The sequence below is a fragment of the Tiliqua scincoides genome, chromosome 5, assembly GCF_035046505.1.
Source record: "Tiliqua scincoides isolate rTilSci1 chromosome 5, rTilSci1.hap2, whole genome shotgun sequence".
NCBI classification, from domain to species: domain Eukaryota; kingdom Metazoa; phylum Chordata; class Lepidosauria; order Squamata; family Scincidae; genus Tiliqua; species Tiliqua scincoides.
The window spans coordinates 36,180,374-36,324,552 of record NC_089825.1 but is presented as its reverse complement, the minus strand read 5'-3'; the positions used below and the strand labels follow the sequence as shown (position 1 = coordinate 36,324,552).

Genomic DNA, 144,179 nt, shown 5'->3' with positions numbered 1-144,179 from the left:
TTGTCTCAAGCCCAGCAGTACATTCTGTGAAAGAATCAGTGGAGAGAGCTGTCTTGTTGAGGTTTTCTAATGAGCATTTTGAAGCTCATGGATCTGCTGTCATTTTTAAGGTTGCCATTTAGACTGAAATAAGCTTTATCAATTGTAATGTGGTCTTGTAAGCTTTTGCTAAATACAATTAACACAGCACAGAGTTACCATCTGCAGGAAGAGTACACGTGAGTAGGAGGGAGAAGTTAATTCCTAGTAGTGTTCTTTAGTTCTCTGTTACTTGGTAATATAGTCACAGCAGCAATTTACTATGGGATTTCAAGTCAAGTTTGTGTGTCAAGACATGGTATTCAGGATGGTAAGCCTGACAAAATTCTACTGGTAAAAGGAATTCTATTGCAGATAATCTTTGGAGGATGGTAGAGCACATGCTTTGCAGAAGAGTCCTGATTCAGTCTCAAGGTAGAATTACAGAAGACTCCTGCCTGAAATCCTGGAGAGTTGCTGCCAGGCACTGCAGACATTACTGACCTAGGTGGGCCAATGGTCTGACTCTGTATGGCATGTGTTCAGTTTCTCTGTGGTTTAGAGGTTAGCACCTCTAGGCAATAGCATTGGAACATTCCACTCATCCTGGAATGAAAAGAGGTGACTATTGGTAGTGGGAGTCACTTTGCTTCATGGCTCAAATCACCATCAATACATGCTAAGTTGTATACAGTGCAAATCGTGCACTTTAACATATGCAATTACTATTACAGGTCTTTTTTCAATGGAGCTCCTCCAGGAATCAATAATTGTGTAGACAATACACATTGTATGCAGGTGGGATTGCTACCACAGATAATAGTCTCAAAATAGGTCTTGTAACCAGCAAGTGAAACCATTAAAACATGCAGAATATACAAAGGTACCATTCCAGTTCAGACACAAATTTCAAAAAGTGGTTTGACTAACATTTCAGACACTTGGAACCTCTTTTGATCTGGCCTACCGGTATTCAACTAAAATTATAACAAAGTCTTGCTTGCAGTGTAACTATAAAATGAATGCCATTGCTACAATTCAACTTGAGAAACGGTATGATAGTTGAATTGTTATCATGTCTGTTGTGCTTTTTACATACAAAATGCATGCTACAAGATTAAAAAATGGGAAAATCAAACAATTGTACTATGGAAAGTTGAGTACTTGATTATTGAACAACTTACTTTGAGCTGATTACCCTTTTTGGAGAGGTTAAGGGCTTCTGGTCTGGTTCAAGAAAGCCTACAGATTTTAGGTACCGGGTCACTGAAAAAAGCTTGCTTGAACCAGTTATTGGGTTCACATTTGGTTCAATTCCCTACCAGAACTTGGCTATCCAAATTGGATAAATGGTTATCTGCCATTTGGTTATCCATAGCAGATACATAATTCAATGGAAGATTGAATTATACTCTCCAGTCTTAAAGTTATATTAAAGTTTCATTGTGGTTGTGGATGCTTTCCTGGTATAGAAGATAGACTTCTAAGTAAGACTTCTGTTGTTTCTCCAAGGATGTTCCACTTCACCTGCAAGCTTCTTTCCTGATTCGCCTTGCCCACTCAAGATGTGCAGAGTTGATGTGCAGGAAATCCTTCTGTTTCCTGTAATAACTCTCTAACAACCGATTTAATAAGTATTCTGACATTTTAAAATAATTGCATCACTTTTCCCAGATTCAAACCACATCACATAAGATTTTCATTTGAAAATGAAACATTTTCATTTGAGATCTCTGTTGCATTTAGTAATCTAGGGATGAAACAGAGCGAGGGAGGGTATTGACAAGGATGGGCAGAACGGGTGGGGAGGGGCAAAACGGGTGGGGAAGGGTGGCGACAGCTGGAAAAGTCTTTGTAGCCCAGGTCTACCTGTGCAGCGTTCACAGAAACAGAAAATCAAATGCATCCTTAAGTCTCTCTAAACTCTTGCCAATATGGCTTTCGGTAGCAGCAGCAGACATGCACCCAGCATCCCATGTGGGAAATGAGTCCAGGTGATACAGGAAAATATAAAATCCCTGGAAATTTCTGGGCCCCCTTCTTTGGCTCCTGGGCTCCCTTTCTGAGCCTGGGCCTGGGTACAAATTATCCCTTTACCCCTTCCCCCCCCGCCCCACAAGCCCTGCTGCCAGCACTTTTGCTACAGCAACTGCTAGAAGAGTTGATGGATTTCATCCTCACTTGCCTTGGCTTGCCTTACTCTGAAAAAGTAGCAAGGAAAGGGAGTAAGCCTGATGCTTATGGAGCCAAGGAAGGACTATGCAAAGAAAAGCTGCTGTAGTATAATGGTGTGGACATTATCAAAAATTGGCTATCTGAAGCCAGCTACATGTAGAACTACCTGCCATTTGACTAACACTGCTGCATTCGGTTCTGGGGGCTTTCCAATGTTGCTTATTCCAGACAAAGCACTGAAACTAAATTCATGGGCAATGTGATTCTAAATTCAGAAAGCACCTTTGTTTTGCATTAATGTATTTTTGTCACTTCACATTTCACCACCAGACAGATAAAACGATCAGAAGGCAGAATTGCTCTATCCATATTCTACATGAAACTCGTGAGTGTTCTGCCAACCAACAGATACAGCTGACATCAGAATCCTAGCATTACATACAAATGCAATTCACAGCTACAACTAGAAGGCACATTGAAAAACACAGATCTGCAGGTTGCAGCCTTGCCTCTGTTTTGTTCTACCTCAATAAAGCCTCATGGTTTTCAAAGCAGGTGAGATCGTTGAATGGACCTACATCTGTACTATGTTATGTACCCGTTCCAGAAAGTGGCCATGTTAGCTGCCATGTTTGAGCACAGTGCTTGTTATTTTTTAATGCTAAATAGCTAGATTGGGGCCCCCTGCTGAATGAGACTGCAGGGCTTTAAGCTTACCCCCATGGATGGCGTCCCAAACTAGAGCTTTCTCCCTTTCTACCCCACCCCCTCCAGCCAGGTGCTATTTGCCAAAAGAAAACAGTTGCCAATAGGTGCTTTCTTTCTCTTGACAAGTAGATGTGGAAAGGGAGGGAAGCAGGAGATGATCAGGATTGGGACTGGGACCGTGGTGGCAAGGTAGAGTTCAAAAACCCCTCTTCCTGCCATTGTACTGATTCAGCTGCTATGTATCAACAACAAAAAGTACATGCAACAAACAGGTTTGTAGCACCTTAAGGAATAATATACAATCATTCTGGCAGGAAGGTTTTTGCCTGTGAATGCATCTGGTGAGGTGGGCTTTAATTTACAAATGTTCAGGCTATAATCAATGTGTTACAGCAAAATCCAAGTCCTATTTACTTTAAAAGTATGCTGTGCTGTTTTCCATGGGGTTTATTCCCTAGCCGGTGAGTGTAGGGTGACAGCTAGATGGTTGTGCTGATTTCCATTGCGTATTGCATGTTGTCATTGCCTTTTTTCATAGTTTTGCTTCTTGTCGGTGATCTGCAGCATCTCCTGGTCCTGTAGCAGTCAGGGCAAACCATTTGTTCTGTTGCAGTAAACCATGAAGGATCATAGAGATAAACACAGTAATTGCTACCTATGCTTTTCGTAGAGGTAGGAGGTGAAAGAGAACCCAGTTCACCTCTTGATCCTTCCAAACTACTGTCTACATTAAAAACAACCACTTAAAAACCAATTTTAACAGTAGGTATTCATTCCCTTTGTTTAAATGACAGATCATAATTACTTTGATCTTAAAATAAATCAATGGCAAATATAAAATAAATCAAAGGGCAAACAACTAATTATATGAGGCTACAAATTGGCTGGCACTGCACATTTAATTGGTTATAGGGGTTAATTTGCAATGTAACATTCAATGTTTAATTAGCATTCACTGGTCTATAAAAAATAAGGAAGACTGTTGCAAATTATTTTCAAATTTAAGACCAGTAACTCCTTCATCTAGTGTTCCTAAAATTTGATTCAACTGTTCAAGAGAGATGTGAAATAAAGAGTCTAATAGTTTTAGAGTTTAAGGGCCAAAGCTGGTGTTGGCCCTAAAGGCAGCGCTGATGCAGCTGTGCCAATGGGGCATGTGCTGTATCCTATGGTAGGGGGGCAATCACAGAGGCCTTGTTGGGGCTGCATTGCTGTTGCACCAGCACTGGGAAGTTGGATAGGATTGGGCCCTAAGTATCCATTTCGGATCAATGTATCCACTGATTGGGCTCTAAGTATCCGTTTTGGATCAATGTTGCTTTTGTAGCTCTAAGCCAAACTACATATTTAGTGCATGTTTTCTGAAGCATGTACTGTACCTTAGGATGGTACTGCTTCAGTCAGATTTTCCATTTCTGCCATAATAATTGGTTGATAGCCTTTCTTATGTGATGTAAAAGAATATATATTACATAAGAAGGGGTGTGGGCTCCACTCCACTTGATACCCACAAATATTTAAAATGATGATTACCTTATTTTGTGGATCATTTTATCTGTAGTGAAGGTACATAGTGGAGTACATACAGATGCCCCCATATACGAGTTAAACTTGGCTGAGATGTTATAATGAGAACAGTTGTCTGAGTTATTCACACTTATCTGACTAATTCTTTACTATTATAAATGTGATCTTGTGTAGCTGCCTTGGCTCTCTGGAGTCTATTCTTACATAGATCCCTCAGCATGAAACCTAGCATAGTAACCAATAAGCAGGTGTTGATCTTTTGAATGCAGAGGAAACGATACTGGGTAATGGAGCTCATGAAAAGGTCCATGTGTCTTGCTAGTGATGAACTGAAACAGGAAGGTCCTTAATGCCTTGTCAGTTTTTGCTTTGTTTCTTTGACTTCTAGGAGACCAGAGATACACTTAGTTTGGGTGTTTTTTTTTCCAGCAATGTGACTATTTTCTTGTAAAAAATAACAGCACTTAATTGTCTTTAAGCAGAAAAAGGATAAAATGTTCTTAGAACTCTCCAAGACAGCTCCCTATATACTACAGAGCCAGCTGTGCATCCAGGGCAATATCCATTTATTGTGATACCAAATGCACCTATTTTTCAGGAGCAAGGACACTGGCTTGCTACTTTTCTTCCTGCCAGATATCTGTGAACTTCTATGTATAGTTAGGATAGAAGCCACTCAGAAGGAACACCACTATCTGTTGTGCTCCCCTGTCTTCCCTACCAAATCTGAAAGACCTTGAAATTCTGATTCTACATCATTATGCTTGACATAAGTGTGAATTATTTATCCCAGTCCAATGAGAACCATGTGCAGTAAAGGTACAATCCGCTGAACTATGCTTTAACCCCATGGCTCCCAACCCGCCTTGACTATGGTACTAATTCTGTTGCATTGGCATTGTCTTTTATCACTTTTTAGTCAGTGGTACATGACATCAAATATTTGGTCTTTTACAGAAAATACCTTTCTATAACAGTTTGCTATAGGGAAGGGAGGGAGTTCCCCAAAAGCTTTTCACCCATCCCCACGCATGGCCCACCGGAATGCTGGTGAAAAGACTCATTTTAAATTTCCAACCTCAAGGCTCTTCCATTCAGGTAATAACATGCAAGTGGGATAGGAGACACTGCCACCCACCCACCTGCTGGGTATGCTTCAATAAATGGGAATGGGGAAGAGAGAAACTCTTCCTTAATCTCACCCAGGACATTTTGGGATGCATTGTCCTAGGCACCAAGAACACTGGAGATCCTCTCTTCTATTGCACTGGCTTTCATTTTCACAAGAGCTGAACATTGTTGCTTTTCACTGATTGCCTTGAGAGAAAGAGAGCATGTATAGGTGACACTTATCAGAACTTCTCATATTCCACCATGCAGTTACTGGTGTTTGTTTAGGAACATTCCAATGAGCTAGTGTGAGGGGTTCAAAGTAGCACAGGGGCAATTTGGGGAGCTGAGGCTGGGAGGAAGTGGCTTACCTAAGGCCACTGAATAATTTTTTGGCAGAGACCTAAACTGACCAATTCACAGCTCCTGTATGAGACTACTGAGAACTTTGACTTTAAAGCTTTTTATAAAGGCCAGTGAGTACCAGGTGCCCTTCCCTGGCCTGTTGCTGTCCCTACCCCTGGGTTAGGTAGCTGTTACAGTTTGTTTGCTGGGTTGGCTAGGTTTCTGAATAGTTCTCTGTTTTGAAAGTGGTACCAGGATGATTCTTCAGCTGACATCTCTGACACATCCTGGTTTAGTATAAATTCTGAGCTCAAGTCATGGGGCGTTGTCATTGGCAAGGCACCAGATCACAGTGACTTTTTTTTTCTTTTCAGGAAATGGCACCAGTGTTATGTCTTTGTCATTCAATTGGTCTGGCTCAGCTCAATCCTGCTTTATCTTTGTTCTGTTCAATGAAGTGTGTGGCTTGCATTCCTTACTGCAATATCTCCCCCTAGAAACAAGTGCATATTGTTGGAACCTTCTGCTTACATCACAACTTGAAGGTGTGTGTGTGTTTTTCCTTTCAGTCTCCCATCCCATCAAGTATTTCCCACTTTATGATACTGGGATAGCAAATGGGTCAGGTTGAAGTTGGGGGTAAATAGGGAATGAGCTCTCAGTCTTAAGTATATTAGGGTTTATTAGACTGTACTAGTAAAATATACACTTTTATGTTTGAATTCTCTTAAGAAATAATTCTAACCAATAATCAACAATGAAATATATTTGTGTTGTAATAAAGCTATAATATTGTATCTATTTAGATCATAATACATGTACAAGTCTTTTCCTTTCCCTCAGGGGAAAGATAATCAAGAAGTAAGAAATTGAATCCACTGTCCACTTGATATATGTTATCAAGTGGAGATTATTTATACACAGATAATGGCCCCACCTCCATGAATTCCTCAGAGAAAGGCTATATCAAAACATAATATTCCTCTGTTTCAAAGGCTACTGGTGGTGCTGGTGGTATTGTTGTATGTCCTTTTTGAGAATGAGGACAGTTATAAACTTCTATTCTAAAGTATAAACTTCTTAACCCATTTCTGCCCAGTCCACAGGTATACACACTTGGTCCCTGTTGTGTATATGCAATGTTGGGCATAAATGACTTAATGTTGTCTCCACAGAGATGACCCTTCCAAAAACTTAATAGGCTAATGCTAAACTTGTTCCAAACCTGTAGAATTTCCTATGTATTTACGGACTCTCTTAACCCTGCGAATCCTCTTCTCAAAACCCCTTCAGTTGTCCTCCTCCCTCTAATAGTTGCTTCACCAACAATCTATGCTATCAGCCCCTTGCAACAGGTAAAATTTAGCAAGCTGATCTATGTACCACTTCACAATGCCACATCACTATCACCAGTATTTTATTAAGTGTATTTATATGCTGCTTTTCAACAACAACAACAAATTCACATAGCAGTTGACATAGCAAAATAAAATATATGGCTCTCTTTCCCCGATCTAGAAGTAACCGTAGCAAATAGCCACTGGAAAAGACCCTGTGCTGGGGCAAAAAGGGACAATTGATTATGTGGGTTATATTAAATTATCATTTCTGCATGGGAATTCACATCCAAGCCACACTCATAAGGGAACACTTGAACTTCATTTACAGCTATAACAGTTTGACTAAACTAAATGGGTTACTTAAAACCTACCTGTGTTCTCCCTTGCTGTCACTGACTGCCAAATTCTGACTCCTCTCACTCCCTATCAATCAGAGCCCTCTTCATTTCTATGATCCAGTCACAGTCCAAACAAAATACTGCCAATCCTAAATAAATTTTAATTCCAAACCAGTCAACAGGAAGGGTGGGTTGTATCTTTATTCCCTGTCCATCACTAAGCTCCCTTTTCTCAGAACGTTTTGTTTTTCATTATTATTATTGGGTTATAACCTAACGTTTTCTTCCACCTGAGGAAGAAGTTCTTCACCTGGAATATGATCTTTGGAAACCTCAGCATACAAAACCCATTATACCTACTAGTAAACCATTATTAAACATTACAATTTAAAATATATCAATAAATGATACAAAATGTCAGCTATTAGTACCTTTTTGTCACACACATTGTGTTTTCCTGGGACAGCTAGACTCTCTACACTGTAAAGGATATGTTGTATTCAAATGTGCACGCTACAGTGGATATGTATACTAAAAAATAGAACAAAGGTAAGACCATTGTTAGCAATAGTGCTTATCTACAACTTTAAGGACTTCTTCATGCATTATGTATTTCCTGCTCAAATAATACGTCCATGTAGGGGAAAGCCTTGTATAGGAAAAAGTATGCTCTAACACTGCACATGTAGATCATAATATGCGGTAAAGGTCTTTTTCAGTTTATGTACATGTGGGAAGATGACTGACTGGCTTTCCAGCCTGTGTACTCTGCACATTCACACTGTGAAGCAGACATGCCTGGCACACATGATGACATACATGCAGGCTTCTTTCTTAATCTTACACAGAGGTTGTCTCATGAGAAAAATAGAATATAGGGGAATCACCCCTTAGACCAGTGATTTTCAACTTTTTTCATCTCATAGCACACTGACAAGGTACTGAAATTGTCAAGGCAACTGTCAGTTTTTTGACAATTGACAAGGCGCACCATGCTGCTGGTGGGGGGCTCACATCCCCAGTGGCCCTACTAATAAATGACCCTCCCCAAAGTCCTGCAGCACACCTGCAGATCATTCACAGCACACTAGTGTGCAGCCGTGCCACAGTGGTTGAAAATGACTGCCTTAAACAACTACATGTACTACCATGTTATTAAGAGAGCTGGTGTAAGTAGTGCCTAACAGTACAAGCTTATGCATGTCTGCTCAGAAGTAAGCCCCATTTAGTTCAATGGAACTTGCTCCTAGGTAAATGAGTATAGGATTTTAGCCCAAGTTACTGAGCTGTGAACTGGGACTTCTCTGGTTTGAATCTTGCCTCTGCCATGAACTCACTAGGTGGTCTTAGACAAGCCACTTCCTTTTAACCTCAGTTTCCCCAGCTGCAATATGGAGGCAATCATACCTACTCACCTTACAGGGTTGTTGTAAGGACAACATAAAGATAAAACTTGTGAGGTATTTTGCACGCTCAGGAAGTGCTATATCAAATGTTAAGTAGTCTTACCATTGCTCTCCACAGAAACAGAAAATAAGTCTATGCACCACCAACAACAAGAATGTCACTGTTAGCATTTGACTCTCTCCAAAAGGACAAAGAAGGGGAAAGTAAGGAACAATCAGATCTTGCATAGGACAGCAAGCAGCTGTAAATATAAAAGAGTAGCATATAGACAAAAGATTGGGCTTAGGCAAATTGTTGACAAGTACTGTACGTTTGTGAGAGAGTATGTATGGAGAGGCAGAAGCAAGACCAGCTTTGGTAAGTCCTCCCATTTAGCAAACTTCATATGTTTACACACATGAGTACAAATCAGTGGTCAGTGAATGGCCCGTGTGGAGCAACCAATGAAAACCTGTTGCAGAGACCCTAGAGTTAATGAACACACACAGCACCTGAAAAATAAGGCAGAGCAGTTAAACAATTGGTTTGAGAGTAACCAGCTCCTATCTGTTCTGCTTTATAGGCCAGCCAGCAGGAAGGGATTTAACAGAACTGAATATTTATCACATTTCCAGGTTCCTTAAGAGAATATCAGGTTTTTGTGCCAAGGATAGGCCTAGGGCAGGAAGTGTGAAGACTCAGTCTTTCTCTTTTCTCAGAACAAAAGTGGATAGTAGAAATGAAGCAGTGCCTCAGGCAGGAAGCCTGCCACAAACAGGGATGAAGGTGTGTATGTTGAAAGTTATTCTCAGGCAAGTGTTAAATAAATGCAAAACTAAGCTCTTTTCAGATGAACTGTAAGCATGGAGAGCACCTATTTTTGCAGTACATCTGTGAGAATGCTTGAAGACCCACCTCTGATCTAAAAGCTCCCTCCCCCAGATTCCCATGGGTACAGTGTTTATGGATTCTTGAAGAGATCCTTGCATTGACTGGGAACACTGGGTACCTGGTCTAATACATTAAGGGGAGCAAGGGGCACATTCAGACATGCTTGTAGGCATGCAGTAAGCTTCGATGCTGTCTCTGCTTTTAGTTCATCTGAAGAAGGCAACCATCAAAAGCCAAATGCTGCTGATTATGGACTATATATACTCCAAACATGCAAAACACAGATTCTGATCTGAAAATGTGTCTTGGGAAGTCCCAAATGTGGGCCATGATGATGTGCTTCTTTAATCACACCCACAAGCCTGTATAATTGTTCTTTCCATGCCATGATGACGAAAACACAGTTCTGCTTCTACCATTAGGCACTGGCTTGAGATTGTCAACCCCCAGGTTCACCTAAGAACCAGAACAGTGTGGAAAAAAGCACATCTGAGTCACTCACAGCTCTGTAAGGCTTTGTGCAGTCCCCTCCAGGATTTAAGGTTGCGTGTGTCGCTGTGCCACAAGTCTGGTTTCTGAAGTTCTGGCAGACCTCTGCCTCGATGACATAGCACAGACTGCTTTCAAGATTCCCTTTAGCATCAACTGTGTTTGGCCAGCAGTGTGTGGGGCCAAGGTTCAAGAAATGTCAGTCCAGAGCACATGGAATTAATTATAGTTCTTTGCTTCCTGGCCTTCAAACATATGGCAGAAACGCTCCTTTTTGTCTAGTTCTGCATCCTGTTTCTCTTCCTCCCAGAACACCACTATGGCAACTACCTTGCTGCAGAAACCCAAGCCAAATTTTGCATAGCACTTTCACACAGTGCCGGCACCTGCTTGCTGGGAACCCTGGGACAAAGGCCCATAGGTAGAGGTGGTGTTTCTGGTGAGTAAGATAGGATTGCAGCCTAAAGCCACAATCCTAACCAGGTCTACTCAGAACTAAGTCCTATTTTGTTCAATGGGGCTTACTCTCAGGCAAGTGTGGTTAGGATTGCAGCCTTACTGAAAATGAGCTTACTTCTGAGTAAAATAAACAGCACCATTTTCAAATACCTCTACCCGCAGGATACTTCCTGCCCACACTTTGATGGCATAGTGATCACTACTACTGGTATTGAGGGTTCAGGGGTCCTTCTGGTCAAGGAGACTCTCTGATGGGCATAGGCTCTTGACTGGACACTCTCCTGGGCAACTCCCAATGCCATAAATACATGAAACTGCTTCCTACTGTGTCAGATCATCTCATTTAGTATTTTCTACACTGACTGATAGCAAGTCTCCAGAGATTCACAGGAGGATCTTTCCCAGCCTTACCTGGAGATACAAGGAACCTTCACATACAAAGCATATGCTCTACCACTGGGCTACAGCCCCTCCCACTAGTGCCTCATAAGTTCATGTAGTGCTTAAGAAAGTGGGATCTTTTTCACTTGCTTATATATCTACTGTAAAATCTTATTCCCACCCTGTAAGGAGAGGTTGTCTTTAACCCTCTCTGCTCAGAAAGGCATACAAATGCATGTATGGCACAACCTGCCTTCCAGTGTTGCAGGAGATCTCTGGACACGTTTATTTTCCTTCATCTCTTAAACCCAATCAAGTCAGCTGAGGCTGGGGGAAGGATACAGGAAGAGCTGGGTTTGGTGGAGAAGGACATTTGGCACCTGTGAGGGGGATGGGAAGACAGCTGGGAGTGGGGAGGATGGGCAGACAGACTACACACACACACACACACACACCCAACAGCCAAGCCTGCATATTTCTGGAGGTCTCCCCTCTGAGCAGTGGCACTATTTAGGCTGTTCTGAGGTTAAGGGAGTTCACATTCTCATCCACCTCATTCAAGAACACAATTTCTTCAAACTGGTATTCTGCTGGATTCAGCTCCTGGTTGCTTAAAACTTTCTTTTTTAAGCCTAGTTTTGCCAAGTACTAGCTGCAAACACAATGCTAGAGTTCACTGATAGAGAGTTAATTGCAAACCACAACAACAATTGTGTGTCAGATACTTCATGGAGGGAAGCTAATTTTGTTCACCATTTAAACAGTGTTTTCAGATTGAAGCTTGAGTATGCAAATAAAACAACCTGAAGAACCACAGGCTGGAAGCAAAGCTTTAAGGCACCTTGTGGGGGTCTTTTTCTTGTTTACAGAAATTCAGTCTAATTAAAGGTGTGTAAGACTGATTGCTAAATAGTAATGCCTCCTAGACCTGAGTTTCTAACATATTTCCAGGAAATGCAACTACCACAGATACTCGCCTGTAAGTCAACCCCACAGATAAGTTGAGGGCAGGTTTTGAGCCAACAATCATGGAATTTTCTATGACCCTTGGATAAGTCAAGGGTTAAACTTAGGGGGTGTCTGACTATAGTTTTGTCTGATTTTACTGAAGGCCAGATCCTGAAAAATAACCCACCACTAATTGTTACCTAAGAACCATAGTCTCTAATTTATTAAAAACATAGTAAAAGATCATAAGATACATTTTTATTCTTTTTTAAATTCTGGTCTTCACCACATTTTTGTAAACACTGTCAGAGTAAGTGCACTGTAAACTACATACCAGTAAAACAGTGGTTCCCAACCTGGTATTCATGTTCTCCCAGGGACACTCCACAGGACCTTAAGGAGTAATTGAAAAAGAATGAAATAATGGCAGAAAAAGGCAGGTCATGCTCCAGAATGCCTTTCAAGACCGAAATGCCTTGCAAGGACCAGCAAGGCAGGAAGGGAGGTAGCTAGCTGACTGTGAAAGCCCCACCAATAGCTAGTTTTTGGTCATCAATTCATGTATGAACCGGTGATCGAAAACCAGCACAGTAAAAAAAGCTGAAACATAATATGGAACGTGAACAATCACCCAGAATTTCTCAGCACACTTCTAGTGCAAAACAGTGCAAAGGCAAGAGTCTTCTGTTCTTCAAACAGATGAAAAGAGAAAATATGTGATGAATACATGAAGTATGGGCTTTCATATGGAGGAGATGAAGGCTTGTATTAATTACAAACATTTTGCTAATATGAAGGGTACAATTTATAGAAATGGGCTGCCAAGGAATATGCAAGTGAAAAAGGTTGGGAACCACTGCAGGAGATCCATGAATCAAATCCACCTTTAAGGTGGACATGAGGAGAACCATGAATCAAAGACACCTTTAAGGTGTCTGGTGTGCTAAGCCAGAAGCTCTACATACAACATACAACCCATAACACATAATTGAGAGTGTGCAATTCAATTCACAGCAGAGAGATGAGATATTTGGAACCCTTTTTACTCAGAAGTAGACCCACTGCTTTCCATGGGTGTTATTCTTAAGTAATGGTGCACTGAATTGTAACCTGGGAAGGAGGGTCGCATCCTGGTGTTTCAAAAAACAGACCTGCTTTGCAAGTATTTGCAAAGCAGAACCAGGCTGCAGCAGAAGGAAGGAGAAAAAAAGGTTAACTTTGGCTGGAATGTCCCTGGAAAGTAACTATAGCAACTAAGGAGGTGCCTGCCTGAGCTGAGCAATAGCTCAGCTGAGAAACAAACTTTTCAGGGTTGAAAGGCCCTGCCCTCTGATTGACCTGGAGATAAGCCGAAGTGATAATTGGAGTTTGATTACTTGGCAAAAATTTACTCACTATACTATAGTATACTATATGTGAGTATCTAAGGTATTATATTGATCAGAATTATGATCTTTGGAGTAGGGCTTGGCACAAACTCTAAGGGAGCTGCCACATGAGTTCATAGTTGTGGTGACATTTGAAACAGGAGTTTCCTGGGTCCGGTTTACTCTCACAGGGCAAAACCTATGCATGTTTAAAGTCCGACTGGGGCTTGCACAACAATAAACATGCAGAGAATTGCAGCTGTTATCACCATATTACCTATCAATTCTCCTGGAGTTACGAAAGGTTGTACCCTAAAAAAAAGTTATGACTAAGCACCATTGAAATAAATAAGTTAGTCATCACTAACTGAAGCCCTATTAATTTCACCTGGATGGAAGACATGAAAATGACTACAAACTGCTTATACCAAGTCAGATCTTTTGTCCATTTAGCTCTGTAATGTCTACACTCAATGCCAGAAGGTCTCCAGGACTGCTTTCCCAGCCCTACAAATTCTAACTCTCTTAGGACACAGACCACAGTGAAAGATTTGAAACCCAGCTGTCATAGTCACCAAATGACTGCACTGCAATCCAGCAGGAAAGGCATACAATCAAAGGGATCTTTCTTCATTTTAGCTCTGCTACAAAAATGTGATTATAAACACACTACTACTATACTGCTAGCTACATTGATTTTGGCTTGGCTAGAAACGCCTGAGGGAATCTTATGTCCCAAGGACCAACTTTTGCCACCATCCTTAGTTTATCTATTGTATTGGTCCTAAATCAGCTTAATCTGTTTTATGGGCTTGTTAATGTCACTAAGTGTGTTGGATCTTAACATTTAGTACAGATGTCAATTCAGGCTCTATTGAGAGGTGACCAAAGTAAATCTGGAATGGAAGGGTTGTGGTTTTATAGCAAATGTAATGCAGTGTGGCTGCAAGAACCTTACAAAGTCTGTCTCGCCATCAAAGGCTAAACCAACATTCTTGCATCTATCACAAGGCTAAGTGCTTTACTACAGCACCCTGATTCAAAACATATTCTTTGTAAAGTAAAGCCTTTGAGTTTCACAAGACATAGTGAGTGCCAGCAACATTTACTGGAAAGATGGCTGACTTTGACTCTGCAAAATCCAAATTTGAGTACCAAAATTGCCAGTGGTCCATTATGTGGGCTCAGGCAATTCACTCTCTGGCTGCATTTGTTTTTCGGCTTGAAAATAGCAGGAAGTGAAGTCACTAGCAGGCTTCTAGCAGACTTCTAAGTATGATTCAAAAATAAATAAACTACACAGAAGCTGCACAGAAAATGGCACCAAATTCAAAAGTGCATGGGGTCTTTACCATAGGGATGCAGTGGCTAGAGTGGCACCACCCTGCCCCCGATACAGAATCCTTACATGTAGACAGCCATGTTTTCTAGCACAGTGCTTGCAGGAAAGATTGCTAGCATGGCAAACATGCTAGATGGTAAAAATGAACCTAACCCTAGAGTACTAGAAGGAGCGGGGATAAAAGCTCTCTAGTGCTGGAAACTGAAAAAACAAAAGCAGCCTCTATTACCATTCTGGGAAGCTCTTTCTATTCACAGGTGCTTCATCCAAAGGCATTCTATTTATCAAATAGTTGGATGTTGTTCCTTACAAATTAACATATGAAGTTGCTTTGTAGGAGAACATTAGATCATCTAGCTCACCATCTAGTTTAGAATCCTAAAACATCTAAGACATCTAGTTTAGAATCCTAAAACTCACGTTTTAAATTTACAGAGCAAAAGTATGCACATAGACTCTCTTACCAATTACACCATAACTAAATTGTGTTAACCAGGTACTCAGGCTTACTTTTGTGAAATTATTTCTATATCTGTTGGGTATATCTGAAGGGAAACTTCATTAGACCTTTTATTAAAAAGAAAAACTAACTAAAAAAGGAATCAAAGCAACAGAAGGTAGAACCCTTGTGTTCTTTGAGGCTTACTATCAGACATACACCACCACATACACAATTCACATTTCTAGGCAGGGTCCTCTTGTCTTCCATACATGGTTCTGTCACAGGTGGTCAGAGCCATCAAGCCTAATGTACAGAGTGAGAGCTTGGTCTTTCAGGTGCTTTAGAGTCTTTGGCAATCAACATTGCATGCAACAGCCATCTCTGAAGCCCATCTGAGAGGCACAGTTAGGAAAATGAGTATCACCTGAGGAAAAGCCTTATACCAAGTTAGGTCCTTGAGTCATCTAGCTCAGTATTGTCAATGCCAACTGACTGTGACTCTCCAGAGTTTCAGACAAGAATTTTTCTCTGTCTGAGTTGGGGATGCCAGAGATTGGAACTGGACCATCTACATAGTCTTCCACTTAGCTTCAGCCCTTTCCCTGCTAGATCAGAAACAAAGGGCACAATCCTAACCAGGTCTACTCAAAAGTAAGTCCTATTTTGTTCAATGGGGCTTACTCTCAGGAAAGTGTGGTTAGAATTGCAGCCAAAGTTAATCTACTCCAGCATTCATTACAAAAATTCTAGCAAACAGCAGGTATTAGGAGGTGAGCTATTGGAGACAGACAAGCAGGCAGTAGTATACCTTTGTCCACATCTTCCATGAGTTTCTGCCCTCCTTAGGGTCAGCAAAAATCTTTAAACTGCTTCCTCTGTTAACATTCTGAAACCAACTGCAATCATGGTATAACACCATGTCTTCTGCCAGAAACATCCTTTTCTCCCCCCCTTTTATGTTAGTTTTCAAGTTTCATCAGGAAGTAGAGTGTTGTGTAACTCAAAAGCTCAAACATTGTGTTTCTCTTTTATTCCTTCAATACAATTTCATCTGCAAGATAGAAATTATAAAAACACACATATACACAATTGTGTAGATCTCTTTCTGGACAGAGTTTTAATTTATGCAAGACTGGGGGGAAAAGTCAGCAAAGTGCTGGCTGGAAGAGAGAAGATAGAGGAAAGAACAACAAAAAGAAGGGGAAACAACAACAGCAACAAAATCTAGCGCTTAGTGTTTACTCAGAAATTAGTATTGGTATTTTAACTGTGCAAAAGTAACCTTTGAGTGTTAGTTATTTACCAATAAGATCTTGCTATGAATAGAGCTTCACATGGCTTATTCTTCAACCTTAGATCAGGTTACTCCATCTCCTAATGATGGGAATGCAATCTGACTTTACATTTCATTTAGAGCACATTCTATATGTGTTTACTCAAAAGTGTACCATTCTGTTCAATGGGAGGGCTTTTGTGCTTTTAACAACTGCATGGGAGGCAGCCATTCAACAGGTGCAGTTTTTCCCCTTTATTCCCATCTTTCAGGTTTTGAATTTCTGCTTCTCATTTAACTCTTCAAGGCACAGATATCTGACCAGGAAAAAAAAGTAGCAAACCTAACACAAATGATTAACTTGATGTATAAGAAATAATCAGTAAAACTTTGCCTAGAAAGTTAAATATGTATGTATTTTTTAACACTGTTCTGAGAACTGATTGATCCCTCCTAGGCACTGTCTGATGTTTCTGCTCCTTTCATCAGTGGAAACTTTTGTTCTGTTCTTCCACCCCACCCACTACCCATCTTCTCCATGTACAGGTATTTGCATGTTTGAAGATTATACTACACTAAGAGGCTACAGCAGAAATTCATCTCAAAGTTCTAGAAAACCTTAGGAAATAGAAGGGCTCAAGATTCAGTCACCTCAACTGAACATTTTTGCTTTTTCCTATATGTCATTTGTTTTTCTCTTTGTAAAGGATGTATATGGTTGCAATGCCCTTTGTGTAAGGGAGGGTGTACTGTAGGGTTAACAGAGCCTTTGGTACTTTCCCTCTTGAAACACTGATTTGGGGTTTAGACAATCCAAAACACTCAATTCACATCAGATCGCCTCATTTGTCATCATTCTTGAAAATCAGCTTTTCAGATTTCCATCTAAGGGAAGAGAGGAATGATTCTACAATGCAATGTATCTGAAGAGGACCATTTTAATTGACAGTATTTAAGCATATAGACTGAGCACAGATTCTAAGCTAGATTCCACCCCTACTAAGAATCCAAGTGAAAATGGTTTTAGAGCAACTAAAGCTGCCCACTTCAAAGAAGAGATTCCCTCTCCCATAGGACTATTGTTTTTCTAATACATATACTGCCCTGAAGTTTTATAAACAGTTAGATGCAACAGGTGAAGTGGATTTTGGCTTCCCCTGAAACAGATTCCTTTCAGAATAGTCCTGTCTGCTTACAGTTTGTAGCTTTACCACAGATCTCATGCAACAAAACTGAATTTCCCTGTGCCCTCTGTGACCCATTATGGTACTTTGTTAACATACATTCTGAGAAGTTCCAAATCACATTTGAAAGATAGGACGACTCTGGTACAACCCCCAGCTAGCAGCAAAAATGACAAAAGAAATTATGATTAATTTAACTGGAAGAGTTGACTTTAATTTAGCCAAATGAGCTACTAAAATGATTTTCCTGTAACTGTGTGTTGCTACTCTCACTTCCACCTATAGGCTTACAGTTATTTAGATACAAAAGGGATGGGTAGGAAGAGTTGCATTGGTAAGATTTTCAAAAGTTATTATGTTATTACATACATTAATTTTAATCATATTATGAAAAAGTCTTCCATGACACACTATTTTATTCCACATTGTCTCAGGTGTATAGATTTGTCATAGTTTTCACTACAGTACAGATCTAAAACCAAAATTGGTTGATGTGGAAACAGAACTCAGTTTTCCTGGAAACATTTAAGAACTTTCATGTGTGAAATGTAATATATCACACTAAAGAACTGCAAGAGGCTTTTAAAGAATGTACTAGGCTCAAGCTCTAGGGAGGAAAAACTTACTGTTTGAAGACTGGTCAATAGAAGCTTCTCCAACTGTTATTTTTGTAGAGATCAGGTTACCTGGTGCATTTGTCAACAACTTTGAATTATAACCAAGTAATATTTTGTAACATTTGGTCACCAAAGTAAATTTATACTACCTATTCAACTCTTAAATTACCATCTTCAAGACTAATATAAATATACTGCAATTTAACTATTTTTCTGCAAATTCTTTTAAACTGAATATAGAGCTTTTTAAATCCAGATTTTTAAAGTGTTACATTCTTAAAAAAAAAGCTAATGAACAGTATTGGAAAAGAAAACAATGCCAGTTTGAGAACAATGGAAGAATAATGTATTTTAAACCAAGTGGAAATAATTGATCAATATTCAATAATATTGAATCCTATTTTCAGGCACTATTTTCAAATTCTAATATGCAGTATTAAGAGAGGAGATTGGGTTTAAAAGTAAAGGCACAATCCTAACCTAATTAGGATTGCAGCCTACGTAAAATAGAAGCTAATTGAATACTTTATAAGGTCCCCAGCACCTAGCAATGAAGATTTAATCAATTTATGTTTAATATATATCTTTTTTTCACAGAATGCTAAATGCATGTGTGACTACAAAGCTAACTATATATCAAATAACTACTTGGATCTGCATGTCTGAACTCTTTCTCCCACAGCCTGTGTTAAACTGTCATCTTAGGGATACTTAAAAATACAACCCATTGAAGTCAATGGGTGGGTGTTGCCTCCAAGTAAATGGAATTAAGGTTACAAAAAAAAGTATGCACAACAAATATTAGCGAATTACGTAACCATGAATCCTAATCAATTTCATCATTCAAACTATTTATCTCACTTTTTTCGTTTGCATGTAATTATCCCAATTATTTCACAATAATCCCAATTATTTCAGAAGAAAGACCAACACTAAACATGCAAGATTACTTATATACAGAATCCAGTATACCAATATTCATTCATTAAATGTAAAGATCTTTACTGAAGACATGTTAATTTTATAATAAACTAAGTAACACTGATCTAATCATAGAACTTTACTTTCAGAATGTCAGAAACGGTTAGTTATTAAAGAATGGTTTATACTAACCAATACTTAGTAAATACTAACTAATGGTTAGTTATTAAAGAACTAACTAATGGTTAGTTATTAAAGAAACAGTAAGGCTGCAATTCTCCATTTACCTGAAAGTAAGTTTCATTGAACTTAATGAGATTAACTTCTGAGACTTTGGATCTTGCTACAGGGCCACAAGCCCAAGACTACTCACTTGAAAGTAAGGAATTATACGGAATTGGCTCCTAAATAAACTTTTTCAAGGTTGGGTTGCCAGACTATGCCCATAACGTAACTGATGATGCTGAATGTTGTCTGGAATCTCAGAATAAATTTTGTTTTAATCATCACAGTGGTGAACAGCTTTACTGCAGTAGGATTTAATGCTTGAACTAGCTTATTGTAGTCTTTTAAAAATATCTTCCTCCTTTGCAAAATAATCACATGAGAAGACAAACTTCTGTTTTACCACCACAGAACACAAATCAGACACCTATATTGCTTGTATCTAATATGAACATTTTACATGTATAAACAGCCATAAAAATATTTCCACATATTGAAACTTATGCAATCTTAATTACAACCCTTATGAGATCACACTAATTTGTGAGTAAGCCTGCTTCAGTGATACCTAGAAATTACATGAGTTTTACAATATGTTTCACAGCTATCTTGTCCAGTGTAATTATTGTTTTTTAAGACAAGTTTTACTTTCATTCTGCAATTTCTGACCAAATACTTGGGTTAAAACTGTTTCCTGTGAAATCATCTAATATCTGTTTGTATATTTGTAACCTGTGTGAACCTAATGTAGACATACAAACAATCATGTTTATTTCAAACACTGATTTTTGTATGGCTTAATAGCAAGACTCAGTAAACAAATGACTAATATGAATATTACTCAGTGTAGTAGTTTTCCAAGTATACCATATAGTTTGCTAACATGAGTCAACTGACCATTTTTATCTATTTCTATGGTTGTTTTTATTTCCAGTTTCTTGGATGCTCTTATGTTAAAGATACAGTGTTATGCAAACAGACAAGTTAGACATTCAAAATAATTGTTATTATATTAAAAACCTGCAGTTGTTTGAGAGAAAGCTTTTGAGTTCAAAATCCAAAAATTGATGTTATTCCATACAGTCTCAAAACAAAATTATAATACAAAATGTACAGGGAAATGTGGAACTGAGTACACACTGAATAAGCAATAAAGATTGCAGTGATTTTGCCAAATGTTCTGTTTATAGGAACTGAGTGGTGGCACAAGGGACTAGAATGGTCACTTTTCTGTCAGGAAGGATTTCTATATCCCTTTGAGAGTTGCATGAAAGGCCAAAATTCAACATGTGATGCTTTCCCTTGGGTGGAGATATTGCCTTAGCATAAAAAGGCACAGAAGCCTTGCCAGGAAAAGGTGCCAGAAGCTCTGAGTGTTTATTATAAACATAGCCAAAAAAAGTCCTCCCAGTTCAGCTGCAGCACCTTCCCCATCCAGTCTTGTACTCATTTCTCTGTACAATTAATCTTATTATTTTGTGGTGTACACATTTGATAGTAAGCAATAGACATTATAGTGATTTTGCCAAATATTCTGTTTATAGGAGCCCAAGTGTGGCACTAGGAACTAGAACTGTCACTTCCCTGTCTATATCCCTTTGAGAGTTGCATGAAAACTTGAGTCTAACATGCAAAGTTTCCATAACCATCACCACTCTTAAAACCCTCTTATTTCTTTTTTTTAAAAGGATCACAAAGTAGCTTTGCCTTCCTTTCTCCAGATATTCAGACACAGAAATCTGGAGGGTTGAACTTCTGTCAGGCTGTGCAAACTTTCTGAGCTTCTCTTTCTCCTGTTAGCATTTTGGGGTGGACTGTACGCATTTAAAATGAGAAACAAGGTGGTTTCAGACCTATTAAATAATTTTTTTTTTGTTTTTAAAAAAAGAGCCTCACAGGAAAAAAAATTTAAATGGTGGGCGTTTGGATGGGAAGTCCCACCTCAGGCTGAGTGCTAGTGGTGTGAGGCACCATTTCTCCAGAAATTCTCTTGAATAGGAAAAGGGTGACCTATTCAGAGCACCTTCTCATACTGAGAGGAGAGAGAGAGAGAGAGAGAGAGAGAGAGAGATGAGGTGAAGATGCAGGCTGCTGGGGAAGTGGCTGGGGAAGCCTGGCAGGTCAGCCCCACAGGATGGTGCAAGCTTGCAAGCCAGCAGCCCCCACCAAGCCTTCCCCAGCCCTTGAAGGGTGAAGAGGGAGGAATGGCAGGCAAGCCTCAGGGAGAGGAAGGAGGAGCTGCCTCTCCTCCATCAGCTCATTTCCTCCAGTTCTTTCTTTTTAAAGTAGTAATAAGTAGTCATTTTTTGAAAAAGAGGCCCAGGAGGAGGACAATGGGAGGAAGGAAGCCCAGCCATCCCTCCCCCCAGACAACAGAGAGCCCAGGGATGCAAGGGGGGGGGTCCCAGTTTCGCGCCACAAACACAAGAGCAGCCGGTCCTGTCCCCAAAGCCAGTGAATGGAGAGCAGCGCGGGCAAATCAAGCAACCGCAGCAGCCCGCACAAGCCCGGCCGAGAGCGCTGGTAGGCGCAGCCCTGGACCAATGAGGCGCCGCCCTGTTACACACACAGCCCAAGTCACATCCCCGGAGCTCACGCGCGGCTTACTATGATTACTATGGCTACTCCCTTGCAAGGCTTGCTCTGGTGGCCGCGTCGCCAGCGCGCTCTGCATGGTGAGGCTGCACCCGTGCGCCCCCCGCGCCCTCTCCCCAAGGCTGGGCAGTTGCCACCGTTGCATGGGCAACTAGACCCAAGAAGGTCTTGGTTGTGTGTGGGGGGTGCTTTTGGGGAGGGGAAATATATTTTATTTACGCAGCTGCTAGTGATTGTCTCTGGAGGAAGAGAGCGAGAGGTTTGCATGATCTGTGGCTGCGATCCTCCCCCTAGTTTCCTGGGAGTAAGCCCAATAGGCGATCATGGGACTTACTTCTGAGTAGACATGCAAAAGCTGGGGCTCTCAGTGCGACCCAGCCCAGGAAAAAGGGAGGAACCGTGTGCTGCAAAAGGGTGCTCATGTATGAGTCAGCTGTGGATATGTCCAAGACGGATTAAATCTATGTCCATGGCATGCTGGGGAAGTCATACGTTGCGCCAAAGGCAAGGTGGGGGCGGGGAAGGGAGGGGGGTGTTAAAAAAAAAGCCACCCCACTGCAATGCTGACCAATGATACTTTTTCTAGCGTGGGGCTAATTCCAGGGAAAGGTTTTGGGATCATCTCCCTCTGCACGAGTTCCTGCAATTTCAGGCATCCATTTTCTCCAGCTCTTCTCTCCCCCACCCCTCAAAAGAGCCGCGTTGGAAAGCTTCTGTCGACGCCCTGCCCCCCCCCCCAACACTTAGCGAGTTTCTCCTATGCAGCCCTGTTCCACCGCTAAAAGTAGAATGACTGATCTCCATATTGCATGTATCCAGAAGTCAGGAAAACCCAACTCTGGTGGGGGAAAAATATATAGGTCAGAGTTCGTTAGAAGAGGCCCAGGACTCCAAAATTGTACACAACCACACTAGTTCCATCCTATCTATTTCCCCTGGTTTAAAAAAAACTTAATTCTGACTGCTTTTTACTCTTGATTTTAAGAACCTTTCCAAATCCTTTCCAGTGGTCCGCCCTGGTGACTTCACAAGTATCCAGATAAACGCAACTTTACAGATTCTATTCCCACCTCCAAATTTAAGATAAATTTGCAAATTGCAACAGTGTAAGGAATTTGTATCTATTATTGGCTCAGTCTTAAGAGAGGTGAAACAATTGCCAGTTTCTGTATATTTGTTTCTGCTAGGAAGTATAGTAACCATATACCATTTTGCATTAAAAAAAAAACAATTTTGCATGAAATTATTCAGGCAAATTTTTATTCTTAGGGCTAGTAATGTTTTGTAACTTATTCCAAAAGGAAATTTTGCCAATTAACAAGAGAATGCTTTTTTAAAATTCCTGATGAAACTTTTAACAAACATACAACTCCTATGGGAAGTTATTCAAACCAAATGCTGTAGTCCTACGTCTTTTGAAATATTATAAAGCCAGACCCCTGCATTTTCAGCAGAAGGTTCAAACAGACTACTGTTTGTAACTAACAAAATATTAGATTCGTTTTCAATTAAATTATCCATAAATTTTAAATACAGTACAATAATATCTTTGTAGAATAGATCCTAATTTTCTCTAACATCAGAGGTACTTTTACATGCCCATTAGGGTTTTAATTTGATTGAACTGGCTATAATTTCTAGCTTGTTTCCATTACAAAAATGAATTCATTACTGTTTTCTTAAACAATTTTTATAGCTCATTCACTCCTATTTTTGGAAAGAGGGTTGGCAACCTATTTGAAACATGTTATTTTCAAATGTAATACATTCCATCAAGTTAAAATGGAACTTTGCAGTAAATATATTTAGTATTGCAGTTCAGGCTTATCTATACTACTGTGTAACAATATTGATTTGAAAAATATTTGACAAAAAGATGTTTTGACTTGGTTTTTTAAAAATTAAATAAAAAACTAAAATATGAGTACTAATTAACCAAACATTTGAAAGATATTAAGCTCTGTTCACATCCCATAGTCAGAAAAGCACACAGGTAGATTTTCTACAGTCTTGCACGTGAAAAGTAGAAACTTGATTATTGGTAAAACCACTGGCCTCAGCTTGTACCTACTAATTAAAAAGCTTATTTGCACATATTCGACCAGCACAAAAGCTATTGCAGAAAAACACAAGCTTCCTTCAACAAAAATGTACAAGCATTATAAATGGCTGAAAGTTCAACTTACAACAAAAATTTCTACAATCAAAACCTACACAGCAATCATGCATATTTACACAAAAGTAAATCCCATTGTATTCAGTGGGTCCTATTCCAAAGGAGGTGTGCATAAGATTGCATCATTAGTTTTGTTTGGAATTAGAAAATTATATCTAGTTAATTTATTACTGAAAGTATAAGTTCAGGAAATACTTATTTTGAAAAAGTCATACTGTTTAGACTGTAACAACATGGGATGAGTTTCACATTGTTCCTAAATATCTTTCTGTATTTTATCTTTTGCATGCAAGTACCAATCCTGTTTTCCTTTTGTAAAGCTTATATTTGTATACACTGCAGTATTTGATGCTACTTTCTTGTGACAAAAACACAGCTAGCAAAGACACTGAAATGCATTTATAATAGTTTTTTTCACACTAAAATCATGGTGTGTTTTTTTAAGATTACCTGTTACAGGAGTGGAGGTAAACTGAAAAAAAAAATCCCATTTATACAGAAATATTGTTGCATATGGAGACTGCCCCTATTAACTAATAAAAGTACTTGACGATTTTCCATAGGCATTCTGATATATCCTCCCCCTCCCCATCGATGCAGAATAAATGAACCCATTCACTAAAGTGAATTCTTAAACAAAACCTACTGGATTCCTATATATTAAATACAGAGCTGGCTTTCATTTCCGTATCCTTTCTTCATCTTCAGGCCACATTTTGTTTGTACTGGAACCAGGCTCCACACACACTGACCCCTCCCCCCACAAACCCACCATTGTGCTCTTTACAAATGTTGAAAATTATGAATGGTTCCTTGAACCGAATGGAGGAGGGGTGGAGAATGGGGTGGGGAGGTGGGTGGGTGGATTCTTCTCTCTGCGCTATGGTAATCCTGGGGCTAGGTTGTCTGATCATTCCCCTTTTTTGAGCTGGGAGCCACCATTAACTTGATTTAAAAGAAAAGGGGAAGGAAGCAGCTGTGGCTGGAGGGGGGGGGCAGATGTCCGGAGCAGCACGCTCTCCTCTGCCCCTGAGCACTCCCACTTTTTAATCACTCTCCAACTGGCCTCCACCCCTTTTGTCCTTCGATTCATAACGATGGACGCTGGAGTCGCTGCAACCTACGCTCATCAAACCGCCAGCAGTATTACTATGCAGGAAGGAAGGGGGTGGGTGGCTGGGTGGCTGCCTGGCTGGGAGCTGTTTCAAGGAGACCCCCGCCTCTCCCTCCTCCCGCCCTCTCCGAGACCCCTCGCTCTTTCTCTGGCTCGCAGCCAATCGCCAACCAGCAAGCAGACAGAACCACCAAACACGAAACCGCAGGACAAAAGTGGCGGTGGCGCACATGGATGGAGAGCTTGGAGAGCCAGGGTGGCGGCATGAGAATCGCCCCCCTTACCCCCACCTCCAACTCCCTCAGAGCTGTAATTGCAGTCTACCCACCCACTCACCCAAGACGTTTTGCCCAGCCCTGTTGGGGCGAGGTTGCACAAGCGACCTACATGAGTCACCCCAACGATGGTGAAGAAGGAGGCGAAGGGGTGGTCATGAGGTTGCACTTGGCTGTCCCCCCTCTCTCTCTGCCCCCCCTTTTGCCAAACGCAAAGCGAACCTTTGCTTCTCCCAGCCTTTTCGGTAGGATTTCAGTTGCACAAATCTGGAAAACTCTCCAGCACCCAGAAGCTTCATGCATTTGCAAAAGAATGTGTCTGTTTGTGTACAGAGCAACCAAACCCACAACAGAAAGTAGTAGTAAACGGGGAGGGGGGGAGACCACGCGGTCAGGGCTCCGCGCCCATCAACTCCCCCCCCACCCCCTTCCTTCAAAAACTTGTCCTGGACGACAGAAACAGCTTCGCTTCCCCTCCTCCTTTGTGTGTTTGTGCGCTTCAAGCTGCTGCTATCTAATTGAGGCGTTGGGATTCCTCACGTGAGAAGTTGATTTGTAGTTTGAACACGTGGCTCATTCAAAAAAGCCGGAATATTCAAGTGATTTTCTCTCCTCCCCCCTCCTCCTCCTCCCCCCTCGGGATTTTTCCCCCCCTTTTCGAAGAGGCGGTGCCTACACTCACGTATTGTAACATTTTCATACTCCGCCTGCTGCTGTTGCTGCCGCCGCCAAGGGGGCTTGGGGGCAAGACAAAAAAAGTAGTTTCCCCCCATCTCTCCTCCCGGGTTTATCTTTATTTTTTTCTTTTAACCCGCCAGCCATCCTAGTCCTACAAACGTCGTGATTTCCCCCACTCCTCCGGATAACGCAGCGATTTGGCATCAAGCTCTGGGTTTTTTTTTTCTCTTCAATATATTAAACTCCGGTGAGAAAGAGGGGTGGGTGGGGGAGGGACTGGCACAAACTGCTTTTATGTTATTTTGTTCCCCATCCCCCTCCTCTCCCTCTCCTCTCTTTATTTTACTCCTCGGATCTTTCAAGGAGGGGGTGTTGATCTCTCTTCCCCCCTCCCCTCCCCCGTTTTGGGTTTCGTTGCAAGACGGCGTGTGCGTGGTGTGTTTTTTTTTAAAAGCAAAGCTCTATTTTTAATTAACACACTCGCACTCACGCACGCACGACCATGAATAAGCTCTACATCGGGAACCTGGGCGAGAACGTGAGTCCTCTGGACCTCGAAAGTCTCTTTAAAGAGTCCAAGATCCCTTTCACCGGCCAGTTCCTCGTGAAGACGGGATACGCGTTCGTCGACTGCCCCGACGAAAACTGGGCTATGAAGGCCATCGAGGCACTTTCAGGTGGGTGAATCCCCCCCATCTTAGGCTTATCGTACCTTCCCCCATCTCTCTAGGCGCCATCCTTTCCCTTCTCCCCTGCACGCCCCCAAAGCGAGTGTCTGCTCCTTTCTCCCCATGTTGCCCCGGTGAATCCCCCCATCTTAGGCTTATCTTACCTGCCCCCCGCCCCCCATCTCTAGGCGCCATCCTCTCCAAAGCGAGTGGCTCTCCTCCCCATGGTGCTCTGAGTGCCCATTTTCAGCACGGCCCCGAATCCCCCTCCGGGTGCGCCGCCCGGCTGGCGAGGCTGCACTTATTTTGGAGAGCCTGAGCGGCACAACGCAGGGCCTTCGGGGGGCGACCGCTCCGTTAGCCGCAGCCACCTGGCTGCTCCCACTGTCCCCTTCTCCCACCCCCTCCTCCCCCATGTGCAGCTCACAGACACGCTGTCAGGTAAAGCGCAGGCTGATGGGTTGAAAGCCGCCCCCCCCTGGAAATGGAGAAGCAGGCCGCCACGAGGCCTTGGCACACCTAGGAGAACCCCCCCCAAGCCCCGAACAGTTCCCTGGTGGAGCGCCAGGGAGCTGCCCCCCCCCCGCGTTTGAGAGGGGGCGGAGGGCCCAATCCCAGCCAGTCTTCCAGTGCTGGTGCAGCTGCGCCCGCATCCTGTGGCGGAGGGGCAGTCCCTGGGCCTTCCCGAGGGATGGGGACGTGTGTTCCTTGACCACGGGGCTGCACTGGGGCTGGAAAGTTGGCTCGGATTGGGCCCTGAGGCGCGCAGGATCGCTGGGCACAGACACGGCTCTCCAGGGCCTAAGTACCCCTCGCAGGGCGAAGGGACCCGCAGCTCTCCACGCGCGCACTCGGCGCCTCCCTCCCATGCAGGTCTCCCCTCCCCCCACGGAGAGGGGAGAGAGTCCCCCTTGCTGCAAAGGCAGCTGGCGGGATTAGGAGGAGAGGACAGAAGGCGCCCCGCTTGGGCGCAACGCGGCGCGCGCCCTTGGAGAGCTTTGCGCGCAGAGCGGGCCGCCCCCCGCCTGGTGAAGCCCTTTCTGAAGAAGGCCACACACGACTGCAGGGGGGACGCGGGGCGCTCACAAGCACAACACACTGGCGCACCTCTCCTAGTTTCAGTCCACCCCTCCTGTTGTTTGGCCCTGGGGGGGGGAGAGGGAAGTGGAGGGTTGAAGGCCGCGGTGGGGCTGCACTGAGGCTGGCGTGTAGCTCACCCCCTCCCCCGGTTCTCACGCAGCCAGCGGGCATGCGGCGCTGCTCGCTTTGACATCCTGTTTTTGTGCGAGGAGGCAACTTGGAGCGCCGGCCGGCCGGCCGGCCAGGGAGGGAGGCTGTTTGTTCGTGTCTTGCTTCTGCAGCCTCCATGGGTCGTGGGGCGTCCTGGTCTTTGACCCCGTGGGTGTTCTTCAGAATGAGCTTGTAGCAAAGAGTGCTTTTGCGGGGGGGGGGGGAAGACACTTTTTTCTACTCCAGGCCAGCAGTTCCTGTTTCCTTGTGACCAGTTCTAGAGGCCTGTTTTAGTCTCCTCAGGGGAGCTATCCTTGTGTGTGTGTGTGTTACATGGTAACCTCTTCACACATCACTTTGAAAGGCAAAAAGAAACAAGGAGCAACGCACTTCCTTCCCAAGGCAGCCCCCTACTCAGTAGGCCTTTCCAAAGCATTGATCTTGGGCAGGCCTCATTGGAAAGTAGCTCTGGGGCTTTGTGGTTATCAGGCCCACCATGTTTTCTGTTGCTGCTGTGCAACTTTTGGTGAATGAGCCTCACGCTACACATTTCTGTTTCCTGTGCAGTTTTTACACAAGCCCACATTCAATCTGGGAGGGGCCCTTGGTTGGGGGTGGAGGGAAGAAGCCCGGAACCACAAATTCTGAATTGAGTTGTATTCCTCTTTGCAGGTAAAGTTGAACTGCATGGTAAACTCATAGAAGTTGAGCATTCAGTTCCCAAAAGACAAAGGTAATTCATTTCTTCTTGTTGTTCTCTTTCTCAGAATTAAAAGCTTCATCATTCACACAGGGTGGGAGAAGAAGGTTAATGTGATGCTTAACAACCTAGTAGTTAAACATGAGCTGAACCTGGTTGTTACTTTGTGATGGTCAATAATATTGGTTTCCTAAGGAGTGCTGTCAACATTGCTGTGGGTGTACAGGGAAAGCTCAATCTCCATTGGCAATGGTGCCAAATTCCAAATAGGTTAAAGGTTTTGTAGTAAGGCTAATTTTTGAGTGATAGAGGAATATTAAAATCCATGTATTGGGACTGTAGAATAAACAAACTTTAAGCATGTTGCACTTTTGTGTGTTTTTGAAGTTTTGGTTATGAGGCGTTGCAGAAAATATTTTAAAGAGAGAGCTTTATTTAAATGGATATATACCTTTATCAGCAGATGCTCCCATATATTGCTGTGGGAGCATACCCATTTTTTTTCCTCGTGGAAAGATACTGTACACACTTAGTTTTTTGTGTTCCGTGAAGTAAGTACATCAGGGCTAGTAAGTAGAGAGTACTTTAAATCATGTACCAAAGCAATGGGAGAGTTGCTTGTTAGCAGTTCAGTTAAACTTTTTTCCATAAGTGTTTACGTTATAATGCAGTCTTGGTTGTCCAGAGCGCACAGACAAAGGTAGCATATCCTTGTTTTTAAACTCTTCCTGTTTTATACCCTGTCCCAAATACTGTTCAGATGAAATAGCCTTTCTTAAAAGGGCATGCAGATTTGAGGCCTACAAAATATGTTTAGAAGTATTACTGAGTATCTGATCTGGGGAACTAAAAGTGAGTAATTCCATAAAGCAGTATAGAAATTTCATTTGGAAGTACTGTATATGATTATGAGAAAGAGAGACAGCATAATTTTGACAGAAACTTCATCTGAGTTTTCTCAGGCAATGGCATATGTTACCTACTGGCATTTGGGGGGTATGTTTTAGTAATACTTAACATGTGTTTTCCTGCTTGCTTGGTAAAATATGTCTACACTGAAAACATGGGTTGCTAGCTTTTTTACTGGTAACATTTATCTGTGTATCTGTGTACTTTAAGTTCACTAGCAATAGTAAGCTCTTATGTGTACCATTGAAATCTTAAAACTACCTTCAAATGCTATTAGAAGCTAATAGCACTTAAGTTGTAAACTGAAATTAACTTCAAACATATTGAAGTGTTTTGTCTGCTTCATTGAAAATTTTATTTTAATGCGCCGAACAATCAAATTAGAAATCTCACTCTAGACCAGCAAACAATGTAGCAGTGTATCTATATTATGTTAGCCCTCCTTTTTTGAGCAGTGATGAAAATATAAAATCCTAAAATATTTAAATTTCTTCCTGATGAGTGTTCACTCTTTCCCTTATGCTTATTACAGCTTTGCATTTCTAAACGATTATGTGTAGCAATGATTATATCAAGCATCTAATTAAGGAACAATATGTGAAAGCATGTTAAACTTTGAAGGCATTTAATAATGCAGCTGAAGTTACAGAAATAAAATTTTCTGCTGAAAATTTTCTAAAATATTTCCATGACAAAGATATTCCTGGTGGAGATGAGTTAATAGGTGTCAGGATATAAAACTATGTGTTTTTTGTAAACTTGGCAATCTGTGATGTAGGTGCATGCTTGAGAATAAGTTCTACTGAACTCAGTGAGACTTATTTCCTAGTAAACATAATGCATAGGGCTGTAAATAGTGGCCATTAGTATAGCCATTCAGCCTAACTTTTTAGTACTACTTTCTCTGTGTAATTGATTGATTTTTCTGTGAAATGGAGCTATCCTATATTGTTTACCAATACATACTCTCTAACTGGGTCTAATTTAAGAAAATATTCTTTGTATAAAGCGGCCTGCAAATTGTTTACAGATGTTTTCAGTGTTTGGGTAAATACACCAAGATCATATCTGTACATCAAAAATTATCTAGTAAGTTGTTGTGCTGAAATTTTAGATAGGCAAGGGTGTGTGCCATTGGCACCAGTAGGTCTGGGACTGACTTGTTTGGATAAAGGCTTCAGTTGGATTAAAGAAGTAGTTGGACAAATTAATTTGTCAGAACTATTTCTCAGGAAAAACAGCAGTCAAGTAAGCTACATCTGTTAACATTCACAGGTTTTTTCTTTAAAAGACTCAAAGGAATGTTCTATAGTATTATTCTTTATATGCTGCTGAGGTTAAAGTTCTGATCCATTTAGAGATAGGTCTCATCTACAGAACATGCATTCTAGTCCATGCTCTGTATTTACAGATTTTCACCCAGCATAATGAGACCATGCATTAGGGGTAGAGACAGCATGTTGTTATCCATGTCCCCTTTGTGTAATGGTGCCAAGACTTTTTACAAAGCAAAATTAAATTCAAAAGGCCAATCCCTGTTAAGCTGAGTCTTGTTTGTTAAAGAGAATTTTAAGACCCAGCAGTCTTTGCATTCTGGTAGGTTGGCCTTTTAGATAGAAAGGGGACACACCCACAGTTGCAAAAGCAACCTTTATACCTGCTGTGAAAGGCAGTTTAGGATTACTGTGCTCTAGAATGCTCATTGAGTTCAAGATAGACTTGTGTTGTGTTTGGATGGCATAGAGGGAGTTGGGATGCTCCAGGCACTGAAAAAGAATACTTAGACTGCAGTACTTTAAACACTATCTTGGAATAAGCCCCATTGAACACAGTGGTAGTTACTTCTAAGCCTACTTACATAGGCTTGTGCTACAGAGAGGAACAAACTGTTTATAATATGGCTGTAACCAGAAGCTGGGTTTTTTTTCTTACTATGAAAACCTTAAGGGAACATGAAAGGAATGTAGAATTTTTGCATTCATAACCTTGTGGATCATAGGAAACTGCTACCTATTTCATAGAAACTTAGATCACTTCATTCAAAATCTGGGAATGGCATTGTAACAATGCTGGCTTCTAGTTACGCATTACAAAAGAATGCAGAGTATTCTTAGTTGTGATCATTGGTTCCCACACACTTTTGGAAAAAAATTACACAAAACAAGATGGAACATGCATATTGGGAAAATAGTGTGCAAATCTTTTAGTACTCCCTAGCTTGCTGGAAAAGCAGCTGTTCCATTGATGGGCAATATACATACTGTGGGCTGATTATTCAAATAGCACTGATGACTTTCATTGTGTGATGGATAGTTTGGTAGGGGGATGGGCTGGGACCTGACACTGATCACCTGGGGGCTGCATATTGAGTTGGTCCTTGAGGAGCTGAGAGAGCATTGTTTAATTTTGGGTGAATGAGTACCAGGACATGTACATTTGCAAGAATTTGAGTAATGTTCCTTTTTGGAAGTTAGGTCCTGATCTACCTTCATGTCATTTTTTAGGTTTCAAAATGAAATGGCATGTTTTCAGTGCCACTTGGGACTAATGGTTGGTTTTAGGAACAGTGTAGCATAGGATGCATTATAATTGGCACTATGCATATTAAGTGTACTTACTGCACAATGTAGAATCTTTAAGATTTGGTTTCTTGAAAAGAGTATAGCCATCATTGTGGACAAAAGTTCTGGAAAGGAAGCTACTGAACCTCAGCATCCAGTAGTGGTTTGGGGACATAAGAATGAGCTCAGGCAGATGTGCAAGCTGTGAAGTGTACAGACAGGTTTTTGTTGCATTGTACAGCTTAGTTCTCTGTGTGATGTCAAGATTTTGCTTCTCTTCCTTCATTCCGTGCTTGTTGATATGTTCTACTGTTGCAATCCTTGCAGAATACATTAAATTCTGGATTGGATCATTTAAAGCAGGTGGATTGCAAAAGTAGTTTAATGTTTAAATATATAGTCTTGCAACACAGTATACAAAAGCACCAATATCAAAAGTGCTATTAAAATTGCAGAAAAAGAAATCTACACTATTTTTGAAAGGACAGTTTGCAATTTGAGGTCTTCATCTCAACAGAGAAATCTCTAAAATCTGTGATGTGATAATCGCACTTAAATTTTTTCAATCGGGATTTTATTTTTTTTTAAAAAGCCAGTGTTTCTCAGAATATGGGTCGGTTCCTGCTAGGTGTGCCGTGAGCCAGTTTCCGGTGGGTCGCTTAGTACCTAGCTCAACCACCATTGAAAATACACAACTTGAAATGCAGGGTACAGAGCTGCTGGGCAGAGCAGGCTTTGGGTGGGAGAGAGGCATGGTGCTTTCCCCTGAGTTAAGTGGGAAAATGGAATAGTGGAAAGGGAAGAGGGCTGTGTAGTTGGAAAAGGATCCACATCTGTGTTCTGTTCTGAGCTGCAATGTTTGAATTCAGAGTTATGCAAAATAACAGCAAGAGTGCACTGTGCAATAGGACCTTTGGCTGATTATGTCATAGGTTTGAAACCTAAATTGATATTGTCACTCCAAAAAGTGGGTCCCAGTACTAAGAAGTTCTGAGAACCACTGGTATAAGCCTGCGGTCTCCAAACCGGCTGTGCAGCTGAGAAGCCCTCCTCATCCCAACAAGCTGTTACAATTCCACTGTGCTGCTGCTGCTGCTCCTGGCATCCGATCTCATCATAAGGATGCTCTAGGCCTGGGCTGCTCTAATTGCAGCCGGATTTGGGGTTCAGGCGGATATGTTCACCTAGTGAACGGCCCTGTTCATTTGACCTCCACGCGGCTGCTCTTCTTGGTTGTTCTGGGCACCAGGACGGTCTGGGCAGTAATGTCTGCCTGGACATCCTGTCACACAGCCTTCTGGGATGCTGGGCAACAGACACAACTTCCCAGGTCTACCAAGAAAAGCAGCCACATGGAGGCAAAATGAAAAGCTGTGGTCTGGATGAGGACTGCATTTTCATAGGACCACAGTCATGACTTTGGGTGTCACTGCTCTAGGCAGTCATGTCTATTGCCAATAGCCCCAGCAGACTTTATGACAGGATGCCTGGGCAGACACAACTGCCCAGAGCATTCTTGTGATTAAATCAGGTGCCAGGAGCAGTGGCTAAACTGTAAGTGCTGCTCATGCAGGGGGAGGGCGGTCTCCAAACTCTGGATCTGGCCTGCAGGCTAGTGTTTGGAGTGCCCTGCAGTGGCGTCATTAGGGGGGTACAGTAGGTGCGGGCCGCACCAGGTGACGCGCACAGGGGGTGACATGCCAAAATCGCGGTGGTTAGGCGTAACCCCATCATATTATATATCGTTAGATGCGGAATTTCGAGCGCAATGCAATGCAAAACACCTGAGTGAAACATCTTTCTATCAAAATTATGGCCAAAAAACTGGAGAACAAAAAAGGCATGGATTCCGATGGAAAGTGAAAGTGAGCCGTATTGTGTGTTTACTCATGAGTAAGCAAATGTGCCTTAGTCCGTCGGAAAGGGCAGGCTGAGAAGTATCCAGTGACACCAGAATGGTCCTGATCCAATGAATGCAGCCCCCAAAAACACCTGAGAAAGAAGTCCCTCCCTCCAAGCAGATGAATGTATCAAGCCCTATGGAAAGCGAAACTAAGCCTCACGGTCGCGTTTACCCGCGAGTAAGCAAACATGCTTTGGCTGGTGTAGAAGATCAGGTGAAGGAGAGTGCAAGGCTACCAGAATGGTCCTGATCCTAGACATCTGGAGCTAAACAAGTGCTGCAGAAGGCAGCCCCCCCCCCACTATAAAGGATCAAAACAGAGGCTTCAGCTGATAAGGTGAACTTTTTTGAGACTTGCAAAGCCAATTGGATCCTGACAGTGATCTGGTTTAAACAGAAGTTCTTAAATTGAACTGGGCACTGGGTAGGGCTGAAACCCTTACTGGTTTTGAAAGGGGGTGTTATTGCAGGCAGGCTACAGAGGAAATTCACTTAGTGGACCAGGGCTGGCCCGTTTAATCACCGCAGGCCCTCGCCCACATGTCGATCCCACAGATAAGTCGAGGGCAGGTTTTGAGCCAACAATCATGGGATTTTCTATGACCCTCGGATAAGTCAGGGGTTAAACTTAGGGGGGTGTCTGACTATAGTTTTGTCTGATTTTACTTGAGGCTAGATCCTGAAAAATAACCCACCACTAATTGTTATCTAAGAACCGTAGTCTCTAATTTATTAAAAACATAGTAAAAGATCATAAGATACATTTTTATTCTTTTTAAATTCTGGTCTTCACCACCTTTTTGTAAGCACTATCAGAGTAAGTGCATTGTAAACTACATACCAGTAAAACAGTGGTTCCCAACCTGGTATTCATGTACTCCCAGGGACACTCAACAGGACCTTTAGGGGTACTTGAAAAAGAATGGAATAATGGTAGAAAAAGGCAGGTCATGCTCCAGAATGCCTTGCAAGACAGGAATGCCTTGCAAGGACCAGGAAGGGAGGTAGCTAGTTGGCTATGAAATCCCCACCAATAGCTAGTTTTTGGTCATCAATTCATGTATGAACCAGTGATTGAAAACCAGCACAGTAAAAAAGCTGAAACATAATATGGAAAGTGATCAATCGCCCAGAATCTCTTAGCACACTTCTGGTGCAAAACGGTGTAAAGGCAGAGTCTTCTGTTCTTCAAACAGATAAAAAGAGAAAACACTGTGATAAATACATGAAGTCTGGGCTTTCATATAGAGGAGATGAGGGCTTGTATTATTAATTACAAACATTTTGCTAATATGAAGGGTACAATTTATGGAAATGGGCTGCCAAGGGATATGCAAGTGAAAAAGGTTGGGAACCACTGCAGGAGATCCATGAATCAAATCCACCTTTAAGGTGTCTGGTGTGTTAAGGCAGAAGCTCTACATACAATCCATAATACATAACTGGGAGTGTGCAATTCACAGCAGAGAGATGCAGCTGCATATATTTGCAACCCTTTTTACTCAGAAGTAGACCCACTGCTTTCCATGGGTGTTATTCTTAAGTAAGGGTGCATTGAATTGTAGCCTGCTTGAGATGGAAAGGATTCCCATCCTGGTGTTTAAAAACAGGCCTGCTTTACAAGCATTTGCAAAGCAGAACCAGGCGGCAGCAGAAGGAGAAACTTGGCCCCTGCTTGAGAAACAAGTTGCTTGAGAAACTTGGCCCCTGTCTGCCGCTTGAGAAACACTTTTCAGAGTTGAAAGGCTTTGCCCTCTGATTGACCAGGAGATAAGGCGAAGTGATAATTTGAGCTTGATTACTTGGCAAAAATTTCACATACTATAGGCGAGTATCTACGATATTTGTTTTACTTTAATTATTTATACTTATTTATTTTAATTTGCCTGATGATTTCACTTCTGCCAAGACATCACTTCTGGTGAGTCTTGGACAGATTGTCATTCTAAAAAGTGGGTCCCAGTGCTAAAAGTTTGAGAACTGCTGCAGTAAGGTGTTAGTAAGGAGTGTGTGTGACACCACTAGTGACCAAAATCACAGTTTGGAGGAATAATACCATCATATTATATATCAATCAATGCGTAACTTCATGCAGAATGTGTTCTTTCTTTGTTCTATCAAAAGGTACAGCCAAAAAACCAGTGGGGGCGGAGTGATGGTTCATCACCACCTGGGGTGTTGCCCCGCCCACTGCATGGGGGGGTGACGCGCTGCCATCCTGCACCGGGTGATGCAAACCCTAGTGATGCCACTGGTGCTCTGGTATAAATTATTCATAGGCAGAATATGATTAATTTGGAATTTTTTATGTAGGCAAATGGAACTCCCTGGTATGTGTAGTACTTCTACAAAGTAGTGTAAAAGAGAACCTTCCCAAAATGGAGTGTAAGTTAAAAGTGTAATTGAAAAATGAACCTTGATGAAGGATGAGTGTGCACATGTTGGTAGAATCATGAGAATGGACTAGTGAGCTAGTATGATTAGAAAAACCTCATCCTGATCCATTAAAATGAGGCAGAATTGGCTATAGCTGCACTATCTCTAAGTAGTAGCAATATTGGCTTTCTCTCTAAAAATTATAGTTAATAGCATATTAACATTTTATGTAAACCTGTTTTCTTTAAGCATAAATGCACCATTCCTTCTTTTATAATAGATTAAAACTTTTCTTTGAATTAACTGTCTAAAAACCTTTTACCTTTATTTGAAAAAGCAAACTGACTTTTGTTTAGTCTCCGTTCAAATCTTGTATGATGAATCCTTTGATCCTCTAGTATTTCTCTTGCTAATTGTACAAAGAAAATGGTGTCCAAAGATGAATCCAGCCCTAATGCATGTGTGGGTTGGAACAGAATGAGTTAAGTTTAGGATTGGGGTGCACAAACATCTTGGCAGGAGGGCCACATCATCTCTCTGGCACTGTGTTAGGGGCTGGGAAGAAAAGAATGAATTTACATTTCAAATATGAATACATTTTCATAAATATACTTAAATGAATACATTAGAGTGTAATTATATGAATGAATGAATTTTACTGAGCTTATTTATAATACACATGAGAACTATAATAAAGGCATGTAGAACAACATGAGAACTATGAACTGTTTGCCACACACCTTCTGCACAGTGAACACATACAGACCAAGCCAGAAACACATGGTGATATAAGTTGTTCAGAGGCAAGGGAGAAGGGGCTTAAAATAATGCCTTGGGCAGTGGTTCTCAAACTCTCTGGGAGAGTTTGAGAGCCACTAAGTACTCGGGGGAGGGGGGGAAGGCGGCGGGGGGGAAGGCAGCAGTGTGATCCCCAGGATTGAGCCATTCAGGGGGGCTGCAGGGGCTTGGGTGCACTTAGTCTCCTGCAGCCTCCTGGGGGTGCGAGGAGCCCTGCGCGACCTTCTGCAGGGCTCCCTGCAGCAGTGAAAGTGGAGCGATCACGCTCGACTTCTGCTTTAGCGGAGGTAGGGTGTGATCACTCTGCTTTTACTTTCACAGCTGCGGGGAGCCCTGCAGAAGGTCGTGCAGGGCTCCCCACACCCCCAGGAGGCTGCAGGAGGCTTGGGTAAGTGCACCCAAGCCCCTGCAGCCCCCCTGAATGGCGCAATCCTGGGGATCGCACAGCTATCTCCTCCCTGCCTCCAGACTGCCCCTGCCCCTTAAGGGGGCAGAGGCCAGGGCCCACAGGCTGGGGCATCATGATGCCCCAGTTTGAAAAGCCCTGGTCTGTGGAAAAGCAGAAAACATGTGGAGACTATAAGAGTCCTTACTCTAACTCAGCCCAACTCTAATTGTCAGTCACAGGCCAGCGCAGACTCTAACAGTTTCTGAAGGGCCAGAGGCTCATTGGAGACTGGGGGCTCCCTGATGGCTGGATTGGGGGATCCTGAGGGCTGGAAATGGCGGACCAGGGTTTGCCCACCCCTTGCTTTGGAGAATGCAAAATGTTGTTAGATGCTGTTCAGAATAAATGACATTCACACACAAACTCTTAAAGAACTAAAATGCAAGATTATGGTTTGGTCTTGCAAATGACAATGCAGGAGGTGATTACCTCCTTACTTCTTTGTTCTCTTACTTCTTTGTTTAAACCTTCTTTTAAACAATTCTTACTTCTTTGTTTAAACCTATAAGATGGAGAAGATACCCAACAGCTGACCATCCTGGTATCTGCTCTTGTGACTCTGAATTCAGAGGGTAGGAGAAGGGTTTAGGACATGTTTGCCTTTCTAGGAGAGAGCAATGCATAGTGGTACATTAGGTTTCCATGAGATGGAAATAAACCGTCATACAGTGGATGCAGTGGTGTCCCATGGACTGGGCATGCGTACTTCACGTTGGAGGGGACAGGACAGAGAAGGTAGTCAACTGTGCAGTGTTGTATTTTATCTAGGTCAGGGGTCGGCAACCTGCAGCTCTAGAGCAGCATGTGGCTCTTTCAGCTGTCTGTTTTGGCTCCTCCCGGTGAAAGTGGCAAAGGGGTTAACAGGAGGCACCTGTGTTGGGAGGGCAGGCTGCTTTCCTCCACCGCCTGAGCTCACTGCCCTCCTCTCCCTTCACCCCCACCTGCCCCGCATTGGTTTCCCTTTTCAATTTTGCCTGCTCTGCAGGCTTAAGATCCCTGTTTTTCCCTTCCCCAACTCTCCAGCAGGCTCAGCCAATCAGCATCCAGCAGGCTCCTGGCTTTTTCTGTTGGAATGGCTCAGGGCCCTTCACTGGCTGACCACCAACCAATCCTGAGCTGCCCTCCTCCTCAGCCATTGCAAGCCCTTGCAGCCCGCCTTTCCTTGAGCAGGTCCCCACTCAGTGCAAGGAGAGGCTTTTCCTCCACAGCAGAGGAGACATCCTGTGTGTCTACTCAGTTGTAAGCTCCATTACAGCAGATAAAGCTTACTCCCAGGAAAGGGTGCCTGGGATGGCAGCCTTGGAGCCTGCTCAAGGCCAAGCGCAAGGATGGGTGAGTGGGAGCCCATGCAGGTCTGTTCAAGAGTAAGCCCCGATGTAGTCCCTGGGCTACTCCCAGGAAGGTGTGGAGGGCTGCAGCCTCAGCCCCCTCCTATGCAGGTCTACTCACAAGTAGTCAGTGAGGCTTCTTCCCAGGAAAGTGTGGAGAGGACTGCAACCTGAGAGCTCCAACCAACTTGTCTGCTCAGAAGTCCCATTGTAGCCAATGGGGCTTACTCCCAGGATTGTGTGGAGAGGGTTGCAACCTGAGTGAGGGAGGGCAGGCAGGCAGGGCAGAAGCTGGCCTGTGGCTGCCCGCCCTTCTTCTCTTCCCCACCTCTGGAGTCTGTGTCCTTTTTTCCTTCCAGCAGGGTGCCTCTGGAAGGTGGGGGGAGTTCTTTAGTATCCATGTAAGATAAGCAGATGTCATAACCTCCTTATGTATTGGAATCCTGGAAGATCTGGTGAGGAGGTAGATGTGGTGTCAGCAGTGGCCCCTTGAAGGGTAAGGCCTGGGCATCCAGCAGAGTGTGCTGCACAGCTGCAGCCACTGGAAGGCAATAGGGCCCTCGGGGATATAACAGGCACCTGAGGAAGGGGGTGTGGGTTGTAGTGCAGGTTGGAGGTAGGAGAGGAGACTGACTGGGCTTATTGACTTTGACTTGGATACTCTGACTGATTTGACTGACTTACTTTGGAATCTGATCTTGGACTGTGACTTGGCTTATTGACTTTGGACTCTGCCCTGGATACTCTTGACTGACTTTGTGACTTATGGACTGTTGGAGACACTGGAGTTTGGTGTGTGGCTGCTGTGCCCAAGACCTGCTGAGGACCAAGGGGCTGCTGTAGTGGTGGGAGGCTGCTGGTAGGAGAGAAGATCTCTGCAGGTTGAACAGGCAAGCTACCCTGGAGGTGGGGTCCAGCAGGACTACAGGGCAGAACCAGGGTCATTTGTTGGGGGAAAGAAGGGGAGCTAATTTGCTTAAAGTGGGCATAATTCTCCAGGCAGAGAATGGCCTTGGAATCAGGCAAAACACCATAGAGGACCAGGCGTCTGAAAACACAGGACAAGAATGTATGACAAAACTAACTAAAAGCTACAAGAGGGGGCTGCATTATAAAAATGGGACCTATAAGAACATAAAGGTAAAAAAAAAACTATATATGCAGTATTATCTTCATTTTAGATGTCAAAAGGGTTTTGTGACTCCTGAGGTTTTTTTCCCTCCAGAAAACGGGTCCAAATGGCTCTTTAAGGTTGCCGACCCCTGATCTAGGTTAACACAGCAGAGCATTGTGCACACTCTCAGCAGTGGACCTAGGCCTGGCTACTTGCTGGCAATTTTTACTCCATTGATTGGGTCTAAATTGGCTATGATTACCTAGGAAGAGACCTTGAGGTCATTGTAGATGGCTCACTGAACTCATCAGTGCATTGTACTGTGGTAATGAAAAGCTGCAGAAGAATTTGTTAGCAATTGCTAGGAAAGGAGCTGAAAATAGCAAGTAGGAGTGGAGACCTGTGACACAATGTTGTGGAAGGCGGGAAGAAAGGCAAGGTAAAGAACTGCCAGCTGTCTTGCACTCTTTGGCTCCATGGAGAACTGCCACCTACGTAGCATCTTCGCTGGATTGGAGAAGCTATAGCAGCCACCTCATGGTGTGCTTAGTCTGTACCATTTTGTCCTCAAAATTTTTTAAGCTGTGAGAGGGAATAACCCCTTGAAATTCTTCCTTCGTACCTGTAAATTGGCTCTTCCAATGATGGTACTGAGTTTGGAGCTTGATGAATTTATTGCAGCAGGTCTCTTGAGTGCTTATTAGGTTCTTATATAAAAAAAAATGAACCCCTGTGTTGAAAGACAGTAGATCCAATCACTAGCTAGATGGGAAAGAACAGTGTGTAGCTATCTCTATTATACTCAGTTATGAGCATCCCATGGGTTTCTGGGCAAAATCTGTTGCAGGTGCTGCTGTTCTGGATACATAGTTGGTGTGATACTGATTGCTCAATCACCTTTTGGGCATGTGTTCAAAACTGTTGACTCAGTGTTCTGTGCAGGTATGTTTGGTCTCAACAGCATTTTATAACTTGGCAAAATTATGCTGCATTATGAACTTAACTTCCACGTAGTGTGGTGAATATATTCTCCAATCTTCATATAGTAGTTAAAAGCTTAAGTTTACTGGGACCAGGTCAGTCGACTGCAAAATCTAAACAGATATGTTTATTTCACATGTTTTCAGTGACGTTTCTGTAGATATTGTGGACCCACTTCTGAGAATATTGAGTCCAATATTCACTTTGACAATTTAGATTAGAAAAATTGAATTGAAAGGGATCTAAAGGCCTTTCTTTAGCCCCCTCCTGTGGAGGGGGGGCTTTTAATGGAAGAGTAACTTGTATTGAAACAGCTGAGGATAAATGTCTGCACTAACTAGCTTGTTATGTATGGTTTGAGTATTTCAATATTATGTAAAAGTGATGTTCTGGAGAGGATTGTAGGTTTTTCCTGAACCCATGTTGAACATTAGTGGATATGTAATCCTATACCCCCTAAAAACTGTAGAAGACAGCAAATGTGGGCACAAGGAATATTCCAGTCATTAGTTCACTCAGTCGAAAAATTAACTGGTTGTCCCAGTGGGATTGTTCACTTGAGGGTTCTGCTGTGAAGTACTTGGGAAAGCTAGTGCTAAATCTTCCAGATTAATTTGGAACTGGACAGGTGTTAGCTCCTCAGAACTAAGAAATCTAATCACTGCAATACTGGAAGCTCCATGTGTCTGTACTCCTGGTATGATACCTGTGTGTTTGCAGTTAGCTGAAGCACTTCATCAAGAATTCCTCTTTCTCCCCAGAAAGAGAGTCTGGGGAGGCTGTGTTAGTGAACACTTTTAATTATGATTCCTTGTCTGTAGAATTTGTTTTCTTCCTTGGTCAAATAAAACATTCTTTAACCTTGAAAATGAGGTACCGTATTTTTCGCTCCATTAAGACGCACTTTTTCCGCCCCAAAAAGTGGGGGGAAAAGTGTGTGTGTCTTATGAAGCGAATACTGTGTAAAAAAACAAACAAAAAAAAAACACTCTGCCCCGGCCCTGGCCCCGCCCCCGCCCCCTGCCCGCTTGCTCTGCTCAGCTTCCCCTGGCAGTCAGAGGCTGAGCTGGCTGGGGGGCTCCTGCGTTCCCTCAGCGCCCGCACGGACTGTGGCAGCGCTGGAGGGAGCCCAAGCCCGCGTGTCTACTCAGAAGTAAGTCTCAGAATCAGTGGGGCTCACTCCCAGGAAAGCGTGGGTGGGGTGGCAGTCTCCCTGCCTAATCCTGTGCATGCCTACTCTGAAGTAAGTCCCATTAGAGTCAGGGGGGCTTACTCCCAGGAAAGCCTCTCTTCCCCCCCCCAAGCCTGGAGCATCACAGCCTCTCTTCCCCCCCCAAGCCTGGAGCATCACAGCCTCTCTCTCTCCCCCCCCCCCAAAGCCTGGAGCATCACAGCCTCTCTCTCCTCTCCCCCCAAGCCTCTCTCTTCCCCCCCTTCCCCATCACAGCCTCTCTCTTCCCCCCCCCAAGCCTGGAGCATCACAGCCTCTCTCTTCCCCCCCCCAAGCCTGGAGCATCACAGCTTCTCTCTTCCCCCCCCCAAGCCTGGAGCATCACAGCTTCTCTCTTCCCCCCCCCCAAGCCTGGAGCATCACAGCTTCTCTCTTCCCCCCCCCCAAGCCTGGAGCATCACAGCTTCTCTCTTCCCCCCCCCCCAAGCCTGGAGCATCACAGCTTCTCTTTCCCCCCACCCCAAGCCTGGAGCATCACAGCCTCTCTTTCCCCCCACCCCAAGCCTGGAGCATCACAGCCTCTCTGCAACACAAACATTTTCCCCCCTCTCTCACACACACAGGCTGCCCCCTTCTCTTACCCACACAGATGCTCTGCCCCCCCACACACTCACACAGCAGGGGAGGGGCGCTTTCACTCACCTCATCCAGCATCTGAATGTAAGCCCCCCCATCACAAAGAAAAAACTGTCTCCTTGTTCAGAATGCCAGTGTTTGCTTATTGCACAAGCCCCAGGTAAATCACCATAAATCCAGAGGTTTGTTGTGTCTTGAGAATTCAAGTTGTGGTTGGACTTTCCACTTGTTCATTTGTATTGGAATCACGGAAGAACTGGCGAGGAGGTAGATGTGGTGTCAGCAGTGGCCCCTTTAAGGGTAAGGCCTGGGCATCCAGCAGAGTGTGCTGCACAGCTGCAGCCACTGGAAGGCAATAGGGCCCTCAGGGATATAAGGAGTACCTGAGGCAGAAAGGGTTTGTGGGTTTTGAAGGAGTGCAGGTTGGAGGTAGGAGAGGAGACTGACTGGGTTTATTGAATTTGGAATCTGACTGTGGGTTGTGACTGGACTTGGATACCCTGACAGATTTGACTAACCTACCTGGAACCTGACCTTGGACTGTAATTTGGCTTATTGGCTTTGGACTCTGATTTGGCAGAACATCATTGTAGCAGAAAGATAATGTGATCCCCTATTTGTGTGCACCTGCTTTTGTGAGCTTTATAAATTTTGACTCTAGCGATGATGAGTTCTTGGGGTTTCCAGAAAACTAGAGTACTCAAACCTTTAAGTCTCTCCATTTGTTAATGACAGTGATAATGGTCCTTAATGCCACTGTTGACTGCTGTTCACTTTACATGGTTCAAATGTTATTCTGTTATAGTTTATTAAATATTTTATTACACTATTTGGTTCAGAATATTTTTTTCCCTGTTTTCCTCCTCTAAAAACTAGGTGTGTCTTATGGTCAGGTGCGTCTTATGGAGCGAAAAATACGTTATTCCTTTTTCTATGGCCACCTGCAAGACAGCTGTGTGTAGATACAGGCTATGTTCAGAGAGTATGATTTGCTACTTGTTCTTTCAGCTTCCTAGGCTACTGGTGCATTTGGATTTTCTCATTCTTTGACAGTACACAATTATTAAATGCAGAGCAACCATTCTATAAATAGAATGGCAACAAACTAGTTAAAATACTGTGGTGCAGAGCACTCTCCTAAGATTAACAGCAACAATAAAAACCTCTAGAGAAGCCTTCCAGTGGTCTTGGTACAAGACACAGGGAATTGCTTTTTAGCTATTACAAACATTTCTTCATTCTTAAATATTTCTAATACATTCTTCACCATTTATTCACATTTTTATACCACCCTTCCTCTAAGGAGCTCAGGGTTATGTACATAGTTGCCCCTTTCCTTTTGTCCTCAGGACAATCCTGTGAGGTTGAAAGGCCCAATTTTACCTAGGACACTTCATGTCTGAGCAGGGTTTTAAACCTGGATAGTCCAGGTCTAAGTCCAATATTACGTCGTCCTGGCTCTCTTAAAATATTGGCAGTAATTCTTTAATTCTGTAAACTTAAAAGACAATTTAGCACAGTTGTCTGCTGTATGAGTTTGCCATGGCACTTGCTTAACATAAGGAATATAATGAAACACATATTTGGACCTGGAATATCCACTTGGTGTCTACAATATATAAATTAGCATTTTTGGCTCAGTTGCAGTATATTCAGTTTGCCTTGCCAATTACAAGATACTGTTTCAAAGCACTTCTGTGTAAGAATTGCTGGGAAACTGCAGGTGTGTCACAGTATGTGAATGATCATCATGGGTTTTGCACTATGCACTCCTAAGTATCTGTATGCAGTTGTCCCAGATACTGTGTCACATGGGCCTTCTTTGCTGGGATGTTATAATGTCAACGGGCTCACTTTTGTTAAATCTGAACTGTTTGGTGTGGTGGTTAGCACCTCTCCAGTGCATACTGTTTAGTTGCTTGAGTTTGTGCTTGGAACTTTTCTTCCCTGTAAGTAGTGTGCATACATGCATTTGCAGGCACAGAGATAAAAGTTTGTTCACAAATGCTACCAATTTTAAAAATCAGTAGGTTGGGTACTGGGTATAACATGAAGAAACAGATATGAAACCTACATTGTGTTGTCATTGACCATGACTTTTTCTTGCTTGCAACTTCTTGAAATATTTTCAGTGCTTTTCACTGTAATAACTAAAAATGTCTAAAGAGTACAAACTTAGTTTACACATGTAGCATAATGAGGTGAAGTCCTGAGGTAGTATAATAGATTCTGCAATTTTAGACTGGGCAGGGGAACACATTTTTGAATGTTCCCCTTTGCGGAAAAAGCTTTGTAATGGGAAATCTAGCACAGCAGGTAGGAGCTGGCAGAGAACCTTTTCCTTGTTTTTCCGAAGTTGGTACATGGGAGAACAAAAAGAAATTGCATTGCAGGTTCACTACAGCCATTTTCAACCACTGTGCTGTGGCACACTGGTGTGCTGCGAGTGGTTCACAGGTGTGCCACAGGAATTTGGGGGAAGGTCATTTATTAATAGGGCCAATGGGAGATGTGAGCCCCCAATGGCAGCATGGTGTGTGCCTTGTCAATTGTCAAAAACCTCGTGGTGTGCCTTGGCAATTTTAGTGCCTTGTCAGTGTGCCATGAGATGAAAAAGGTTGAAAATCACTGGTTCACTGTAGCACTTCATTCAGCTGCATGTGTAGCCCAGGGCATGGTTATGTCATTTCTGTTACCTGTAAGCTTCTGTGTGAGACATATAGGTTGCCTACAAAGTAAATAATAGTGGTTTCTTGTTGCTGTGGGAAAGCTAGCCAGTATGATGCATATTGTATTACAAGAAACAAATTGCTAACAGAATGGTGAAGGATGGATGTGTATGAGTAGTGCTGTTCATATCACTATAGGCTCCTGGGGATCACCTGTGGAATTGTGTTGATGCTGGAAACTTTAGTGTGGTGTGGGTTCACCTGCATGCAGTAAATGCACACAGTTAGTAATGTAAAATTGGAAGGTAATATTGTTGTACCTTTCCGTAAGTTTTCCCCCCTGGCTGTCGTCTTCTCCCCCCAGGACTCGAGAATGATGATGTAATGATGGACCAATGGTGTTGTGTGGCTTTAATTTCTAGCGTTGGTCCATTTACAGGTAAAATAGAGTAGTTTTGTCTGTCTTACGGAGAAAGAACTTAATGGTGCTAAAAATAAAAAAACACTCATATACTTGTATTAAAAATGTATTTAAAGTCTATAATTCTTTTTAAGGTGGTTATTGCCTTAAATTTTATTTTTAAAATTATTATTATTGTTAATTTTAACAGGCAAATGATCATTTAATAAAAATGGGTTCTTAACCTGCTTGAACATTTTATTTAGAGATACAAAAATAGCATCAGAATGTTGAAGAGATTCGTTCACTGTACTTGATCAAAATTGGAACATAATGTTCATTCTGGAAAGATCAGCATTTACACTTTACTGAACTCTTAGAATGTGTGTGTGGTTTTTAAGAAAACAAATTGTAATTACAGTAATTATTGCACAACCTATAGTAAAGAAAATGGTTATAGTGAGTCATTATGTTCATTCCAACACTGAATAAACATACAGTTTTCAATACATTTCTTGTTCTTCTAGTGTTGCTATTTTCCAGTTTAGATTGTTTTTTAAAATCAAAGTAGGTATTTCAGTGTCCTGCTATATAAGTTCTTGAACTATGAAAGATTTGTGATTAAATAAATATTTCATATTTCCATTCTCCATCATTCTGATAGTTCAAAAGCAAAATGAGTCCCTTGTTAGTTCATCTCTCCAAACCTTACTGTATGTGTTTAAAAGATGTACATTTACATTGTGTATCAAAAATGTTTCCTTCCTAGAAATATATTTTGAACACTAATGGTTTTAAAAGGCAAAACAGTTTCTGGAATGTGCTTCTGTTTTTTTGGTTTCAGAGTAACTTCCAGTGCATTGCAAAGTGCAAGCTAAGGTTTTGGGTATAGTGAAAATGCAGCTGTGTGTGTTAATTTAATTCCATTTAATTTCCCCCCAATTTTCTAGGCAGCCCCATGGGTATACAGCCTTGTTAACATGTTAACAAGAAATTAAAAATGGATAAAGTGTAATACAATTTTAATAGCATTTGATATTCTGTGTCTTCATTTCTAGAGCAGTTTTATATAAAATATCAGAGATTAGGGAGTATTCATTTGCTGATGGGCTTACAATATAATACTATTGCTATAGATATCAAAATAGATGGCATAAAAAGTGAGTGTTTGCCAGTAAATTAATGGCATGCACTGGATATCTAGTTATCATAGTTTAATCAATGTGCCCCTTAAAGGGAGACAAAATATTTTTAACAAACTAGGAATGGACAAATTAAAATGGTAATAAATATAAAATGGCAGTAAATATATGACCAAAGTTATAGAGTAATCCTTTTGTGCTTGCTGTGTTAGGCACATTCACACTTGCAAATAAGATCAACTGAAAACACACTGGGTCTTGCTTCCAAGTAAACCTGCATGGGAGAGTGCTGCATACCTTCTGGTTTTAGTGGGGGAGACCTAAAGATGTGGTTATCTGTCCTTTATTGAAATTCTTGGGACTTGAAAGTGCATAACTTTGACTGGACCATGGTCTAGCTGAACTGTGTCTTGGACAACCTTGTGCTTTTTCGGGTCTTTTTTTTTTGGAAATGGAAGGAAAAATGTTCAATATAGGAGTGTACTGCAAAGAACTTGAAACAGAGGCCCTTTGGGATAATGCATCTATAGTAGTTTAAATATTGCCAGGTTCTGTTCAGACCATAACTCTTTTTTTCTAGAAAAGAAATGTATAAGGAACTTCTAAGAGGTGTCATAGTGTAGTAGCTAAGAGATCATCCTGGAAATTAGGACTTCTCTGGCTGGAATTCCACCTCTGCAATGAACTCAGCAGGTGGCTTTTGGCAAGCCACTCCCTCTAGCACTAGGTGTAATATGGGGATGATAATACTTGCAAGATTAAGGACAACTTTATGATAATACATGTGAAGCACTTTGCACACTATTCAAATATTAAGTAATACCCTTGGAATATAGCTTAGAGTAGTATTAAGATCCAGTAGAAAACACTCATGTTATTTCTGACATTGTCAGAACATTGCCCCTACTTCATAGGGGCAAAATTCAAATGAGTACTTGTTTATACTTATGAAACAGCTTTTCAATTCATGGAATAGCTAAGCTGGACTGCTTGTGTTCAAATTCATTTGCATGTTCATCATTAGCACGTGTTCTTGGAAGTAGGTCCTGCTGATTTCTGGGCAGGTGTACAGAGATGACGACAGCAGTGGCGAGTCAAATCATGTGGAGGGCCTATGGCAGTGGGTCTCATGATCCTCAGCTGTAAGTCTTCCTTATAGTGTCATGAAAAGCATATTACTGTCATATGCAGCAGGACAGCTGCTGCAAACAACTGGAGATCATGCACATGTATCAGCAGCTCCCAGGCACTGCCCCAGATCAGTTAAAGTGCAGAAAGGGGCAGTTTGGGGGAGAATCAAAGCAGGGAGTGGGACAGGAAGAAGAGGATGTCAACAGCAGCAGCACATGCTAAGATCCTATCTCTCCCTCCCCCCCCCCGGCCCAAATCTACCCCCAGTAGTCTTACAGCAGCAAAGGAGCTAGCATAGTTTTGAGGATACTCATTGGTGGCCTGGGAGCTATGGAGAGTTCAGTAAATATTTTTACTGACCTCTCCCAGGGCATACATTTGCCCCCCCTTTCTCATAGTATGGGCGCAATCCTAACCTGTACTGGAGCAGGCAAGCCAGGAGGCTTTCGCTGTATCCAACACAGGTTTGTTCGCTGCAGCGGCTCAGCAGCGGGCAAGGGGAAGCTCTTCCCCTTACCAGTGGGTAAGGGCTGTGCGCCCCAATGGGTCTCCTTGGACCTGCGCCACCTCTGCAGGTAGCGCAAGTCTGAGGAGAGCTGCCAGGTCCCAGCCCCGCCTCTCAGCACGCCCGCCCATGGGCCCGCCCTCCCCCCACCCAGAAACACCCCTTCCCCACGCCTACCTCTGCTGCTTGGCGCTGACACAAGCAGCGGCGTGTGCATTTGAATGCATCGACGTAGCTCCCGCCTAAGGCAGCGCAAACGTGCTTTACGGCACGTTTGCGACACCTTCGGGGCTCCTATACCGGCATAAGTGCCAGTTAGGATTGCGCCCTAAGTAACATGCACTCTGGCAGGGTAGCTGTGTGACATAAACTGCTGATGGATAGGATTGGGCTGTTTCATCTCAGTCCACTGTATTAAAGTTGCATTGAATTAGATTTGCTTTATGGATAGGTCTGGAAGCTTCATTGTTGTAAACAAACTTTAAACAATGCTCTTATTACACTTACCAATTCTGCCTGCTCAGTTTGTGGTTTGTCAAAACTTGTGTGTTTGGAAGCCTTTTTGGTTTCAGGCTTTGAGCTTATCTATCTTTTATTGTTGCTTCTGCGCAGTGCATGTAGCTATATAAACAAAACATAGAAGTTCACACAAACCATTAGTCCACAAATGGTTTCTTAATTGTGGAGATTTTTCTTCAGTTTGCCACATCAGCAGACATTGGCTCAGTATCCAGGGTAATAGGTTGTCATGGGAAGATCAATAACTTGGGTAACTCGGGGCAAGGAGTTAATTTTTGTCTAGTCAGTATCTCTCAGCTTTGACTCCACATCTGTAAAATTACAATGAGAGCGTATTTTTGGGGTGGGGGCTCTCAACAGCTGCTGATCTTGAAAGGTAGGGGGTGTCTCCAGCTGCCCAAGAGTAATGTGGAACAGTTCTGGTAATTGTGGATGCAGTTGGCTTAAATTGAAAACTGATTTTTAATATTAAGCCACTACAGGTGATTCTTTGGGGTAGTAGGTTCCTTCAAAACTGCCTTAAATACATTAAATGTAACAAGTGACCTGTGTAGAAATCAGTGCTTCAAATGAAACAATTTTACAATGGATAGGGTCTGATTAAAATCCATGCTTCAGAATTCACACTAGTCAGTTAATGCACAGGAGTACCAAGAGGTCATAGGGGAGTCATTGGATGCAAGTTCACCCAGGTAGAAAGGCTGGGGGGTGCCGTGCTGCCTGACTCTGTGTTGTTCCAAGGGCTGCTGAGTCACATCCAGAGGTCTTCTGAGAGCTGGAGAGGCCATGTGCTGCCTTGAAGGCCTTCTAAGGCCTCGGAAAGCCTTAGAAAGGTACAGTTTTCCTGAAGTTCTCGGATGTGAAGGGTCAGGAGCCAGCACTTCCAGGCTCTCCCTGGGGTGGCACGGGCCAGAATCTCCACTGAATTAATGAATTCTGATTTATTCTATTTTTTTAAAGATACTCATAAATTACACAGGTATTTGCTACAAAATGTAAAATCTTGGTTCACAATGCAGCAGTTGATTGTCTGTCTGCTTCTTTGAATAGTCAGATAAATGTATACTCTGTATGAGTTAAAAGGGTAGGCATTGTTCCTTAAAGATGCATATATCCTTATAGATTTAGAACAAATTCTTTTCAAGTTTGATTCTTTTAGACAGACAAGCACTTTTTGGCTCACCCATTTTCCTTGAAAAGCACCTTGATGTTCAGCGGCCTTCTGGAGCAGTACCAAATGAGGTGCTGCTGCCCAAAGAGAAAATGTCCTTGTGTATACAGAAGTGCTTTATGCACACACGTGTAGATGAGTCTTTCTGGATTCAGACCTTTGTCTCTTTCACTTACTACTTTTCTGAGAATTATTACTAAGATTGAACTACTACTGAAAGGTTGCATTTTAAGAATGAATTCACATGTAGGAACTTTTGGAATCAATAAAGCATTGTCAAATTATTTACTTTTCAAAGTGCATTAATAGAAATCTATGCAAAATATGGATTTATGTGGAGATGAATTATAACTAGTAGTAAAAGTAACCGTGATTTCATATGGTCCCATAAGTGTAGCCTTCTTTGTGTTCTGTGGTGGGCCTGTGATTTTGGAATAGTGCCTTCTAACTATTAGAGTGGCCTTAATGACTGTAGATGACTTCAACCTGTCTTCCAAGTTCTAAGAAAAATGTGTGTGCATCTATAGCAGGGGTGTCCAAAGTTTTTGGCAGGAGGGCCACATTGTCTCTCTGACACTGTGTCGGGGGCCAGGGGGGGGAAGAATTAATTTACATTTTAAATTTGAATAAATTTACATCAGTTTATATAAATGAATATATTAAAGATGAACTTATATGAATGAATGAAGATCTTGCAATAGCTCAAGGCCTATAAAAGGCCTTGCACAAAGCAAGGCTGGCCTTTCCTTTGCTGCCGCTACTGCATCACAGACGTGAAACAACAAGCAGTGGAGGGAGCCCTCATCCCACAGCTCACGTGAGCGGTCAAACAGTTGCCCTCATGCTGAGAGCAGTTGCGTCGGGCCGGTGTGGGCTCCAACAAATGTCCAGAGGGCCAGAGGCTCAATGGAGACTGGGGGCTCCCTGAAGGCTGCATTGAGAGGCCTCAAGGGCCACAAGTGGCCCCAGGACCGGGATTTGGGTACCCCTGGTCTATAGCATGGAAGGTGGTGAGTAGCACTGATCAATAGACATAGTGTGCTTGATAGTTCAGTATATGGAGCCTTTTAAAGAATTATAGAGCTACTTTTTAGGCAACCTGTAGTGAGAACGGGGAAAAAAGTGATGTGAAGCTTGGAAAAATCTATGCTCCTACCAACAGATCCAACAAGATTCCCCTTTTGTGTGATCACAGTATTTTGTACAAACTCTGCAAGAATAGTTGATTGTATATTCCATCATGTGTTTCTTTATGGCTGCCTGGTGTAATTTGGAAGTTGTTTTGTCACCTGATCGATTTGGTAAACTTCCTCATGTAAGTGGGAGAAACTCTAGATGGGTCCTGATACAGTGTTTCAGCAAGTGGGTCCTGGTGCTATAAAGTTTGGGAACCACTGCTGTGTAGGGATCTTTCAATGCTGTAAGTCCTGCTCTGTCTGAAGCTGTCAGGAGGCTTTCTTGTCAGTTTCCCTCTACAACCTTTGGCCAGATTTTGGTGGTGACATCTTGGCTAAATCCTGCTGCAACATTCCTTGCTGGGCCTCACTGTATTGTACTCCTGATAGTTGCCTGTTCTCAGAAATTGGTCAAAGGAATGACTTGGGAATAATATTAACATGGAAACCCAACATAGAATAGGTAGATATCTCTGAATTCTAGTTTTTGTTTCCCTAAATATAGCTTGATTTCATAATGACTTCTGGAAGTGGAATTGTGCAAGTTAAGTGAAGGTGGACATAAAGATGAATAGCAGCATTGCCCTTTCATAAGTCCTTAATTTGAAATGTCCTACCCAAGTGCTAAGAGAATTTTGCCATGTGTCATAAATCCAGGGCATTGAGAGAGTGAGACAGTTATGCTCCACACTTGCCATGTGTTTTGGCAGAATGTTAAGACAACTGCCTTACCAAGTGGTTAGTTGTGCACTGGTAAAAGTTTCACAGTTGGTAAATTCTGTTTAAAATATACCATTTATGTACAGATATTCTCTGAGAGGTGGACAGTAGGCAGTCTTGCGAGTGACTAAGGTGCGGGCAGAAATGGAGAGCGGCTAAGAACCTCAGAGCTTGAATCCCCTTTCTCTAAATAGCAGTTGCAAGGAAGCAGAAGAGGGAGAAGATCATGCTTCTTTCTTCTGCTTGTGGGCTTTCCAGAGACATCTGGTTGGCCTCTGTGGAGAAACAGGATGCTGAATTAGAATTTGGCCTGACACAGCAGGGCTGTTTTATGTTCACCTCTTGAAAAGCTGCCTTCTAGTTGAATTGTGACTTCTACTACACAAGGTACTGTACAGCATTTTTCTGAAGTTTCAGCTTCTGATTTTTTTCCAGGTTCCTCTTCTTCTTCATTCTATATTTTCCTTAACAGGGTTTTGAAATCTTTGGGCAGAGAAAACAGGGAGGGGAAGAAGACAAAGGAAAACATGTTATCATTCTTCTTTGCCTGGAAAAAAGAACTAAACTCGGATTAGGTGCATTGTTTACATTAATCTGTTGTAAGCCGCCTTGAGTCCCTTCGTGGAGAAAGGCGGGGTAAAAATAAAGTTGTTTGTTATTATTATTATTATTATTATTATTATTATTATTATTATTATGCCTAAACTAATCTCTCCTTCCTTCCACCTGTGGCTGAGAGAGTCGGGTGATAGAGTTTCTAGGGTGGCATCAGGGGATAGCCAGATTGGGCACTAGTAGAAACCCCACCAGTCTGGGCTGGCTCCTTCATACAAGGGCAGTGGAGGGTACACACACAGTTTAACCAACTCGCAAGTCATGGAATGCAAGTGTTCCCCTTTAAAATTCATGACTGCACCACTTACTCGGACTAGGGAGGCTAGCATGGCAAGTCTAAAGTCTTGGGATGCATAAAACATCCCAAAGTGTTCTCTCTGTGTACAGGGAAGGAGCAAGTGTTTCTCCAGAGCAGTGTGGACATTCCCCAAATGCAAATGCCACCACAAGCCCAAATCCTATTTCAAGCAGTACTCGTAGGGCTGCTTGTGTAGTAAGCAGATATAAATTATCTAAATTTTAAGAACATGACAAAAGACTTTGGGCATGTGAAGCAAGATTCTGAGCAGCAGATTCCAATGCTGTTTTGCAATCGTTTTCTTTTAAAGTTCTTTCAGTCTTAGTGTGCCTGTGGAGGTGACTGCTGTTCAAGGAAATCAAGCCTCTGACGTCCTCTTGATACAAGGCACTAACAGTGCAATTCTTTGGATCCAAATCTAAGATCTTTTTCTTATACCTATTTCTGCCACACATTTTTCTTTCTCTGCAAACATGTCATCTATGCAACCAGACAAACTTCATGTACAGTGTTTCACCTTAGAGTAATGTTTCTCAACCTGTGTCCCCTCCCCCACATGTACCACTTCTCACGGTCTATCTCAGTGTTTCTCAAACTGTGGGTTGGGACTCACGGGGTGGGTTGCGATCCAATTTCAAGTGGGTCCCCATTCATTTTATTTTATTTTTAATATATTAGACTTGTTGCTACCATGGTATGTGACTATATTTGGGGAAATGTTACAAACCTGTACTTTTAACAAGCTACTATGTATATGCTTTTAACAATGATAGTCAATGTGACTTATTCCTGGGTAAGTGTGGGTAGCATTGCAGCCTAGGATTGTTAAAAATGTTCCTGCTTGATGATGTCACTTCTGGTCATGACATCACTTCCAGTGGGCCCTGACAGATTCTCATTTTTAAAAGTGGGTCCCAGTGCTAAATGTGTGAGAACCACTGTTTATCTTATGTACCACCTATACCATTGTTGTCAGCCAATGGCCCTGTCCCTTTCAGAACTGCTGTGCAGAAGCTCCTGGGGAAAGGGGGAGGGTGGGAGACTTTAACACCCTTACCAGCCAACAGCTCACCAGCTGCAGCACTGCTGATAATCAGATGGTGAGCAGGAGCCTGACTAAGACAGAAACTGAAAATTGGCTTGGGCAGTGAAAGCAGAGCTTCACGAGCAGGATTGACTTCATTTACCACTGGACTGAAGCTCGGGTACCACTGGTGTTGCATGTACTACTGGTTGAGATATGCTGCTTTATGCAGATTAACTGTAATCTTTAGAGCAGCGGTCCCCAATCATTTAGGCACCAGGGACCGGTTTCGTGGAAGACATTTTTCCACGGGCCGGAGAGGGGAAATGGGGGATTGTCAGGTGTCTGCCCTTGCTAGTGGCTGGGAAGAAAGGGGTTCCCTGAGTCCTCTCTAGGGGGACCTTGGCAGGGTGAGGCTGCTGGGGGCCTCAGACTAGGCTCCGGGGCAAGGGGGTTACATCACCTCGCTTTCAGCCCACTAGCGGTTACCACCCTGAGATGGGTCCCAGGCAGGATGCTGTTAGCTTCACAGCCTCCTGCCTCACCCTACTGTCAGCTCATCACTGGCCCTCCTGGGCTTTATGGGACTGGTCAGCATCCCTCAGACATACCCCTTCCTCTCTGTTGGGGTCATAAAGGGATCCCCGCTACCTTTCCCTGTCTTTCCCTGGTAGCTAGCAGTGCCTCTCTCCTCCCTCGCAGCTGATCTCCCCCTGGTGGGAGCAGCTGGGGGCCATGTATCCATGCCTGGCGCTGGCACACCAGGTCACCCGCCTCCGGTGTTATCAACCAGAGATGGCCCAGAGTTCCCTATCAGTTCCCCACCAGAGCAGTGGGGCCAGGCAAGGCATTTGGAAGTTGGATGCTCGGTCCCTGACAGCTACCCCCTGTACTCTTTTGCCCTCCTTCTGCTGCGTCCCTTCTACTGAGCCCAGTCTCCGGGGTAAGTTGGAGTCCAGGGCTTCACCCAGACCCTGACAAATTTGCTTGCTTGCCCACTGTGGCCCAGGGGTTGGGGATCCCTGCTTTAGAGGATTTTTCATGGGTGTCTGTCTGTCTGTCTCCCACCTTTCCACTCCAGAAAGGAGCAGCCAAGGCGGCTAACAAATAAAATACGAAAACCATGAAAAAAGTAAATAAGTATAAAAATCATACATTTAAAAACAATAAACACAAACAAAACAGTTGGTTCCCCCAATATTAATATCACATGTTAATATTGTAATGTCAGCAGCACCAAAATATTTGAGGGCAATAGACTACAGTCCAATGTTTCTCTGTGTTTGTCCTCTGTCGTAGCATTTCACATGGTCCATCTATTTGAAGTCCCACCATAATAACTGGTGATGACATCATCATTAGTTACTTCTGGGTTGGGAGGCCTGATGTGACATGATCAACACCAGTAAAAGGCTCAGGTTAGTCAGGAGGGATTTTTCGAGCACAGAAAAGCATGCTTTGAAGCTTTGCCTGCCGAGCTGAGCCTGCTATTGCTGTTCGTTGTGTTGCATTCCTAGTCTTGCTACTAGGCTGCAGGCATCCCGCAAGTACCACCAGACATCACCAAGTACCACTGGTTAAGAAATACTGCAGTAGTCTATAGAAGACTGAAAAAAAATTGAAATGTTCCATTTGTATGTGTATTATTCATTTTTAAGGTATTTGTTTTAGATTCTCTTACAGCCCTTTGAATGGAAGACTATTTTTTAACTACAATATTCAGAATGTTATTGGAGCCAGGGATCAGTGTGGCATGTTGGTCTAGGAGAGGGAAGACAGGGAATTAAATCCCCACTCAGCTATGAAATTCCCCGCTTGATGTCGGGCTATTGACAACTAGTGAATATCATGGTCTATGAGTGAATTTCACCATCAGCCTAACCTACCTCACAGGGCTGTCATAATGGGTAGTGGCAGCCATGGGGTTGTGGCAGAGGAAGCCAATAACTTTTTGGTGCAAGTGTGGTATAAAAACAAACTCTCCTGAATTATATGCATTTACTATCAGTTGACTTGACTTGTAATGAAATAACCTTTTGATGCTGTTTGGTTTCAAGTACATCTTAAAAATAACATATTTTGACTCTTTCTGGGAGTTTGACAGTAAATTATGTAAAAAAGAGAGGCAAAGGAAACAGGTTTAAATGATACGTAGTTTTAAAATATTCAGTCAATAAAATCTTAGCTTGCAGAACAATTGCCGGAATGATATAGCTCCTTGCTCTTAGTAGTGAAAAAACAGATTAGTAGTTTTTAACTTGCAGTTTTTCAAAGAGGAGCAGAAAAATGGAATGTGAAACTTTGCTGAAAAATTGAAATTGCAGTACAAAGATGATGATATACTGTATTGATGGATTGCAAAATTTATCATACACCACTTAAAGCATCCTATCAATTTTAATGATTTGTTTTCACTTGCATGTCATTATGCAAATCAGTAGAAAAATGCAAAGATGTGCTTAAATTTGAGTTCTACCTCTTTATTAAGATCTCTTCACTAACTCACACTTGGAAATTGTCACATGAAATATGCAAGCTTTTATTCCTGATGCAATAGTGCTAACTACATATGTTTATAAAATTTAAAGTGGAACAACTATTTAGCTGTGCAATTAGGCTTGTTCACTATGAGCAAGCTGGCAAATTTTTGGTGTACTATACACTTGCCTTGTATTACACCCAGTCTCCATGGGACTCTTCTGTTCATGCAGTAACTTGTATGGAAGAGCTTATGACTTTACAGTGTAGAAAGATAGCTTGGCAGGAAGAATGGAAGCTTGTGCCCCCTATGCCACATAGTAAACCACCTTTGAAAATGAAGGGATTTTCAGGAGCAGTTTTATTATGTGGCATATGCAAGGAACTAGTATTCAAGGAAAAACGTTTTTACAAATCCCACTGGATGTGCCAAAAAAAAAAAAAAACTGCTTTGGAACTCAGCCAAAACATATTGGCCATGATCCAGCAAGCAAAAAAGGCTTGTATGTGCCAGGCATGTGTTTTTGTCTTGTATCTTTGCAAACAGTTCCCTAAGAATGTGAATAGGATAAAAAAGATGTGGCTCCCAACACTAGCTTTCATGTCCTGAGTCTCTGGTGCCGCTCCATGAGCAATATGACTGATTGTGTTCTTGAGCAGTGGGCAGTGGAAAAACTAAAGATCTCACCAGTTATCAGATTGGCAGCCCAATCCTAACCTGCCCTGGAGCAGGCAGGCTGGCAGCCCTTTGCTGCATCCAGAGCAGGGCTGGGTTTGGCTGTGGTGTAGCCTGGGGCAAGGAGAGTTAATTTCTCTTAATTCAAGTAATGCAATAGTGGGCTGAATGAAGCTACTTGGATCGACACCATGTAAAGAGGTGGTGCAGGTACAAACAGCCCAGCATTAGGCTGGGTCACCCGGGAGGTGGTTCAGGATTCAGCCTAAGTGCTGGATCCTTGCACCATGCCCTCCTGAGTCCCGCCCTCCCCAAAACCCCATTCCTGCACAAACTTACCCATCTGTGTCAGCTTGAATCCCAGATGTGGACTCTGTGAGCTGGCACACATCCATGCACCGGCCCAGCTGACTCTGAAGGAGCTGCAAATGTACTTTATGGCATGTTTGCAACACTCCTCGGTTGGCGTAAGGGATTTTATGTCAACCCAGCGGAATCTTAGGATTGCGCTCTAACTCCCTCAACCATTTCTAAACCTTTATGAAAATGTGCTATGCAGAGTTGCTTTCCGATATATGTGTTTATCCCAGTCCTACAATCTTTCTGTTGAAAGGTAAAATCTGTTCTAAATTTTTAAGTGTCTTGAGATAACAGTCTTAACTTACTAAAATTCTTCTGCTTTAAGATGTGTGAAAATTAGTAAGCTTCTGGCTATTCTTCATTGTTTGTTGGGTACAGAAAGTATTTATTTTCAAGCCACTAAACCCAATATGCTATTGCTGATATACAGGCGTGTCCAGGTATCCACGGGGGTTCCATTCTAGATCCCCTCCCCCTTGCGGATTCTGGAACCCACTCCAAACATGTTCAGGAAGTTTTTACAAAGCCCCCAGTGACTTGCCCAATTGTCACTCAAAGCTTTTGCTATGTTTGCAGAGCTCCAGGCAGTTTCTTCTGCTTCTTCCAGCCTTTTCTGGGTTGCGTGAAGGCCCTCTGCTTCGCCCCAGAATGTATCGGGCAAAGCTGGGTGGAGACGAGGACCTTCACGTGACCTGGAAGAGGCCGAAGAGACTGCCTGGAACCCTGTAAACACAGCGAAAGCTCTACGTGATGATCAGGCAAGTTACTGGAGGCTTTTAAAAAACTTTCTGACCATGTTTGGAGTGGTCCCTGGCATCCACAGATACCAGATTCATGAATACTGGGGGGGGGGGGGAGGGAAACAATACACCTGTATAGTACAGATTTATGTGCCTTCAGCAAACACTGCCTTTTAAAAAGCAATCTGATGTTTTTGAATCCACCCATAAAAATGGCTTCTTAAATGCGAAACCAGAATTTTGTTTTCTATATCAGTAACTAATTTCATAGTGTCTATAACTTAATAAAGTACTTAATTGTTACAAAATTCTTAGTTGTATTCATCACAGGTATAACTGAGTGTTGGGGTGTCACTAGTATGGAAATTGAGTTGTAAAGGTTTAGTCAGAATACTTTGTAACAATTATTTTCACCAAAACTTTAGTTAGTGCATTGTATTTTTAAAAAATCCTAGGATTCAGTTAATAATAGAATTTCATTATGATTAGTAAATATTTTCAGTTTCTTCCAAGATCCATGCTGATGCTATTGTCTTGTCTCATACAAGTTATTAATGGTGTTTAACCTTATTGGTGAAGTGGTCATCTCCAAACCTTTATAGCCTGTATGAAAAATAACAAATGACTAGTGGTGTGCATTTTCTGAAAATATTAGGGTGGAGTTTTATATTAATATTCTCAATATTTAGAAGCAGAATTTACCATAAATGTTTTTGTAATGAGCAAATAGTCTAACATAGTTTTAACATGTTTCAGATAAGGACTTACCAACATGGAACAATCAGAAAATCACAGTGCAGTGCACTGACCTTGTAATCTTATTGCCCAAACTATCATAGAAATTATGATCTTTCAAATAAAGAATGACCACTAGTAGAAAGTGGGGGCAGACTGTTGTTCAGTGGTAGTATAGGCCTTTTATGCAGAAGATTGCAGATTCAGTTACCTCCTGGTAGGACTGAGAGAGGCTCTTGTCTGAAACCCTGGAGATCCAAGGCCAATCAAGAGTAGACTATACTGAGCTAGATGAATCAGAGTTGAGAGAAAACTGTGAAGTTGCAAAGGGAACCGACATGGAGACTTAAAAAAATGAAACAGATTAAAATACCTGCTCTTTCCCAAACTACACTTTATTCTAGATAGCTTTCTTAACAGAATCTTTTTTGCCTTTCATGTTCTAAGTTGTGCTTACTGCTTCTGGATTTTGGAATTGTTTTGGTTCAGAGTTTAGAAATGATCAGAAATCCCTGAAAATGTGTGTGTTGGAACTGTTGTAACCTGTCATGTAACTTTGTGATGGACAGGCTATAAAATTTAATAAAACAAAAATCTATTCAAACACAAGCTGAAATTAATAAATTAGATTTGTCTCTCTCTACAGTGACAAAGAACACGCAGTTCTATCACACAAGCATTATAAGAATTTAATCCTTATTACTGGGTCAAGACAGTATGATTTCACTTAGTAGTATCCACAGTTTCCTTGCCCAGGACGAAGGGAAACAGGATATTACCCATTCATTTTATCAAAACAAGTGTATATTGTGTTAAGCAATTGTGAATTGACTCTGTACTGAATGCCTCTGTACATGGAGATTCCACTCAGGGCTGACATACATAATGCGTCTTGCTAGCAACATTTTACATGAGAGAAACACTAACCTTTATGCTGTTCAGGGCTGTTTAAGCTGTTCATGTTTAGATGCAGTTTACCAGTACCAGTTGTTGGGGAGCAACATCAGAAAAGAGGCATTGCCTTTATGCCCTATTATAGGCTTCCTTGGGACAACTGATTAGCCACTGAGAAGTAGGATGCTGAACTAGATGGACCTTTGGTCCAAGTTCCTCTTGCATTCTTATAGTTCCATACTATCAGTTTTAAGAAGTGTGGTGCAGACTTTTGAATTCTGTAAAAAAAAAAAAATCTTACATGAATTCTTGACTGAGTTTTCCAAGCACTTGCAGCAAGCTCATCTAAAATACCGCATCAGAAAAATATAGCAATCTCACTGTGCAAAAGACTTGACCAAGAGAAGTTTGTGGTGAGTGTTGTCTATTTGCCTTGTTACCAAGATGCTGCTGAGTTATTTATAATGGACAAATGACTGCAGCCTTAACAATCCAGGTTTCACCTGAAAATACTTTTCAGATTTTTCATTTTAAAGCAATAGTTAAGTGATTTTTTTGTGAAAGGAAGTTCTACTGTCTTGTAGTGACCATGTTACCTGTAATGCATTCTGTTTTGCGGTGTGTGTGTGTCCTTTTCTTGTAAAATAAGAAATGAATTTATTTTAATTCTTGTGAATGTAGCTTTTCTGGCCCTGAAAAAATGTATATACTTGAAAAATATGTTGATCCTTGTTAACGTACACATTCTTGAAGACCCCATAGACTGTGTTAACCTGGGCATTCAGGTAAAGAGAGATAAAAGGTGAGGAGACAAAGGGCAGACTAGTAATCCATGTTAGGCCTTGCTATAGTACTACAAAGCAAATATGTTTTCAAGATAAATAACTGAAGGCTGTTGCATCTTTGAAACGCATGTGAGAATACAACAGCTAGTCAGAATCTGAGAAGCATGGAATGTTAAGAATTCGTGCTAATTAAATTGATCACAATTTAGAAATTTGCATAATCTTCACACAGAATCCATTTTCTGAAGTAAAAAAATTGGAATAGCTTTCACATGTGTAAAAAAATTAATACTGTATTTAAACAATATGAGAAAGGAAATATTCCATGTATCAAGAAAATACTGTAAAAAGAAGTGGCATTCAAGCAGAGTGTTCATTCAATTGATGCTTAGTGTGACTTGAGCATTGTTATAGTGGCTTGAAATAGGTTTAAATTTAAAATATAGCTTATACAATGTACATTTTGGTGCTTAATGAGTTCTCTTTCGTCATTCCTAGGAGTCGAAAACTTCAAATCAGAAATATCCCGCCACACTTGCAGTGGGAGGTAGGCATTTGTGTTTCAATTTTGAAATTACTCATTATAAGAGGATGAATTAGTGTTTTATATTTCACCCTTTCCCTCTTTTTCTTATACATTTCCCCTTCTTGATCTCCTAACTCATGCAAATTGTTGACAGTGGGGTTGGGGACACCATTTGCATGTTTGAATAACAGAGCCTTGCAAATAATTCTTGCAATTGCCCTTAATTCTGGGTACTTGGAGATAAATGTATTCAAGGTTCTACAATACATTCTTAGGTAAATTTCAACTTCCTGGTTCAGCCTTTCTCAGACTGAAGGCGCATCTGTGCTTCCCCCCCCAAACACTGGCATAATGGCATTCTTTAAAAATAGAAACTCTCTAGCTTTTTCATATAATTATTTTTCTGTCACTAGTCATTTCCATAGTAGCATGCCATAATTTTCAGAAACACGATTCTGTAGTTCTGTAATAGCTGAGAACATGCCTTTTAATTTGTGCCTTCAAATCTTGCTGCTCTTAAAGATAAGTGAGTTCTCGTCAGGTGTAACTTAGCCAAAACAGCCAGGCATTTTAGGAAAAAAAAAATCTAGTTCAAGTTTTAAAATTTTGCTTAGCAAGAATTGGTATTTATTTAAAATAACTTTCCCACCCATTCCTTCCAATCAGGAGTGCACAAGTAAATGTTTTTAACAAAAAAATTGAGCTAGAAATTAATAAAAAATCAGATGATACAAAAGCAGAATCAGATAGGGATAATTAAGAATTTACATAAACGTAGTGATTGTAGATGAAACTTGTGTATAAATGCATATAAAATAAAACTGGAGCACAAAATCGACATCCTAAAAAGGTGGGATTTCATCTGCTGTTGGGAGAGAGTCTACTGATTTCCACCAGAAGGGGGTTCCACAGAGAAGGTCCTCTGCGTTATTGTTGTTAGTTTCAGTTCTCTGGGCACTGAAATGCAGAGGAGGGACCTAAGAACACCTCCTCACCATTTTGTGTATGCAGCGAAAGAGAAACATTAATATAAAGGAGCATCCTTTGAGGTTAGGACCTACTAAGTAACAGTTCAAATGAAGGCTGTATAAAGCACGAATGTTCAATCTGAGTTAGTGCTAGTCTTAGTTTCTTTTTCCTTGTGACCTCAATTGGTTAAAAAACTGCAATTCTCTGAGAAGGAAGTCTGGCATTCCTACTGCTGGGATGCCCCTCCCCCTGGGAGGCAGGACCGGAACCTTGATTAATCGATACTCCTCCCACGTTGATACTCCTCCCACTGCCCCAGGGGGGGCATCCCTCTGATCTCCAGTTTCGGTCCTGCCTTCCAGGAGCTAGGACGGACCTTAGTCGTGCTCCTGCACGACTTTAACCCTTTTTCCTTTGCTCACTTCTGGGGGGGGGGTAATCTTGTGCCCCCCACCCCTTCCACTCTCAGGCTCTGGTCGACAGCCAGAGCCCACCTAGCCTGCGACAGTGGGGGAAAGGAGCAGTAGCAGCAGCCAGCTTCAGTATGGGTGGCTCGCCCCCGCTGTAAGAAGACCCCCCCCATGCAGGCGGGTCTCCCCCAGCTCGCTGGCAGGCGGACCTGCACCAGGACGACCACATGTGGGGGCCAGAGCCTAGCCCCGACCATGTGGGAGGCGCCATCTTGGCTCTCCCTCTCCTGCGTGCGGGAAAACTTGCTGCGACATCCAGGGAGAGCGGGAGGAGGAGCAAACTGCGGGCTCCAGCAATGCTGTGCCCTGCTGGAGGCTCTGTCTAGCAGCCCCCCTGCTCCCCCCATAGTGGCAGCGGAGCGGAGGTGGCTGTGAAGAGGCAGCAGGTGGCGGGCCCCCCCTGCACTCCGCACACCCCCCTGCAGCGGACCAGTACCTGCAGCAGATCGGGTAAGCCCCAGACAAGCGCAGCCACCCCTTCACTCAGCGGTGGGCGGGCGTGGAGGGGAGGGAGCCATTAGCCCGGTGCGCACCCGCAGGCAGGTGCAACCTCCCCCCCTAAATGGGTCAAAAGCGGGAAAAGGGGACCCCGGGTACAGCGCTCCTTTCTCCCCTCCAGAGGCAGACATGTGCCTCTGCTGCCCTCCAATGCGGTGTAGGGCAAGATCAGAGGGGCATTGGGATAGGTCTCTCCTAGCCCCTTCCCCCAGGCACAGCCCCCCCACGACCAGACCTGCCAGGCAGGCAGACACCCTGGAGAAAGGGGGAGGAACCGGGGAATGGGAGGTTGGTCGCTTGAGGGCAGGCTGAGCTGACCCATATACCCCTAATCTTTCAGCCTTGCAGCTTGAGGTCTCCGTGGAGGACGGGACTGCTGACGGGAGTCAGCAGTGGCAGGGACAGCAGCCCCAAGGTGCAAAGGGGGAACTGCCAGTAGTCCAATCCAGTGTCACCCTAGGGGGCCATGGCCCAGCCTTATTCCAGAATGGGCCAGGCCATGAAGGACTATCCGTCTATTCTCAAAGCCAAATTGAGGACGTAGTTCTCTGGCTCTTGGGAGAGGCCAGAGGCTCCAGCACCATGGGGAAAGAGAAAGCGTAAAAGGACCCCCCCACCCTACTCTTCCACCTCAGATTCCAGTAGCCCTGAAAGGGAGTCCCCCCCGCAAGCGACATAAGCACAGGAACACTAAGGGCAAGACGAGCAAGACCAAGTGCTCTAAGGGGTCTAGCAGGGCTGCCTCGTCAGACCCCTGGGAGTCAGTCACCCCACCCCATCAGAGGACTCCATGGAGGAGGGGGAGCTTACGGACGAAGAAGAGGAACACCCAGTGGAGGGCAGGGGCAAGCTCTTCCTGCTGTATATATACCCCTGCCTCCTGGCCAAGGCAGCAAGCATATTGGATCTGCGCCCCGAAAGGGAAACCAAGGCACCTGAAGCTACAGAACCTCGCAAACCTGGTTCAAAGTTCCTGTTTCACCAGAAATCTTCCACCAAGGCAGTGGTTCCGTTCCCTGAACCCTTAAGGCAGGTTCTAGAGGCAGAACGGGCAGCCACCAGGTCCCGGCACAGCCCACTCTGGGTGGATAAACTTTACTCACTGCCAGCTGATATTATGGATCAACTTAGGGTCCCAGCTGTAGACTCCCCTGTGGCAGCACTGTCCTCCTCAGCTGTGCTGCCCTCTGAAGGGGAAGGGGGACCCAGGGATCCGTATGACTGAAGGGTGGAGAGCGCCCTCAAGAGGGACTTCGAGGCTTCTGCCCTAGCCATTAGGGCCTCAGTGTCTAATTCTATCATGTCAGGGGCCCTTATGGCTTGGGTGGAGGACCTGTTGACAACAGATAAGTCCCTGTCTAAACCCACCTGTAACACTCTCAAGAAGTTGTCACTAGCTTCGGCCTTCTCAGCAGATGCATCCCTGGAGGCCATGCAGTTCAGTGCTAGAGCTGTGGCAGCCAGTGTAGCTGCAAGGAGAAACATCTGGTTGCTCCACTGGGACGTAGACCAAGGCTCCCAGGCACGCCTGGTGGCTTTTCCCTTCATGGGGTCTAAACTATTCGGCCAGGTCCTGGACCCCCTGCTAGTAGAAAGCAGGGACAAACGTAAGGTGCTTCGCATGGTGCACAAGGAGGTCAGTAATTTATCCAGACCAGGCCAGCCCTTTCCCTCACAGCCCCCAGCCTTCAGGTCCAGGGGCTCATTCAGGGACTCCTCCAACTGCAAGCCCAGATGGGCCAAATCTAAATTTTTTCCAAAGTCTCGCCCCTCCCAGGGAGGAGACTCTTCTTCCTCTTCCCACAGGCCTGCCAAGCCCAACTGCTCTACCTGATGCCAGGATTCGGATGGGGAACCTTCAGGTCAGGGGGCGTCTCCAGCACTTCGCATCTTACTGGAGCAAGATCACCACGGATGCCTGGGTGCTAGAAACGGTGACCAAGGGCTATGCCCTGGAATTCAAGATGCAGCCCAGGAACCGCTTCTGGAGAGTCCCACGGTCCAAGGCCCAGGGAAAGCACCAACGCATGCAAGCAGCGATACTGCACCTGCTGGACATCAGAGCGGTGGAGCCAGTTCCACTGGTGCAGAGGGGCAAGGGAGCCTACTCCAAGCTCTTGGTACAGACCCTCGAGGAGGTGGGCTTTGTGATCAGCAGGGAAAAGAGCTGTCTTCAGCCGAGTCAACAGCTGGAACACCTGGGCCTGCTCCTAGACACCTCCAAAGCCACGATTTCCTTGTCTCCAGAGAGACGCGAGAAGATGTGGCAGCTTCTGGGAACACTTCTCTCTATACAACAGCAGGACATGTTGACACTAGGTGACTGCTGGGCATGATTGTGTCCTGCCAGGATGTTATTCCCTGGGCACGTCTCCACGCCAGGGTGCTTCAGAGATTTCTCTTGCACTTCCAACAAGAGATAGCGGACAACTCCCACTCCAGGACCTCCATTGCCCCTAGCGTCAGGAAGGAATTGATGATGTGGTGGAGCCGCCCTTGGCTGGCAGCTGGCTCCCCTTCTCAAATCCAGAATGGACAGTGGTAACCACAGATGACAGCCTCTTGGGTTGAGGAGCCCACAAGAAAGGTGCAGGGGCCCAAGGAACTTGGACCAGGGAAAAGTCCCTCAGTCACATCAATCTGCTGGAGTTCAGAGCCATCCATCTGGCACAGGACAAGTTCTCTCATTTGATCCAGGGCCAACAGGTACTTGTAAAAATGGACAACGTGACCACCAAGGCCTACGTAAACAGGCAAGGAGACCTGCGATCCACAGCTCTACACAAAGAGGCGGCGGCCATCATCACTTGAACCGAAGCCCACCTCGGAGCCATACGGGCGGAGCACGTGGCCAGAGTAGACAACTCCACAGCGGTCTGGCTGAGCAGGCGCCAAATACTGGAGATGGAGTGGCAACTAAACCCACAAGTCTTTACCCTAGTGAGCGAGAGATTCGGGTTGCCGCTCATGGACCTCTTCGCCACAAGAGAGAACGTACAGGTCCAAGGTTCTTCTCGAGGGGCCTTCAAGAGGGAGCGGAGGCCATAGACGCTCTGCGCAGTCCCTGGCTGCAAAGCCTACTGTATGCTTTTCCGCCAGCACCCCTACTACAGCGTCTCTCAACAGAGTCAAGCATCTTCGGGCAGAGATCATCCTGATCAGCCCAAGGTGGCCCAGACGTCCATGGTTCCCAGAGCTTAGCCAAGTTGGGGTACTCTGACAGGGTCACGGCTACCATGTTGGTCTCAAGGAGGTGCTCCACTAAGAAGGTCCACTAAGAAGGTGCACTTTTACCAGTTGGACGAAGGCCAGGGGGGTCAGAGCAGTCAGAGCCACAGTGAAAGACATTTGGCCTTCCTCCAGGAGGGTCTGGACAAGGGGATGTCCACCAACACTCTATGGAGACAGGTGGCAGCCCTAAGCAGCATCTTGGGAATGGGCTTGGGGAATCCCTATCATCCCACCCTCATGTCCACAGGTTCCTAAGGGGGGTAGCTCTACTGAACCCTCCAACGGTTCACAGATTCCCTAGTTGGGATCTGAACAAGGTCCTTGAGGCTCTTACTCAGGCCCCCTTAGAGCCACTGGACTTGGTCCCCACCAGGGAACTTCACCTCAGCTAGGAGGGTCTCAGAGCTTGGGGAGCTCTCCATCAACCCCAAGCTCTGTATTTTCTACAAAGACCAGGTGGTCCTCCGTCTGGATCCGACCTTCGTTCCGAAGGCTAACTCCTTGTTCCACAGGACACAGAAGCTCATTCTCCCATCCTTCTGCCCCAAACCAGTCCACCCCAGAGGGAAAGCATGGCATACACTGGACGTGAGCAGTACTCTGCGTTATGACGCCAAGCGCACTAAGGGGTTCAGAAAGTCGGATGCCCTGTTCGTAACCTACAAGGGCTCCAACCTGGATCACAAAGCCTCAACCAGCTCGCTAGCATGTATTGGCTGAGAGCTTGTATTCAATTGGCATACCAGGCTGGGGGGGAAGTTCCCCTAGAGGGCATCACGGCCCACTCCCTCAGGAGCGCTGCCACTATGGCGGCCTTCGATGGGTACGCTTCCCTTCTCGAAATCTGCAGGGCGGCAATGTGGTCCTTGATCCAAACTTTGCCAAACACTACCGGATAACCTCAGCCGCTTCATCGGATGCCGCCATGGGCGTAAGGTGTTGCAACAGGGGGTGAAGCAGTGAGTTAGCTGTTGCTGGCCCTCCCTTCCTGGTTGGCTCTGGTATATCCCAGCATTAGGAATGCCAGACTTCCTTCCCAGAGAAAGTAGGAATTTCTTACCTGAGAATTCCAGTTCTGGGAAAGGAAGGATGGCATTCCACCCGCTGCTTCTCCAGCTCGGGGGGTGCACTGCTATTTCAAACTTCCTCAACGTCCCGTCCTGTCCCCCCGCCCGGGACAGGAAGTGGTTCACAGTTAAATTACAAAGTTGTAGTTGTTGGTTTTTCTCTGTAGTTATTTCAGTTTGGTTAGGTTCTCTACCAAATCAGGCCTCGTAGTGGGCACACCGTACAGTTAAGGAAAGGCCACGGCTGGGGCATGGGGGGGCATTCAGGTCTTCTCTTTTCTGCTTGTCAAGTCCGGAACTGGAGATCAGAGGGATGCCCCCCCCGATCCGTGGGAGGAGTATCCATCAATCAAGGTCCCAGTCCTGCCTCCCAGGAGGAGGGGCATCCCAGCAGTAGGAATGCCATCCTTCCTTTCCCAGAACTGGAATTCTCAGGTAAGAAATTCCTACTTTCTCTTCTTTGCTTACCTGGATATAAGCCCCATTGAATACAGGGGAAATGGACCTCTGAATAGACAAACAAAAGATTGTACTGTGTAAGGGGATATTTTATGGTGCTGGCTTACCTTGTGGAAGGAGGTACGTTTCTGGTACATGGTAGAAATGAAATGGTTGGTAATGAGGATGTATTGGTGCATTGGAAGATATTAATAAATTAAAGCTTGCAAACAAGTTAACTGATTTCACATTTGGTGTGTGTTGTTGGACACTAACATTTTTTTAAATCTGTATTTGCAATTATTATGATTGGTTACAAGCACAGGGGCTATTATATATTCTTAATTTAAGCTCGCATACCGAACAGAAAGGCTTTAACAAACCTGACTTTACTATCACCTTTGTACTTCAATTTACCCAATGATTTCCCTTCTTTTGAGGCAAACCATGTGACACAATTATACATCTGGAATTAAATAGTATTATGTCAGATAGCTTCAAATACCTTTTGCTAAATCAAATGATATTTCAGAGTTCTTGCAATCAGTAGCTGACATCATTTCTAAATAATTAGCTTCCATTTTATCTTTCATTTTTTAATGTTTCTTCAGGTTTTCAATTTCCCATAGTGTTTGCTTTGGTGCCTCATTAAGGAATATCAAATGCTGTTCTGTAAAAATGAGCCCTCGCTCATTTTAAATTTGCTGATGCATTGTCCTTATTTTAATTGTCTTCAAAGATACCAAAATGCTCTAGGTAAACTTTGGTAACAAATTTTTTAAAAATTGCTTTGCTACTGTTAGGGAGAAATGTCCTTCGTGCTTTTGACCAATAAGCAAAAGGTGTGGAGTAGCCGTTCTTTTTCCATGTCCTGCAAAGGAGATGAGTAAAAATTGCTTTGGGGAGGTGCCTCACTCTATGTAGAATATATGGGCTTCCTTCCATGTCTAAGAGATCTAACCACAACTTATTTGAACAAAGCTGCCATTGTGTGTGTGTCCATATCCTGGGAACTAGGTTTGTCTCCCAACATGATCATCAGTTCCAGAGATTTTTCTGATACCCATTCCCTGGATACATCCTTTTATCTTCATGGCAGTCCTATCCTAGGTAGGTTAGGTTAAAAGATAGTGACTGACCCAAGATCATCCAGTGAGCTTTATGGCCGAGTTGGAATTTTTGAACCCAGATCTTCCCAATCCTAATGTAGCGCTCCCAGTCCTAATGTAATACTCTTACCACACTTGCTCTTGATGTTCCTTCAGCCCTTGTTCAACTTAAAAAACTAGTTGCCCACTTGGATACTACTTCTCAATTACCTTGATCCTGAAAATCAGAACCAGGTATCCTGGACTCTCTTTCTGTAACTTAGTGCTGGGAAAGAAATGGTTCTTGTTGCAGAGAGCTCGCAGTTTAATTTATATGTATATATTTTAATGAATTGGGTCTTGTAGGATTTTATCTCTCCAGGCTTTAATAATCCTGGGTATATTCTCCAGTTCTTTAAAAAGCGTTTAAGAAAACCATTTTAACAAAATTCAGTTAGAAAAAGTACTGCATGTGGTTCTGAAAAATTTCTAGGTAAAACAGTATTACAATTTTAATACTGAACACTTTGAACCATTTTTTAGTATTCTGAAGAAAGCTTTTTCCTATAGTAAATGAGCATACGCATTATATAAAGAGAAACCTTCAACTTTATGAAAGAAGCAATAAAGATTGTCATTTCCAAGCAATGTAAAAAGCAATGTTGAGGCTTTATCCCCTCTCCCATTAGTGAAAATTGCCTTTGTCATGAGAGAGGGGAGGGGTGGGAGTTTCCTTTGACACCCAGTTGCCACATCAGCTGCCACTGCCTTGATCCAGGCTGCAAATCCTTGCTCATTACTAGGGAAAATTTTTATTTTCCTCTGGAGCATTAGTGATTGCACTTGGTGTCTAGAGCAGCTGAAACAGAGCATTTAGAAGTAGGAGCATGTCCTTAGAATGGCTGCTTTTGTTAACTTTAGGGTCCCACATCTTTTTTGGGATAACACCTCCCTAGAGGAAACAAAGTGGCCATTCGAGGCACCTACACTTGCATCTAATTATTTTTTTTTCAGTGGAAGGGAAAGATGTCCAGCTGTTTCACCATATGGGATGGCACAAGAAGAAATGATGGGGCAAGTGGTTACAGCTGTCACTTCAGCCAACCTATGAAATTTCATAGCCCTTTCAGTTATTCAATATGATTTTACAGCAAAAGGTCATCTTTGAAACCAGAATTGAAACGTGTTGGAATCTTTCATTTAGCAGTATGTTGAAGGTAGCTATGGAAACATTTAATTTACCTAAATTCATTGTCCATAGTAGCATTTCACATCCTTAAGGCTAGTTCTGTTTCCTAAACATCAGTGTGTTAAGGTGCTTCCATGTGGCAAATTACAGATCTCTGGGTCCTCGGCTGGGTGGTGGTGAAAGCAGGGGGATAATATTGGGCTGCCGCTCTGTCAAAACTTGTGATTTTTTATCACTACTTGGCCTACTCTAGACTCTGTTTAAATTTTAAAGACTTGTCACAAAGTTTGAATTATGTACTTTGATGATCCTTTTCTGTGGAAGCATATATGTGGTCACCTTAGCCATTCCTCCAAGTATTTCTAAATGATAATTACATTAGATATTTTGTTAAAAACATACCTTACTAAAACTTCTCATTTCTGAAATGTTTTGGGCAACATTTTAATGTATCTTTCAAATTTTTATACCACCCTTCCTCCCAGGAGCTCAGGCTAGTGTACATGGTTCCTTCCCTCCTTCTGTCTTCACAACCCTGTTGCGTAGGTGAGGCTGAAAGATATCAACTGGCCCAATGTCACCCAGGAAGCTTCATGACTGAGTGGGGATTTGAACCTGCATCTTGCAGGTCTAAGATCTAAGATCAGCTCCAGAACCACACCATAAGACTTACCTAAAATGAATTGATATGAGAGATTGGTCCAGTCACTGTTTAATGTATTATTATGAACAGCATTTGTTTATATACCTGTATTGGCAACCTTCAGTCTCGAAAGACTATGGTATCGCGCTCTGAATGGTGGTTCTGGCACAGCGTCTAGTGTGGCTGAAAAGGCCAATCCGGGAGTGACAATCCCTTCCACACCGGGAGCAAGTGCAGTCTGTCCCTGGTCTGTCTCCCTGACTATGGGCCTTCCTTCTTTGCCTCTTAGCCTCAGACTGTTGGCAAAGTGTCTCTTCAAACTGGGAAAGGCCATGCTGCACAGCCTGCCTCCAAGCGGGCCGCTCAGAGGCCAGGGTTTCCCAGTTGTTGAGGTCCATCCCTAAGGCCTTCAGATCCCTCTTGCAGATGTCCTTGTATCGCTGTGGTCTGCCTGTAGGGCGCTTTCCTTGCACGAGTTCTCCATAGAGGAGATCCTTTGGGATCCGGCCATCATCCATTCTCACGACATGACCAAGCCAACGCAGGCGTCTCTGTTTCAGCAGTGAATACATGCTAGGGATTCCAGCACGTTCCAGGACTGTGTTGTTTGGAACTTTGTTCTGCCAGGTGATGCCGAGGATGCGTCGGAGGCAGCGCATGTGGAAAGCGCTCAGTTTCCTCTCCTGTTGTGAGTGAAGAGTCCATGACTCGCTGCAGTACAGAAGTGTACTCAGGACGCAAGCTCTGTAGACCTGGATCTTGGTATGTTCCGTCAGCTTCTTGTTGGACCAGACTCTCTTTGTGAGTCTGGAAAACGTGGTAGCTGCTTTACCGATGCGCTTGTTTAGCTCGGTATCGAGAGAATGAGTGTCGGAGATCGTTGAGCCAAGGTACACAAAGTCATGGACAACCTCCAGTTCATGCTCAGAGATTGTAATGCAGGGAGGTGAGTCCACATCCTGAACCATGACCTGTGTTTTCTTCAGGCTGATTGTCAGTCCAAAATCTTGGCAGGCCTTGCTAAAACGATCCATGAGCTGCTGGAGATCTTTGGCAGAGTGGGTAGTGACAGCTGCATCGTCGGCAAAGAGGAAGTCACGCAGACATTTCAGCTGGACTTTGGATTTTGCTCTCAGTCTGGAGAGGTTGAAGAGCTTTCCGTCTGATCTGGTCCAGAGATAGATGCCTTCTGTTGCAGTTCCAAAGGCCTGCTTCAGCAGGACAGCGAAGAAAATCCCAAACAAGGTTGGTGCAAGAACACAGCCCTGCTTCACTCTGCTTCGGATGTCAAAAGGGTCTGATGTGGAGCCATCGAAGACAACAGTGCCCTTCATGTCCTTGTGGAAAGATCTGATGATGCTGAGAAGCCTGGGTGGACATCCAATCTTGGGGAGAATCTTGAAGAGGCCGTCTCTGCTGACCAGGTCGAAAGCCTTTGTGAGATCTATGAAGGCTATAAAGAGTGGCTGTCGTTGTTCCCTGCATTTCTCCTGCAGTTGTCTAAGGGAGAATACCATATCAGTGGTGGACCTGTTGGCTCGGAATCCACACTGCGATTCTGGATAGACGCTCTCTGCAAGTACCTGGAGCCTCTTTAGTACAACTCGGGCAAACAGCTTTCCTACAACGCTAAGGAGAGAGATGCCGCGGTAGTTGTTGCAGTCACCCCTGTCACCTTTGTTCTTGTACAGCGTGATGATGTTTGCATCCCTCATGTCTTGAGGTACTCCACCTTCTCTCCAGCAGAGACAGAGGATTTCATGCAGCTCAGTGACGATGATCTCTTTGCAGCATTTTAGGACTTCAGCAGGGATGCTGTCTTTTCCAGGTGCCTTGCCAAAGGCAAGGGAGTCCAGGGCCACGTGAAGTTCTTCTAGGGTTGGTTCACTGTCAAGCTCTTCCAGCACAGGCAGGCACTCAATGTTGTTCAGTGCTTCTTCGGTGACTACATTTTCTCTGGAATATAGCTCAGAGTAGTGCTGCACCCAGCGTTCCATCTGCTGCGCCCGATCCTGGATGACCTCGCCTGTGGCAGACTTCAGAGGGGCAATTTTCTTCTGTGTTGGACCTAGGGCCTGCTTGATACCATCATACATCCCCTTGATGTTGCCCATGTCAGCTGCTATCTGTATCTCGGAACAGAGCTGGAGCCAGTAGTCGTTAGCACATCTCCTGGCAGTCTGTTGGACTTTGCTGCGAGCAGTTCGGAGGACCTGCAGGTTGCGCTCACTGGGACAGGCCTTGTATGCTGCTTGAGCTCTCCTCTTTTCCTCAATGACTGGTGTCAACTCCTCAGAGTGGGCTTCAAACCAGTCTGCCGCCTTGTTGGTCTTCTTGCCGAATATGGACAAGGCGGTGTTGTAAACGGTATTCTTGAAATGTTCCCATCTGTTGGATGCGTTTGCGTCGGCCGGGCCTGGAAGAGATTCCTCAAGCGCTTGTGCAAATTCCTCCACTTTTCTCTGATCCCGGGTCTTGCTGGTATCAATGCGAGGTCTTCCTTCCTTTTTCGTGTGATACAGTCGCTTTGTTTGCAGTTTCACTCTGCTGCACACCAGGGAGTGGTCAGTGTCGCAGGCAGCACCATGATAACTGCGTGTGATCTTGATGCTGGGAAGGCTGGAGCGTCTGGTGAGGATCAGGTCGAGCTGGTGCCAGTGCTTTGATCTTGGATGTCTCCAAGAGACTCTATGTTGGGGCTTTGTGTTGAAGAACGTGTTGCTGACACAGAGACCGTGATGACAGCAAAACTCTAGCAGGCGTTGGCCATTTTCGTTCATCCTCCCAGTGCCAAACTGACCTAAGCAAGTGGGCCATGAACTGTTATCAGCACCAACTCTAGCATTGAAATCGCCGAGGATGAACAATGGCTCTTTTACAGGGATTTTCTTGACAGTGGTGGCCAGGTCATCATAGAATTTGTCTTTGGCTTCTGCTGGAGACGACAGAGTCGGTGCATAAGCACTGATGAGAGTGATAGGTCCTGCTGATGACTGGAGCTGCAGGGACAAAATTCTTTCACTTCCCACAGTAGGTGGGATGATGGATTTCAGCAGGGTATTTCTGACCGCAAAGCCAACGCCATGTTCCCTGGTTTCGTTTGGTGGTTTTCCCTGCCAGAAAAATGAGAAATTTCTCTCCTTGACAGATCCGGAATCTGGCAGCCTAGTCTCTTGAAGGGCGACGATGTCCATCTGCAGTCTGCTCAGCTCCATGTCGATGACAGCTGTTTTGCGTGCGTCGTCTATTTCTTGCAGGTCATCAGAGAAGCCAGGTGTCATTGTCCTAACGTTCCAGGTGCCCAGCTTTAGGGCAGTAGTTTTCTGTTTTCTGTTGCATGGTGCAGAGTTGTCGATCCGCTTGTCGGTTTTCACCCTAAACCCCACGCACCCCATGAGGTTAACGGACCGTGGCGAGGCAACACCTTACTGGCTGGGGACTGCCCAGCTTAAGGCGGGCGGTAGCTGCCCAATGAGATGCAATGATCTCTCCCACCGTCGGAAGCAGCCCCTGGCGTCATGCTCTACGCCAATCGAGCAAAGACTTATAACCGGTAAACTGCTGCTTCCCGTGTTGTGCCGACGCCGTATGGCGAAGTTGGAGTGTCCTCTCCAGTGCGCGAAGCCTGGGTAAAGAAGGTATGGAGGATAGGCTGTTACCCATGCAGCAAATCCCCCCTCTCCACGTCGCTGGAATGGTCCAATGGAAAGGCAGAAGCCAATACGGTTGGTTCCAGCGGCGTCGCAGGAGTTGCCAGAACGTGACTGTGTTCAGCCATGAACTGCCTAAGGGACTCCGGCTCCTGATTTTGCCTCGAGGTTGACTCCTGAAGCCTTTTCCAGAACTGGATGTAGCCACAAGGCAGTGGAGGTTTGAGGTCAGAGTTTCCTTCTCTCAGATGAGCTGCCTTCCTAGGCTGACGAGTCCCATCTACCCGGTGGGTATATATACCACTTTTCAACATAAAGCTTTACAGAGAAAATCAAACAAACAACTAATGGCTCCCTGTCCCCAAAGTGTTCACAATCTAAAAAGATGCAAAAGAACGCCAGCAGTCAGCCACTAGAAAAGACACTGCTGGGGTGAGGAGGGCCAGTTACTCTCCCTCTGCTAAATAAGAGAAGAGCACACTCTGAAAGTGCCTCTTACCCAATTAGCAGGGGTTAATGTACACTAAATATTCTTGAACCAGAATTTTTCTTTTAAAGATTATTTTTGCTTTGTTGCTTTTCAGGTGTTTACTTAATACCTAGATGAAGAACTCCAAATTGCTTCTAGTTCAATACTTGCTAAGGTTTTTGACCATAACTGTGCAGTACTATGAAGTATACCATTTGTAAGATTATGCTGTCTGTACCAAATCAAGCATCCGGAAGAGATCTTTGTTGACTCTATATACACATTGCACAGCACTCTGTACTTCAGTCTCTTCACTGATTCCCACCTTTTTGGTTATAGTTCATGCTTCCTTCCGTCTTTTTTATATTTCCTGTGCACTATGCCAGTCGTCTTTCTCCCAGTATTCGGCAGTTCTGATGTGTTGCCAAGTATGTCCTCTTTTTCTTTTGTTTCTGAACTTCTCATTCAGTCTAATATTCAGCCATAGAGGGGAAAGTGTTTGGATGGGCATGTATGTTTGTATTCCTCAGTAAAGGCAAGAACCAGGTCCATGTGTTAGTCCCATCATAACAATAGCAAGTGGCAATGAAATAACAGGTGTCCCGTTCTTTGGTTTGTTGAAATGAATGGGGTTAGAGACAGGAAGAGTTGTATAGGGCTTGAGGGAGAATGAATGGGAATGCACACAGTGGACATTGCACACCGAAGTCCAGATCTGTGAATGTCAAGAATCTGTATTTGTTGGCATATCAAGCCGGCAACTAAAGCAAGACTTTGAGATTTTTTGAATTGTGGAAATACATGCTATGGGGAAAACCATCTCCCTTTTAAAGTAGTGTTTTCTAGGTTTAATTGTATTGGTTTAATGATGGCCTATTAGGAAAGATACAGAGTATATCATTTTAAGAGGATAGTTTAAAACTCAATTCTAACAGGATAAAGGTCTTGGTCCATAGCAGCCATTTTCAGTCTTTTTCATCTCATGGCACATTGACAAGGCACTAAAATTGTCAAGGCACACCATCAGGTTTTTGACAATTGACAAGGCACACCATGCTGCCAGTGGGGGGCTCACATCCCCCATTGATCCTACTAATAAATGACCTTCCCCCAAATTCCTGTGGCACACCTGTGAACCATTCATGCATACCAGTGTGCCACGGCACAGTGGTTGAAAATGGCTGGTCTATAGGAAAAAGTCTATATATAAAATGTTTGTATGTATAGATACGTTGTGCCCAAAGTTTGTAAGTTGTTAGATTGATGGACCTTATGATTGCCGCAGGAAAACCTTGCCAAATATCTTACACAAGTTTGCTTCTGTTAAGCAAATTGTGAGCATGTGGCTCTAGTGACATTCTTTATTGTTGTTCGTCCCATTATTCTTTTAGTATTCTTTCAGAAATGTACACTTCAGAAAGAAAAGGTATAGTATATTAACAAATGGCTATACAGTCCTGTTATGTGCACTTAAAATTCAACTGAAGTTGGTGAGTTTAGCTGCCTTGAGTCCCTTCGGGGAGAAAGGCAGGGTAATAATAATAATAATAATAATAATAATAATTAAATGTAGCATTGAATCTTTATGTTCAATCTGAACACTTGTACAGAGACTTCCTATTCATTTCCAGAGATGACCAGTAAATTAACATTAGAACGAGGCAGTCTATTGTTCCTCCTTTTTTAAACTAAACTTTGTTATAATAAAAGAGAGAGAAAAGAAAATGCATAATAAAATGAAAGGAAAAACAAACAATAAATAATATACAGATAAAGAAAACCTCTAATGTGGCATGACCGAAGTAGAATATTCTAATTACTTACATCTTAATAATCTAAATTTCCACCCATACATATGTTATATCTTCAACAGCCCTTTAAAATCTATATTGTTCCTTCTAGCTTCAGCTATGTTGTATGAAGTATAAATATTTTATAATTATCTATTGTCAGAATGACTAGGATGTCTGAATGCCTATGGTTCCACAAATGTTGGGTGGAGGGGAAGTTTTATTCCTAAATCTTGCCTCTTAATTTAGAGCAGTGATTTTCAAAGTTCCAGTTTCTCAAGGACCACATTCCACTCTGACCTGTTTGCTGAATAGTGGCTACACATTGCGGAAAATTCTGGTGCATGTTCTAGGATGCACACTTGGTTATCCTGGGTCATTAGTCAGATCTCTTGGCTCCCATCATTGCCCTTCATAAATGAAAGTGCACCTTAAAATGCATCCCAACACTTGTGCAACCACACATAGGAGGGAGAGATGGGCAAGCTGTCCTTCTGGGAAGCTTGGCAGCCATTACATAGTTCTAACTGAAGAACTCGTAAGGAACTTCAACAGAACCCTCAGGTTCCTGAGAACACAACTTATTCAGAGAAAGGGAGACTAAATATGAACTGGTAGTCTGACTCTCCTGGCATGGCTCATTATTAAGTCCCAAGTGTCATATTGCTGCTTTGGATCCTCTTAGGGAGAGAAAGGTGGGTTAGAAATGTAGTAAATATTGGTTTCCCACAAACATTCTTCTGTTCACAGAAGAAATAGCCGACTAAGTTCCAAACATTTAAGTAGAGTGGGGGAGTGTATGACAGTGCCTCCTGGTTTGTTGCTTCTTCCATCCATCTCCCTCAAGTTCCAATAAATTCTGTAATCTTATGTTGCAACAACTATAGTGGTCTGTGTAGGTCACTTTACTCTTCATAGGTGTAAAACTCCACCCCTCCCTTGCCAACATCCTTGCTAACCTTTTGATACTCGTATCATTGCATGGCGGAAGTGATATAGAGAGTGCTCTGATGATGATGGAAGGAGACTCTTTAGTTCCTTAAAGACTTCTTAGGCACTGATGGTTAAGACTGTACTGTTCAGGTGGGGTAGCCCTTTAGCTTTTTTGATTTTTACTCTGTTTTATGTCCATTCTGATATTTTGTTGCTGCATATTCACTTTGGTTGGTTGGGTTTTTTAAAGTTATGTTTCAAAACTTTTGAGTCTTTCTGAGGTCTATTTTAGTGTGAAGGCAGCATACAAACTATTTTTTTAAAATGGCTACTGTTATCTGAGCTTGAGGTATGTGGTTGGTTCCCATTGCTGGATTTTGGTGCATTAAGTGATGTCACTTCATGAGCCTGTAATAGAGCTGGTACCAGCTTTAATTATGTATGTTATTTTGTATACTATACTACATTGTATAGTGTAGTACAGGTCCAGCCTATTTATACATGGATTTGACTCAACACAAATGGCCCCTGCAAATGAGAGAGAATGTGCTGATCCTTGGAGAAGGGAAAAAATGCATCCCTTTAAAATCAGTTTTAAAAACTGAACAGTCCTTTAACAGCAGCCTCCTTAATGGGGGGGCAGTAGGCTAACAATCCATCAATCCTTCTCTCTCCTGGGGACCCCACCCTTCCCCAGCATGTGAAAGAAAGGTGATCATTTTGCATTGGTGAAGGGAGGGGCTGAGTGAAGTGCTGATGGATTGTTTTCTTAATGACTTATCTTAGAGTCAAAAGTCAGCAAGGCTGTTTTTCAGTCACTGGAGCAAAGAAACTTTGTTTTTTTTTTAAATTGATTTGCTATAGTGCATTTTTTTATCCATGTGAGTGCTTCTAAGGGAACCCATGCGAATAATTAGTCTCAGCCTGTATTTGGCAAGCTTCTGGGGCATGAAGATGTAGTAATCACTGGTTGTTCAAAACTGCTTGATTTTTTTTTTCCTGCCTTATCTATCACCCTAGCTGTTTACAGGTGTTGAAGTTTTAGTAAAAAGAAGAATTCAAGTACTTGACAACACTGGGGTTTTGACATTGTGTCAGTGAATTGTCTATATGAGCAGCCCAGTTCTAATCTTCCTGGTGCCACACAGTACAGCAGTCCTGAAATGGATGCTGCTGTATCCTGCAGGGCCTGGAAGCTGCTGAAGGTCTCCTTGAGTGAAGGGAACAATTGTCCCCTTAACCCAAGTAAAGCCCCAGCCCCTGCAGTGGGGCTTCTCAAGTCTGGGCAAGCTAAATCACTGGTGCAGACCTGAGAAACCGTATGTTGGGCTTCTGAGCCCATCATAGGGGGATAGGATCCAGCGGAGGAGGCCTCCACCAGTCACATCTCCCTCCCTGGCTGGTCCCACCCCCCATTCTACCCTCCCCTGGCCCAAGAACGCCTCCTCCCACCACGCTCACCATGCCTCTGTGCCACTGGGAGCATACCTTTGTTCCACCGGTGGCTAGGAGTTCCCCCTTGGTGCCAATAGGGTGGTGCAGGCCTCTCCACTGACACAGTTTACTTGGAGGGTGGCACAAATGTGCCTTATGGCACATTTGCGACATGGTGCTGGGCTGCAATGTTGGTGTTGAAACCTGATAGGATCAGGCCCTTAGTGTCCCCATTCTGTCTGAAGATCAGTTCTGTATAAATCCAAACCCTTTCTCTTCCTATATTTGAAGTTGATATATCAAACTCACTACTACTTCTGCAAAAGGTCTAGAAGAATACGAACACCTATAACTGCCTCTCACCTTTGCAGATATTAAGTAGCTCAGGCAGAATATTGCTGTATTTCTAACATTAATGTGAGAAATAGCACTGAGATTCTTGTTCCTTCTACTTCCACCTCTGTGTGTCTTTCCTCTAATAAGCCATATATTTCATTACCTGTTCTTTTTCTAGTATAAGAAGTTTTTAGAACAATTATGTAAGAATGTATAAGCCTATCTCTTAGAAGAAATTGTTAGAGGTCTTCAAAACTAAGCAAGGCTGAAAGTGTCATCTTGTGATCTTAGGCTTGTATGTTGACATTTCTTAAAAAAAAGATAATGTTTTGATCAAGCCTGTGCTGTAACTTAAGCTACTCAATTAAAAACAAAACTTGTAACACATTAACAACATCAATAAAAAATCAGAACCTTATAAACTCTTTAAATATTAGCATTCATGTCCAATAAATATGGTTCTCCTAGTGGTGTTGAAGATGTAATGTAGTTTTCAGTTGGGGTTAGTTGGTGTAGGGTAACACTGTTCATTACGAAGTCAGAATTGGCTTTTAGAGTCCGATGAATGAAAGTCCACAGTGTAAGACTGCAGCTTTTTGTGTGCAAGAAAAAGGCATCTGTGTTATAACAAGAGGAGGAAACCCAATTTAGGCAAATGCTGGAGTTCCTACATAACAAAGGAATGACTTATTTTCTAGCTGGAGTAAATATTTATACAAATACACTTTTCTTTTCAGCTGCTCATCAGAATTGCTATCGCACTACCAACTTGGCTAGAAATTTTGTTCTTGTTGCCCAGCAAGGCTGTATTTGGAGATAGGAAGGCAGATGAGCAGTTTAGACAAAACCAGTTTGTTTTAAGGCAGAGTTAGAGGATTTGGCCTTTATAAATGAAAAATAAAATGTATAGGAGAGGATGGCATTGCAAACTACCCAAGAGTTCAAGTGGAAAGCCAGTTAGTATGAAGGGAGTGCTTAGAGAGAACTTAATGCATAATTAAAACTAGAAGACACCAGTTCTGCTGATTTTTCTCTTTCACATTTTAATCTATTGTATATAAACCTTCTTGTGCTAATCTTTTGGTCTTTGAGACTAGAATGGTGAAAAAATTAAGAATGATATACAGTGATATGGCCCTCTTATTTAGCTTTCCTGTGTTCAACAATTTACCCTTGCAGTTTCCCAGTTGCCCATTGTAAGTAGGGTTATAATTGTCTTATATATAACATAGATATGCACAGGAGGCTTGGTATGCTAAATATCCAGTGGCAATTGTTTATACTTGCATAAATGTCTGGCGTAATTTGATCCCTTGTCTTTACTCTTAATCCATGTAGATTAGCAAAGAAGAGAGGGTTGTATATTGTGTGAATGTTTTGTATTTCACTTGTTGAAGTTTCAACAAAAGAAATGAACAAAAATTTCCACTGCAAATTGTTTGCTTATAGAGAAGAATATTTAAAGCATCAGCCTAACCTGGTCCCCTCTCCAATTATAGTCTTCTAAAATAAAGTTCTGTATCCTTATACTATACTGCTGTTCTCTAAATCATGGGATTTATGGCCTCTCTTCATGAAGCATGAATAGACAGATTGTATCTGACTCTGTTGTGTGTTGTGGCAATAAAATAGCAGTATAAACATTTTCTTAACTGCTGCAGAAATGAAATTAATATTAAGGAGAAACCCACTTTATATTATTATAGTATAATAAAATAGTCTGTCTTTTGCATGGCATGCAGGGACTGTAGGAATAAGTTAACTAACTTCTATGAAGCGATGTTCTCTTCCTGTGTCCAAAAAGACATTTTGGTTACAGACTGGGGTTATCTATTTCTTTGTTCTAATTGTCTCCTATTGTGGCTATCTGTCAAATTCATTTTATATTAGGCATGTGTGCCTGTCTATCCATCATGACTATGGGATCCACCTGCAGAAACCAAACCTTAAACCACCAACTAAGAAGCAATACAGTGTTTGACCAAGACAATTTTCTACTAATAGCAGAATGGCATTCAAAACAGTTCTTTTATCTTCTTTCCCAGCCCACGTTAAAATACTTTAAATTTGCTGTAGCCATCACCCTAGAGCACATTGCATGTTGCCTCATTTTGGCTGTTAAATGCCCCTTATTCTTCCTCCCAGTCTTTGAAAGAAACTAACTTAAAACTAGATAGCAAGCGCCAGAGCAGTACAACGCTTGTGGGGTGAGGAGCTAGATCATGAAATCATATAAGGGCTTAAATATGTACATATGTCTGTTAATATGCTAACATCTGAGACATGTTTAAAATGTATCCTGGTTCTTTGGCATTGAACCTGAAAGGGCTTAGCATAAAGTTCTTGCAGCTACTGTTGGGCTCATTCCGAGTGTGACTGACGATCATTCTATTGTCTGACTTGTAAATCTCTGGAATGTGACTTTTTGAGTTTTTTCATGTTCTAATGACTGAAAAAGTTTAAAATGTTCATTTACTTTTCAAGAAATTTAGGATGCAATCCTAAAGATCTTAGCCAAAATGGTTCCATTGAACCAAAAATGAAGCTCCATTGAACTCAGTAGGACAAAGCTCGGAGTAAATAAGTTTATAAAACAGAGTTTGTAAAGCATTGTTTATATTGGTGTTTAATAAATATAGTTACTAGATGCATAAGCTGCACTAAGTGCTGCTTTTTAAATTCTGTTTTTACAATTTAGCTAGCATGTTTCTGCCATTCTGATTGTCTGTCTGTTTGGAAGTTGTAAGAACTAGAAACTTTGCTCCCATGTGTGCAGACTTCACCCTAGAGTTACCTCTTTCCATTGCAACATTTTTACAAGTATACATAGCTCTAAATGTTTCTGTTAAAAGTACATAACCCAATACAGCAGTTTTTGATTGTGAAATGTCAGTTACAATTATGCATTTTCTGTAATGTCACTTTAGCTTCATGAAGAAAAACAAATCACTTTGGGTAAAATTAAAATGAGCTGCCATAATGTACTTCCATGTGTGTATTACAGTTGTGTATTTAAAATAAAGTGTGTGTGTGTGAGTGTGGAAGAAAGAACTTTTCATATGGGAAAAAATGTGTATTTCTGAATTTATAAACTAGCCTCATTTGTTCTCATCTGATTTATTTTCATAGCTAACTATTGACTTGCTCTTAATATTACTTTGCTTTTGAGCCACACCCATCATATTAATTGGTATCCTCTTCTCCTGGTCTGCTATATGAATTAGTTGTTGGCCATTGAGGTAAGTATTGTGATTCAAATTCATAATATGAGATGCTTGAAGTAAATTCATTAATAGCTTAGTAGGAAGTGTACATAATTGGGGATTTCTTGCATACTGTTAGAGTACAGATTGTCCTATGTGATTACTAAATTTTGCATTTTAATCTGTTTCTTTTTCATAGGTGCTGGACAGTTTGCTAGCACAATATGGAACAGTGGAGAATTGTGAGCAAGGTAATATGCTAAACTTGAAACTGTTTTGGTGTTTAAATGGGAACTAAGCAGAAAATAACATTTTTATTTCTTTTTGTATTCTAGTGAATACTGACACAGAAACTGCAGTAGTAAATGTAACCTATGCAAATAAGGACCAGGCCAGACAGTAAGTGCAGCTTTATTTTGTTTTTAGAATTTTGAACCTTTATTGACAGGCTAAACACTCTTAAAATTTTCTGATGGTTATGTTTAACCTAGATATAGTTGCAATAGAAAGGGTTCTCCACTCTTGATCCCATTCTGCTTTGTCACATGCTAGCATCTTTTCTCTTTGCTTTTAAGCCATTTTTGAAATCCTAAAACTACGCATTCAGTAGTATGTGCTAAGGACAAGTGGAGAATCATTTCCAAGCTATTGTCCAGTCTAATGACAACTCAAATAGATGTGAGTGAAAATTGTATTGGTGCTTTGGGGCCCTGGAAAAATTCCTTGTGAAATGAACAGTATGTATGTCAGTGAATATGCATCAATCTTAACAGCTTTGGTTTGAACTACATACTGTGTTTCTCTGTCTCTTTGAGGCTGAAGACTTGCAAATTCCTAGTTAATGTATCTGAGAATTACAGAACTGGTGGTAACAAAAGCTGCTGAACATTCAAATTAGTGTATTCTAATTTGTCTGAACATTTGTCTGAACATTCAAATTAGTGTATTCAGTGTCTACCCTACCTATTCTGATTAGAGAGGGAACCTACATTTGAAATTTGCAATAAAATAAGTGCTATAAAATGTACACTACAATATGCAAATATGTGTGCATTGCATCCAAAGAATATCAACTCTGACGAAGTACCATTGAAAGTACTTAAGATTTAAGTTACTTAAGACTAGCCTGTTTCAATGAGTTCAGCAGTGCTTAGTCATGATTCACTTTCTTTGGATATAATGCACCACCACCATGTTCCTATTAAATGGACACCCAAACAAGGCTTTACAGTGCTTCTATAAAATAATCACTTTTCAGACTTTGATAATTTTCCATGGAAGGGAGCTCTGTAGAACAAGGCAAGCCACTGAGAGCATCACTCATAGCATGCTATTACTATTAAAATAGTCTGATTGCGTATAATGTTAAGAAGGTGGTCTTGAAGGTCATAGAGATGTATAAGTGAAAAGGGCAGTCTCTGAGGTATGCGCAACCTAAGTGGTCTGGAGTAGCAGTATTGGTGGTTTATACCAAACTCTGATCTGTCCCAGTAGTTCTATCTCTTAAAGTAAAATTCTCAGGACATAGGGAATGCCCTGGTCAAAGCAATCACCCCATTCTCATTCTTGGGAGCCTTTCCGTTAGCAACAAATAAAACCTTTCAAGAATTGTCCTGCAGAGGTTTGCAAAATCCCTGCCCCAAGTAATTTGCCAACACCTCATGACCAACAAAAGCAGAGACTACAGTTGAATGCACATGCCCAATCTTGTCTGATCTCGGAAGCTAAGCAGGGTCAGGCCTGGTTAGTACTTCGATGGGAGACTGCCTGGGAATACCAGGTGCTGTAGGTTGATACCATAGTCCAGGGCTTTTCAAACTGGGGTGTCGCAACGCCCCAGCCTGTGGGTCCTGGCCCCTGCCCCCTTAAGGGGCGGGGGCAGCCTGGAGGCAGGGAGGAGGCAGTGGCGTGATCCCCAGGCTGGGGATCCCCGGCGCGACCTGCAGCAGGGCTCCCCGCAGCAGTGAAAGTAGATGCAGTCTCCTTGACCTTCCTACTAATCATATCAAAACAGAGCGTAGAGAAGCTTTGGTATAGTATTCTCTACTAAGATGGTAATACTTACTATTGAAACACTCAGCCTGTGAAATACAGCTTGTTAATATCTGTCTTCTCCTTTCCTCACCAATCACTTGCTGTTCCTCACTTTCTCAACATTGGTGTGAAATTAGACATTTGGAATTTGGGGCTTTTTTTAAACTTGGAAGTTTCTGCCACCTTGTGGCTAACTAAAATTATCAGCTTGGTTTAAGGGTATGTCGTTTTGTGCTTGCTTAAAATAAGTAGAATATTTCTAGTGAGGGTTCTTTGGGCTCTCCAGCCAGCATTCAATAATTCTAGTTAAGGTTATTTAACCTGCACTGCTAGCTTAACTGACTTGACTTTCCTAAAGCATCTGATGGTGCTGAACATTCTCTCTTACAGGACTTTTCAACTTTTTGCAAGGTCAAAAATGGAGAGATGCCTGGGATGGTGGTGCATCAGGCAATACACGGCTATATAGCTGCTTGGTCCTTGCAAGAGTGGCGCATTTTAAAGAAGGAAGGTGCAGAGCCAAGGTCCAACTGTAGGTCAAGACATCCACAGCTGTTGTGTCTGGTGGCCTAAGGGAAGGGTATCTTGGGTAGACATCTGGCAGTCCAGGCATAAGGCAGCAACCCTATACACACTGCCCTGGGAGTAAGCCCCATTGGACACAATGGGACTTGCTTTTGAGTAGACATGCCTAGGATTGTCCTGTAAGTTGTATAGGACACCATTTTGTTTTTGGCATCCTATACAATGTACAGCACAATCTTATGCATTTCTACTCAATTCTATGCATGTCTTCTCAGAAGTAAGTCCCATTGTATCCAATGGGGCTTACTCCTAGGACAGTGTGTATAGGATTTTCAGCCTGGGTGCCAGGTGTCTACCAAAGATTTTACCCTTCCTTTAGGCATGCCCTAGGAGTATCTGAAGAGAACTCATCCACCTCAAAATTCCTATGAAACTTATGGTCAGGGACTAGATTATGGGAAAGGGAGAACTTTCTACCTGCCATGGACTCATACCATGAGATGCTTATTTGACCTGTAAATCGGACAGTACGAATGCAGTAACTGACAGCCTAATTTGTCTTCATGTGGTATTATAAATAGGTGCTTGCCTGATTATTTGTGGAGGAGTAATGGTTACCTCTAGGCAATCAGGTGCAACCCCACAGCAGTTGGGTGTGAGCAGCTAGAGAGAGAAAGATTGCCAAGAATGGCTGGCTGCTTGCCTTGCCCAGAGAAACAGATGAAGGGTACTAGTTCTGCTGTATGTGCACTTCTGTGCTAAACTTTGGGGTAACCTGAACTGAAGTGGGTCTCAGAGTGGTGACTGCTTTTATTGGACATGAGGTATCACTTGATCTCAGTAGTGTACACATTTAAAACTCTGATGGGAAGAAGCCCCTCAGGTACAGTTAAAAAGGCACAAATTATTGTGGTATGACTTTAAGTGTAAGTAGATGTATTCTCAATGAGCACCATGTTTTCAAGAGAAAAAAGATTATGGGGCTTGTTGGATTGGTCTACTAAATATTAAGTTTGTTGGGTTTCCTCTTGTAGGGGAGTGAAGAGCATGTGAAATAGTTTTGTGGATTTTGTAACATGTGTTCATGTGTTCTTACATACAACACTGGTCCATATTCAGATGAACAAAGGGACTGCAGTTTGTTCCAGACAACAAAGGAAATACAGAGGGCCTCCCCATCCTTAGATTGGGTCTGTGGGGGGCTCCCACGTGCACCTCCTCCAGAGCATCCTCTGAGCCCAGCAGATGCTGTACATGTCTGTCCGTGTCTTCTGCTGGGCTCGGACTGAACCTTACAGCCTTACTACAGAGGGCTTCCCCAGGCCTCCTAATGACTTTTAAGGCATTAAAAACATCACTTTGTTTTTTTCATAAAACTGGAAGTCGCTTTTTAAAAATTGTAAGGCACAGTCTGAGCCCAGTAGTCCAAGTCTGAGTTCCACAGAGGACCTTCTGTAGGGTAGGGGGTGCATTCCCCAATATCCTTGGTTTCAGTTAACATCCTTTAGGAAGAAAGATGCAAATCTACAAGTTGTGTGTGTGAGAGATGCTAATCCATGGTTTAGTGATGAAAGTGGGCACATGGCTGGAGCATTTTCTTAGTTGTCCAGTGGTCTATCTAGAAAAGTCAGCCAGATTAACAGATTCATCACTGAGCTGATTTTTAAAAAAATTTAAAATCCATAGCTGCACATATGCATCTAGCACATGTGCATCTAGCACATGCATCTGCACATGTGCATCTAGCACAGGAGTGTCCAAAGTTTTTGGCAGGAGGGCCACATCTTCTCTCTGACACTGTGTCGGGGGCCAGGGGAAAAAAGAATTAATTTACATTTAAAATTTGAATAAATTTACATAAGTTTAGATAAATGTATATTAAAGATGAACTTATATGAATGAATGAAGGTCTTGCAATAGCTCAAGGCCGATAAAAGGCCTTGCATAAAGCAAGGCTGGCCTTTCCTTTGGTGCCGCTGCTGCATCACAGATGTGAAACAAGCAGTGGAAGGAGCCCTCATCCCACAGCTCACGTGAGAGGAAACAGTTGCCCTCACGCTAAGACCAGTTGCATCGGGCCAGTGTGGGCTCCAAAAAATCTCCGGAGGGCCAGAGGCTCATCGAAGACTGGGGGTTCCCTGAGGGCTGCATTAAGAGGCCTCAAGGGCCACAAGTGACCCCAGGGCCAGCGTTTGGGCACCCCTGATCTAGCAAATTGGAATGTCATTGTTTCAGTCCAGTTAGCAAATCCTGTATTGTTGCAGTCATTGGAGTTAAACAGACAATGTATGAATTCTGGCCACAGGTAGACAAAAGAATGATGTTAGATTTCAGAGTGTATTTTAAAAATAAAACTTCAATGAGGCAGGTAACATCTACTTTCCTACTTGTAGGATGTTTCATGCTTTCAAAACGGATTTTCCTACTTGAAAGCTATTTTAACAAGGTGTCTGAAAAGCTTTTGTAAGAATGTGATGTTGGTGTGAGGGTGATGATAGCAATGCTGGAATATAATTGCATTATTTATCCTTTTGTCTTTGACTTAGAGATAATAAGCTCTTGATATCTTTACCAACAATTTTTTTTCTTTTCCTAAAGTATCTTAAAATGCATCTCTCCTTGCATTGTATGTATGGCAAATTGTGGTGAAAAAATCTTTCCAAACTAAACAATGCAAGGCACATTTCTGATAGGAACAGTTAAACGTAACATACATGGCCAAGGGCATTCGTTTATAGCACAGTCCGAGTGCAGTGGGATTTCTCCCAGGTAAGTGCATATAGGTTGTAGCCTAGGATGAGCAACAGTTCCTTTTTAATTGGAAGTTAAATCTCAATAGAGTGAGGCTGCAATCCTGTGCACATTTACCTTGGAATAAGTTTTGTTGAGCTCAGTGGGACTTTTGAGTAGACATTCATAGGATTGTGCTGTAACTTGTGTTGTCTAAATCATTACTTTCCAGGCTTCTGCAAAGGAGTTGGGAGCAGTAAGTGTGTGTGGGGCATGGGCTATGACAGCAACATGATCATGCTGCTGCGGGGGGGGGGGGGTGGAGGTGGAGAGGGGTTTTAACTTACCTAAGGGAGTGGCGGCCTCTGGGGGAATACAGGGAACCCTGCAGACACCTTTGCAGGGCTCCCCAAGCCCCAAAAACAGTAACAAAAAAAGATTGAAAATCACTTCCACTTCTTGATCTTTTTTTACTGTTAGCATCTGCAGGGCTCCCTGCACCTCCTGGAGGCAGGCACTCCCTTAGGTAAGTTTAAAAATCACCCTTTCTCCCCCCCCCCAGCAGTGTGATACTGGGAGTCACATTGCTGCCTTGCCCCCTCCCTGCCCCTTAAAGAGGCAGGGACAAGTGCTTCCCTGGCTGGTGGAGTGTAACCCACCAGTTCAAGAACCACTGGTGTAAATTATCACCTTGTACTCTGATCCTTTAAAGGCAGGGCAGATTAAAAGTCTGTTCTCTTCTCCCCCTCCCCACACGAGACCCCTAAGAGCAGCTATAAAATGTAAAAAAAATAAAAAAGGTAAACAGTCGTGTCTGACTCCAGGGGGCGGTGCTCATCTCCATCTCCAAGCCGAGAGAGCTAGCGTTGTCTGAAGACATCTTCCATGGTCTATATATAATCTTTTCATCAGAGCACTTATATTCCTTCATGTTAGCTTTCTATGATAATTCACAATACTGAGGAGCCGCTTAGTTGCTATGGAAACTTAATTTCCTGAAAAATATTGATACACACCCCCAAAATCTTAATTGGGGAGTATGTGTTCAAATGAAAGTTCATAACTGATTTAGTATTCTGCAAGCTTCAAATTACAGTACTTTCCCTCCCTTGCAAACCTCTACAGAGCAATAGAAAAACTGAATGGATTCCAGCTTGAAAACTACTCGCTAAAAGTTGCATATATTCCCGACGAAATGGCAGCACAGCCACCTCCACAGCAGCACCCACAGGGGAGACGGGGTTTTGGGCAGAGGGGTCCACCCAGGCAAGGCTCACCAGGTGCAACTACAAGGCAGAAACCACAGTCTGATGTTCCACTACGTATGCTGGTTCCCACCCAGTTTGTAGGAGCCATTATTGGAAAAGAAGGAGCCACCATCAGAAACATCACAAAACAGACACAGTCAAAGTAGGTTGTCTTTTCTAATTTGTTGTCTTTTCTAATAGTTTAATTGTATAGGTAGAAGGAGCTTTGCATGGGAGAATGTGTGTCAGTCTGCAGGGTACTTCCGTGCTATGTATGAATTTGATGCTTGGGTGCAGCATTTTGCCTGAAGTGAACCAGTGTGAACCTGTAAAATGTAACCTTTTAAAATAGTGCAAGGGGAGCTTAAAACCAGGTGAGCTAGTGCTCTAGTACAATTTATTGAACTGTTTATTATTAAGTATGTTAGCTGCCTTGGTGTTTCAAGAGATGAAAGATGGGATATAAATGAAAATAATTAACCTAAATCTTGACTTTACATTTAAATTCTGGGCAATCTTTTGTTCAGGCAAGCTGTAGTGTTGAGCGTCCGGAGGTGTCCTGAGGTGCGGGGAGGCCACGTGTGACCTTTGCACTCCTCAGCAGGCCTCCCAGACGCTCTTGGGATGCACTTCCAGTTTGCTGAAAAACTGGAAGTGCCTCCGTGTACGACCTCACTTTACCTCAGAACACCTCCCAAACATGACTGGAAGGTTGTGTCCAGGAGGTAAGGCCCTGCAGACACAGATTGGAACCTGCGTTGAGTCAAATCTGTGGGTTCTGATCCTATGAACCAGCCAACCTGTACTGACGATGCTTTCGTTAAAACAGTTTTGGGGAACTGTCACCTAATTCTTTTTGATTCGAAATGAATCTCCTTTTTATTCACTGAGTTGCCTGTTTATTGATATAAAAATAAATGTCTGAAAACTGAAAATCACTGAAAGCAGTGAACACAACAGTAAACTAGTGTTCTAGAATTACTCATAGAGTGGTTGATCTGCAAGGTGGCACCAGTCTAAGAAAGGGATCTGTAGAGGAGCAGTATTTTAAGGCATTAAGCCTAGTGACAAGGAACTGGCCAGAACCTGGCTTGGTATCTTGGTATTTATGATAGAGAAGAGTTTTAAGATTTATGGAAGCTTACGGGAAGATGTAGACACTGTCTGGTTATGTTGCTTAATGAAGTTGCCCAAATTAGCTATATAGTTAAACTTGCATCTTGAGGAATGGAAATATAGTTTGTATAGAATTTGTTTGAATGTGGAAACTTAAGCAGAATGGCTTTCCACAGAAGCTGTCACTGCTTTCATTCAGCAAGGGAGATCTATGTGCAAAACTTGCCTTGCACATGCATTAGCTGATGCATTTAAGTATGAACAACTGTGCATTATGATACTCACCTGGACCCACTGAACTGACTGAATGCATCCTTGGGTTTGAATCCTTTGGGAGTGTGTTGCTGTGTCCACAGGCCACAAGTTGTTACCCCCAGCTTGAGCTGGATTGAGGCCCCTGTGCTTATGGGCAATGACAATGTATTGTTACAAACTTAGGCTGCTCTCTGCAGAATGCATGCACAATCTCTACTATTGTTTTTCCTTTCCAGAATTGATATTCATCGTAAAGAAAATGCAGGTGCTGCTGAAAAACCAATTACGATCCATTCTACTCCCGAAGGGTGCTCAACTGCTTGTAAAATTATCATGGAGATCATGCAGAAGGAAGCACAAGATACTAAATTGTGAGTGAAGAATTAGGCCAGTCATTTTACTTTTACCTCAGACTAATTGCGTTGAAGCTTATTCATGGTGCATTCTACTCAGAAAGATATCATTGACTTACCCAAAATTTAGCAAAATTGAAATGGGGGAAGGATGCCATTTTGGAACACCATGTTTGATTTTTACTCTGGGAGACATTGACTTAGAAACATGCACATAACCAACCTCTGTTGGTTTGATGCACAAAAACAGTGTTTCCCAGTTTGGGGGTCACAACCCCTCAGGGCAAGTGTGCCTGACTAGAAACCAGTAGGTGCTGTTGGTATGGCACTTCCAGGTTTTGCTGCCGCCACCAAATGCACGTGAGTGGAAAAAGGGTTTTCTACTCGTATGCATTTGGCGGCAGAGCCTGGAAGTGATGTACCAATGGCACTTATGGGTTTGGGAACCACTGACTTTAAATGTGTGTCATAAGGTAAACTCTTGTTGATCATATCTGCCTCTAAAAATGCTATCTTCAACAGGAGAAATGAAAAATGGTTAACGTTTTCTTTTCTTTTTTGCTGTAATAGAAAGTTTGAGCATACATTGAGTTTTCCTTCACTACCTTTTAGTTCTACTACCATTCAAGTGAAGTGGCCCCACAATTGTAGGAAGAGAGTAGTAGAATGGATATAAGTGTTCAGGAGCTAGGAATCCAGGTTTCAGCTTCAAGTTAATTTGTGAATCATGCTTGAAAATGCTTATACAAAGCTGTTAATTATGAAATAAGCAATGGATTCAAAGCACCTCCTTGCTGGATGTCTTCTGGAAAATGTCATCATTTTTAGAGCATTCAAGGCAAATATGGCTTGGAAGATTCTTGTGCATGATGCACAGTGGTTGCTGTCCTGGCAAATTTGTGGTTGTCTTTTTGCCAGTGGTAAACCTGGATCCCATCAATATGACAATTCTTGCTTTACCTAACTGACCAAGCAACTCAAGTAATTCCATGCAGATTGTCATACTTGATCGGCTATTCTAGTATTTGCTGTTACAGTCAATGAACTGAACAGATGTCTGTAACAGGTGCTGGTTCTTAACTTAAAGGCTATTGTAGCTGTAGTCCAAGCCAAACATCACCCTGGTAGCTCTACCTGAGACAAATGCAGTAAGAACACTTATAATTTTGAGTTTGTAAAATGCATTTGTAATTGGGAATGTGCCTACAAATTCACTGTTTGCTCCTCTGCTTCCTGGTGAGCAGGTGGCTTAAACAGTGTACAGCCATCAGCTAGAACAGGGGTGTCCAAACCTTTTGGCAGGAGGGCCACATCATCTCTCTGACACTGTGTTGGGGGCCAGGAAAAAAAAAGAATTTACTTTTCAAACTTGAATAAATTTACATAAATGAATATATTAGAGCTGGAACTTATAAGAATGAATGAAGGTCTTGCAATAGCTCAAGGCCTATAAAAGGCCTTGCACAAAGCAAGGCCAGCCTTTCCTTTGCTGCCACTGCAGCATCACAGATGTGAAAGAGCAAGCAGTGGAGGGAGCCCTTGTTCCACAGCTCATGTGAGAGGTCAAACAGTTTGCCGTCACGCTGAGAGCAGTTGCATCAGGCCAGTGCAGGCTCCAGCAAGTCTCCGGAGGGCCAGAGGCTCATTGGAGACTGGGGGCTCCCTGAGGGCCGAATTTGTTGTCCTCAAGGGCCACAGGTGGCCCCAGGGCCGGGGTTTGGGCACCCCTGAGCTAGAATAAAAGGCAAAGTTGCCTTAAGGTTGGTGAGTGCATGAAGCCCAATAGGGTACTTGGACTCCTGGCCAGAAGTCTCACTAGTTATGATAGAAGCTTGCTCCAGGATCAGAAATGGAAGAAATGTACCCTTGCACAATATCCTTACTATTAGTTTTCCCTCTGGATTAAGTAGTACTATTAATTACACTTATGGGAATTCAACAGGCTCTTTTCTTGACCTAGAGAAATTTTACTATGACAATTTCTATAAGCCTCCTGATTATGGTCAGCTATGTCAACCTGACTCATTGCAGAATGAGTCACGTTCTTAAATTTGTGGTTGACAGTAAATTATGTGAATCTTAGTTCATACAATTCTCTGGACTGCTTACAGCACAGAAGAAATTCCCTTGAAGATACTAGCACATAACAATTTTGTTGGTCGGCTTATTGGCAAAGAAGGACGGAATTTGAAGAAAATTGAACAAGACACAGACACTAAAATCACAATATCTCCGTAAGTTTTCATTTATCTCATTACCAAGTGATGTGTGTTTGTGGAAATGTGGTTTATTGGTGAAGAATGTGTGCTCCCCTAGGTGTTAACCACAGGCTGTCCCCCCATCACAAAAAGTTCAGATCTATAAATCAATACCCAAATCCTCTTTGACAGAGTACACAATAACAGCTGTTTTTGGAAACCATATAATGAGCCAGTAACTAAAAATGATGTACTTATTGGAACTAGTTTAATGTTCAGCAGTTTCCTGAAGGTTAGTGTTACTACATTCATATCTGTGCGTATTGCCAGTAAATTACTGAAGTGCAACTATCAAATATACATTTGGCTCTGTGGCTCTGCATAGAATTGGACAGATGTACTGCTACTTTCTGCATCTCATGACCTTTTGGTCTTACTGTTCACAGCCTTGTTTTTCACTGTGCATGCATGCATCACTGCCTCGTGTGTCGGATGAAGTAGGCTGTAATTCATGAATCATATGCTACAATAGATCCTTTTGTCTTTAATGTGTTTCAGGGTGTTTACTTGTGTGAGTGATCCAGTTGAACAGTACGCTGTGGTTTGTTTTGTGGCATTTATCTATTGCTTTCCATCCTTGTCATGTCCTTACAACAGGCTCATAACAAGATCACTTTTATTTGTGTCTTGCACATGGGAAAAGAGGCAGAAAGGTTTATGATCCTCTTGTGCATTTGTGATTGAGCAAGAATTGGAATCTATGATATTGGGTCTCTCTCAATCCAACGGTGTCAGTATTGCAAGACTGCCTGTTATGTGAAGTCTTGCAGTAAGCAAGAAGTTTTTACAACTGGTTGGCCTGTCTTTGACACATTTGATATCTATTACAGAGTCATATTTTTGCATCATACTATATTTGGTGATGATGCCTCAGTAGGTTGTATTCTTGTGTTTTGTTCCTCCTGTGGAAGGAGCTTCCACAGAAGGAAGCAAACTTTAAGCTGTAATGTAGTCTGACTATGACTGCTAATTCTTTACTTTCTCTAAGGCTTCATATAATCTGGAAAATTCTTGATTCGTACTAAACTAAGAAAAATACTTACAGCGCTTCATTTTCAGACTATTCTTCTCTGCTGGATGAGGAGAACATGTAGAAAGAATGACTGCTTCTGTTGAACTCCAGATGCAAGGTTGATCAGGTAGGAGGTCTGGTCTAGAGGGTAGAGCCTCCATTAGCCCGAAGATAACATCAGAAGGTCGCCAGTTTGAGGACACGGCAGCTCCCTGAATGGCTGAGAATGGCGAGACCTTGAAGCAGCTGACAAGCTGAGCTGAGTGATTCCACCTGCTCTTGGTGTGAGCAACAAGCATCTTTGCTGCCCTCCATGTGAGAGATGGAGCTGCTTGTCAGCCTGCGTGGGAGAACTGGAGGCCAGAAGTGAGACCAAACCAGGAAGATCCATTCTGAAATGTTGTTGGTTCTTGAAAGGGAGAACCTCTAAGATTGCAAAAATCCCCTTGAGGGATTTAGAAATGCCTGCCTATGTAAACCGCCTTGAATAAAGTCAGAGGAGTAATCTGATGACCAGAAAGGCGGTATATAAATATCTAGTTATTAGTTACTATTATCACACAGACATCATTTTTTCTTCTTCTTCTGGTGAACCTAGAAAGGTCAGCTGCTATATATGAAACAAGACTTGCCTTTGCAATTTCTTTGTAATGATCCAATGAGATGCCCTCCTCTTTGTGACAGAGGCACCAGCCAAAGAAGCAGGCTTTCTGAGCACACTTCTGTCATGCATAGAGAGATAAGGCAGCAGGCATGCTGTTTTGTCCCTTGGTAATTTTCTCTTTTCAACTAACTAGTTTGACCAGAAAAAGTAAGAGAGAGCAAGCAAAAGGAAAGGCCCGAATAGTCAATGGTTTTGCTAAGCATTGCTGTTGAGAAAATAAAAGAATCTTCTTTCCTGTTGAAACAAGACAAGAGCAGGAGGACATTTCTTGCAGTGAAATAGCTTCTTAATCCATTTTTGCCCAGCCCACAGGTGGTCCCTGTTGTGTATATTTGGTCCCTGTTGGTCATTTGGTCGTTTGGTCATTTGGTCCCTGTTGCGTATATTCAACGTTGGACAGAAATGAATAGCCGCCTTGCCTTCAGTGCTTAGAAATGATCTATAAATACTAACAAAGGCAAGTTCTTGTTTTTTACTCCGGGAAAGACTTTGAAGAATGTTCAGACCATCCAGGAAGGCTGAGCTTGCAGAAGCTGGATCTGACTCCAAGCACTCAAAGGAATGATCCAAAACTTACTGCTTTGTTGGTATGCAAAAGGACCTACAGAGAACTGGAGTGACTTGGAAGACAGGACATAAAATGAGAACATTTCAGGACATTACAAGAGGGTTTGGAGCTTCCCCTCTTCGATGCGCTTGTCTCTCTCACCAACCGCATCATCTAGGAAATCTGATTGATCAGTGTCAATTGGGTCTTGTCCTTAGCTGTGGAAAGCATGAAAGTCACAGAAGTCTAACATTCTGCTCTTGTGCATTGATGAGGAACTATACTTTTTTAAGGTTCTGCATCTGACGGGATAGAGTGAATTTAGTTCTTGTGTTGCCTTCTACAACAAAAAACCAGGGAAGATCTTCTAATTTCCCAGTTTTGTCAGGCAGGATGCTTTCCCTCTTGTTATAAGTAATGGAATCTTGTGTAAAAAAACAGGAGTAGTTGGCCAGTAAGATGTACCTTTTAAAGTGGTGTCCTCTTATATTTTGCAAGGATAGAACAATTACCCCTGTTCATCCAGTCATGTTGTCTTTTCCAGTGACTGTTGCAGGTTTTAAGATTGTGAGCCCTTTGGGGACAGGGAACCATTTATTTGTACAGCTTTGTGAATTACAGATCCAGACTGATTATCCGTGAATTTGGGACCTGTAGTTTTATCTAACTGCAGGTTCTGAACCTATGAGTTCAGCTGGATCACTCTGGTTATGGTCGGAGGATTACAGGGTACCTGCCCCACAGATTTCATTATCTGTTGGGGGAACAGAACTCCTGGAGATATTGAGGCATGGCCCTAGTTTCTATTGGGAAAGAAAGGTATACAATAGCCCTTCCTCATCTGTGACTGGTGGTCACCTCTGGGAGTTCTTCTGAGGTACAGGGAAACCACACATGACTTCTGCATGACTTGGGGTGCCTGCTGGAGCCTTCTGGCAGGCACTTCTGGTTTAGTGAAAAACTGGAAGTACCTGTCAGAAGACTCCAGAAGGCATTCTAAGGTGTAGGGGAGGTCACATGTGACTTCCTTGTGCATCAGAACATGAGGTCTAACCACAGAGTTCATTCTTGTGGTTTTCGGCATCCATAGGGATTCCAGGATCAGAACCCCTGCAAATGCCAAGGGTGAACCTGTATAAATATTCTTAAAAAACCAGAACAAGACTTGCTTTAGTATCCACTATTACTGCTAATGTCTCTTGAGTCAGCTCTGTTTTTAATAAATGAATAAGGTAATATGTGATTTGGAACCTTACTTTCGTTCTATGGAAAAGGAAAATAATCTTGTCCTGGTGTCCCTTGTTGTCAAAAGACTGTTGGACTGAGGTTTGATTCTGACTGAACTACATAACTTTTATTTTCACTTTGGGAAGCAAATGGTTGAAAGCAATAAAAGTAAACTGAACTGAAGTTCCTTGCCATCTGTGGCAGCCCATAACACCATAATACATATGCTGCAGTATGAAATTTTAAGTAGCAGGCAACACTAAGACAAACGGCAACATAATTGTATGTTTATGAACATACAGTCTTGTATTCATTACACTGCACTTGGAACTAATTTTGAGATTGGATTGTCATTTGGCATCCAAAGTAATGTTTTTAAAAATCACAAAGTATTACTAGCTGCAACTACACCGAGTTGAATCGGTTCAGCAAAATGCCAAATAGCTTTAGCAGGAAGAAAACTGCTAAAGGCAATGTTTCAGGATCCTTTCTTTCCTGAAACATTGCCTCCCAGGGCTAGACCCTGGCTGCACCTTGCCTGTGTCACCACATCAGGTCTGCTACTGAAGGTAGGTGGAGAGGCCATGTTCCGGTATATTGAAAGGGCATGTCTGTTCCCCACTCCCATTCCTGGACCACGTATCCAGCTATACTTAGCTAAACATGCTGAAAGAGGAAACCATGTCTTACTTTTTGCCTAGCTATACACACGTGCACCACTAACAACTTTCGCTTAACGGACTGCATATATGACAGTGGTCAAAGCACAATAAAGATGTTCTTAATGAGGCAATTGTGTCTCCCATACGCTGCAGCAGAGTGTCTGTTTACACAACAGAAAGGCTGTTAATGCAAAGAAGAGGCAATTTATCTCCGGTAGCCTGTGCAGTCAGCAAGTATCTGGCAGGCAGTGTCTGTTTACACAACAAAGGCAATAGATTGGACTGATCACTTAATGACCTAATCTCATAACGGATCGGAGCACGTGTCCCCATTAAGTGGTGCACACCTGTACTGTGCTTGGTGGTGCAGTGGCTGCTAGGCAGTCTTAACTGTGAGCAGGAGTAGTGATGGAAAAGATGTGATGGTCGCTCAGATGGCACTTCCTGCTATTGCTTCACTTTGAGCTTCAGCAGCAGAGGTTGGATCCTTGAAGTTGCTTTTTTCATCACTTTTTAAATAATACACACATACAGAATGCAAACATGAAGTCTTCTAGGTATTGATGCTTTCTATTTACAACTGTGATTGCTACCCATTGAATACAATGGCTTACCACTTCATGCTTTGTAGATTGCAGGACTTGACTCTATATAACCCAGAAAGGACCATTACAGTTAAAGGCAGTATTGAAACATGTGCCAAAGCTGAGGAAGAAATAATGAAGAAAATCAGGGAGTCCTATGAAAATGATATTGCTGCTATGAATGTAAGTGCATTGCTACTAATAATTCATCATATTCTGATAAGAGGACTGATAAAATTCAGTGGAGGTAGGCATTCATGCAGGAGGATCATGGTGTCCCTCTCATCGGTGTCAGAGAAAAAGCAGAGCAAATTTTTGTCCTTTCTAATGCGAGGCCACTTGACACATTTAATCCCTACTCACTGAGTGGAGACACTTTTTAAAAGTGATGGCTCTTTTCTATTTGGTGGGGGGAGCAACTGTCCTTATTCATCTCAGCATAGCATCTTTTCTAGTGGTTGGCTGTTGTTGTCCTCCTTGGTTGGTTGGTTGGTTCCCATCCCCGCCATGATTATGAGCCCCTTTTGAGATAGTTCACTATCTTCCTGTTGCTTTGCTGTGTTTTTTCGAACGTTGTTCAGATATTTAAGGTAATATTAAATATTAACATTTAAGGGAACAGATAAACACAAATCTAGTTTAATCCATTTGTAGGGGGTGTAGGGCTGATGCTGAACCATTATGTTCCATTAGAACCTTCCCTACACCACTTCTTTCCAAGTTATATGGCAAAATGGGGCTATGTTATAAATCACTTCCTATCTGTCTCAGTAATAAGCAGGGTTATATGTGTCCCAAATCTGATGATTGTGTATTGCACTTTTTTAAAGGTTGTAGCCTTGATTACTTTAAAAGAGAGGCTAGAAATGGTGGGGGCGATACTTGGTAAAATCTCAGGAGCTTGTTGCATCTCCTTAGCTGTCCTTGCTAAGCAACTCTTCTGCTTTTTAGATCCAAGCTACAACAGTTTTTGCCAGCAAGGGACAGTCATCCTTTGTATTTCACATTTCTGCTTTGCAGTGACCTCATTGGCTGTTGCCCATTGTGGTAGGCTGGCTAAAGCTCCCAGGAGCACACTGCCTCGCTCTTTCAGCCATCACAGGACCTAAGAATCATCTTCTGTTGGCATTACTAATCTACAGTAGATTAATACATTTCCTGTAACTTCCTGTTCAGCTTTATTTTCAGTTGAGAGAAGAATTTATTTGGTAGTTTAAATAAGTGTTTCCCAGTATCTGTCCCTTCATAGGCTACTTAAATTTGGCAATAGTTTTACATCTTGCATATATAGGCTCTGTTGTTCTGCCACTTAAAGTATTGGTTTGAATCGCAGGTTGATAACATTATACAATAGTAGAAACTGTCTTTGTGTGTTAGAATTTTGTAGTGCTATGATGTTGAGCTATTCATTGACATGCTAATATTCTTTCAACAATGTGGTAGATCTCAGAAGAATCTGAGAAGAATTCAGAAGAAGAAGACTAGGTCAACTAATATAGCATAACTTGTCAATGTAACAGTGGTATCTTGAGGGAGTCAAGTTCTTCTTGCTTTATTACTCTACACAGGAAGCTGCTTTATGCCAAATCTGACCATTAGTCCATGTTGCTCAGTATTGTTTATGTACTGACTAACAGTAGCTCTCCAAGGTCCAACAGAAGTCTTTCCCAGTCCTACCTGGACGTGCTGCAGATTGAACCTGGGACCTTCTGTGTGCAAAGCAGATGCTTGTCCATTGAGTTACTCTTTTGAATTGTAAGGAGTTACTGCATTTTATACATAATTATCCTGTATTTATTCCAAGTAAGATAATTCCACCATAATCTCTGCTCTTGTGAGATATAGAGTTGTTGCTCATGCAGTCCACTCTGTGTCCCTAGTCCTAGTTGTTTCTCCCTATGCGCAATCCTAACCCACTTTCCAGCACAGAAATAAAGGCAATGCAGCTCTGAGGTAAGGGAACCAATATTCCCTTTCTTTGAGGAGGCCTCCATGAGTGCTATCCAACTGCAGGATGCAGCACTCGTCCCATTGGTACCACTATGCCAGTGCTGGAAAGCTGGTTAGGATTTGGGCCTGTAAGTCTATATGGGCTCCCTGGGAAGTTGTTGAAAATATATTGGTCAAAAAATATTGGCGCAGTGCCATAGGTTGAGGGTCTGTGTACTGATACAGCAGTACCTGCATCTTATCTAAAGCACTTTTTGTCAACATAGCTGTTTCATATCCCAAATTATTTTTATCAAAACAATGATAATTGTTCTACAATCCATTCTGAACATAAAATCTTCAAACAGGATTTTGAAACTTATTATTGACTGAGCAAAATGTATAAATTTGATGAGAAAGTGAGCAATATATTGGGTAGGATATCCTAATGAAGATTTCTCTATTTTTAATAAGTGGCAGCTGAGCTAACCATCTCTTGTGTCATTGCAGCTTCAAGCACATTTAATTCCAGGATTAAATCTGAATGCTTTGGGTCTGTTCCCACCTTCTTCTTCAGGGATACCGCCTCCCACAGTGGGTGTTGCTTCAGCTGCCGCCGCCTCTTCATATCCTCCGTTTGGGGTAAGTATATAATATTAAATTCAATACAGTTATCTTTCACACACTTCATTGCTGTTAGAAGGTTGTGTGTGCCTGTTAGGAGGCTGACTCTTTGTATTTCAAGACCTTGAATGTGCTCTCAGTGTGACTTTGCATAATGTAATGATGGGGAACAATCCCATCCTTCAGCATGTGTTCTGACCTGAGCTTATATGGGAGAACAAGTAAGAGAAGCAAATAAGATGTATATGTTCCATAAAAAACAGGTCTATTCATCACAGTTTTTCTATTAGTAGTTGAGATAAGTGGCAGACATGACTACATCTGTGTGCAACTGTGATGAATGCAGAGATCTGGAGTTGATGGGCAAGATATATGTTCTTTGCAACCTTGTTAGATAACAAACTGAAGCTGAAATGTATCCTCATTGTTTTGGTACCACAAGTGAAATTTACTAGAAATACTTGTAAATATAGGCGGCCAGCAGTGTCTGCAGGTTCGAATATCCGCAGTTTCCAAACATATGGGGTGGGCCACCTGTAACCCACTGATCCTAGCTAGAGCTGTGCTCCAGTCTGGTCCAAAGTTCTTTCAAGAACCGAAAAGGCAACTTCTGGTTGCATCTGGAAGTGCCTCCTGTCCTGACAGGTCCAGTCAGGTCCAGAGAGCTTGGGGCCCTCTAAATCCAGATTCCAACATCCATGGATTTCGGTATCTGCAAGGGTTCTGGAAATGGAACCCCCACATATACTGATGGCCACCTTGTAGTCTTAAAATGCGTTGCATATTGAACAGACATTCTAGAATTCTAGAGATAAACTAACTACTAGATTACTAACTACTAAATTAACTGCATATTGAATAAACATTATAGAATTCTAGAGGTAAATTAGCTACTTCAAATTTCAGTAATAAATAAAATATTTATTCCTACTGGTGTTCTTCAAAGGGATTTCATAGATGCAGTATTTCAGTCTTGGATTTGGAATGCGGTTGGGCCTTGAACAGTAGTACAGCACACAATTTCCTTACTATGAACACTTTGGGAACGAGATGGAGAGGGGGGTTAGGAGTGTGTGTGAGAGCAGAAATGCTTTCCTGTCCTTCCATTATGCAAATCGTTGCAATTAGATAGGAGTTGCAACTGTGCACACCTTACTTATAAAGAGATGCCTTTGTAACTGTAGACTTCAAGAATAACATGTCAAATTTGTAAACTTAGTAGGTTTCAAAGAAAGCACTAGATTTAAAACTGGTAGGCTATCCTTACTCAGCATTCATTATTAAAAACTTTAAAATCTAGGAGCTAATCTTTCTCTTGTATCATCGTAGCTTCAGACATCCACTGTTATTGGTTTCACATCACATCAATATAGTGGTATCTCCAGAAAAAATTACTATTGTAAAGTGGAGTGTCAACTGTATAGTGATTACTGATATGTCTACAAGCGCAGAACCAGTTGCAAGTTTTTACAGTACACAATTAAGCAATTAAATATTACAAGTCAAACCCACAGAGAACAGGAAAGGGATCAACTGAATACTAGTAATGCAGTTAGCCAAATCTCTAGATACATTGGCTGAACTGTCTAGCGAAAGGCGATAACTAAAGTGCAAATAGCCAGGCAATGCAAGGGTGCTTCATTTTCAATGCATGTTTTTGGATCAAAAGTTAGTTCAGGCTGGTAAGCGTAACCTTTTTATCTGATACAGGCATAGCATTCATTGTAGCTAACTTTCTCAAGTTTTTCTGCAGAATCAATGTAGGTGGATGGTAGAACAAGCTCAATCAGTATAGAAGTTAAATAGGGAAGGATTAAAATCTGTGTTTATGTGGCATGGATGTAATTATATTCCATAAAGTAGATTTGCTAATCTTTATTAAAAATCATATGTTACTGAAGTTTTATGCTGTGACTGAGATATTTTAAAGTATACAGTCTTATGTAGTTCAAAGCAGGGTTTCTCAAACTATAGGTCACAACGTGATTGTTGGTGAGTTGCGAAGCTGAAACTGACAGGTGAGAAATACATGGAGCCCTTGAACATGCCTTCTTCCATTGCAAAGGGCAGGCCGAGAGGAATCTAATGCCTCCAGAATAGTCCCTATCCAGTGAACTATGGAAAGCAAAACTAAGCAGGGGTGCCCAAGGAGATTACAAGCTCAGGAAGATCTTGCTGTCAGCTGTCTTCCTGACTCATCCACAGACACTACAACTCATAGCCAGAATTATGACCATAGAGTTGGTCACACATTTTAACACATGACTCTGGGATGTGGATCCAACCTCCCAAGCCCACTTCACAAGTGCTTCTTTGTCAGGTGGAAACTTATTCGGCAACTCCTTGGGCCCCATTCTTATGGAGACCACTGATGAGAAGGCCTCTGCTAGGAAATGGGGAGGCTAGCATGCAAGAACTCTGCACTCCTTTCAGAAACCAAGAGCATTCAGAACCACACACAAAATGGAGGATACAAGCCTAGGTGGCAAGCTAACAAACCCTCCTACAAGACCCCAAACCAGCACCCCTCCTTGTCCAAGAGAGCCCAAACATCAACTGTTTGGCTCAACTGTCATCATCAACTGTCCAAGAGAGCCCAAACATCAACATGGCGTGGTGCCATGAGCCCCCTACTCACAGTCACATGGGGGCTGTCTGCAGTTCTTCACAGGTATGTGGGCAACAGATGAATAGATCTTTGATACTGTGAAGGAGGGTGTGGCTCTGGAGCTGCTGGCGCCTCTTGGACAGATTTGTGGATTCTTGGCAGGGTAAGGTGTGAAAACTTTGAGAAGGGGAATTCCCTGATAAGACCAAATTTCCCCATTTTATATAATGAAAAGAGGTGATAACGATAACAAAATATAAAATGTGACAACAAGATAAAAGCCCTTAACATTGCTTTCTACACTTCTAATTTTTGTACAAAAAAAAACACCAACCAACCCTGAAATCTGTAAAAAATAAAGCCACTTTATTTGGTTTTTATTTATTATTTAATGGGGGGTTGCATAGGTAACGACTGTGGCTGCATCTGTATCACCTATCTAGTACACTTTTAAAGTAATTATAATGTAAATTTTGGATTAAAAACACATAACACTGCTTTCTACACTTCTAACTTTGAAAAAACACTGAAATCCCTCCCAAAATGGTTTTCTCCCACCTCTGAAAAAGAAATATGAAATTACTGTAAGATGAAATGGCAGGAGGGAGGCAGTGCTGAGAGAGGTTTTTGAAAACATTGTGAAAAGGGATGGCATGAGGCAGAAGGCTGCCCAGTAAGTAGTCATTTCAGAGAACGCAATTTTTCTGATGTACATTTTAGTTCAGTGACTTACTCATGGTTTTGCTTCTTGTCAGGAGTTCCTGGAAGGTACTATGACTAATGTCCCAACATTGTTGAGAGAATATTGTGATCAACAGTTCCACCTTTTATATATATTTTTTAAAGTTGTGTTATTTATTGACTTACATGACTGATATTCAAGATGCCGAGCTTATTTCAGTATGCTCTCACTCATTTATGTTGATGGTTTCTTTCTCTACCACTGTTGTGTTTACTGGAAGAGTAACATGTTTACTAGATATTAACCTTGCTGTCTGCATCATTTTTAGGCTTTGCTGGAAGTACTGTAAAAGAGCTCATCTCTGCATAGGCTGGGGGGGGGGGAGAACCTGCCTCTAGTCCTTACTTGTTGATCTTTAATTGCTATTCAGAGAGAAATATAAAATGATCTTTTTCCTAGTTTTTGTCTGTCCCTTTTTAAAACAATGAAGAACCAGACAACTATTTTTGTGTTTTTTAAGGCATGCTTCACTATCCTGAGTGTTGCTTGCTATAGTGATTTGCTTTTTCCTTTGACACTCATGGAGGGTGTCATTTGAAAGGTACAAGGCTACTTCACACGCTAATGTGCATATGAAAACTTAATTGTAAAGGTAGCACATTTTGATGCACGTGTACCTTTTGTCAAAGACCCAGTGTGCTCCAGCCCCCTGCTATTCAGTGCACTTAGTGGCAAACTTGGATTTGCCACCATGTAATATGTCATTTGGCTTGGGCTCCTTTATTGCAAAGAAGAAATTTGAATTGATATAGGAGGATGTAATATTTTGATGAATCGGAAAGAACTGAATATCATACCAAATGGGCTGGAGATTTTTAAAAATCTACTGTAGTCTACATTGTTCAGGGAGTATTTTTCTTTCCATAACATGCAATAAACTATGTTTCCCTCTGTTATCTTTCTGTACCTGGTTACTGGTACTTCCAGACTCACGTCAAGGTTTTGGTTTTTACCTTTTAGAACCCTAAACCCAAATGTAATTGTTCTCCCTCCCTCCTGGTATGCTTAGATCTTCAGGTGCCTAACTTGTGAATGCCTGCCATAATTCTAACATGAAGCAGGGCCTTAGTAGTAGTATTAGCCCTTTTAAATGCCCTCTCCTTGGAGGTCAAGTAGGCACACACAGCAAGTTTTGGGCAAGGAGTTAAAACGTGGCTGTTCAGGAAAGCATTTGATGATGGCAGTCAGTCTGCTTTGTTGTTGTGTCTTCCATTGCTGCAGCTGATTCGTTTGTTGATTTTGATTGACTCTTAATTTTATTGTTTTTGTTGTACACTACCCTCTTTCATATGAGAGAAAGGTGATATAAAAGCTTTTGCAACATACATCTTATTTTTAAAACAATTTTTAAAATTGCATGGTTTAAGATTAGGTTTGAAATATGCTATGCAGTGGCGTCACTCAGGTTCGCGTCACCCAGTGTGGGATGCCAGCGCATCACCCCCATGCAGTGGGCGGGGCCCCAGATGGTGGGTGTGGTGGTGTACCATCACTCCGCCCCCACTGGTTTTTTGGCTGTACCTTTTGGTAGAACACATTCTGCATGAAATTACGCATTGATTGATATATAACATGATGGTATTATTCCTCCAAACTGTGATTTTTAGTGATTTTGGTCACTAGTGGTGTCACACACCCCCTCCCAGGGTGTCAACTTACTAATACCTTATTGCAGCAGTTCTCAAACTTTTAGCAATGGGACCCACTTTTTAGAATGACAATCTGTCCAAGACCCACAAGAAGTGATGTCATGGTGGAAGTGACATCATCAGGCAAATTAAAATAAGTATAAATAATTAAAGTAAAACAAATAATTAAATAAGTAGAAGTCAGCCCTGGTTCACCAAGTGAATTTCCTCTGTAGCCTGCTGGCAGTAATACCTCCCCCTCCAAAATCAGTAAGGTTTTTAGCCCTACCTAGTGCCCAGTTCAATTTAAGAACTTCTGTTTAAACCAGATCACTGTCAGGATCCACCTAGCTTTGGAAGTCTCAAAAAAGTTCACCTTATCAGCTGAAGCCTCTGTTTTGATCCTTTTTAGTGGGAGGGGGCCTGGCTTCTGAAGCATTTGTTGAGCTCCAGTTCCATCAGATCAGGACCATTCTGGTGGCTTCACATTCCCCTTTGCCTGGCCTGTCCCCCGGCCAAGGCACGTTTGCTTACTCGCAAGTAAATGTGACTGTAAGGCTTAGTTTCTCTTTCCATAGGGCTCAATACATTCGTCTGCTTGGAGGGAGGGAGGGACTTCCTTCTCAGGTGTTTTTGGGGACTGCATTCATTGGATCAGGACCATTCTGGTGTCATTGGATTCCTCTCAGTCAGCCCTTTCCTCTCAGGAAAGTCAGACGGACTAAGGCAAGTTCACCTACCCACAGGTAAATGCACAATATGGCTCACTTTCACTTTCCATGCATTTTTGTTCTCCAGTTTTTTGGCTATAACTTTTGATAGAAAGGAGATATTTCACTCAGGTTTTTTGCATTGCATTCTGCTCGAAATTCCGCATCCAACGGTTTATAATATGGTGGGGTTACTTCTAGCCACCGCAATTTTATCACGTCACCCCCCTGTGCGTGTCACCCGGTGCGGCCCGCACTCCCCTAGCGACGCCACTGATGCTATGTAGAAAGAAATGGTTAACTAGTCAAGATTAGAATGTGAATCTTCAGTCGTGTCATACTTCAACTCATATGCACTTTAAGAATATTTATATACTGCTTTTCAACAAACGGCAGTTTACATGGCAAACTCAATAAGTGGTTTTAAAGATGAAATCTGTATACTGTTTAAAACTGAGCTCTCTGTTTTCCTTATGGTAAAAGTGTTCAAATTGCATAATCACTTGGATCTTAATTAAACTGGCACTGAGATTCATAAATAGATGAGGGGGAGTTTTTTTAACTTGCCTGTTCAATCTTACCCTCAAGAAGTAGAGTGAGTATGTATGTGTCTTGTCATTTGAATTTAGGATTGTGACTTGCTAAGGCATACTTAAGGTATGACAGATATCCTATTTTAAGAAAAAGGGCCCGTGAATATGAAAACCGATTCTGCTTACAAAGGTGACAAGACATTAATTTAAGGAGACAAGGTGAGAAAGCAAGTGTTCACACAATGTAATAGGCACCAAAAAGCAATTTAAATAGATACTACTGTAGGTGGCTGGTTGGGGGAGGGGAAGAGAAGTTTGCCAATGGTGACAGATGGTGTGAAGTGGAGAGAGGGAACAGAGGGTGTTAGTATCATTGTAGCTACAGAGGAGAAAATAATTTGGAGTGGGGTTTATTACCAAAAGGCATTTTTCCTACATTCTCCCCTTTGTGAGGTAGATAAAAGATGGCATGGAGGAAAGCTTCTCTCCTGGCCAAAAAGGTTAGTTCCCATTTCAAACTGCAGGAGGGGAGTTATTGGCCCTCATTTCCTAGAAAAGTTCCTGCTTTTGAACCTGTGAGGCTGCTTGCAGTTGTGCTCTGTTTGCAAGAGACAAACTTAAAAGAAATAAACAAGATCCAGTGGGTAACAGAAGGAGGAGTTGCTCCTTTAAGTGTGTTGATCTTGAAGACAAAAGTATTGCCCTGACAAATGCATTCAGTAATATGAGGATCCTGGAGTTTATCCTGGCCTGCTCTGTTAAGGGTTGCTGCAACCTCTTCTCAATGGAGCCTCTCTAGAGGAGATATGCAGGGTCACCAGGTGGTGTTAATCCATTTTTGCCTGGCCCACAGGTATACACATTTGGTCCCTATTGCATATATGCAATTGTTGGACATAAATGGCTTAAATTGACTTGCACCTCTGTAGAAGCCACCTTTTGGACTAGAAGCTTCCATAGGTGGAGTGGTACTAAGAGGTGGGGGGGGTCACCCACCATGGAGTTACTGCTTTAGGACATCCACTTGTTAGCTGTCCTCTTCCCTTTCAAAAGAAGAAAAGAGATATGTGAACAGTCATATTGTTCTGTTCATGAGGGAACTCTTGCATGATTAGTTTCCATCTCATGATCTCCCTAGTGTGAAGTTCTCAGTTGATTTCTCGGTCCCTTCCCGTCCCTCCATGACACCCCCCTACCATAAAAATGCTATTGGAAAAGGGGAGACGTTTCAGTCATTGATTCTGTATTATGTGTTTTATTAGAATTGCCAGCTGATCATGCAAAATATGTAGGTGTGTTCTCAGAATCAGGGGATTGAGACTTCTGCAGTTCAAAATGGGGGTCTGATTTTCCAGCCCAGAGGGAGGAGCTATCTGTCTTCCTTCCCTTAAAATTCACAAGAAAGGACAGATTTTTTTTTTAATCACAAAATCCAAAATTCCTGTGGATGTTGGACTGAAATTCTAGCCAGCCATACCTTTCCATAATTTTTAAGAGGTGCTTGATAAGCAGTCATTTTGCTGTACTTTTGCCTCTTGTTTATTTGAGAAGGGAAAATTGCAAAGTACAGGAACCAAAAGACTTTTCCAAAGAATAAAAAACTGACAGTTATGGATTGTAGATGAGAAGAAACCATATAGAATCTATACAGGCGTGTTTATCGTTGCCAAATTAGATTACCCACCAATTGCTCTTGGGCAAAATGATTTATCCTATAACAAGCTGAGACAGTGCAGTGACTCAGTTAGCCCAAACTTCTGAAAGGCTTCATGAGTTATGGAGGGATTTTTGTTTTTTAATATTTCCTTCTATCACAGCATAAAGTATGTATATGAGCACATTTACATGCTCACATTACACACAGAAGAAGAAAAATAACATTGTGGAACAGTTTCAGTTCTTTTTAATAACTGGTTGTTGTGTATATGGCTATTTGGAAAATTTTTGTGTTTCGGCACTACTGGGAGTAGTCGGTATACTGGAGCAGAGTTTCCCAAACTGTGGGTTGGGCCCCACTAGTGAGTTGCAACCTGTTGTTGATAGGTTGTGAAACTGACAAGCAGATAGCTGACAAGGAAAGTGTATTGAGCCCTATGGAAAGTGAAACCAAGCCACAAGTGTCTGTTTACTCACAAGTAATTGCCCATGCCTACATGCTTTTTGAAGGGCAGGCTGAGAGGAATGCAACACCAGAATGGTCTTGATCTGATGAATGCAGGGTCCAAAAACCACTCAATAATGAAGGCTCTAAGCTGACTAGGGAAAATGTATTCTGCCCTATGGAAAGCGAAACTAAGCGGCATGTGCATGTTTACTCATGAGTAGGCAAATGTGCCTTGGCTCTTCTCAAAGCTGAGCTGAATGGGAACTCAAGGGCACCAGAATTGTTCTAATTCAATATATGTGGAGCTCAATAAATGTGCCAGAAGGCAGTCCCCCCACCTCACCATAGTATAAAGGATAATAACAGGGGCATGAGCATCTCCTAAGGTGAAACTGTGCTGTTTTTTAGTTTTGTAAAGCTAGTTCGGTCACGATAGAGTGGTTTAAAAAGTGGGTCCTAGTGCTAAAAGGTTTGGGAACCACTGTACTAGAATGTGTTTACATTTTGAGTCCACCGAAACTAATTGTGTTTGGCTTGTTCCTTTGGTTTTCTTTTTGTCCTTGGGGTGGTTGGTTGTACAGTGTATGTTTAAGGAAAAGTTTAAGCAAACTTTGGGTTTTATCCATAATCTGTCTTGAGTAAAGATAATGAATCTAAATATCAGAGCTCAGAGAGATATCTAGTACAAAAAAAAAATACCTGAAAAGTCAACAGATATGCACAGCTTTTCATCAGAACTGGTAATGGAACTAACTATGTGATGACATAAAGGTATCAACTTAACATCCCAAACCATGTAAATGATTGAATCATTCATAGCAAGTAGCAGAATAGCTTCATCAACCAACTTACTACACACATCGGTTCCAAGAACAATACCATTTTGTGTTGCTCTCTTCTCTTCATGCTGAGTTTATATATAGCTTGTGATATACTGGGTTTCCAGATATTTACTAAAAGAAATACGTCTGCCCTTGTTTACTGACTACATTTTGTACTACACTTTAACAAGAGTTTATTCAACCATTATGTGGATGGTATATTTATTTTCTGCTTTCAGCTTTACTTGTCCTACTACAGTTCAGATAAGCAATAAACTGTTTTTTCTTTACCCCAGCAACAGCCTGAATCTGAGACTGTTCATTTGTTCATCCCAGCCTTGGCAGTGGGAGCCATTATTGGCAAGCAGGGGCAGCACATCAAACAACTTTCTCGTTTTGCAGGTGCATCTATTAAGGTAATAGTAAACTGATCAGTTTCAACTATCTTCAGTCCTCATAACTTTTAACAAGTTTCTACAAGTGTTTGTTGTGTTGTATGTCTTTCTTAGATGCCCTGATTTGAATGTAAAGCGGTAAATGCCCTGATGATGATTATGGAATGCATCATACTGGCTTCTTCAGAGACAAGATAATTAGAAACATGTTTCTAGAAGTTCTTTGAGGGGGTGCAATATAAGCTGCAAAACCTTGGTGGTCTCACCTTCCAGGCAATATTCTTAACACCACTAAACCTGGGGCCATGTTTGTATGTTGAAGGTTATTTTACCATATTGTAAAAAACTGGAAATGACTTTAATGAAAGATATAAAATCTGTCAAAAAAAACAGGGGTGTCAAACTCGTTTCATACAGAGTGCCGAAGATAGCATTCAGGGCTCCAGCTGAGGGCTGAAAGTGATGTCATTAAGCAGAAAGTGACATTAAGCAACTTATGGCCAGAAATCAGACCCTGTTCTCACTCATTAACTGCAAATTACAGAAGAGAAAGTATACAAATCTTGATCATATTTCAAGATTTGGGAAAGCCCAATTTTCATGCGGGCTGCCATTTCAGCTGTAACTCCTCAGCAGCTGAGAGCCTGAGGGCTAGATAAAAAGCATCCGGGGGCCACATCTGGCCCCTGGGCCTTACGTTTGACACCCCTGGTCTAAAAGAATATGCTTCTCGTGTTGCTCTAAATGCTTCAGTCTAAATAAGAGCTCAAAATGTCACCTGTCATGTGCTTATTGTTAAAGTTCAGTTTCTAGACCAGCCCTTTTCAACCACTGTGCCGTGGCACACTGATGTGCCATGAATGGTCTGCAGGTGTGCCGTGGGAATCTGGGGAAGGGTCATTTATTAGTAGAGCCATTGGGGGATGTGAGCCCCCCACCACCAGCATGGTGTGCCTTGTCAATTGTCAAAAAACAGATGGTGTGCCTTGACAATTTTAGTATCTTGTCTGTGTGTCTTGAGACGAAAAAGGTTGAAAATCACTGCTCTAGACAATTGCTCGCTTTAATGCATTTCCTCAATCTCATGTCTACCTTGACCGCTTGATAAAGAGCATCAAATTAGCAACATCATCAGAGTAGGGGGGTTTAGTTAGTAGTTTGTTTTAAGTTAGGGATAAGTAACCATTGAGTAGAAAATCTCACAATTATTTCCCAGATTGCCATGATCATGATTGAGCCATGATGCAGCATCAGAACATGGTTAAACCACAGTTCTGTAGCTCAACCCAACCCAGATCTGTGCCTAAATTGTGGCTTAAAACCAGAATTAAAGCAGCTTTTGAAATGGAACTGGAACTTGGGTTTCAAATGCTGGTTTAATTTATAATTTGTAAACCATTGTTAAAATCATAGCTCTAGCTTGGATGAGCCATAAAGTCATGATTTAAGTAACCAGAATTCGTCCAGTGCATGGGCTCAAATTCCATTCATGACCAAATAAATCATTGTTTTGTTTACTTATTTCCAGTGTGAGAGGAGATCTTAATCCATTCAGACTTCTTAATCACACTGCAGAAGTTTTCCAAATCTGGCTTTTGGATTTTCTTTCAATCAGTAAGAGAAAAGATGGATTAAATGAAGACAGGCTTTTCAGGGGAAAAAAAAGTCACTAGGGTTATACCCTCGTAAGTCAGCCTAAGTCATTTAGCACCGGGACCCACTTTTTAGAGTGAGAATCTGTCAGGACCCACCGGAAGTGATGTCATGACTGGAAGTGACATCATCAAGCAGAAAATTTTTTTAATAATCCTGGGCTGCAATCCTACCCACACTTACCAGGAGCAAGTCCCATTTATTGAATATACATGGTAGCTTGTTAAAAGTACTGGTCTGTAACATTCCTCAAATGCAGTCACATACCATGGTAGCATCAAGTCTAATATATTAAGAATAAAATGTTGAAATGAATGGGGACCCACCTGAAATTGGTTCGTGACCCACTTAGTGCGTCCTGACCCACAGTTTGAGAAACACTGCCGTAGGCTATTCAAAAATCATATAGCTGCTAATTGTCCTGCAAAAAGTTCAGGTTCTGCTGTTTGTAAGCATGTGTAAATAAGAGAGATAAATGATTGAGCATCTTTTTGGGGGTGGTTATTACATGTAAGTGAATAAATGGTTTCTTTCTCAATGTCTTTTTTTTAAAAGTCTTAAGATAGGTGAGTTCTGATAATGTCATTTTTAAAAAGTGGGTCCTGTTGCTAAAAAGTTTGGGAACCACTGCCTTAATGCAGTGATCCTCAAATTGTGGGTTGTGACCAAAAGTGGGTCCTGGTGCTAAAAGTTTGAGAACCATTGCCTTAATGGATTTGAATTAATGGGAAAATTTAACACCCACTTTCATGCTTATTATTAGTAGTTCATTTAGGTCCTCTTATTGTGACTGGTTGCTGCTGATGTTTAATATTTGTTTTGTATCTGATATTTTTATTTACTTTGTGTTTTATATGGTTGTATTTTTAAAAGTTATTGTCAGCCACTTTGGGTACCTTTTGAGGAGAAAAGTAGGGTACAAATGAATAAATTCATATTGTCAGTTAGGGGTGTGTGTGTTGCTGCTATGCATCAGATTGGTCTAGACCCCCCCCAACTACTCAGTTTACTGTGTTTTTCTTAATACTTCTGTGTTCTAGATTGCACCTGCTGAAGGACCAGATGCTAAACTGAGAATGGTAATAATTACTGGACCACCAGAGGCACAGTTCAAGGTACTGTGTTCTAAAGCTACCAGTTCATGTTTGTACCTGAAGATGCATCAGTAAAAGATGCATGTAGAGCACCTAAACTTTGTAGACATGTTATGCTTGGTTACAAACCATTACAGTTGAATCATATGATTATTATTCATAGGAGAGGTTAAGTTTGAACAAAATGCTTTGGCCAGATGTCTTGTGCAAGAGTCCACAATCTTTGGCTGGCCTTGGTAGTCAAGGCAAAATTCATGAGTACCAGAACCCTGTAGTTCCTCTGCCCCTAATCTCAGCACTACCTGTGTATGAGCTCAAAGACAATCCCTTGCTCAGCTCCAAGTTTGGAACAGTGGACAGAGACTTTGTTGTTGCAGAAGGCCAGAGCAAATTTGGGGGTGATCTGTGCTTCAATGCTTCAAACTTGGAAATGAGGAAAGAATTGTTTTTGGTGCTGGGCTGCAGAAGCAGTTGGAGCAACTTGGTGGCACAGCACCAAAATGGCAACCTTCCTCTCCTGCTTAGAGTTTGGAGAGGGAAATGTGAACCTTCTCTATAGTTGAGCTGAATTTCTAAGTTCGACATAACTGTGGGAAGATCCAACCCTGTCTTCAGCTCCAAGCTGGAGAACAAGGTTGTACTTCTCTCAACACACCCCAGAGGACAGTGAAATACTCCACATGCCAAGAGTGGTGAGTGGATTGGTGGACCGTAGGTCTTGTGTAAGCATAAAAACACTTGTCAATTCTCTAAAAATAGAGTACTCAAAAAATGCAGGTTACCAGGATAAACTGTTTAGGTTGTTCTTGTAGTAATCTTTCAGATGCATGGAAGTTGTTCACTTTACACTTTCTGCTCTGGTAACACATTTACAGTTAGTCTTCAGTCCATATAAATAGCCCTCCTATCTGACAACGTCTATACACACTTGTAGGGATTACAATATTTCTGACTATTATTCACAGTCTTGATCTTGATGTACTCATCAATAATAGCTGAATTATTTAGACCAGTCATCACTTCATTAAGGAGAAAATTAACTGAGGAGGTGGACATTAGAAAAGGAAGTTGGCTAAGAAAAAAATGTGCATACTCAGTAGGAAAATGACATTGAGAATTCAGCAACAAAAAAAAAAGATGAAATAGAAAAAATCAGATGAGGTTTCAACATCAGAAAGACACACACTTATCTGGGCTTCTCAAAACCACAAAGAGGACCATCTTTATCTAATGACTGACTGGACAAATGGCATTGGCAAGCTGATTATGAACTCCTAAGTCATTAGCCAAAGAAGATCCAAAAAGGTCCTGACAGTTATAGATAACAGCAGTTTGCAATAGAGAGAGAACTGCGTACCAGAAATAACTCTTAAGACCTTGTGACTTCCAATGTCAAACGCTACAGTTTTTGAGGGACGTTTAAATACTCCAGTCAATTTTCTTGGTATACAGCATTTCCAATAGTGGAGCAACTTGGAATAATGCAAAAGTCGCCTGCAAAAGCAGGAGCCTGTATTATCACAAGTAACAAATTGAGAGCCAGTGTTGTATAGTTATTTAAATGCTGGATGGTGACTGGGGGAGACCCAGGTTTAAACCTCAGCTGTGAAGCTCACTGACTTTATGAAAAAATGTGAAAAATGTATTTTATAATCTTATGAGATAATCTATTAATTGGACCTTTAAACTTCCAGCAATCATAGTCTTTATGGATATTTAGAAAAATAAATATTATAGTAGCAATATATTCAGCAAATCACTTCTTATGCTTATGATATAGTTTTAGAAGCTGTTTCTTTACTTGCTTTCATCTTTTTCTGACCATCTGCTCTTCTGATTAGAATATGAGTGATGAAGCAATGGAATAACCAATGAGAAGAAAAGTTGCTTCTTTCTCCCCAGCCTGCCTATATGACGTATATTGGGCACACTTTTCTATAGCCCTATAGGTTTTTCTTGGGACATGCACATATGATTCAGTTTGCTCTGATCCAGTCCAGATTAGATTATTGTAACATGTGCTGTACATGGGGTTGGCTCTAAAAATGGCTTATAAGCTTCAACTGGGCCACTGCCAGATTCCTGGAGGAGGAAATTAGATGGGAGCATGCAATACTTACTTTGCAACATCTGTGCTTATTACCAGCTTTCTTCCAGTCTTAATTCGGGGCCCAATCCTATCTGACTTTCCAGCATTGATAAAGCCATGCCAACAGGGCGTGGGCTGCATCCTGCAGTTGGAGGTAGCCACAGAGGTCCCCTCAAGAAAAAGGAACAAATGTTCCCTTACTGCATTGCAGCTGGATCAGCACTAGAGGGTTGGACAGAATGGATCCTTTGAGTGCTAATCTTAGTTTTTAAAACCCCTTAATGATCTGGGACCAAGTTATCTGAAAGACCACATTCTCCCATATCCGCTTGCCTGACCCCAGAGATCTGCATTGGTGGCCCTATAATTTGACCCACCATTGACAAAGATATGGTTGGTGGGCACAAGAGACCATTGAAGGTCTTGAAGGTTGCCTCACTGTTGTGGAACTCTCTTTTCACCCATAACTAGTTTTAAAGAAGAAGCTAACATTGTTTTTATTTGGCAGGACCTTCCTGACTCTTTAACTTGCACAGTTCATATTGCTTTTAGTGCTGCTTTTTAAATGTTGGTAAAAATCTGATTGTGCTTGTCAATGTTTTGTAAACTGCTGTGATCTCCCAGAAGAGCAGTCTAAAAATTGAGCAAATAAATAAATAAAACAAAGTGCAGTATTGGATGAATCTGTTTATTGGGATATAATTAACTTTTCAGGCTCAAGGAAGAATCTATGGGAAACTTAAGGAAGAAAATTTCTTTGGACCTAAAGAAGAAGTAAAACTTGAAGCTCATATAAAAGTACCATCCTACGCTGCTGGTAGAGTGATTGGTAAAGGAGGCAAAACGGCAAGTAGCTGGAGAAAAACCGAATTGTGTAAAAATTAACTTTGACCACTGTGGACTATGATACACTACAGCAGCGGTCTCCAAACTTTTTGGCCAGGGGGCCGCATGAAATATCTGGTGCAGTGCTGAGGGCTGGAAAAAAATTTAAATATAAAATTTAAATAAATAAATTAGAGCTAGAATTTAGATGAATGAATAAATGAACGAGTGGGCTCATTCACTCAGCCTCTCCGGCCCTCAGAACTCCCTCCTGATGCAATCAGAGCATAGCTCTGGTCATGTTCAGTCAAGTGGGCCAGAGGCTTTCAGGGGACAAGAGGCTGCCCACGGGACGGATAGAGGCTCACTGTGGGGTGCATCTGGCCCCTGGGCCAGAGACCCCCTGCACTATAGGGATGGTGCAATAAGAACATAAGAACAGCCCCACTGGATCAGGCCATAGGCCCGTCTAGTCCAGCTTCCTGTATCTCACAGCGGCCCATGAAATGCCCCAGGGAGCACACCAGATAACAAGAGACCTCATTCTGGTGCCCTCCCTTGCATCTGGCATTCTGACATAGCCCATTTCTAAAATCAGGAGGTTGCGCATACACATCATGGCTTGTAACCCGTAATGGATTTTTCCTCCAGAAACTTTGTCCAATCCCCTTTTAAAGGCGTCCAGGCCAGACACCATAACCACATCCTATGGCAAGGAGTTCCACAGACCAACCACACACTGAGTAAAGAAATATTTTCTTTTGTCTGTTCTAACTCCCCCAACACTCAATTTTAGTGGATGTCCCCTGGTTCTGGTGTTATGTGAGAGTGTAAAGAGCATCTCCCTATCCACTCTGTCCTTCCCGTGCATAATTTTGTATGTCTCAATCATGTCCCCCCTTCAGGCATCTCTTTTCTAGGCTGAAGAGGCCCAAACGCCGTAGCCTTTCCTCATAAGGAAGGTGCCCCAGCCCAGTAATCATCTTAGTCGCTCTCTTTTACACCTTTTCCATTTCCACTATGTCTTTTTTGAGATGCGGCGACCAGAACAGGACACAATACTCCAGGTGTGGCCTTACCATCGATTTGTACAACAGCATTATAATATTAGCTGTTTTGTTCTCAATACCTTTTCTAATGATCCCAAGCATAGAATTGGCCTTCTTCACTGCCGCCGCACATTGGGTCGACACTTTCATCGACCTGTCCACCACCACCCCAAGATCCCTCTCCTGATCTGTCACAGGCAGCTCAGAACTCATTAGCCTATATGTGAAGTTTTGATTTTTTGCCGCAATGTACATGACCTTACACTTACTGACATTGAAGCGCATCTGCCATTTTGCTGCCCATTCTGCCAGTCTGGAGAGATCCTTCTGGAGCTCCTCACATTCACTTCTGGTCTTCTCCACTTGGAAAAGTTTGGTGTCGTCTGCAAACTTAGCCACCTCACTGCTCAACCCTGTCTCCAGGTCATTTATGAAGAGGTTGAAGAGCACTGGTCCCAGGACAGATCCTTGGGGCACACCGCTTTTCACTTCTCTCCATTGTGAAAATTGCCCATTGACACCCACTCTGTTTCCTGGCCTTCAACCAGTTCTCAATCCATGAGAAGACCTGTCCTCTAATTCCCTGACTGTGGGGTTTTTTCAGTAGCCTTTGGTGAGGGACTGTGTCAAATGCCTTCTGAAAGTCCAGATATATAATGACTACGGGTTCTCCCGCATCCACATGCATGTTGACCTTTTCAAAGAATTCTATAATGATTTTCCTGTTTGTTTTACAGGTAAATGAGCTTCAGAATTTGACAAGTGCAGAAGTTGTTGTTCCTCGTGACCAAACACCTGATGAGAATGATCAGGTGGTTGTAAAAATTACTGGCCATTTTTATGCATGTCAGGTAGGTGGATGTGCCAACAGGCAAGAAGAAATTACATAATTTATGTAGCTTGTTTACATAGACCACCTAAGTTTTCAGTGTGTTGATCATTTCTACCAGCTGTGGCTGGGCAGGTACTCCAAAAAGGACAACCAAACTTTTGTTAAATGAGTTGGCATGCTGTTTTCCATGGAAGGTCCCATGGTTTATAGAAATTGTCCTCATTTTTAAAAATTAACTAACTTAGAGTGCAATCCATGAAAGGACTTGGGCCAGCCCAAAGTGTAAAGCACTTTCGCGCCACCAAGAGAGGAGAGAGACTGGCCCATACCCTGTTTGGCCGGTGCAAAGGTAAGCCCATGCCAGCCAAATCAGGCCCATGTGGGGAGGGTGGGAAGGAGGCATTTTGAGGCGGGGGGTGGGCGGCAGACGGGCTTCTGGACAGGCTGTGGAGGATGGGGCCAGCATCTGTGCTTGTCCTGAATCCTAACCATGGTCCCGGGTGTCCTGGAGCAGCTCCAGGTTGCTCGGATATGCGCCACCTTTTGAGGTGGCACAGATCCGAGTAGCCCCATTTGGGCTGCTGTGGCTTTATCCGGGGTTAGGGAAAGGAATTCCTCTTGCTCTTGGCTAAGCAGCAGCCAACCCCAATTCCGCTCTGGATACGAAGCAGGCCAGCTGGCCTCCCCTTTCCAGTGCGGGATAGAATTGGGCTGCCTGGAACTTAATGAGCTACACTTGTGGAGCTCCCCAAGTGTAGGAGTGATTACCTTGTCTGTAGATGGATCCAATTTGCTTCTGATCTGATTGGCACTTATCTACCTGAATTTGCTATAAGTATAAATTATCTATCCAAAATGCATGATGTGGGAGAAGGAGAAAATTATAAAGATCAGGGTACCATAAAAGTGGTAGTTGGAACTGACTAGAAACTCCATTCCCTTGCAGCTTGCCCAGCGAAAAATTCAGGAAATACTGGCTCAGGTAAGAAGGCAGCAGCAGCAGCAAAAGACGGCACAAAGTGGACCGCCTCAGCAGAGACGAAAATAAACACTTAGGAAAAGACCCTTCGGAGACGGATGCCAGACCAAAGAGAGACTGTAATGGACAGGTTCTTGGCACCTGTTGGAATGATATGCAGAAGTATCACCAAGCCAGTCACTTGTTTGAGGACCAGGCCACCGTTGGCATGCTGTCTCTGAAAATGTATCCTTTAGGCTCTCTTACTTTTGAAACCCAGCTTTAAACTAAGGACTCCTTCACTTCCCTTTTGTTCTATTCTCACAGTTTAACATAAACTTGTTAGTCTTTTTTATTGTTCTTACTATTCCCCAGCAATTTTAGAACTTGGTTTAATGAAGCTTTCTCTTTTGAGTTCACTGGTTTAAAAAGAAAAGGCATTGCTCTTCTAGGTCCACTTGTAAAAAGAAGAAAAGATAATTGAAGGGTGGGATTATGGGAGGGTTTGGGTTTAGAACAAGGGGATTGATGAGGTTAAGTGTTACTCCCAATGTTAACCAAGTGGCATTTCTTTTAAACATTTGGTTGCATTTTTACCTAACACTGCCATGTATAAACTAAGGGAAGTGTTGAATGGTGTTGGCCAGGGCATGAAAAGATAAATATGCATTTTACTAAACTACCTCAGGCATTTAATACCTCAAATAAGAAATTGTTCCTTTTTTGCTTTTTTGTTTGGTATTTTGTATACTTTATAAAGCTAATAGTTCTTGAGCATTTTATTTTTTTAAAAAAAGTAAAATTTGATCAGCCAGCAGCCAGAAGTACTACAGAATTTATGTGGGAGGGAAGGGGGGAAGAAAAAATATAGTAGATTGCTTCTAGCTACTGGCTGATGGGAGTGAGATAGAAAAAATATAGTCTCAGATTGTTTCTGAGGGTTTCAACACAATCATTTGTTTGAGGGGGCGGGGAGGGAAAATCGGTGAATGTTCAAACGAAACCTAAACAAATGCCAACATTCTGATATCAGCAATGCCATTATTTTTCTTTTAGGATGGGATGAAAAAGTTTGTGATGGTACTTTGATGGGAACAGAACAAGGAAGTGATGGCAAGAGGCTGGGACTTGGGGGTACATTTTAGAAAGTCTTCTGGAGACTGGACATGTGTTTTTGTTTTTTTTTCTTCTTGTACTACTTGATTGATGCATGAACCCTTTTGTGCCTTTGACCATCACTACCTACCTACTAATGCTACACTTAAACATTTGCAGCCCATTTGTACTTTACAGTTCCGTTTCAAAGAGCAAGCTTCATCTTCAGTTTGGTAGGATGCTTGATCTGCTAGAGCAGTTTCAAGGCGTGGGTTCTCTGCTCTCCAGCAGATTGCTTCATACTGTGTTCGGTTACCATGATATTGGGCAGGGGAGGGTGGGAAGGAGAGATCAAACATTGTTTTTGATCCCATTTAAAGGCAATGAAAGGCTAAGTTTACATATCCAGCCGCTACTAAGGGCCACACTAAGCCACTTCGAAGGTTTTTAAAAAAATGAATTAATACAACCTCAAGCTTGGCTTACAAAATAGATGCAGCAGGATTTATGCACATTCTGCAACCAACCACAAAAAGAATTTATCAAAAGGCAGGGATCACAGGAAATTTACCAAAATTTTTTTTTAATTGCAGAATGTAATTTGAATCATGATTGTGATAGTATGCATTCAAGTTTCTACAATAAACTTCAGTCTACCTCAGTTTTAACAATGTGGCAACACATGGTGCATAAAGACTGCTGTGCGTGTGCGCGCCTCCCGTGTGCACGAGCCATGCTATTACCTCGGACCCTTTGTTTGTGATGTTTCTGTGCATGAGAAGATTGGAATTGCTACGCTGCTGCACTGATTTGAGGGGCACAATGAGCAAAAACAAAAGTTTATTTCACCATTTTGTTGATCTACCTCTTGGATTGATATTAAAATAGAGGCATTTCTACATAGGATAGATCATTTCCCCAAAGATCATTGTTGTACAGGTTAGATAACTTTTTGAAAAATGGTCTGATGTTTTTTTTACTGCATCTTTTCTTTACTAATTGGTTTAAAAACCACCAATTTATGTTGTAGTTTTAGCAGAAGGAAAAAACAAGGTTTTTTTGGACAGTACTATACCTAATCTTTAGGAGAATTTTTTTCTTACATTGAATTTACAATTACTGAAGTATGAGAAGGTCAGTGTGATTTCTTTTTCGTTGTTGTTGTCTACATCCAATATTCTTTTCTTGATATTGGGAAAAGATTGATTTGTTTTTCATAACAATTTTATTTTTAAAAGTGCTGCATTTTCATCTGCTGATTTAAATATTGTCATTTCTCTTAAATTTCTAGACTTTAGTGTGGAAAATCATTACTTTTACTTTCAATTGAGACTTGGTAATTTTGGAGTATTTGGAAATAGCTAGGAAATGATTCTGTAAATGACTTCAGTATTCTCAAAAGTATTGATCATTTCTCCTCTGATGTGCCCCCAATGCAGCTTCACTTGCCAGATGCCTCTGAATGGAATAAAGAGTTTAACTCCTATCATCAGACATATTTGTGTTTGTTTTCCCTCTTAGAATATGACAAACTTGGCAACTGTGTGATACTGACTCAAATGGATAGTGTCCTGTTTTGGCACCACTGCCTGTCCTCTGATCGTTCATCCTTTGTTTACCTCATCAAACTGTGCACAGCTGCAAGCTTCTGAAGTTTGCTTAGAAGCTGGACTTCGGATTAAGTTATAGGCAACTGGGATGATTCCCACATCTCTCATACTGTAGTTAAAATTGTCCCATCAGCCAAGCACTCAATGTACAAAGGCCTTCACCAAAGGCTCCCTGGGAATCTTAGCAGTCCTAGGATGGCATTGATGAATGCCTGGAGTTGCTAAGCCAAGAAGGAACAGGTTGTCTTTGCACAGAATGACAGATAAACTGGGAAACAGTTGTATATTCAGTAAAGACTTTTGATCAGGCTTGCTCAGTACCACCTATACTAATTTGCAGTAGCTGCCCAGGTTTTCAAACATAAGTCTTGCCTAGAGATGCTAGGAATTAAACCTGGTACCATAAACATGCAAAGCTCTGCTACTGAGCTAAGGTTGCATCCTTTGAGGCAGCACAAAGCAGTGCAGGTACTGACAATCCCGACACTCTTTCTTACAAGTGTGTATAACAATATTAAAAAGTTCACTGATCTAATCTCTGTGTGCTTCAGTAAGTGAAAATGGCACAACCAGTGTTGGGAATCATGAAAAGATTATTACATAAACCAACAATGTGCCCACATTTTAAACACTAGGGGCAAGGGTCCAGAATTAAATTCATTGTCCAGCATTAAGTTTAAACATCATTGTCTTCAACAATTTAAGCAAATGCCTACATCTCTCCCTTTTGAAATCAGTGGAACTGAGAACTGCCTAACTTTGGGTGGATCATGCTGTGGATGTGGTAAGATTCCTTCAAATTTTGATGTAGCATGTGTGGTGATGATGCAGAAATTGGTGGCTTAGTACTTAAGGTTTATTTACTGATCTTAAAAAGATGCCCAAGATATGGCTTACTATAAATTCATACAATAAAAGCCACAAGACAGACATTTAAAATGTTGTAGGGACATTATGTGAAAACATCTCCCATGCCCTCTGATGTTTATATGGGTTCTCACTGGTTTTCTTAAGAGCTTGTGGTGAGCCTAGTGGGAAGCTCCCCCTCCCCCCACAGAATATATGGCTAGGCACCACTAGGTGCTTTGATAATCTTAAACAGGGCCTAGAAAAAGTCCTGGGACCTGATGCAAATGATATAATCATAGAAAGCTGCCTTATTCTGACTCACTTAGCTTAGTATTTCCACTGGCTTCCCAGCATTTCAGACAAGATTTTTTTCTCCTTGGGTGCCAGGGATTAAACCTGGGAGTTTCTGCATGCAAAGCATGCCCCATACCTCTGCGCTACAGCCCTTCCCTTGAAAGAGGGCCAAGGGCAAATGCTGCTTCCACCCCCAAGAGGTGTGGATTCTTCCTGTTCTCAACATCATCCAGTGAAACACCCTCAAAACTACTTTTAATGCTTCCATTGTATGCAATTTCTCCCAAAATCTTTCTATGAGAAGCAGGCAGAGGGCTACACTGCTGAACAAAGTACTGGCAATCTGTGGGTCACTGCTTAACCTCTTCCCTCCCTACTCAGAATCCTGCCCAATCTTTCATGGAAAAGATACGGTCCCCATATCTTCCCTACCATGTGTGGAAAAATGTTAAGCATGTGTGCACAGTGTTCTGATTGAGAATAGTCTGTGCCTATATTCTAGCCCAGGGGTGTCCAAAGTTTTTGGCAGGAGGGTCACATTGTCTCTCTGACACTGTGTCAGGGGCCGGGGGGGGGGAGAATTAATTTACATTTAAAATTTGAATAAATTTACATAAGTTTACATAAATGAATATATTAAAGATGAACTTATATGAATGGATGAAGGTCTTGCAATAGCTCAAGGTCTATAAAAGGCCTTGCACAAAGCAAGGCTGGCCTTTCCTTTGCTGCTGCTACTGCATCACAGACATGAAACAACAAGCAGTGGAGGGAGCCCTCATCCCACAGCTCATGTGAGAGGTCAAACAGTTGCCCTCACGCTGAGAGCAGTTGCGTCGGGCCAGTGTGGGCTCCAACAAATCTCCAGAGGGCCAGAGGCTCATTGGAGACTGGGGCTTCCCTGAGGGCCACATTGAGAGGCCTCGAGGGCCGCAAGTGGCCCCAGGGCCAGGGTTTGGGCACCCCTGTTCTAGCCCAAGGGTGTCAAACTCATTTCATATAGAGGGCTGATGTTAGCATTTATGGAGCCAGCTGAGGCCTGGAAATGATGTCATTAAGCAGAAAGTGACATCATTAAGCAGATGACCAGAAATAAGCACTGTTCTCACATAGAAACTCATTAGTTGCAAATGGCAAAAGAGAAAATGCACAAATCTTGTTCATATTTTTAAGATATGAGATTATCTTATTATATCATCTCCAATTATCAAGCTGGGACAGCCCAATTAAACAGGCCAACACGCATTTTGCTTCCTTAAACGTTACACCAATTCCTGAGTATATTTGGGGTGCCGATTCCGAAAATGGCATCTGTTTTGCCCTATCATGTCTAGTTTTGGAGATATAGTATAGCCTCTTTAGTGAATGGTTCAGGCAGCTTCCTCATGAGGAAGCCTACCTCATGGCTCATGAGGAAGCTGCCTGAACCATTCACTAAAGAGGCTATACTATATCTCCAAAACTAGACATGATAGGGCAAAACAGATGCCATCTTCGGAATCGGCACCCCAAATTAATATCAAACTACCATAAAGTTTGGGAAAAACTTTTCTGACCCTCAATTTTGTAGGCCTGTGTTTTCTAATCCAAAACTATTATTGGCATAATAGATAATACACAGAGCAAACACCACTAGCAGATAACATAAAACAACAAAAACGTAATAAGAACGTTATTGACACCACTAGCCCAATTATAATGGAGGCCCATTTGGCCTGTGGGCCTTATGTTTGACACCCGTCTCTAGCCAATGACATGTCAGAAACAGTGTCATGTAAAGCATAAGCTCAGCAGTGAATTCCAAATTGTCCAATGCTTGATTATGGAATTCATTAGAACAGTGCCATAATGGCCACTACTTACAGTGTTTTGTCTTTTAAAAAATCATATAGGAGCCACTAAATGAGAGAATTTTTTAGTGTAAGAATAAATTCCTTCTACAGTATTTCAACTTCCATTTACCTTTAGTCTACACCAGCCATTTTCAAGCACTGTGCCGTGGCACATTGGTGTGCTGTGAGTGGTCCACAGGTGTGCCACAGGAATTTGGGGGAAGGTCATTTGTAAGTAGGGCCAATGGGGGATGTGAGCCTCCACTGGCAACATAGTGTGCCTTGTCAATTGTCAAAAACCTGATGGCGTGCCGTGACAATTTTAATGCCTTGTCAGTGTGCCCTGAGATGAAAAAGGTTGAAAATCACTGGTCTACACAGTGTGTGTGTATTGTGAATTTAACTCAAATGATATTGTAGTTGGACTAATTAAAATGAATTGTGGGAAAATGAAACCTAGAATACAGGTTGAGTCTCATTATTTGTGAGGGTTCTGTTCCAAGAACACACATGGATGGCAAAATACACACTATAGCAAATCAATTTAAAAAACAAAAGTCCCTTCTGTGATTTAAAAGCACCCTTGCTGACCTTCTGAAATGCACAGAGGCAATCTGTCTCACCAGGCCCTTAGGCTTCACTAAGAGGCAGCAATCCCTCCTTTCACCAGGAACCCCAGCAAGGGGTAAAGAATGGAGAAAGTGATAATTACTGCCATTTAGCCTTTCAGGGGGAAGGAAGCCTGTAGAGAGAATGATTGGTGGATTGTCAGCTGCCTGCCCTCTCTGGTATGAAAGGACTGTTTTCCTTTAATTTAAAGGGCCCTTTTCATCAGCTTTGAGAGAAAAATCTGTGGATACTTAGGTTATACCTGTAATCGCTTGTATCACTCTCTCTCTCTGCAACAGTAAAAAGCAGTTTTTTTTAAACGGGTTCATTTCCCTTCTCCAGGGATCAGCACATTCCTTCTCATTTGCAGGGGCCATTCGTGTTGAGTCAAATCTGAGTATAAAAAATCTGTGTATAACAAGGCTGGACCTGTGCATGCAGTTAAAAGTATAAAGAGCCTGTATTGGTAGGAGGGGGGCACTTGCTCTTAGATGCTTAAAGAGAAATACAAAAATATTGCAACTTGATATCTGTGGGGTGGTAAATTTATGCAGGTGTTCTTCCTGACATCTCCATTGCCCTAGTAATATAATACAAAAAAGTTTTAAACTTCTTCACTGGAGTGTTTGCATTGCCTTCCACTTGTTGCTGCTTAAACTGACTGGGCTGCATTACTAAATAAAACATTCTAGGCTTAGCTTTTGAAGAGAATTGAATATAAAAGGTATATTAATTGCACTCCTATATATGCTTACTCAGGTTGCCCTGCCTGCATCTCTTAGAACTTTCTCCTCTTCTGCTGGGAGAGGTTTCATGCAGCATTACTTTCTCCCCTCCAGCTTACCTCCCATCCACCTCTATCTTATTCCAGAAGCAAGTGTCTCTGTTTGCTTCCTGTTGTGCTTGAGTGCATCTCTCAATTCAGATCCTTTTGTAAATTTAAGGCAGCATCTGAGCACTCTTGCTACAGCAGTCCTTGTACTCTACTTCCCCACCATGATTACATCCCTACCTGTTCCATGATAGTGTAGAAATGTCATTGTAACTTTGTAAGAAATTGTATGTAAAAGATGGTATTTTTTATCACAGCTGAGCTTAATCTTAAATGCTTGCATTTAGTTAAGTTACTGTTTTACAAAATGACAAACAAAAATGTACAGGTACCAAGAGAATTACTTGTATAGCTGAAATAGGCCCAACTTGTATTCAGCTGAAGTAGCTGAATAAGCTGTTTATTTTATTGGTTCATCTTGCTTCCTCTAAATCACATTAAAAAGCTGTATAACCTAAACACCATTGTCAGATGGTAAGTGTACACAAAAGGCTATTACTGTATAAATTGCATGTATATTAGTGGCTTTATAGGCTTTTAAGATAAACATGTGCAGTCACTAATGCTGCTTTGCTCAGTTAAAGGCTCCATAGGCTGAACTTGTAGGCTACACCATCCTTCCTGTGACATCTGCCTACAGTAACCGCAGCTGGACAGGGTAAAGATCACTGGTTGTAGTAGTGCAGGATGAGAAAGGGAGCAGAGCCAAGCCCAGTACTTATAGAAAGGTTAAGCAAAAACAAAACATCCATCTCCACCTTAGTAACTCTTGACACTTTCTTGTTACTGCAACTGATAGTTTACATATTGATTATGATGTTTAAGGCCAACTGTAGTGACAGACAACAGGAATAGTGTACCACAGTTAACCACTGAATAAACATCTCTAAAACACGTTTTAAAAATAGCTGCATTTCTTCATTTTCATAGTTCAGGTCAATATACTAGCTGTACTTCCATGGAGCAGCCCCCATAATACAGCAAACCCTTCTGCCACCAACTTCATGTAGTAGAGTCAGATAAGATCCCCAAAACTTGGTGAGAGCTTAGTTTGACTGTCAGCCAACTTCTCTCTACAACATCCTTGTACAAATCTCAGTTTTTATAGTATGCCTTATACAGTAGAAGCAGTAGGTGCCCTTCCACATATACAAAGTATTCATTTCTGGCCTGCATTCTCTACTGAAGGTTGAATGTTTTGATTGAAGTAAAAGTTTGCTACTAAAATTCTTCAACCATTTTGAGATTGAAAATTACCATGTCCCCATTCCTGCTACACCTCAAGAATGGGCACCAAAAGTATCAGATGGCCACTGCAACAGCAGGTCAACAACACAGCCCATACAAAAATCCTCTCTGGACATTACACAGGCAAATCATGGCTGTTCAGAAGTAAGCCCAAATATGAAGTCATCAGGTAAAGATTCTGGAGCTATCTGTGCCAACTGATCATCATAAGATCGGAGTGTCCATAGTTTTTCCAGCTCGTAGATTTCACGTGTTTCTGGTAACATGAGATGGATGACAATATTGCCTGTGAGAGGAAAGAGAAACACATTGAACAAACCTAGCAAGTTGCATTCCAACCGAGCAAGATCTTAGGTCCATCTAGTTCAATATCCTCAACACTGACTGGTGATGGCTCTCCAGGCAGGAATTTCTCTTGTGTACTGCCTGGAGGTGTCCAGGATTCAACTTGGGACATTCTGTATGCAAAACATGTTTTACCACTGAGCTGTAACCCTGTCTCTGAACAGGTAGCCTGCCAATTCTTCTGGGGTTAGAAAGTTTTAGAAATATTTTCTAGATAAAAAAATAGTCTCCTTTGCAAAAGTCATACACTCTTGCTTCGGTCGAAGCAAAAGTGTGTTAACAGAAAAGAGCTTACAGCCACACTGTTACATGAAAATCCCCTTTTTCCTTTTAGTTGTAATTTTCTCTCTATATCTGGTTATGTTACTAAAACATCATGCAGGCCACACTTCTCCCAGCACACAGTTTCCCAAAACTCTGGTCAAGTCACAAGCTGATACAACCTCCACCTGTCCAGGAAGCTACAACCTCCACCTCTCTAGGAAGAAGTCTGGCATAGTAAATCATTGTTTGAGTGTCTCCTATTCATTGTATTGTTTTAACTCAATCACTGCTTAAGTACTCTATGCAGATTTGAACTGCTTTCCTGGGTTACTGTATTGTGTACGTTCCCCCAGCTAGGAAGACAGTCATTTGACCCTATTGAATTTTGCTGATAATCCTTTCAATGTTTTACATATTCCAAGTACCCCACTGTGTGTAGTAAGCAAGCACATCCAGGTCAGCTCCAGGTCTGGGAAAAAATCCCTTTTAAGAGAGGGCTTCTACCCACATGCTCTATATATGGCTCTCCCTCCCTCCACAGGACTCTCCCCTCCCCCATCCAACTGCTCTACAAATCAGGTAACTATCTCCCGTCTGGGACTTTTTCCTTTCTTCCTGCCCTTTTTTCTCCCCATCTTTAGTTAGCAACTGGGTTTGGCAGACCAGGGACCCCTAAAATCCTTCCCTGCAACCTTTCCCTTTTTCTAATTTCCTTGGATGCACCAAATACAGTGATGCCTCGCAAGATGAATGCCTCGCGCAACGGAAAACTCGCAAGACGAATTTTTCTATGGCCGTGCTTCGCAAGATGAATTTTTTGCATTTTTTTTGTTTTGGTTTGTTTTAAATCGCGATTCGCAAGACAAAAATTTATTATGTGTGTTTGACTAATAAAGCCTTATTCAAGTTTACAAATCTGCATTAGCAAATTGTGTGGATGTGGGGGTTGCATTGCTTCAATGGACCTGATATAGGGTTGTGCTTGTGGAGACAGCAAGTGGATCCCAGCTTTGCGCTAACTGGTTAAAGCAGAAGCCAATAGAGCTGAGTACAGATTTGTAGGTCTGGAGGCACACGTGAACACCATGACACCTGTGTTTGAGTTTTTACAGTGCTGAACTGCAAACAGAATCAAGAAAATCTGACAAACTCTCTTTGGCTGCAAAGCTTCCTGAGCAACAGGTAGGCCTCTTGGGCTAACCTGCCTTCCAAGGCTGGTCTGCTAGGAGAAAAGGTGGGACAGTGTACCTCAAGCTCCTTGGGAGAAATGCATAATAAAAAATGTTTCAGGTTCAGCTTATCAAAAATTCAACATTATTTAAATGTGTCAGAGCTGATGGCAAACTGGAGACAGTTTACTACAGATGGTCACCTTTTCTAATCAATAAGAGTAAACAAGCATAGACTATACTTATATTGCACCTCTCAAGTCAGCACAAATGAAAAGCACACTCAAGATCATAAATTAAAACAGAAGTGAAATAACTACCCAGTTAAATATGATAGGAGCAAGAGTATGATGAGTATAAATATGATGCGAGCATAAATAAAATAATTCTACAAGGAGATGCTACATTAAAAAATGGTGAACATGGTACAGATAACATTTGGGCCAGCAACAAGTATCAAAACAAAATTATTCATGTGTTACAGCAACCCCACAAGGATAGTGCAAGCATACACCCTACCATGCATGTTTAGGTACAAGTAACATCTTCTATTAAAACATGCAGTAGTGTCAAAATTTTCTACAATGCAGCTATGCCTAGATATCTGTAGTTCTGATTTTATTCCATATTACCAGCAATAAATGTCTTCACATCCATAATTCCAGTGTTAAAATAAAGTGCTTACCTAAATCAAGGCACAACCAGTCATCACAGTCTTTTCCTTCAATCACAACGTGTGGATCACAATCAGCCTTCAGATGCTTATACTGAAACACAAAGAAACTGGGCTGAAGAACCACACTTCTGAACTTGACTGTCTCAAGTACCAGACGACAAGCAAGACCTAGAATTTGTTTAAGCTTTCCAAGAAGTTAAATTTAAAATGTAAGCTGTTTGTTGATTGGTATATCTCATTTGCAACTAATACTGCCAATCAAAACCATTTCAGACATCAAGCACTGTTGCACAGTACTTCTAACCCCATCTATATTTATTTGTGTTTCCTATAACTGTGTTACAGGCCATAATCAGAGACAGATGAGCAAATCCAGGGACAGCTTCTCTTCCTAAGAAATACTAAGGACTTTTGTTTCTGTCTTAGTCTATTTCAGCAGTATCAGCACACTAGAAATTTATAAGAAGCCAGACCTGTTGTGCACTTGACTTTCAAAAACATGGAAGATGCTTGACCACAGTCAGTGGATATATCGTACAACACTTGCACAATACCCAGCTACAGATATCTAAGTTCGGCCATTCAAGGTGCTAAGACAGTGGGTCATCCTTATCCACAGGCTGGATTTGAGTATCTGCCGAGGGCGAGTCTATGGCTGCAGACGTTCTCCCATATGTGGTCAAAATCACTAGTGTGGTCACATTCTGGAAGCTTTCGAGGAGGCTGGCTGCAGCCTCCAGGTAAGTAATTGCAGCACCACAATGCCCCCCCAATGGATTTCATTATCTGAAGAATTCAATATCCATTGGGGGAGGTCCTAAAGTAGATCTCCTGCTAATACTGTCTCTTGAAATTCAAAAAGGAAAGAGGCATCCCACATACACATTATTTGGGGTATATCAACAGTCTGACTGGAAGGAGCAGATTGTGTAAGTATTTTACTCTGCTAAACTTTAGAAGCATTCATACACAATCACAAATGTGGCTCTAGGGATTTGGCCAATTAAACTGGCATTTCAGTCTGCAGTTCAGAAGCCATCAATTTAACCCAATTTAACACTGGGTGTAATCCTACTTTCCAGCACCAATGCAGTCGCAGTGCAGTCCTGAGATAAAGAAAAAACATACCCTTACCCTGAAGAGGCCTTCATGACTGCCAACCACCACAGGATGCACTGCATGCTCCCTTGGCATGGCTGTAACAGCACTAGAAAGTTAGGCTGTCAGCTGTGGGTCAAAAATTCTATCTGTTTTGGTACAGTCAGGGTCTTCCATGTTAAGACTCTCTTACTGATGGACATATTCCATAAGACAGGTTCTTAACCTTTTTACAATTACAATTAGCCCCAATGGATTGCCCAATATGCCTATACCACCTTTGTCAGACTGTCAAGATCATCACTACCACCAGTTCTAGTATATATTAGTATGACTTCAAAAGATGTCAATAGCTCAATTTTTCTTTACATACCTAGGAACAGAATACCTCAATCCATACTGATGATGGAGATAGCAAGTAATGTAATCTAACAATTTTTTTAATTGTTCAGAGATTGAGTCCTATGCCCCCACCATTTGGTTGCCATAACCCTAAGGTGTATGGAGACCTCACGTTAAGAATCCCTGCCATAAGACTACACATTCTCTTATTAAGTACACTCAATAGGTCTAATAAATTTCTCAATGCCTTCCTGTTAAACACCTCTTAAATCTCTTTTAAAACGTATAAGTATTTGCCATACCATTTTTATCAAGTAATGTGCCATGGCGTGGAGATGCCGTGTAGAAGATCCACTAACAATTATAAAATAGTCTGTGTATTTCATTTCTGGAGGCAACTGGATAACACAAATGTCTTTGGCGTTCTCTTGTCTCAGAAGTGATACCATATAGTCAATGCTGAATACTGAAGAAGGAGGATCTGGAAGCAGTAACACTTATCTTAGGCATAGTTAAGAAACAATGCTAAACCATGGTTTGGTACAAACAGTTGAATCCTATGCACTGCAACTCAGAAGTCCCATGATATTTAACAGGGCTTACTCTTAGAAAAGTGTGTACCAGAGTGCAGCCCAGGGGAATGAACCTCTGGAACCCATGTTCCCTCATGTTTCTCCCCATCTTTTTCTGCTGAGGAGAAGTAGGAAGGAGATTTAAAAGCTTCCAGTATCGAACAAACCACGGTTACACATGATGTATCAACTTAGCCCAGTTTAACTTACCTGTAGATGGAAATTGTGGTTTGTGCTATCAAACCACTGTCAGAGATCTGTGATCTAAGCAGTAGCTGTGCTCCCACACTTAGCTTGAATGTGCAGTGGCAAAGGTTTTTTTATTCCCCCTAAAAGTTCCCACTCCATACTTCAGGATAGAAACTTCAGTTTCTATACTGAAAATAACCAAAGTAGTTTAAATGAGATGCCTGCAGGAACACTTCAGCAATCACTTGCTTAAACAAACTACAATCCTATATACGTCTACTCAGAAGTTCCACTGTGCCCAGTGGAGCTTACTCCCAAGAAAGCACGCGTATAGGATTATAGCCTAAGTAGATGATAGCTGAAGAGATACCTCATACCAGATTCCTCACATGCTATGTAAGTAAAGGGCAGCACTGCATGCAACTGCTGTCATAGCACAATCACTGGCCCCAAGCCCACAATCCAGAGAATCCTATTTTACTATCGGGGTGTACCCTACGAACTAAGGGGCCAGGGTGGCAGTAACTATCAAAGCCTTGATAATTTTTTCTGCCTGTATTTTTCCCCCCCTAAGTGTGTCAATATTCCCACAGCAGCAAGCAAAACTCACTGGTTTGGCAGTGAGTTCACTGCTTGCCTTTAAAATATAACTGAAATCTTGGGGATTGTCTGGTGTTCAGAAGTCAAAATGCAGGTGCCCCAAGAACACACACTGTTTGTTCCTGTGAACTTGCTACGTCTAGGGGGAGCTGTTCTACCCCAGCCAGAAGAAGAGCCCCGCTGGATCAGGCCAAAGGCCCACCTGGACCAGCTTCCTGCATCTCTCAGTGGCCCACAAGATGCCTCCTGGAAGAGACCTGCATCCTGGTGCCACTCTTCTGCCACCTGCCAGACAGGCGGAAGCCCAGCAGGACGAGCCCCCACAGCAGGTACCTCCAAGTCCCACAAGGGCTGCCCCCGCTGGGTCCTCACCGGACGGCTCTCCCAGTGGCTCCTGCCCGCCGGCCTCCTCGTGCTGCTGCCCGGCTCCCGCCGCCACCTCCTCTTCCGCACCCCACACCCGGGACCGGGCTGCTCCGCTGGCTCCCCGCAAGCCCACCCTCGCCCCCCACGACGGGGAGGGAGAGGGGAAGGCGCGACTCCCAGGCTCGCGCAGCCTCCTCGCGCCTCCGCCGCTCCCCGCGACCGCAGCCCCGCGAGACGGCACGAGCAGCGGCCACAGGCAGCGGGCCCCCCGCCGCCACATGACCGTCCCGGTCAGTCGCTCCGACGTTCCTCACACGCCCCTAACCGTCCACCACGGAACCTCTCTGCCGACCACGCCCTCCGCGCTCCTCATTGGCTGGGCCAGCACAAGACTCCACCCGGGATTGGCTGCGTGCCCCACGTGGACGCTGAGAGGGCAAGGCGCAGGCGCAAGGAGAGCAGCGCGCGCGGAGCGGGAGTGGGGGGGCGGGGCGTGCTACTAGTTCACCGCCCAGGGGCGCCTTGCTCAGTGCTGGCGGGTGGGTGAGAGGGGATAGCGCCTCTTGCTCCTCCTCCTCGGCACTGGCACGGAGGACCCCGCCTGAATTGAGCTGGCGCCCCTGGCCGGTCTTGACCGCACTTACTCCCCTCCCTCAGGGGGCCAAATGGTTCCAGAAACCAGCCGAGCCGCCCCCGAGAGGGCGCAGCTGAACGCTCGGAGCCGTGTGCTGGGTTCTGTCCACACTTACCTGGGAGCAAGCCCCATTGACTGTGATGGAGCTTACTTCTGAGTAGGCATGCAGAGAATTGGGCTCTCAGGCTGTCATCCTCTCCGCACTTCCCTGGGAGTAAGTGTAGCTGTCTTGGCTGCAAATTAGGGCCCAATCCTATCCAACTTTCCAGCACTGGTGTAGTCACAATACAGCCCTGAGGTAAGGGAACAAATGTTCCCATACCTTGAGGAGGCCTCTGTGACTGCCTTCCCAACACAGGATGCAGCACACGCCCCTTTGGGATGGCTACACCTGTTCTGGAAAACTGGATAGGATTGGACCCATAATCACTTCTGGCCCTCAGCAGGCATCATGGATGCTGTTCAGCCTGCTGCATGAAATGAGTTTGACACCTCTGGTATAGAAGAAAGATGAAAACTGAGTTGAAAAGGTCAAATATTTACTAAGGAATGAAAAGAGAAAGGGAAGTATTCCTCACAGTGCTGCTTCAGCAACCAGCAAAAGGACCTGAGGGATCTGGTATTCTTCCCATTCTCAAGACACACAGTGTACTACAAAGTTTTCCCCACCTACATGTGAACATGTTGGCAACCTTCAGTCTCGAAAGACTATGGTATCACACAGAGATTAGCTGTATGCATGCACAGACCTTCACTACATGTGACAAAACATACACCACAAAGTAGAATCTACAGTCACACCTGCCAGTCTGGCAAATAAAATACCGAATAGTGGATTTATGTACTCAGTAATAACTGTCTATATCTTCATTGTAGCAAATGTGCATATACAGATGTGTATATGTATGATACAAAATGCTGATTTTAGTACAGCCTGTAGATCAACACTGAAATAGTCCCAAAATGAAAAGATGAACCTTTGCCCTCTAACAGTGTTTCCCAAACTGTGGGTTGGCTCTCCATGTATTTTTGGTGGGCTCCATGTACTTTACATGTCTGATTCTTGGAATGATAACATGTGGGTTCCTTTGAAAGAGATACAGTGGGCCCTCCTTATCTGCATATTCCAACATCCATAGATGCCTCCCTGAGCTTCAGAACGCCTCCAGGACATGACCAGAAGTGACTTCCAGTCACGTCCAGTAAGCGTTCTGAGACATGGGGAGGCCTTCAGCCCACTTCCATGCCTCAGAACACCTCCCAGACGCAACCAGAAGTTGTGGGCATGAACTAGAAGTCACTTCTAGTTGCATCCTGGAGGCCTTCTGAAGAGGCAGAGAGGTTGATGGAGTGGGCTGTAGGCCCAGCACAAACTCCAGGAGAGCCTGGTTGGACCCCCAAGTCAGTCATTGCAGCACCACAACCCTGTCCCTACTGGGACTTCTGCAGTACTACCAGACAAGATAACTGGATCCATTTCATAACAAAACCTCCATAAGCCTCCAAAACCCCTGTAAGCACCACTGTCAAGATAACCATGGATTCTCAGTCGATCTCACAGATAAGTCAGGGACAGGTTTTGAGCTGATAGTGGGGGGATGGGACTGAGGGGTGTGTACATTTCTTTGAAAACAACTTCTCAGGAATTGTTGTGAGGCAGCAGCAAAAACCCAGAAAGAGAAAAAAGGAGCCATTTTACCTTCTTCTCTAAATAGGAAGGAAGATGAAGGTGCTTATGGGGCTGTACAGTGCTATATTTCCATAGCAGCAGTTCTCATACAGGCTGCAATCCCATAAGCGCCCTCACTTCTCTTCCTGTTTGGTTAAGAAGCTAAATGGCTATCTTTTTTGTTTGCTTTCTGTTACTGCCTCAGAACAATTTCTGGCAAGTAAAATTGCTGCTTTCCCCCCCCCCCCGCCGCCACCCCCCCATCCTGCTTCTCAACCCAGTCCGACCACCACCTCACCAAGCAGTTGCTCTTAGAACAGTGGTTCTCACACATTTAGCACTGGGACCCACTTTTTAGAATGAGAATCTGTCAGGACCCACCGGAAGTGATGTCATGACCAGAACTGACATCATCAAGCAGGAAAATTTTTTACAATCCTAGGCTGCAATCCTACTCATTCTTACCCAGGAGCAAGTCACACTATCATTGTTAAAAGAATATACATAGCAGCTTGTTAAAAGTACAGGTCTGTACCATTTCCCCAAATGCAGTCACATACCATGGGAGCATCAAGTGTAATATATTAAAAATAAAATATTGAAATGAATGGGGACCCACCTGAATTTGGTTTGCTACCCACCTAGTGGGTTCTGACCCACAGTCCGAGAAACACTGTCTGAGAAGCTTTATTCACTGTATTGACCCATGTATAAGTTGACCTTATACATATTTTTTTTTACTAATACACAGGTACACAGTATACAGAAACTTTGTGGAAATTGAGTTGGTCCTGCTTTGAGGCAGAGTGAGGTGGTTACCTCAGGGTTTGGGTGTGATTGTCATTTTTCACACTTGGGACATTTGCAAGAGAAGAGGGGGCAGCATGAACTGCTGTGGGGGGAAAAAGTGGCCAAAGATTCCCCTGGTCTTCCACCCCCTCCTTGCACCCCCATCATTGTAGAAGAGTGGAAAAGAAAGGGAACAACAGAATTAAGAGAGTCCTGTTAGCTTCTCCTCCTGCAGCTTGTCTATCTTATTTCTACTCCAGTCAGGACTAACTCCCAAAATAGCTTTCAGTTAAAATACACAAAATGGGTACAATTATAGGAATTAATGTATGGCAAAGTCTACACATACAATTCCCAAATCCCTCCTATCCTCACTTCTGTAATCCTGAACGCTGTCATTCAGAGGGAGGGACTTGGGTTCCCTTTGGCCCCAAAATGATTATTGAAGTGGAAGAATTTGAGCTCAGAAAAAAAATATGCCTTTAATCATCCCTGTGGAGGTTAGGAGTAGAGAAAAGGAGGGAATTGTCAGGGTCCCAGCTCAGCAGTGCAACCAGGAGTGATACTGGAGCTTGCCACCTATCTCCAGTGAGCTGTCTGCCTCTCTGCTGTCGCCCACAACTTTGAAGGAGAGCCTAATTGCTGCTGCAAGTATCTCCAGGCATTCATTTGCACCAGCTCCAGGCAAGCAGGCATTTAGCTGCTGCAGATCCCATTGCAATGCACCATTAGTGCACTGCATTAGTGCAGAGGTGTTGCACATAATGCCCATGGGCTGGATTGGGTCCCTGGGACCTGTTCTGCTGACCACTTGATCATTGGATTCCCCAGAGCAGCCATCAGCTGCTAAGCTGCAAGGTGTTCCCTCTGCAGAAGAGGCAGTGCTGAAACTACCTGATGGTCGGGCTTTTCCATTGCCTCTTTATAGCTGATGCAAAGTAAAAGGATTGTCATTTATACTATAAGTAAATAAGGGAATGCTCACCTGAAATGTAAACAGCATGTTTTTGATCTGTCTGTATGTTAAACTATAGGGGAAAAAAACTGTTTGGTTTAGAAGTCAGGCTGTTGGCTGGACTTGGCCGGGTTCCGCAGATGTTCTCGGCACAGTAGATAAGAATGCATTTGAATCCAAAGAAGAGAAAAAAAATTGTTTATGCTTTTAAAATCGGTTTGAAGGTTTTTTGAGAGCTACAGGTTGCACACAAATGCTGGAAACAGTATTATGGCAAATATTTACACCAGATCTCATATAGAAGAACACCAGTCAGCTTAGTTTTCTTTATTTTTCTTATTCTTCATTTTAAAACCAGTTTTGGTGCATAAACAAGTGTAATTAACATATAACAGTATTTTAAGTAAGTTTTGGTGATCAAACTGCATTAAAGGGTTTAAGAAGCAATTTCCGGTTCACATCAAAGCCATTTCCGGGTTAACATCAAAGGTCAGGTTCCCAGAGAAAATGCATAAGGCTGCAATTTTTTTTAGTTGAGCCCTCATACCCCATTGCAAGTAAGTTGCATTTTAAGGGTTCGGTCGCTACAAAGAATGCCAAAGATGTCATGAGATGGTTATGAGATGGGGTCAGTTTTTGAGCAAAATTGAAAGTGCAGTACCATCTACTGACTGCTCAAAATCTGTGAATTGTATATGATGTATGTATGGGATTGCGTAATCTGAACAACTGGTGATTTGTAACCCCACCAATCAAATGTCTACTATCCTGAGCCAATGACGTGTCTCAAGGAGGGAACCCACATTGTAATAAAAGTGAGCTGGAGAAGACGCTCTGGGCTTCTCTCCTTCTTACTTCTGACTCACACACATATACTCTCAATGCTTGGAAAATGAATCCCTTGAGAGGCTGGTGGTTTCTCTTCTCCTCACTTCTGACACGCACACACACACTCTCAATGCTTGGACATGAATCCCTTGAGACGTTGTGCTTCTCTTCTTCTCACTTCTGACACGCACACACACACTCTCAATGCTTGGACATGAATCCCTTGAGACATTGAGCTTCTCTTCTCACTTCTGACTCTCACTTCTGACTCACACACATACTCTCAATGCTTGGAAATTTTCTCTTGAGAGGCTGGTCGATGGATTTACAATAAAGGCCTGGATTTGATCACTACTGCCTACTGAGTTTGCTTTTGAACCTTGGAATATCTTGCAACATCTGGGAACACCTTGCAACATTTGGGGGCTCGTGAACCTTGAAACACCTTGCAACATAGCAACACCTTTTCTGTTGGGGAAGCATGTTGCAAACTGCCCGACAATAGCATTTGCCTACTCCCATCCATTATATTTGCAAACAGTGCCTGCATTGCAACATGCAAACTCAACTTTTTCCTTGGGTTGAGCAAGGCGGCTTCAGAAAGGGGGAGTCACAAGGCATCGCACTTTTCTCCCTCTCAAACTGCTTTCTCTGGACCCTGTGATTGCTCTGGTGAAGATCGCTGTGTTTGCTCTTCCACTTGCCCTTGCTCACCTCCCTCCGGATGGGTAAGAAGTGAGTCGCAGCCTGTGTGCTGGTATGATAGGAGGTGGAAAGATAATGCTGTTGGAAAGGTGACCAGGCAATGGAGCAAAGCAAGAAACCAAAAGAAGGGAGGTGGGCTGTCTCTGCACAAGCATCAAGGGAGACAAGAGGACAGGATAGGGTGAAAGGCTCTCTTGTTTGAGGGCTCTCTGGACCTCTTCCCCTATTTTGCAGCACTTGCTTTGCACAAGGGCAGGCATTGAGCCTATTGTGTCCCAGGAGGGGAATTTTGAAAAGGGGAGTCAAATCTGTTGACTGCTACCTCTATCCCTCCTGGGATACTTCAGTGGCTAAGAACTGTATATAAGGAATTGGCTTGCTAGATCAGACCGTTTGTAGTTCAGGATTCTGTTTCCAACCACCCACATGCCTCTGAAGAAGGGGTCCCCAGCTGTCAGGGCCGGCCACAGTCTTGCTATTATGGTAGGCTGGAGAGGGGTCAATTATAGAAAATAGTATTTTTTGCAATAGCAGAAAAATATTTGCAGCAATGGGACTGCTTGCTCTTTCTTCCGCTGAGTAAAAGTGACCCAGCAGCAGCAAGGGCTTCATCCAGCAAACTGTGTGGTGGTGGGTGGTAATTGGTAGAAAAGAGGAAGGTGCAGACTCAGATCTGCCTCTTTTGCTTTCTAAAAACATGAAGCAGCTCTAAGACCGTGTGTTCAAACTTTTGCTTCTGTAATGGGAATAATGATGTTGCACGGCGAATCAGGGTTCAAGAACAAACTCAGCAGACTGAAGTTGTGGTGGTTTCCAAGCTTTTATTCATTGCCAGCAATGGGCTTCTCTTGGTGGTTCAAAATGGGAGACACAGAGTGCTGTGGTAACTCTCAGTGTCCCAGAGAAAAAGCAATTTTTCCAATGCATGTTCCAGCTTAAATACCCTTAAGGTTCTTTGTTTCGAAAATCCCACTCCTATTCATTAGAGCCCATGATGTCAGAAATGGGGATTTTGTTTTCATTGGCCACAGGCCTCTAGCATTGATTGGCTGTGCCATAAATGGAACATACATTTAAATATCTCAGGTTACTGTGTTCGCCATATTTGGAGAACTCCTCCCCTTTCTGTAATGTCTATACTATTACAAAGGGGGCACTGTGTGTCTATCTTAATTCTCTTAATTACTCTAATTTTGTAATTATGGCTTTATTTAAATGGTGTTTAGACTTATTTTATTGCTTATTTTATTCTCCTTTCCAATCTGATTTCAAATATTTTATATCTATTTTCTAAACAAAGTTATTAAGTGATTTCTGATTTCTTGTTGGAGCTCACTCTGTTCATGTTAGCATATTAAATGCAAACATTCCAGTCTCTGGAATGTTGGTTTAACCTGGACCTCTTGATATGGAACAGATCTCTTGCTAATGCGTCCACATCTACTAAGATTAATTATTTCTTATTATTAGAAATATTCTTAAATTCACTATCTATTCTGGCGCCTAGGAAAGTTATTCTCTGTCTGGTCTCCTCCTTAGCTTTCTATCTGTCTTGTGTCTTATCTGTAAACTATAACTTTTCTGGGGTCTCCTGTCAAACTCTTAATTAACTCCAGGCTGGACTGCTATTCTTTAATTATTAAGCTGTGAAGAATTCTATCATACATGCTGACTTTTAATTCTTATCTGTGAGATGCAATAAATTTTGACAAGTTTTCAAGCTGACAGGGAGCAAGCTTGTTTCTGCTTTCTACATTCCAAATTAGCTGTGTTGCCTTTATTTTCAAGCTTCACTTTAAGGCAGACCCAAGTCTTTTCTTATTATTGATTAAAGAATGTATGCAAACATATTGCATTTTGCTTTAGGTGCTATTCTTATTTCTCAATTAGAAGTTCTAATTGAAATATCTATATCTGTTAATTGAAGTTACAGAGCTGCTGGCTTTTGTTAAACTCTTATGGCTGGCAGTTTGCTTCTAATAATTCAATAACACTAAGCTTTTACTTTGATTTGCAAACATCTTATATATTTCATGCTGCATTTTACTTACAGGCAAACGTGAATACCAACTGGCTGTGCATTCTGTGCAGAAATCAAGTGTCTTTTAGAATGATTTTGCTTCTGTTTACGACTTCATCAGTTAACCCTCATTATCCCCATTAGGGTTCATCCGTTTATTGCATGGCTTAATCTTGCTACTGTTTTAGAGATCATAGAAGGCTCTCTTTGTCTAAATGTAGGCATTTCAGTCTGCAGCCTAACTTTATTTTAGGTGTTACACTGTTTCTTTGTAAATACAGGAATGGTCAAACTGTTCTGTCTTATTTTGCTTCAAGAAGCTCAAAGCTATTTGGATTTTTAAAATCCAAATTGCTTCTTTGTTCCAGTCTGACATGCAGAAAATGGGGGGCCATTGATTCCAGCAGCAAGCAGTTTGAGCTCAGATGTCATAAATCTGCCAAAAGGGAGTCTTTGAAGCCCATAATCTAATCAAGGTGTCAAATTGTTTTATTGCCAGGCAATTAACTATCTCCACTTGTTATTTGGGGCCTCTCTGTGTTATGCTAGCCCCAGCTCTAACTCTGAAGGGTGACACAGAGTTCATTTGATTCTTACCTTATTCTTTTATTTCCTAACTTATTTACCCATTGCCTCTACTTATTAAACTTCTCCTTTAATTTTGTTCTTATAAAAGAGCAATTGGGGATGTATCCTTGATTCCTTCCCTAACAGACTTTCCCTTGCATTTTCCCTTGATTGCGTTTTCCTCTAAGGCTTCTGGGCAAAATGGATTTAAACTCTTATTGCTCTGTTCAAACAATCTGCCTTTACAGAATAACTGACTCTGGTCATGCTAAATGCATTTTTCCCTCTATTCATTAGCATGACTATATCTTGGCATCATGTACACTTTGTTCATACATACATTTGAACAAAACATCATGACATTTTACTGTATTTACTTCTGGCCTGTTAGCATAAGTTTGGCTTCTCCTTTTGGCCTTACCTTAATGACAATAAAGTTTTAGCAGGTGCCAACCATACAGCATCAATTCACAGACTGTTAATTTGGTTTAATTATTGAATCTTTCTAGAAAGCTGATGAAATTGTTTTGAAATGGAGAGGGGGAAGGTAAATCTGTTGATCTTATGCAAGGAATAGTCTCTGAAATTCAAGGCAGCAATCTGTCCTTGCCCCCTTTTGCAGCATGCTATTTGGCTTTTTTACTTATCAGTACAGGTGTTTGAGGACATTGTTATTCACCTTACTCAGAAGTAACACCATTGTGTTCAGTAAGACTTAGGCCTATGGTTCTCAAAGTGGTGGGTCGTGACTCACTATTGGAACCTAAAAGGGTCACTTTCCCCTTAAGGGAGTGACCCATAAATGGATGCCCTGATGGTGCCTCAGCAATCGTGGTGCTGCAGGCACCCAGGTGCATTTCAACATACCTGGGAGGGACTGTGCAGCCTCCCAGAGGGTCCTGGAGGCTCACAGCCCGCTCCACAAGCCTCCCCTCTGCTGCAGTGGGCTCTGAACTGCAGTCAGAGCCCATTTCCGGTTTGCGGTTGAAGCGGGGCACAAAACTTCTGAAACTGGAATTGGGCTGTGGGGAAACACAATTGCTGTGGTGCTGCTAGGACATCCCCCCCATCCCAGTTCCTGCTCCTGCATGTACTTACCCCACGTTCTCAGGCTCCCAGAGAGTTTGAGAACCACTGACTTAGGCTGTAAGCCTATTTTACTCACTGAAAACAAATGCCAGTATGTAAGTGAAAATACTGGCTGGTGCATCAGCAAGACTGGCGTGTGAGCTTCTGAGCTGGAATATTTCTCTTGTCATTTGCCATTTGAGTTCCTAGGTGAGAACAGTGATGGCACCTCCTATTTGATGACATCACTTCCAGTTATTATGTCATAATGATGACACTTCCTGGTTGATGATGTCACTTACAGCCGTGACATCACTTCCAGGTTAATGACATCACTTCCTCTGGGTCATTCTAAAAAGTGTGTCCTGTGCTAAAAAGTTTGAGAACCACTGCTCTAAATATAAATATGCAGCAAGCTACAGAAAGTTCTGAAGCAAACCATAGAACCATATTTGCTAGCCTCCTTGCCAGTGTTTTCAACAACTGTATTTGATTCACCAGGGTTTGTGCCATTTCTAAACTCAAATTACAGTGTATTGAACTAGAAAACTGTTCCTTACATCAAATGACCCCATATACCAAAATGAGGTTTACAACTTGAAAGTTAGCACCGTATACGTCAGCCATTTTCAACCACTGTGCCGTGGCACATTGGTGATACGTGCAGATCTTGGGCTCAGTTGACTGCTGTAACCTGGCCTGGTGGGATCGTAGCCTGTGCTTCTCACGAGCCAATAGAGAGTCTGTCTGAGTTTGTCTGAGCCACTAATTACAAAGTTTTGTCTGAGCCAATAAGCTCACTTGCTGAGTACCTTGTAACAAGCTCTTAAGAGCTGGGAGGGGCTGAGGCAGGAGATTTTAGTGCCCAGTGCAAAGAACTTGAGTGCAAAAAAGGCTGCAGTTCCATTGAAGGAAAGCTAGAGGGCTGCCGTGTGCAGAGCCACTGAGGCTATAAAGGGGTTGCACCAGCAGAGACCTCAGGGACCACCAGGGAAGGAGCTAGAAGAGCAAGACCACCAGGGAAGAGCTGCTGTGAGGAGCATCTGCAGAGAAGGAGCTGGAAGAGCAAGCTGTAGAGACTTCCAGGGAAGAGAAGCTGCAAGGAGCAAGCTGGGAGAGACCAAACTGCAGCGAGGAGCTGAAACCTGAGCTCTGAAGGAGAGCTGAGGACCAAGCTGCTGGAAGGAGCCCTGAGAGAGCCTCTTACTGGAACTGAGAACCAGAGGGGTACCTCTGTCAAGCCTCCAGCCCTTGGCCTGCCTGCCTGCCTGCCTGCGGTCGTATCTCAATTGGGGGAATTTGAAACAAGGTCTTTTCATTGATTGGTTCAGGTTCCATTCCTCCTAATAAAAAAGCCTTAAACTTACCTTGGTGTCTGGCCTCTTTTGATCCTGCATAACATTGGTGTGCTATGAATGGTCCCCAGGGGTGCCATGGGAATTTGGGAAAGGGTCATTTATTGGTAGGGCCATTGGGGGATATGAACCCCCCCCATGGAAGCACAATATGCCTTGTCAATTGCCAAAAAACAGATGGTGTGCCATGACCATTTTAGTGCCTTGTCAGTGTGCCGCTAGATGAAAAAGGTTAAAAATCGTTGATATAGGCAGTTAATTGTAGTAAGAAAGTAGTTTGGGAAAGTCATGGTTTTGTTCTTCAATTTTCAACTGAAATAGTACTAACATACAACCACCTTTCTGGCTTATGCCAATGAAAGGTTCCGAATTCTGACAGCAGCAACACCATTATTTACCTGTAGGATGGGATGAAAAAGTTTGTGATGGTACTTTGTTGGGAAGAGAATGTTAGCAGAAATTTTTATGCCTCCAGCATGAATCTGATGACAATGCATTGAAAAAGCGCTATTTGGTTGTCTGACCTTTGTCTCACCCTTGCTGATGTATCCACCTCAAAAGGGAGGGGTAGTGAGGGGAGGACTAGATAGAGAACTTAAGTTTTCAAGGACAGCAGAGAACTACTAACTATATATGGGCATGCCTCAGGCTATAAAAGCCAGTTTCAGGGCTG

At 42.6% G+C, this 144,179-nt stretch overlaps 2 protein-coding genes across 6 annotated transcripts; one reads left to right on the top strand and one right to left on the bottom strand.

Annotated features, from left to right (window-relative positions):
* The first annotated feature begins 26,826 nt into the window (after nt 1–26,826).
* On the top strand, nt 26,827–119,387 carry IGF2BP3 (insulin like growth factor 2 mRNA binding protein 3). Of its 4 annotated transcripts, XM_066627698.1 has the most exons (17): nt 26,827–27,001; nt 28,895–28,955; nt 61,683–61,731; nt 83,318–83,369; nt 83,454–83,517; nt 89,533–89,817; nt 91,262–91,396; nt 93,490–93,612; nt 98,380–98,515; nt 100,772–100,861; nt 103,512–103,524; nt 106,111–106,133; nt 110,328–110,447; nt 113,120–113,194; nt 115,977–116,108; nt 117,874–117,987; nt 118,915–119,387. In XM_066627698.1, exons 1-17 carry the CDS (start codon nt 26,827–26,829, stop codon nt 119,014–119,016), a joined length of 1,749 nt encoding a protein of 582 aa, XP_066483795.1. In that variant the 3' UTR covers nt 119,017–119,387. The 4 variants fall into 4 exon arrangements, with proteins under 4 accessions (XP_066483795.1, XP_066483794.1, XP_066483793.1 ...); XM_066627697.1 differs by lacking the exons at nt 103,512–103,524; nt 106,111–106,133 and having other exon boundaries at nt 100,772–100,903; nt 110,334–110,447; XM_066627696.1 differs by lacking the exons at nt 103,512–103,524; nt 106,111–106,133 and having other exon boundaries at nt 100,772–100,903.
* A 6,923-nt stretch (nt 119,388–126,310) lies between these two features.
* Nucleotides 126,311–133,258, bottom strand: MALSU1 (mitochondrial assembly of ribosomal large subunit 1). Of its 2 annotated transcripts, none has more exons than XM_066630982.1 (4): nt 132,884–133,258; nt 131,492–131,670; nt 129,759–129,840; nt 126,311–127,581 (listed from the first exon to the last, which is right to left on the bottom strand). In XM_066630982.1, exons 1-4 carry the CDS (start codon nt 133,194–133,196, stop codon nt 127,424–127,426), a joined length of 732 nt encoding a protein of 243 aa, XP_066487079.1. In that variant the 5' UTR covers nt 133,197–133,258; the 3' UTR covers nt 126,311–127,423. The 2 variants fall into 2 exon arrangements, with proteins under 2 accessions (XP_066487079.1, XP_066487080.1); XM_066630983.1 differs by having other exon boundaries at nt 132,923–133,258.
* Nucleotides 133,259–144,179: the final 10,921 nt, after the last annotated feature.

What these genes read in the sequence shown, in the direction of transcription:
- IGF2BP3 (XM_066627696.1), top strand. Translation starts at nt 26,827, where the DNA reads ATGAATAAGCTCTACATCGGGAACCTGGGCGAGAACGTGAGTCCTCTG. An exon ending in TCAGTTCCCAAAAGACAAAG is followed by an intron (nt 28,956 to 61,682) that starts GTAATTCATTTC and finishes CGTCATTCCTAG; the next exon opens with GAGTCGAAAACTTCAAATCA. An exon ending in TTGGTAAAGGAGGCAAAACG is followed by an intron (nt 116,109 to 117,873) that starts GCAAGTAGCTGG and finishes TTTGTTTTACAG; the next exon opens with GTAAATGAGCTTCAGAATTT.
- MALSU1 (XM_066630982.1), bottom strand. Translation starts at nt 133,196, where the DNA reads ATGTGGCGGCGGGGGGCCCGCTGCCTGTGGCCGCTGCTCGTGCCGTCT. An exon ending in AGCCCTTGTGGGACTTGGAG is followed by an intron (nt 131,671 to 132,883) that starts GTACCTGCTGTG and finishes TACTGCTTCCAG; the next exon opens with ATCCTCCTTCTTCAGTATTC. An exon ending in CTGGTTGTGCCTTGATTTAG is followed by an intron (nt 127,582 to 129,758) that starts GTAAGCACTTTA and finishes TTCCTCTCACAG; the next exon opens with GCAATATTGTCATCCATCTC.